The sequence below is a fragment of the Onychostoma macrolepis genome, chromosome 03, assembly GCF_012432095.1.
Source record: "Onychostoma macrolepis isolate SWU-2019 chromosome 03, ASM1243209v1, whole genome shotgun sequence".
NCBI lineage: Eukaryota > Metazoa > Chordata > Actinopteri > Cypriniformes > Cyprinidae > Onychostoma > Onychostoma macrolepis.
In genome coordinates, this window is record NC_081157.1 from 16,637,701 (window position 1) to 16,751,321 (window position 113,621).

The 113,621-nt window shown below is 36.6% G+C and overlaps 4 protein-coding genes and 1 pseudogene across 4 annotated transcripts; 2 read left to right on the forward strand and 3 right to left on the reverse strand.

Annotated features, from left to right (window-relative positions):
• Positions 1-4,225: 4,225 nt before the first annotated feature.
• Positions 4,226-60,754, reverse strand: LOC131536880 (NACHT, LRR and PYD domains-containing protein 3-like; annotated as a pseudogene).
• A 2,020-nt stretch (positions 60,755-62,774) lies between these two features.
• LOC131537414 (gastrula zinc finger protein XlCGF49.1-like) lies at positions 62,775-64,882 on the forward strand. Its single transcript, XM_058770792.1, has 2 exons — positions 62,775-63,087; positions 64,241-64,882. Exons 1-2 carry the CDS (start codon positions 63,006-63,008, stop codon positions 64,612-64,614), a joined length of 456 nt encoding a protein of 151 aa, XP_058626775.1. The 5' UTR covers positions 62,775-63,005; the 3' UTR covers positions 64,615-64,882.
• A 1,732-nt stretch (positions 64,883-66,614) lies between these two features.
• LOC131534729 (gastrula zinc finger protein XlCGF9.1-like) lies at positions 66,615-68,803 on the forward strand. The gene is made up of 2 exons (XM_058767781.1): positions 66,615-66,698; positions 68,462-68,803. Exons 1-2 carry the CDS (start codon positions 66,615-66,617, stop codon positions 68,801-68,803), a joined length of 426 nt encoding a protein of 141 aa, XP_058623764.1.
• Positions 68,804-71,657: 2,854 nt separating this feature from the next.
• usp36 (ubiquitin specific peptidase 36) lies at positions 71,658-95,619 on the reverse strand. The gene is given in 22 exon segments (XM_058770304.1): positions 71,658-72,238; positions 73,915-74,049; positions 74,329-74,444; positions 74,858-75,043; positions 76,268-76,473; positions 76,679-77,297; positions 77,300-77,310; positions 79,122-79,237; positions 79,725-79,931; positions 81,708-82,061; positions 83,059-83,194; positions 83,284-83,384; positions 84,478-84,618; positions 84,699-84,810; positions 84,986-85,068; positions 85,156-85,226; positions 85,943-86,010; positions 86,093-86,195; positions 86,473-86,583; positions 87,685-87,906; positions 89,666-89,927; positions 95,461-95,619. Coding segments are annotated over 20 exon segments (3,348 nt in total). The 5' UTR covers positions 89,919-89,927; positions 95,461-95,619; the 3' UTR covers positions 71,658-72,238; positions 73,915-73,917.
• A 704-nt stretch (positions 95,620-96,323) lies between these two features.
• timp2b (TIMP metallopeptidase inhibitor 2b) lies at positions 96,324-104,172 on the reverse strand. The gene is made up of 5 exons (XM_058766237.1): positions 103,842-104,172; positions 99,672-99,772; positions 98,445-98,553; positions 98,208-98,332; positions 96,324-98,109 (listed from the first exon to the last, which is right to left on the reverse strand). Exons 1-5 carry the CDS (start codon positions 103,960-103,962, stop codon positions 97,912-97,914), a joined length of 654 nt encoding a protein of 217 aa, XP_058622220.1. The 5' UTR covers positions 103,963-104,172; the 3' UTR covers positions 96,324-97,911.
• Between the last annotated feature and the right edge of the window lie 9,449 nt (positions 104,173-113,621).

Genomic DNA, 113,621 nt, shown 5'->3' on the forward strand with positions numbered 1-113,621 from the left:
ATATACCATCTGACCCATTTAAAATCATTTAGCAATTTTCAGTCTGGGTATCACACTAATGTGTTGTTAAAGTGTGTTAAATCGTGAATGCTGTGCTAGATACACACCAACAGCCTGATCTTGTTGATCCTCTGGATATTATACATCGCCTAAGCAATACGCAACGCATACGCACACATTAGCATAACAGCTGGCCTCCATCACATCTGCATCTCCGTCAGGAGTGAAGCTGCAGTCCAGTAGAGGCGTTAATAACAGCTGGCCTCCATCACATCTGCATCTCCGTCAGGAGTGAAGCTGCAGTCCAGTAGAGGCGTTAATAACAGCTGGCCTCCATCACATCTGCATCTCCGTCAGGAGTGAAGCTGCAGTCCAGTAGAGGCGTTAATAACAGCTGGCCTCCATCACATCTGCATCTCCGTCAGGAGTGAAGCTGCAGTCCAGTAGAGGCGTTAATAACAGCTGGCCTCCATCACATCTGCATCTCCGTCAGGAGTGAAGCTGCAGTCCAGTAGAGGCGTTAATAACAGCTGGCCTCCATCACATCTGCATCTCCGTCAGGAGTGAAGCTGCAGTCCAGTAGAGGCGTTAATAACAGCTGGCCTCCATCACATCTGCATCTCCGTCAGGAGTGAAGCTGCAGTCCAGTAGAGGCGTTAATAACAGCTGGCCTCCATCACATCTGCATCTCCGTCAGGAGTGAAGCTGCAGTCCAGTAGAGGCGTTAATAACAGCTGGCCTCCATCACATCTGCATCTCCGTCAGGAGTGAAGCTGCAGTCCAGTAGAGGCGTTAATAACAGCTGGCCTCCATCACATCTGCATCTCCGTCAGGAGTGAAGCTGCAGTCCAGTAGAGGCGTTAATAACAGCTGGCCTCCATCACATCTGCATCTCCGTCAGGAGTGAAGCTGCAGTCCAGTAGAGGCGTTAATAACAGCTGGCCTCCATCACATCTGCATCTCCGTCAGGAGTGAAGCTGCAGTCCAGTAGAGGCGTTAATAACAGCTGGCCTCCATCACATCTGCATCTCCGTCAGGAGTGAAGCTGCAGTCCAGTAGAGGCGTTAATAACAGCTGGCCTCCATCACATCTGCATCTCCGTCAGGAGTGAAGCTGCAGTCCAGTAGAGGCGTTAATAACAGCTGGCCTCCATCACATCTGCATCTCCGTCAGGAGTGAAGCTGCAGTCCAGTAGAGGCGTTAATAACAGCTGGCCTCCATCACATCTGCATCTCCGTCAGGAGTGAAGCTGCAGTCCAGTAGAGGCGTTAATAACAGCTGGCCTCCATCACATCTGCATCTCCGTCAGGAGTGAAGCTGCAGTCCAGTAGAGGCGTTAATAACAGCTGGCCTCCATCACATCTGCATCTCCGTCAGGAGTGAAGCTGCAGTCCAGTAGAGGCGTTAATAACAGCTGGCCTCCATCACATCTGCATCTCCGTCAGGAGTGAAGCTGCAGTCCAGTAGAGGCGTTAATAACAGCTGGCCTCCATCACATCTGCATCTCCGTCAGGAGTGAAGCTGCAGTCCAGTAGAGGCGTTAATAACAGCTGGCCTCCATCACATCTGCATCTCCGTCAGGAGTGAAGCTGCAGTCCAGTAGAGGCGTTAATAACAGCTGGCCTCCATCACATCTGCATCTCCGTCAGGAGTGAAGCTGCAGTCCAGTAGAGGCGTTAATAACAGCTGGCCTCCATCACATCTGCATCTCCGTCAGGAGTGAAGCTGCAGTCCAGTAGAGGCGTTAATAACAGCTGGCCTCCATCACATCTGCATCTCCGTCAGGAGTGAAGCTGCAGTCCAGTAGAGGCGTTAATAACAGCTGGCCTCCATCACATCTGCATCTCCGTCAGGAGTGAAGCTGCAGTCCAGTAGAGGTGTTAATAACAGCTGGCCTCCGCTGCTTCAGATCTTCACACTCTCATCATCCAAAGCCTTATAAACACACCACATGACAAAAAATGACCAATGTAGTGCAAAAATGACCGGCTAGTGCAAACAATGTTATTAAGCTGTCACTAGACTTGATAGTTATAATATTAGCAAACCGAGGTTAACTTACCAGCTATGCCTTCTCATATGGTAACGTTTTTACACGGTTTTTAAAAATATAAAGATATTGCTAATGCTACAAGCTAGCTGTGGTGCTTTGCAACAACTTATATACATCTCGTTATGTCTCATTATTTAAATAAATATGTTCACTGATATGGTAGTTAGCAAATGTTAAAAATCAAGTCTTATGGTGCACAGTTGACAAGTTCGTGTAGCAGCATCTCTGACGGATCCGAGAGCATCATGTCTCCCGCCGGCGGCCGAACACAGGCGGACCGGGACCCGGTGAAGCTGCTGTGTGCACCGAGTCTCACTAGGCTCTTGCTTCGGCATCCCATGTTGAACTGCATCATATCGCCGGGATGATAATCCTCCGGTTACGGTATAAAGTGATCGCTGCAGCTCGTTGTTTGAAGCAGATGCATCAGTGAAGTCCGTCTCTTCAGCGGCACAAACGCACCGAGGCCCGGAAGACACCGTTCTTGTGAGGAAACCTGTGGACCTGATGTCCTGACAAGCTGGAGTTTGTGCAACCTTCACAAACACAATAATTTACCATGACGATGATAAACTGAAATGAAAATAACTACCGAAAACACACTGACTCGCGCGCGCTTCACTGAACACCAGCAGCGCGCGGCACACGACTCCCTCTCGTGACGTAATGTGACGCGATGAAAAAAAAGCCGTTTTTGAGAGTTGTCAAGGAAACCGTCACTTTTTCTTCTAAATTTCTGCCCTCACGCCTTGTAAAACATTTTCAAACCCTGCAATAACGGTTCATATGATATTTTCATACAAGGTTATATGTTGCGCAGGCAAACAATCGAACGCAGAACTTAATAAATAACTACATTCAAACATGAATAAACGTTTGAAAGGGAAAAAAAATCAACTTTCAGTTTAGCATTTACTTCAGCATTTTTTTTTAATTTCCCCAACATTCGTTTAATTTATTTAATTATTTATCTCCTCGATAGCCACATTTATTTATATATTCATTTATGCAGGAATATGTTGATTAATTAATTAATGTATTTATTTGCACATTTATTTATGTATAATTTTGTGAATTTATGTATTTATTTGCGTATTTATTTATTTATTTATTGTTTCTGCAGGTTTGGTCCTCCATACTCATGTCCCTGAGGCACTTCGATAAATTTGTGCTTAGAAAATTGTTATAATGTTAAATATAACATAATAATGTTATTATTATGTTAAAAATATTATCCAAAAAAAAAAAAGATAAAAAATAAAAAAACATCATTCAGGTCTCTTTAAAAACGTCATGATAATTTACTCACCCCCACGTCATCCAGTTTTTACACTTTATAAAATTATACCACAAATGGACATCTCCTTTAATAGTGATGCAGAAAGGTGGTTAAAAAAACAAAAAAAAAATCCTTTCAGGACTTCAGTGACCTTTGAGCGCAAAGATACCAAGTGTGACGCAAAAATCAAGAGGCTCAGAGTTTAATACATTTTAATGGGAAAATAAGAGGCTGAAAGGGTTAATAATGTTTGTGCTTCAGGAGTCAAAACAAATTAAAATACAGTCTAAAGTTCAAATACATGAACATTTCTCCAGCAGTGCTTCTGAATGATGGTTTCAAACATGTAACAAGAAGAAGAAGAAGAAGAGGGAGAAGGAGGAGAAGAAGAGGAAGAGGGAGAAGGAGGAGAAGAAGAGGAAGAGGAGAAGAAGAAGGAGAAGGAGAAGAAGAAGAGGGAGAAGGAGAAGAAGAAGAGGGAGAAGGAGAAGAAGGAGAAGGAGGAGAAGGAGGAGAAGAAGGAGAAGGAGAAGAAGGAGAAGAAGGAGAAGGAGGAGAAGGAGGAGAAGAAGGAGAAGGAGGAGGAGGAGGAGAAGAAGGAGAAGAAGGAGAAGGAGGAGGAGGAGGAGGAGGAAGAAGAAGGAGGAGGAGGAGAAGAAGAAGGAGAAGGAGAAGGAGAAGAAGAAGAGGAGAAGGAGAAGAAGAAGAGGAGAAGGAGAAGAAGGAGAAGAAGGAGAAGGAGGAGGAGGAGAAGAAGAAGGAGGAGGAGAAGAAGAAGAAGGAGAAGGAGAAGGAGAAGAAGGAGAAGGAGGAGGAGGAGGAGAAGAAGAAGGAGGAGGAGGAGAAGAAGGAGAAGAAGGAGAAGGAGAAGAAGAAGGAGGAGAAGAAGGAGAAGGAGAAGAAGAAGGAGGAGAAGGAGGAGAAGATGATGATGATGATGTAATTTTAGTCTGATTTCTATTAAACTAAAATCACATGAAAATACAGAAATATGACACAACAGTGTAATTATTACACATTATTTTACACTAACAACAGTATTTGTGTCTCTGTGTGTGTGTGTGTGTGTGTGTGTGTGTGTGTGTGAGTTTAATGTTTAATGTGACACAGAGACACTGAAGAGTCTGAATAAAGTCTAAACCCAGCGTGTAGAGGTTGAGTGAATGTGTGTGTGAATGTGTGTAAGTGTGTGAGTGTGTGTGTGTCAGAGACGCTGTAGAAGGACAGAGAGCCGCTCGACTCGTCCAGAAACACTGCTGCTCTCTTACAGGAGTCTGCAGCAGCTGATATATCAGTGGACTTATTATTGTGACGAGCAGTGAATCTGTGATCAGAGCAGATCAGACTCCAGGAGTGATCATTATATCCAAACTCACAGTCAACACTCCATCCTTTCCTCTTGATTTCTTTATAAGACACTGATATTTCAACACCTCCGCTCCACTCAGTCTCCCAGAAACAGCGTCCAGTCAGACTCTCTGAACACAGAACCTGATACTCATGATCAAATCTGTCTGGATGATCAGGATACGACTGTCGCTCAGACACACGCGTCACCTTCCTGTTCTCCTCCGACAGAACGAGTTCAGTGTTTGCTGTGTTTGGATCCAGTGTGAGATCACAGGCGTCTGAACACAACACACACATTACAACACACACATTACAACTAAACTACAAACAACTAAACTCTGTGTGTGACTTACATCTTCGAGGTCCTGCTGTGATCCTGAACTCTCCTCCATGATCCACACTAGAAAACAGAAGAGAAGATGAAATCAGTGTTATTTGTACAGCGAGGTGTTTGAGAAAATGTTTGTAAACAGTTATTATTTTTGCACATTTGTTCAGTGACACTAGAGATGCAGAAACAACACATCGTAGCTTTACAGGGTTTTATTATTATTATTTTAAAGATGCTAGGACCTGTTTCTCATGTTTTTCAGATCTCTTCACACACTTCTTCTTTCCCTCTTTCATCTCGACACAGCCGTCAATTTCAGATTCAAAACGCACTAAAAACTCTTCAAACACCAGCAAAGCTACTCAAACAAACACAAACACACTTCGTCTCTCGTGAATTAAAAAAAGTGTGCACTGCCTTAAGATTTGGTTTAAGTGCACACAACTGAAACAAACACACACACACACACACACACACACAGTGTGAAGTGGCTATAGATAAATAAATAAATAAAAGGTCTGCTTTTATTTGTGTACACTCACAATGAAAAAAAGAAAACAAAACAAATAAAATGTCGCTTTCTGCCAGTTTTTTTCCCCCTTGTTTATCTGTAAACTAAATCAAATATATTTCAATAATGTATTCCTTGTATATGTATGTATGTATGTACTACAGATTTTATATATATATAACAATGTAATAATATTTTGTATTTTCACATCTAGGTGAAAAAAAAAAAAAATAGTAATTTGTACTACTGTCTGTTCAAAATAAATGAAAATAAACTGAGCATAGTAGATTTAAATTTTTTTCCTGTTGTACCGAGGTATGAGCTTGAAATGAGCTTGAATTACTCATTTTTGATCGTACAGATAAGAGCAATACATCAATCGAATCTGTAAGGGGTCTACTTTTATTTGTATACACTCATAATAACAACTAAACTTTGTGTCTTTTAAGAATAAAGAAAACAAACAGGGTGCGCTCTCTGTCTTCTCCGTCTCCGCGGACTGCTTTTAGAAACGCGTCACTAGAATGAACTGCAGGAATGACACACAACCAGTCCACACTTTCTCTTCTGCTCACCAAGCCTGCATTTATTCGATCCAAAATACATAAAGTTGTATTTGCTGAAGCAGTAATATTGTGAAATATTTTTACTATTTAAAATAACTGCTTTCTATTTGAATATATTTTAAAATGTAATTTATTCCTCTGATCAAAGCTACATTTTCAGTATCATTAAGTGTAACAATATACACTATACCATTCAAAAGCTTGGAGTCAGTATATATAGAAATTAAAACTTTTATTTAGCACACAAGTGCTGATAAAGACATTTATCATGTTACAAACGATGCTGTTCTTCTGAACTTTCTATTCATCAAAAAAACCTGCAAAACCTCAGCTCTTTTCAAAATAATAATAATTATAACTGTTTTTTGAGCAGCAAATCAGAATATTAGAATGATTTCTGAAGGATCATGTGACTGGAGTAAAAAGTCAGCTTTGATTGTTCCTAATAAACTGTTTAACTGCACTCGCAAGTGAATCTCAAGTTATTTTATGCGATAGCTAAATATATTCTTAATAAACTACAGACAAAAAAAAAAAATATATAAATTTATTATGTCCTCGTATTCTTTCTTGTAACTCTTTCCTCTCAGTCACATACCTGCCTGAATGGCTCATTATGAAGCTCATTATGCAGCTCATTATGCGGGCCTTTGTCTTCTCAGGTGTGAATGTGAAGGTTGACGCCCTCTCACATAGACCCTTTTTACTCAAAAATTGTCTTAGAAATTTTAAATCAATATATTGTTTTCTGTGAGCAAGTAAACAAGATGATTTTCATATCATTTTGAAGCAAAAACACTTGGGTACAAGATCCAGTTAAGTCTTGTGAACAAATGTTCTGAATGTGTTTTATGGCCTTATTTCAGTGACTTCAAAACTGTAGTTTTTCACTAACCACGCATAAACGTTTCTTTCTCAAAAACACAATCATGTACATAAATGCTGCTAACATATTACTGTAGCCCAGTTTGTGTTGATTACAGTGTTGTAAGACTTTAGCTATTTATATATATATATATATATCTCTAAACAGCTGAAATCTGACGGATCATTCAGTTTCTTTTTTCTTTCCTCTCCCAAGAATGAGATGAGAAAGACCCTCATTATAGCTTTACTAACATCTGGAGTATCCTTGATGTATTAAAAAACATCAATTTTATTCTTAATGGACTCAACAAAAGGACAAATTATAAAGAATGGTATTATTAAAGCGCCATGAAGGCAGCTCTTCTACAGCTCGGTTCAGCGCTCATGTCTGGAATAATATGAACTCGCTCGCCACATATGTTCACTTGCTACATTTCCTGGAGGTTTGGAAAAACTTGGCCTTGTCAGAGAAATAATGCAGATAATCATCACTCTGGGCCTGATGCTGGTGCAGGGTTTCAGAAAACCTGCATTGTGCACAATACAATACCACTGACTGAAGATCCCACAAATCCTCGCCAAGAACCTCAGTAAAGAACACTGGACATGACGTCAGCAGGTGGACCGTTACCCTTATGCCTTTTACAGACTGTGATTTCAGCAAACTTATAAGATCATATAAATCACCCCGTGTGACGTGGATCTAATAAACTTGTATGTAGACTGTACGATGATGACACCCACTAAACCGTAGGCTACAATGCAAGTTAGCATAGAAGAATAAAATGTCATCAGCATGTGCTAGTGGTAAACAGAGCAAGATGAATACTGAAAAAAAATAAGAGAAGGCCACGGAGGAGGATAATAAATTACTGATCAGAATCCCACATACCAGTGTATCTTTTAGGTCTTTCACAGCATGGCATTTACGGTTTAGCTCCATGTCGCGTTGATCAATACATCATTTCATGTTGAATTTGTTTTGTTTAGTCAGTAGATGGTCGTAGCAAACACAATGTGAGATGGATATCCTAGCTTGTCATTGTAGGATGTATGATTTTGTCAACAGATACAGAGCTTGTTAGAAATAAAATGGTCCCTTTTTAAAGTTAATTTAAGCATGTCTTAGCATAAATTAAATGAAATTGTGTAAAAGCACAATCCACATATGCGGCTACCTCATCATCTTGTCCCAGAAAATCCTTCTCATTTATATTATTTGTTTGTTTTTTAAACCACATTTTAAATTGCACTTTTAACCAAGAAAATCGCAATTAGATCCCTCAAATCATTATTAGTTAATGTCATGCTGTATTTGTTTGTATTTATTTTTCTGTGCGGCCTGAGAGTAATTTTACTCAGTTTTTGTAGGACACAGTATTTTTTACTCTGTCACTTACTGTAATTCAAATTCCATCTGAGACAAAAATACAGTAATTTAAATCAGTGGTTCTCAACTGCAGCGAAGAGTATAGAAGACTGTCAGTATAAGTTCTTTGAATGCAGTCCTGTGGCACACTGCTCTGGAATTTTGTCTCTTCCTCATTTAATGCACGTGATTCAAATAATCAGCTCGTTAGGAGAGAGATCCATGAACTGAACTGAGTGTGTCAGATAAGAGAGACATACAAAATGTGCAGAGCGGTGGGTCCTCAGCACTGGGGTCAGTTCTTCGTACATCGCTAACTCAGTTAGCTGGATTGGTTGGTTCTTTGAAGCTCATCCTGGAGTTGCTGTCATAGCAACAGGTCCGTAAGCTTAAACCTATTTACAGGCTTATTTCATGTAAACAGGATTAGATTGCATCTTTTTAAGCAGAATTAATACTTAAAATCTGTCCCAGCCACTGCTACTTTATTAGAAGAATACCCTACTGATCCAGGGACAGTAATTTAAAATAATAATCATTTAAAAATTAATTGAAAGGTAATGTAATAATGTTGTGTGGTCTATAATACTATAGATACAGCCAGTTTTACTCATTGAAAGATTTATTCGTGATAAAATAATTACTTTACAATTGTATTGGAGTCTTACACACATGCAGCTATACAGTTAATCTGAGCCGTGCATTAATTTGAGTGATGACATATTAATGAGAATGGCTTGATGGAGCGCAGGAGAAGCATATTAACTTGATCTCGACCCTTAAGAAACTTTAATTAATGCTGTCATGTAATGAATTTGTTTCAAAGATAAAATTAAATGAATTTCCAATTACAACATTGAAATAAAATATAAAGCCTGTACAAATACTAGAAATCATGAATATAAATATAAATGGCGAATCGTAATTTTAAAAAAAAGTCAGAAGATAGAACAATGTCAAATTTACCGTCTCTCCTACAGCTGTTGTATTAGTAGCACCCTCACAGCAGTGTTAACTTTTTTTTCACCTAATTTGACGGAAAGTTAATATAATACAAAGTACAATGTTACAAATGTATACATATATAAAACTTACTTGAGTTTGTCCAGATGTTTGAGTGTATCAGAGAGTATCTTCACTCCTGAATCTCCTGGGTGGTTGCAGCTCAGATCCAGCTCTCTCAGGTGTGAGGGGTTTGAACTCAGAGCTGATGCCAGAGCAGCACAACCTTCTTCTGTCACCAAACACTGAGATAATCTACAACAACAGTAAGTTCATGTTAGCATGCTCCATTTTTAGAGATATACAATTTAATAAACAACAAAGCTCTTCTACTGGTGGCCTTTGATTTGAAAGAAATCACTATGCTGCATGACACATAAGAGTACACAGTACACATAAGAGGACATTCATAGTAGAGTTGTGACGGTGAGGAAATTTTCCCACCAGTTAATCAACGTGTGACAACACCGGTAATACCGGTATCACTGTGAGGTGGGGGGGGGATGTGTAGTTTTCCCTATTTTCCTCCCGTTTTAAATAGCTTGTAAAAGCGCCGTGCACTTTTATTTTAACTTTCAAATTAGCGGCAATTCGGTGTCAACCAGTTGTTTGTTTTTAGTTTGTTTGAGTTTTCCCTCTTTTCCTGGCTTTTCTTCACTTTCCTTCGCTTTTAAATAGCTTAAAAGCGCTGTGTGCATTTTACTTTCACTTTTAAATTAGCGGCAATTCGGTGTCAACCAGTTGTTTGTTTTAGTTTGTTTGAGTTTTCCCTCTTTTCCTGGCTTTTCTTCACTTTCCTTCGCTTTTAAATAGCTTAAAAGCGCTGTGTGCATTTTACTTTCACTTTTAAATTAGCGGCAATTCGGTGTCAACCAGTTGTTTGTTTTAGTTTGTTTGAGTTTTCCCTCTTTTCCTGGCTTTTCTTCACTTTCCTTCGCTTTTAAATAGCTTGTAAAAGCGCCGTGCACTTTATTTTAACTTTCAAATTAGCGGCAATTCGGTGTCAACCAGTTGTTTGTTTTAGTTTGTTTGAGTTTTCCCTCTTTTCCTGGCTTTTCTTCACTTTCCTTCGCTTTTAAATAGCTTAAAAGCGCTGTGTGCATTTTACTTTCACTTTTAAATTAGCGGCAATTCGGTGTCAACCAGTTGTTTGTTTTAGTTTGTTTGAGTTTTCCCTCTTTTCCTGGCTTTTCTTCACTTTCCTTCGCTTTTAAATAGCTTAAAAGCGCTGTGTGCATTTTACTTTCACTTTTAAATTAGCGGCAATTCGGTGTCAACCAGTTGTTTGTTTTAGTTTGTTTGAGTTTTCCCTCTTTTCCTGGCTTTTCTTCACTTTCCTTCGCTTTTAAATAGCTTAAAAGCGCTGTGTGCATTTTACTTTCACTTTTAAATTAGCGGCAATTGAATTCAAGCAACAAGTACACTGACATTTGTATACTTACTACATAATGTATACTTAAAAATATACTTGAACTTTACTTAAGTATACTTCATATAATAAACTTGAAGTATACTACTTTTTGGTAAGGGTGCAGCAAAGAGTATAGAAAACCGTCAGTATAAGTTCTTTGAATGCAGTCCTGTGGCACACTGCTCTGCAAATTTTGTCTCTTCCTTGTTTATTAATGCACCTGATTCAGATAATCAGCTCGTTAGGAGAGAGATCCATGAATTGAACTGAGCGTGTCAGATAAGAGAGACATACAAAATGTGCAGAACAGTGGGTCCTCAGCAGTGGGGTCCGTTCTTCGTACATCGCTAACTCGGTTAGCTGGATTGTTTGGTTCTTTGAAGTTGCTGTCATAGCAACAGGTCCGTAAGCTTAAGGGTGAATCCCATTTCTCTGTCTTACCCCTTCCCCTACGTCTTACCCCTAGCCCTTGTCCCTCGAAACCGAGTGGTAAGCGCTAGGTGTGAAAACATACCACTATGAAATGAGACACCACTTGGTTACGGTTACGTCATCATACACCGTCGCTAGCTGGCTGCTACGTCACCAGAGCCGACAAGTGTCGATCACAAACTTTGGATCGTTTTACAAACTTGTTAAAACTGTAGACATGCATGGAGTCCATTCAAGGCTAGTCTGCGGGACTGTTGTGCAAATCAGCAATGTAACGTTAGCGTCGCAAACTAGCGATTTTTTAAAAACGTTTCAATTAAGAACATGGTTGCAAATATATATATGTACAGGACTGTCTAGAGCACAAAACAAGACTGTCGTAATTTTTAAATAAATAAAAATAAAAAATAATCATCTGCGCCGCTAAGCGGTTTTCTATTATCTATCATATAACTGTGCGGGGAATTGGCAAATTGGCGCCCTGCTTGTTGAGATGGTGCCGTGCACAGAAGCTGTGTGAGAAGTGGAAAGGGAGGGGGCGTGGCCGTGGGGGACAGTTCACCTCTTTTTTTTTTTTTTTTTTTTTTTTTTTTTTTTTTTTTTTTTTTTTTTTTTTTTTTTTTTTTTTTTTTTTTTTTTTTTTTTTTTTTTTTTTTTTTTTTTTTTTTTTTTTTTTTTTTTTTTTTTTTTTTTTTTTTTTTTTTTTTTTTTTTTTTTTTTTTTTTTTTTTTTTTTTTTTTTTTTTTTTTTTTTTTTTTTTTTTTTTTTTTTTTTTTTTTTTTTTTTTTTTTTTTTTTTTTTTTTTTTTTTTTTTTTTTTTTTTTTTTTTTTTTTTTTTTTTTTTTTTTTTTTTTTTTTTTTTTTTTTTTTTTTTTTTTTTTTTTTTTTTTTTTTTTTTTTTTTTTTTTTTTTTTTTTTTTTTTTTTTTTTTTTTTTTTTTTTTTTTTTTTTTTTTTTTTTTTTTTTTTTTTTTTTTTTTTTTTTTTTTTTTTTTTTTTTTTTTTTTTTTTTTTTTTTTTTTTTTTTTTTTTTTTTTTTTTTTTTTTTTTTTTTTTTTTTTTTTTTTTTTTTTTTTTTTTTTTTTTTTTTTTTTTTTTTTTTTTTTTTTTTTTTTTTTTTTTTTTTTTTTTTTTTTTTTTTTTTTTTTTTTTTTTTTTTTTTTTTTTTTTTTTTTTTTTTTTTTTTTTTTTTTTTTTTTTTTTTTTTTTTTTTTTTTTTTTTTTTTTTTTTTTTTTTTTTTTTTTTTTTTTTTTTTTTTTTTTTTTTTTTTTTTTTTTTTTTTTTTTTTTTTTTTTTTTTTTTTTTTTTTTTTTTTTTTTTTTTTTTTTTTTTTTTTTTTTTTTTTTTTTTTTTTTTTTTTTTTTTTTTTTTTTTTTTTTTTTTTTTTTTTTTTTTTTTTTTTTTTTTTTTTTTTTTTTTTTTTTTTTTTTTTTTTTTTTTTTTTTTTTTTTTTTTTTTTTTTTTTTTTTTTTTTTTTTTTTTTTTTTTTTTTTTTTTTTTTTTTTTTTTTTTTTTTTTTTTTTTTTTTTTTTTTTTTTTTTTTTTTTTTTTTTTTTTTTTTTTTTTTTTTTTTTTTTTTTTTTTTTTTTTTTTTTTTTTTTTTTTTTTTTTTTTTTTTTTTTTTTTTTTTTTTTTTTTTTTTTTTTTTTTTTTTTTTTTTTTTTTTTTTTTTTTTTTTTTTTTTTTTTTTTTTTTTTTTTTTTTTTTTTTTTTTTTTTTTTTTTTTTTTTTTTTTTTTTTTTTTTTTTTTTTTTTTTTTTTTTTTTTTTTTTTTTTTTTTTTTTTTTTTTTTTTTTTTTTTTTTTTTTTTTTTTTTTTTTTTTTTTTTTTTTTTTTTTTTTTTTTTTTTTTTTTTTTTTTTTTTTTTTTTTTTTTTTTTTTTTTTTTTTTTTTTTTTTTTTTTTTTTTTTTTTTTTTTTTTTTTTTTTTTTTTTTTTTTTTTTTTTTTTTTTTTTTTTTTTTTTTTTTTTTTTTTTTTTTTTTTTTTTTTTTTTTTTTTTTTTTTTTTTTTTTTTTTTTTTTTTTTTTTTTTTTTTTTTTTTTTTTTTTTTTTTTTTTTTTTTTTTTTTTTTTTTTTTTTTTTTTTTTTTTTTTTTTTTTTTTTTTTTTTTTTTTTTTTTTTTTTTTTTTTTTTTTTTTTTTTTTTTTTTTTTTTTTTTTTTTTTTTTTTTTTTTTTTTTTTTTTTTTTTTTTTTTTTTTTTTTTTTTTTTTTTTTTTTTTTTTTTTTTTTTTTTTTTTTTTTTTTTTTTTTTTTTTTTTTTTTTTTTTTTTTTTTTTTTTTTTTTTTTTTTTTTTTTTTTTTTTTTTTTTTTTTTTTTTTTTTTTTTTTTTTTTTTTTTTTTTTTTTTTTTTTTTTTTTTTTTTTTTTTTTTTTTTTTTTTTTTTTTTTTTTTTTTTTTTTTTTTTTTTTTTTTTTTTTTTTTTTTTTTTTTTTTTTTTTTTTTTTTTTTTTTTTTTTTTTTTTTTTTTTTTTTTTTTTTTTTTTTTTCTCGGAAGGGGGTGGAGGCGCTCAGAGGGCTTGTCCGCTCCATTAGTGGGACAAGTGGGCTAAAGTCAGTCACACCCAGGGGCGCGGAAATAAAATTAAAAAATTACACTCAATAAGTTATTGCATACTATTTTATAATGTATTACAATGCAGAAGTGCAGATAATTACCACTATTTTTGCAATAAGTAATGTTTTTCGCCATGTTTTTATTTTATTTTAACACAGAATAAATAGAATCTAAAGCTATTTGCACTGTGTAAATAACATATCACTAAAGAATACTGCTATTTTCACTTTGTGGTTTAAGTCTTGACTTCTGGTCGTGAGTGACAGTGTTGGGGGATGGGAAATCTGTTGATTGTCGAGTGCCAAATAAACAGTGTTTATTATGTATATAGAGTATATTTATTTAAGTTCTGATAACTTATACTGTTTCACGAGTTCACACTTACATATAATAAACTGGGTAAAGGTTTATGCGTATTTGGCGTGCTGTCCAGGGAGAGGGCTCCGAGCTCGGTACTTACCCCCGAGCCCAGGGTACTCCCCCTGTACGGAGAGAGGGGTCCGAGCTCTGCCTTTAGCCCGGACCCAGAGCGTTCCCCCCATGCTGGGGTAGGAACAGGCTGAAGGTGAGGAGTCGGGGTGGTGGAGGGATGCTGAAAGACTAGAACTGATGGAGGTAAGACTGCTTTGATTATTTATAGGGGTTCTCTCTTGAGCTGATTGGATAGATGGTGTGATTGCTGATGATGAAGTGGCTGCGTTAATTATCTGCGCGTGCTCCTCCCGAAACTTGTTAATAAAACATCACTTTGTGCAGAATTATGTTTTTCATGTTGAAGGATTTGCGCAATTGAGAAATATAAGCTTGTCCTAAACTTATATTGTTACAGTAAAACATGGCTGTTTGTGCAAATTTTTTAGCAAAAAAAACCTACAATTTTTTTTTTCTCGGAAGGGGGGGGGGGTGGAGGCGCTCAGAGGGGGTCTCGCTCGGAGAGTAATTCAATGTAGAACCGCCACTGCTCCTCATGTGACAAATTAAATCTGTTCTGCGATGCTGCTGTCGTTCGGCACGCTGCATTGAGCAGCCGTGTTCAGTTTTTGATTGCAGTGTCTGTTCTCTAACCGAACTCAAGTATTTTTATTACTATAAAAAAAAATCAAAACGACGGTGCCGCGGTTGGCAAGTGACATAACCGGTGTTGTGGCTTCACACCGGTAAAACCGTCAACACCGTCTATCGCAGCAACCCTAATTCAGAGAGTTCCTAAGCCATTCTTGCATTGTCTCAGCTGTGTGCTTAGGATCATTGCGTCTCATTCACTAACAATGCATAGGTACAAATTTGTGCTTGAAACCTTGGTACGAACATTTTCACGAACAAATCATGATTCACTAAAACTTTCGTACTAAAATTTATTAAACATTTAAGAAAAATATATAGAGAAATATATATACAGTATATAGGCTAATGTAAGTTTTATTATAGGATAACAGTTATATATTATAAATAATTATTTCTAATTATGATAAAATGTATATTTCGTCTTCAAATTATTTAATCATATACAGTGAAAAGCTGCGTTAGACTGTAGCTTGAGCTGTGATGTTTCTCTGAATAACAGTGCATGTACAGCCAGCTAATCAAAGCTCTATAAACTGGGACTCTATAAAAGGTGTTTTGTATGAACTGATTTTCAGGAATGTGCACATGGCATTGCATGGGGGCAGTTGTGGCCTAATGGATAGAGAGTCGAATTTGTAACCCAAAGGTCACGGGTTCGAGTCTCAGACACTGCACATCAAGTGTGGGGTCACATTCTCCACTAAGACCCGGTGTGTAACGCATCTAACTCCCTGCAGCACTGACTTTACTCAGCTGTGACCATGGCCTTGCATTTACCACAAGCTACACCTAACGTTAGTGTCGGATATTAACGAGTGTGACGCCTGATCAACGCTTATTAGTTTCTGTTACTAGTAAGTATAAATACTCATAGATGACCAATACTAGCTTTGCTATTGCCTGATTAATACATATCGTTAGTTAAGGTGTGTGTATATCTGTAAGCTGACTGGTCTCTCACCAAGACACCTGTCCTGTCCTGTTCTCCTCACACATCAACTCAATCTGTCTCCTCTGACCGTTGTTCTGTCTAATCCTGACCTGTCCCTGCTCTCTTGGTTGCATAGCAGGCTCATAATTTTATCTGTGGTCCGTCATACGAGTGTAAATAAACATTTAAAATTTCCTCAGCGTCCGAACTGTCATTGCGATCCATTGCTTTCCTATGGTTAACATGCACCGCTCTCCCTTTTGATGCGTCACTTCCGGTTTTGGCGGTTTTCAGATGCGGAAGTAAAATTCTCTCACAAAAACGACTCCAGAAGCCTTAATAGCGTATTTTAAAGAAAATCTAGTTCCTACATTATTTTTCTATACATCGACTCACTGGAGTCTCTAACCTGGAATATGCCCTTTAAAAAAAAAAAAACACAGTGCACATTTCATTATGTAGTTTTGTTCGCTTGACTGTTTCTTTATAAAAGTCCAGAAATTTGTCAAGTTTTTCGTCAGGTGTCTTTATTAATTATATGGTGTCATTACGTTGCTGTCTTGCCGCCAGCCAATCGCTGCATTGCTGATCGTGGTTTCGAGTATCGATACATCTTTTCGGGGAACACGAGAACACGCTGTAATCTAGACAACTTAATCCAGGTATTTTAATAAAATCCGCAAATTCGTTCGAAGAACCAAATTAGCCAGAGATCAGTTATCAGGATTAGAAGATCTGGAATCTTTCAAATCATCTCAGATCTATTGCAGGGTACGAAAAACGGGCCCCTGGAGTTGAGAACCACTGATATAAAAGTACAAATAATACGGCAAAGAATATTCATAATGCTTTCACAGACCCCAGTGAAGCACGTTTCACATTTCTGGGTTTCTCAGAAGTCATTATAGTTGGGTAAAATTCTATAGTGGTGAATATATTTTTGCATTCCCATTTGCACAAATAGCAAAAAACAAAAAAGCAGGATTGACGACATTGTTCTATCTTCTAATGGTAGTCAGAAGATAGAACAATGTCAAATTTACCGTCTCTCCCACAGCTGTTGTATTAGTAGAACCCTCACAGCAGTGTTAACTTGTTTTTCTAATTTGATAGAAAGTTAATATAATACAAAGTACAATGTTACAAATGTATATATATATATATATATATGTTTTAATGCTGATGACTGTTGAAATGTGTCATCACAGTCTGTGAAAATGGACCATGTTAAAGGAATCTGTCCTAGAATCTCACCTCAGTGAAACATGGCTTCAGTGGGTTACTTCTCAACTTACTTGAGTTTGTCCAGATGTTTGAGTGTATCAGATAGTATCTTCACTCCTGATTCTCCTGGGTGATTGTAGCTCAGATCCAGCTCTCTCAGGTGTGAGGGGTTTGAACTTAGAGCTGATGCCAGAGCAGCACAACCTTCTTCTGTCACCATACAGCCAGATAATCTACAACAACAGTAGGTTCATGTTAATATACTCCATTTTTAGAGATATACAATTTAATAACCAACAGAGCTCTTCTACTGGTGGCCTTTAATTGATTTTAATAAAGCCACTGTGCTGCATGACACATAAGAGTTCACACAAGTCATGGGGGTAGTCGTGGCCTAATGGATAGAGAGTCGAATTTGTAACCCAAAGGTCACGGGTTCGAGTCTCAGGTCTGGCAGGGATTGTAGGTGGGGGAGTGAAGAAGCAGCACTCTCTTCCACCTTCAATACCACGATTGAGGTGAGACCCTTGAGCAAGGGACCGAACCCCCAACTGCTCCCAGGCGCCGCAGCAAAATGGCTGCCCACTGCTGTGTGTGTGCGCTTGGATGGGTTAAATGCAGAGCACAAATTCCAAGTAGGGGTCACCATACTTGGCCACACGTCACGTCACTTCACTTCACTTCACTTCACTTCACTTCACTTCACTTCACTTCACTTCACTTCACTTCACTTCACTTCACTTCACTTCACTTCACTTCACTTCACTTCACTTCACTTCACTTCACTTCACTTCACTTCACTTCACTTCACTTCACTTCACTTCACTTCACTTCACTTCACTTCACTTCACTTCACTTCACTTCACTTCACTTCACTTCACTTCACTTCACTTCACTTCACTTCACTTCACTTCACTTCACTTCACTTCACTTCACTTCACTTCACTTCACTTCACTTCACTTCACTTCACTTCACTTCACTTCACTTCACTTCACTTCACTTCACTTCACTTCACTTCACTTCACTTCACTTCACTTCACTTCACTTCACTTCACTTCACTTCACTTCACTTCACTTCACTTCACTTCACTTCACTTCACTTCACTTCACTTCACTTCACTTCACTTCACTTCACTTCACTTCACTTCACTTCACTTCACTTCACTTCACTTCACTTCACTTCACTTCACTTCACTTCACTTCACTTCACTTCACTTCACTTCACTTCACTTCACTTCACTTCACTTCACTTCACTTCACTTCACATTAGATCTGGCGAAACACGTCTGTAGTGTTCGAATTGTGTCAAAGCTCTTGGGGGTCCCCTAACCAGAACCAAACACAGAAGCTGCATCTGAAGTGGCATTCAGATGTATTTACACATTATTTAATGCAAAACATGAATGCATTTAACCTGCAGTTACAAATGCATAAATGTTTTGATATTTTAATCCTAAAACACTGAATACTGATATTTGACATTTTGAAAATATATACTTTAAATGTGAAATTAAAACCACCAGTAGGTGGCAGTAAGTCACTGTTATTAAGTGATTCATTGCGATTGAACCGAATCATTTAACCGGTTGATTCATTCAGGAACGAAACACGGTCATGTTGCTCAGAGACGCAAAACACTGCTGTGGCTGTGTTTGTAACCATTTTTGGCGAAATACAGCAAAAATAGGCAATATGGTGTCTAAAACATAAGTCTATTAATAACTTGTTTATTGAACTGTTGTATAAACTCAATATCACATTTGTGACTTTTGCGTGAAAAAAATAAATAAAACTATAGTAAAACTATTTGAAACTATTAAAAATCGTGTCTTCAAGGCTCGAAATTGCACCATTTTGGTTGCATATGCTCCCATAATTTAATCTGTGCGACCTCAAAATACTGTATATTTGGGCGCATTTGTGCGAAAGTGCATATAATTGTTGTAGTGCGAACTGTTTTCATTTCTCGAAAAATGTTCACAGTTATGTGCCTTCTGTGTGCTGATACGGTGACCGGTCTGCCATTCTATCAAACGTAACATAACTTAATCTTTACGTTCTTGAATTTAATGCTGATTTTAGACCGGTTAATATTAGCTGTCAATCACTCAGTCTCTGCTTTCCGCTGTCAGGTGACACGGAGCTATAACTACCGCGGAAATGCAAAAGGCTGAAGAAGAGAGAAATGAAAGGAAACACTGACAGATTTATTTTGTAAACCACCTAAAGTTACAAATAATGGTGCTGATGATAGCGATCATGTGGTGAATGTTGACCCACCAGCCGAAAAGACGCCGTACAGTTTTCGGAGAGAATGGTTGAAAGACTTTGAGTGTTTCCGCTATGAAAATGCACTGTGCTCTATGCACTGCATTCACTTTAAAGCCTGTGGGATGGAGTTTGCAGGTAACACTAACAGCATTCGCCACCGAATTTACTCTCCCACAGCTGTTGTATTAGTAGAACCCTCACAGCAGTGTTAACTTGTTTTTCTAATTTGATAGAAAGTTAATATAATACAAAGTACAATGTTACAAATGTATATATATATATATATATGTTTTAATGCTGATGACTGTTGAAATGTGTCATCACAGTCTGTGAAAATGGACCATGTTAAAGGAATCTGTCCTAGAATCTCACCTCAGTGAAACATGGCTTCAGTGGGTTACTTCTCAACTTACTTGAGTTTGTCCAGATGTTTGAGTGTATCAGAGAGTATCTTCACTCCTGATTCTCCTGGGTGATTGTAGCTCAGATCCAGCTCTCTCAGGTGTGAGGGGTTTGAACTTAGAGCTGATGCCAGAGCAGCACAACCTTCTTCTGTCACCATACAGCCAGATAATCTACAACAACAGTAGGTTCATGTTAATATACTCCATTTTTAGAGATATACAATTTAATAACCAACAGAGCTCTTCTACTGGTGGCCTTTAATTGATTTTAATAAAGCCACTGTGCTGCATGACACATAAGAGTTCACACAAGTCATGGGGGTAGTCGTGGCCTAATGGATAGAGGATAGAGAGTCGGACTTGTAACCCGCAGGTCGCGGGTTCGAGTCTCAGGTCTGGCAGGGATTGTAGGTGGGGGGAGTGAAGAAGCAGCACTCTCTTCCACCTTCAATACCACGATTGAGGTGAGACCCTTGAGCAAGGCACCAAACCCACAACTGCTCCCTGGGTGCCGCAGCATTGGCTGCCCACTTCTCCGGGTGTGTGTTCACTACAGTGTGTGTTCACTGCTGTGTGTGTGCACTTGGATAGGTGAAATGCAGAGCACAAATTCCGAGTATGTGTCATCATACTTGGCCACATGTCACATCACTTCATATCATATCATATCAGATCTGGCGAGAGCATGTCTGTAGACAGCGTAATAATGTGTTGCGTGGAGCATCTTTGATGAGAGTGATGAAAAGCTGTAAGGAAAGCACTTATATGGAGATGGTCTGGGTGTTTTTTATGGAAGTGTCTAACCTCGAGCATGAGGCAGCTCATTTAAAATACTCCAAACTCACTAACATTAGGACAAGGTTAATTATGACTGTAAAATTAAAACGAATAAAAAATATCTAGTAAAACTATTTGAAACTATTAAAAATTGTGTCTTGTTTCACCATCTAGATATTACAGCCCATATATATATATATGTTTTAATGCTGATGACTGTTGAAATGTGTCATCACAGTCTGTGAAAATGGACCATGTTAAAGGAATCTGTCCTAGAATCTCACCTCAGTGAAACATGGCTTCAGTGGGTTACTTCTCAACTTACTTGAGTTTGTCCAGATGTTTGAGTGTATCAGAGAGTATCTTCACTCCTGATTCTCCTGGGTGATTGTAGCTCAGATCCAGCTCTCTCAGGTGTGAGGGGTTTGAACTTAGAGCTGATGCCAGAGCAGCACAACCTTCTTCTGTCACCATACAGCCAGATAATCTACAACAACAGTAGGTTCATGTTAATATACTCCATTTTTAGAGATATACAATTTAATAACCAACAGAGCTCTTCTACTGGTGGCCTTTAATTGATTTTAATAAAGCCACTGTGCTGCATGACACATAAGAGTTCACACAAGTCATGGGGGTAGTCGTGGCCTAATGGATAGAGGATAGAGAGTCGGACTTGTAACCCGCAGGTCGCGGGTTCGAGTCTCAGGTCTGGCAGGGATTGTAGGTGGGGGGAGTGAAGAAGCAGCACTCTCTTCCACCTTCAATACCACGATTGAGGTGAGACCCTTGAGCAAGGCACCAAACCCACAACTGCTCCCTGGGTGCCGCAGCATTGGCTGCCCACTTCTCCGGGTGTGTGTTCACTACAGTGTGTGTTCACTGCAGTGTGTGTTCACTACAGTGTGTGTTCACTACAGTGTGTGTTCACTACAGTGTGTGTTCACTACAGTGTGTGTTCACTACAGTGTGTGTTCACTACAGTGTGTGTTCACTACAGTGTGTGTTCACTACAGTGTGTGTTCACTACAGTGTGTGTTCACTACAGTGTGTGTTCACTACAGTGTGTGTTCACTACAGTGTGTGTTCACTACAGTGTGTGTTCACTGCTGTGTGTGTGCACTTGGATAGGTGAAATGCAGAGCACAAATTCCGAGTATGTGTCATCATACTTGGCCACACGTCACGTCACTTCACTTCACTTCACTTCACTTCACTTCACTTCACTTCACTTCACTTCACTTCACTTCACTTCACTTCACTTCACTTCACTTCACTTCACTTCACTTCACTTCACTTCACTTCACTTCACTTCACTTCACTTCACTTCACTTCACTTCACTTCACTTCACTTCACTTCACTTCACTTCACTTCACTTCACTTCACTTCACTTCACTTCACTTCACTTCACTTCACTTCACTTCACTTCACTTCACTTCACTTCACTTCACTTCACTTCACTTCACTTCACTTCACTTCACTTCACTTCACTTCACTTCACTTCACTTCACTTCACTTCACTTCACTTCACTTCACTTCACTTCACTTCACTTCACTTCACTTCACTTCACTTCACTTCACTTCACTTCACTTCACTTCACTTCACTTCACTTCACTTCACTTCACTTCACTTCACTTCACTTCACTTCACTTCACTTCACTTCACTTCACTTCACTTCACTTCACTTCACTTCACTTCACTTCACTTCACTTCACTTCACTTCACTTCACTTCACTTCACTTCACTTCACTTCACTTCACTTCACTTCACTTCACTTCACTTCACTTCACTTCACTTCACTTCACTTCACTTCACTTCACTTCACTTCACTTCACTTCACTTCACTTCACTTCACTTCACTTCACTTCACTTCACTTCACTTCACTTCACTTCACTTCACTTCACTTCACTTCACTTCACTTCACTTCACATTAGATCTGGCGAAACACGTCTGTAGTGTTCGAATTGTGTCAAAGCTCTTGGGGGTCCCCTAACCAGAACCAAACACAGAAGCTGCATCTGAAGTGGCATTCAGATGTATTTACACATTATTTAATGCAAAACATGAATGCATTTAACCTGCAGTTACAAATGCATAAATGTTTTGATATTTTAATCCTAAAACACTGAATACTGATATTTGACATTTTGAAAATATATACTTTAAATGTGAAATTAAAACCACCAGTAGGTGGCAGTAAGTCACTGTTATTAAGTGATTCATTGCGATTGAACCGAATCATTTAACCGGTTGATTCATTCAGGAACGAAACACGGTCATGTTGCTCAGAGACGCAAAACACTGCTGTGGCTGTGTTTGTAACCATTTTTGGCGAAATACAGCAAAAATAGGCAATATGGTGTCTAAAACATAAGTCTATTAATAACTTGTTTATTGAACTGTTGTATAAACTCAATATCACATTTGTGACTTTTGCGTGAAAAAAATAAATAAAATAAATTGCACTCTTCGTGTGATATTGATTAACTATATGAAATTATATAAATATACATTTTCTGCCGCATCTTGAATTTTGGGAGCATGCAGTGAAAGAATGCACTCAGTCAGTCTAGCTAGTGTTTAAGTGCTCATAGCTCCTCTTATAATCTGTATGATAAATGAATATTTATTGCTTATGCGCAAGTTTCAGTCTGAACAAAATTCAGCGATGACTAATCTGACCGCCTCTGATTGGCCATTGCATTCCTAAGCTCAACAGAATCGTGTGTGATTGGTTATGATGAGTAACGCTGTACAAACGCTTAAAAATAAAATACGATGTAACATGAGCAGGTCTAAATGTAATACAGCCATCAAATCTTTTCATTTAATTTTCATTTTCACTAGTTCAATGTTTCAAGTATTATAGTTTTATTGAAAACCAGGGATCCCCAGTTATATATTTTGGGTGTTATTCAAAGATGAATTTTGTTGATACTGATTTCATTTGCTTGATAACAGCCCAAATGTCTTATTATTCTAATTGACTGATTAAATGTAAGAATTTGACTCAAATGATGATGCACACTTTTCGAAAAAATGGCTTAACTGTGAAAATGGACCATGTTAAAGGAATCTGTCCTAGAATCTCACCTCAGTGAAACATGGCTTCAGTGGGTTACTTCTCAACTTACTTGAGTTTGTCCAGATGTTTGAGTGTATCAGAGTATCTTCACTCCTGATTCTCCTGGGTGATTGTAGCTCAGATCCAGCTCTCTCAGGTGTGAGGGGTTTGAACTTAGAGCTGATGCCAGAGCAGCACAACCTTCTTCTGTCACCATACAGCCAGATAATCTACAACAACAGTAGGTTCATGTTAATATACTCCATTTTTAGAGATATACAATTTAATAACCAACAGAGCTCTTCTACTGGTGGCCTTTAATTGATTTTAATAAAGCCACTGTGCTGCATGACACATAAGAGTTCACACAAGTCATGGGGGTAGTCGTGGCCTAATGGATAGAGGATAGAGAGTCGGACTTGTAACCCGCGGGTCGCGGGTTCGAGTCTCAGGTCTGGCAGGGATTGTAGGTGGGGGAGTGAAGAAGCAGCACTCTCTTCCACCTTCAATACCACGATTGAGGTGAGACCCTTGTATTCGAATTGTGTCAAAGCTCTTGGGGGTCCCCTAACCAGAACCAAACACAGAAGCTGCATCTGAAGTGGCATTCAGATGTATTTACACATTATTTAATGCAAAACATGAATGCATTTAACCTGCAGTTACAAATGCATAAATGTTTTGATATTTTAATCCTAAAACACTGAATACTGATATTTGACATTTTGAAAATATATACTTTAAATGTGAAATTAAAACCACCAGTAGGTGGCAGTAAGTCACTGTTATTAAGTGATTCATTGCGATTGAACCGAATCATTTAACCGGTTGATTCATTCAGGAACGAAACACGGTCATGTTGCTCAGAGACGCAAAACACTGCTGTGGCTGTGTTTGTAACCATTTTTGGCGAAATACAGCAAAAATAGGCAATATGGTGTCTAAAACATAAGTCTATTAATAACTTGTTTATTGAACTGTTGTATAAACTCAATATCACATTTGTGACTTTTGCGTGAAAAAAAATAAATAAAATAAATTGCACTCTTCGTGTGATATTGATTAACTATATGAAATTATATAAATATACATTTTCTGCCGCATCTTGAATTTTGAGAGCATGCAGTGAAAGAATGCACTCAGTCAGTCTAGCTAGTGTTTAAGTGCTCATAGCTCCTCTTATAATCTGTATGATAAATGAATATTTATTGCTTATGCGCAAGTTTCAGTCTGAACAAAATTCAGCGATGACTAATCTGACCGCCTCTGATTGGCCATTGCATTCCTAAGCTCAACAGAATCGTGTGTGTGATTGGTTATGATGAGTAACGCTGTACAAACGCTTAAAAATAAAATACGATGTAACATGAGCAGGTCTAAATGTAATACAGCCATCAAATCTTTTCATTTAATTTTCATTTTCACTAGTTCAATGTTTCAAGTATTATAGTTTTATTGAAAACCAGGGATCCCCAGTTATATATTTTGGGTGTTATTCAAAGATGAATTTTGTTGATACTGATTTCATTTGCTTGATAACAGCCCAAATGTCTTATTATTCTAATTGACTGATTAAATGTAAGAATTTGACTCAAATGATGATGCACACTTTTCGAAAAAATGGCTTAACTGTGAAAATGCTACAGTAAAAACCTCTTGAATGGTTAACGGTAAGTTCCCCTAATATATACGGTGAAAAACTGTAATAGACATTTCAGACAATTTTACTGTGAAATACCGTTTTGAAAGTGAAAAGAATGTAAAATTTACAAGAACACCATCCCTACTGTGAAGCATGGGGGTGGTAGCATCATGCTTTGAGGGTGTTTTTCTGCACATGGGACAGGGTGACTGCACTGTATTAAGGAGAGGATGACCGGGGCCATGTATTGCGAGATTTTGGGAAACAACCTCCTTCCCTCAGTTAGAGCATTGAAGATGGGTCGAGGCTGGGTCTTCCAACATGACAATGTCCCGAAGCACACAGCCAGGATAACCAAGGAGTGGCTCTGTAAGAAGCATATCAAGGTTCTGGCGTGGTCTAGCCAGTCTCCAGACCTAAACCCAATAGAGAATCTTTGGAGGGAGCTCAAACTCCGTGTTTCTCAGCGACAGGCCAGAAACCTGACTGATCTAGAGAAGATCTGTGTGGAGGAGTGGGCCAAAATCCCTCCTGCAGTGTGTGCAAACCTGGTGAAAAACTACAGGAAACGTTTGACCTCTGTAATTGCAAACAAAGGCTACTGTACCAAATATTAACATTGATTTTCTCAGGTGTTCAAATACTTATTTGCAGCTGTATCATACAAATAAATAGTTAAAAAATCATACATTGTGATTTCTGGATTTTTTTTTTTGATTAGGTCTCTCACAGTGGACATGCACCTACGATGACAATTTCAGACCCCTCCATGATTTCTAAGTGGGAGAACTTGCAAAATAGCAGGGTGTTCAAATACTTATTTGCAGCTGTATCATACAAATAAATAGTTAAAAATCATACATTGTGATTTCTGGATTTTTTTTTTTGATTAGGTCTCTCACAGTGGACATGCACCTACGATGACAATTTCAGACCCCTCCATGATTTCTAAGTGGGAGAACTTGCAAAATAGCAGGGTGTTCAAATACTTATTTGCAGCTGTATCATACAAATAAATAGTTAAAAATCATACATTGTGATTTCTGGATTTTTTTTTGATTAGGTCTCTCACAGTGGACATGCACCTACGATGACAATTTCAGACCCCTCCATGATTTCTAAGTGGGAGAACTTGCAAAATAGCAGGGTGTTCAAATACTTATTTGCAGCTGTATCATACAAATAAATAGTTAAAAATCATACATTGTGATTTCTGGATTTTTTTTTGATTAGGTCTCTCACAGTGGACATGCACCTACGATGACAATTTCAGACCCCTCCATGATTTCTAAGTGGGAGAACTTGCAAAATAGCAGGGTGTTCAAATACTTATTTTCCTCACTGTGTATGTATATGTATATATATATATATATATATATATATAAGGCTATGCAGACATCTAGTGGCTAGTTTAGCAGTTTTATTATTATTACCATTATTTATTTATTTAACGTGCAAGGAAAAATTAAATATAGTTTATACATAACATTAAAATATTACACCACACTGTAAAAAATGACCATGATTTTAAAAAACTGTGAAAATGCTACAGTAAAAACCTCTTGAATGGTTAACGGTAAGTTCCCCTAATATATACGGTGAAAAACTGTAATAGACATTTCAGACAATTTTACTGTGAAATACCGTTTTTGAAAGTGAAAAAGAATGTAAAATTTACAGGGAAAACCCGGAATTCCCTGCGTTGCATTTTGCATGTTTCGTCTTAGTTTTTTTCCTATCAGTTATGTTTATTAGGGTTGAATGCTACATCTAGTGTTGTTAAATTAATGCTTATTGCATATTTCAGTTTAATGAGTCTCACCATGATGGTGTTTAGTGTTTGTGTGAATGACACTATGCACCTTCTATGTATGTTATTAATTAAAAGCTGCTTGTGATGGGCTTTGGTTCATCATGTGACTTTCTCATCACCACCTGCATTTGGTGGTTATCAGTGTATTACAAAAGGTACAAAAAAGATTTCAGTACTTCAATAGGTTGGTAGGCTATATTAACATTGTATCAGTTAATGCAATTACGGTATTTAACTGTAAATTTAAGTTAAAACTGTAAAACCAAAACGTTGCTACCATATTATTTACGGGAGAATTCCAGAAACCACAGCTGCCGGTTTTTTACCGTAAATTTGACGGAATTTCTTTTACAGTGCATACACATATCAGTCTATTTTAAAATAAGCCTACATGTTGAAATGTATGTGAAATTCTGTGATCTTTCTTTATTTCATTGACTGATTCGGGGTGTGGGGACTCTTGTATTAATTTGTACATTTTCCATCTTATTTTCCGCTAGAAAACTTGCACACAACATTCTAGCGATTATCGCCGATTTGATTGCACAGATACTATTTAAACTAAACTGAGCTAGACAATGACATCTCTGAATTCAATAATGAAATGCCTTTAACTGAAAATTTTGTGTCTAATCTTATCATTATACGTTACTGACACTCTATCCTCCAATTTGATACTGTTAAGTGCTTTGACACAATCTGTTAAAAGCACTATATAAATAAAGGTGACTTGACTTGACACAACTGCAAATGTTCAAGTTGGTTGAGTAGCCTACTTTGTTAAAGCAAAGTCTTCATGCATAGCTTACACTGTACAACTATGTTATTTCCTTTATCCTCTTTGTAAACAAAATAACTCTGAAATTTCCAGACATTAAAATGTTTTTCTCAGCAGGAATCAACGTAATTAATTTACTTTAGCAGCATCTCATTCCTCATTTGGGACAATAATTGGAGACTGGTGTTATTTGAGCACGCACCAGCAGGTGGCTCACATGAGTCAACATGAGTGTCAACAGAACCAGGAACTATGATGAAGTAGCGATAAATATAGCATTGTTATGTCAAAATACTCATTTATTTCATTTTAAATGAAACAAGTGTAATCCTGATAGTATTCCCACTTTTTACAAAATGTAACTGTAATCTGAAAACTTTATTTTTGATGTAACTGTAATGAGTTACAGTTCCTAGATTTTTGTATCCTGATTAAGTAACAATGTTACATGTATTCTGTTACTCCCCAACCCTCCCCCTTAAATACCTCAGTATGTTGAGTTGACAGTTTGGACTCTTCAGTCCAGGACAGAGCTGCTTCACTCCTGAATCCTGCAGGTCATTGTTACTCAGGTCCAGCTCTCTCAGGGGAGAGTTTGATGATTGTAAAGCTGAAGCCATGATTTCACAGTGTTGATCAGTGAGATTACAGCTGACCAATCTAAACAGGATCATGAGAATCAATCCATTACATACACACTGTATACATACAAAATTAAACTGCATACACTGTCTCATGTTTTTGAGAAGAAAGTGTCTGCATCCCATTATGTTCACAGTTATCTTGTATAAAGTTAATGACAACAACATCATATATGGATTAAAGAGGTGGTTGATTGTGATTTCACTTTTTTAACTTTAGTTAGTGTGTAATGTTGCTGTTTGAGCATAAACAATATCTCCAAAGTTATCTGCCGCTGAGGTGAGGGGCGTGACGTTTAGATGCACACTGGCGGTTTAGCGAATCACAACACACTGAGCCAGCTGATCAATTTGAACCCAATGCGTATTTCTGAGGGAGGGGCTTCATAAAACCAGGAAATCATCAGCACGCTTATATGAGAAGGGACAGAGCGGTGTAGAATAAAGGTAAATTATGTGAAAAATAATGCATTTTTTTAAAAATGAAGCATTAACATGTTAGACTGCACCCCATAAACACAATCGAGCATAGAAAAAAAACAGTCAACCACCCCTTTAACTGATGACGGATCATTGATAATGGCCACAATATCATTCTGTTTTCATTGAATAGCTGTATAGATAATAAAGCATTCAAGAATCAGAGTAAATAATTACAGGTGCAGGAACACTTATAAAGTGTAGGAAGAAAAAAAAAATCATGAAATCTAAAAGTATAATATATATTGTATTTACTTCACACATTATTATTAACATATTAATGAATCAATGTGAAGGTCAAACCTCAGTGTTTTGAGTTGACAGTTTGGACTCTTCAGTCCAGCACAGAGCAGCCTCACTCCTGAATCTTGCAGGTCATTGTTACTCAGGTCCAGCTCTCTCAGGGGAGAGTTTGATGATTGTAAAGCTGAAGACACGATTTCACAGTGTTGATCAGTGAGATTACAGCGTGGGAATCTGAAAAAAGAGAGGGCCTGGATATAAGGTGTGCTGGTGTACCCACCAGATTGCAAGACTTCAATATGACGTTCATTGAGCTTCAACTTAAGATAATGATAGATGATTTTTCACAGTCTTTACAGGAAAATTCAGTAATTAAAATAAATGTGCGTCTTAAAAGTAATATTTTATTAACATTATGGGCATGATATTTCAACACTCATTTCTTTTTATTTATACAAAACTTAATTGTGGAAAAAGCCTTAATAGTTGATTATTGTCATTTCACTTTTATCAATGTGTTTTCTTCATAGTCTAGTATAATTATATTCAACTTATAATATTATTATATTTTCACACTCACACAGCTTTTCTGCAGTTCCTCACAGCAGGTAACAGTCTCAATCGACCCTCTTTTGATGACTTGATTTTGTAGTTTTTTAGGTCCAACTCATCCAGCACCTCCTCTGACATCAGGATCATGTTTGCCAAAGTTGAGCATTGTGCAAGAGTAAGATTTTTTTTTTTTTTCCAGATGTTAAAAATACCTGCATTTCCTCAACAACAGAATTATTCTTCATCTCAATCAAGCAGTGTGACAGATTCATCCATCTTTCAGGACTGACATTGTTTTTTTGTCCTCGTTTGAGGTTGTGGATTATTTTCTTGATGCTCTCTGGGTTGTTCTCAGTGTGTATCAGCACATCCTGTAAGAGTCTCTGATTGGACTCAGTGAGATGCCATGAAGAAATCGAAGGAAAAGATCCAGGTGTCCATTTTTACTCTTCAAGGCTTTATTCATTGCTCCCTTCAGAAACACATCCAGAGTAATAGTTCTGGACTTTCCTGTCAGGAACATTTTCAGAACCTCACTGTTCTTGTGTAAATAGCAGAAAAACACATACAGTGCTGCAAAAAACTCCTGAAAGCTCAGATGTACAAAGCTGTAAACCTTCCTGTGATAAATCACAGATTCCTCCCTAAAGATCTCAGTGCAAATCCCAGAATACACTGAGGCGTCAGTGACGTCTATGCCGCTCTCTCTCAGGTCCTCCTCATAAAACATCACATTGCCCTTCATCAGCTGATTGAAAGCCAGTTCAGCAAGTTTCACAATCACTTCTCTGTTGGACTGCAGGAGTTTCTCTGGATGTTTCTCTTCATACTTCTGGTTCCTCATATTTGTTTGAATGAGCAGGAAGTAGATGTACATTTCAGTCAGAGTTTGAGGGATTTCTGCACTGAGATCTTGTTTCAGGATGTTTTGAAGCACAGTGGCTGAGATCCAGCAGAAGACGGGTATGTGGCACATGATGTGGAGGCTTCTTGCTCTTCTGATGTGTGAGATGATTCTGCTGGCTTGATGCTCATCACTGATTCTCTTCCTGAAATATTCCTCCTTCTGAGGGTCATTGAATCCCTGAATTTCTGTCACACGGTTGATGTAGTTAGAGGGAATCTGATTGGCTGCTGCTGGTCTGGTGGTGATCCAGATGAGCGCAGAAGGAAGCAGCTCTCCTTTCATGAGGTTTGACATCAACAGACCCACTGATGAAATCTCAGTCACATCAGAAACTTTCTGACTGTCTGAAAACATCAGTGAAATTCTGCTTTCATCCAGACCATCAAAGATGAACACAACTTTACATTCATCATAAATTTTTGAATCTAGATCTTGAAGGTCAGGATGAAAGTCAAGCAGAAGTTTGTGAAGACTGTAATGATGATCTTTAATCAAGTTCAGCTCTCGAAATGTAAGCACAAACATGAAATCTACATCCTGATTGGCTTTTCCCTCGGCCCAGTCCAGAATGAACTTCTGCACAGAGACTGTTTTTCCAATTCCAGCGATGCCTTTAGTAAGAACCGTCTTTATTTTGTCTTTCTTCTCTCTTCTCATCTCCTCATATCCTGGTTCAGATAAAGGATTAAAGATGTCATTGCAGTTGATTGGAGTGTCTTGGAGTGTCTTGTAATTTTTCTCCATCTGTAGCACCTCATGTTCTTCATTCACTCCTTCACTCTCTCCCTCTATGATGTACAGCTGTGTGTAAATCCTGTTCAGGAGGGTTTGATTCTCTTGTAGTTTGATTCCCTCAAATAAACTCTCATACTTGTTCTTCATGCTGGTTTTGTGCTGGTCTTTGACTCTCTGCAGATCTTTAAGTAGTGGTTGGTGAGAATGGAACTGTAGGTCTGTTTCTGTATCAAGATGACTGAAGTGGTTCTGATAGTAAGAGGATGTGCAGGTCTGTGAGGACACATATCTGATCTGGTCAGCTCTCCCACCACTGAAAACACAAAATTTAAAAATTTTAGTTATTTGAAAGTTTAGTTGAAACATCTTTATGAAAGTAAGGTGAACTTACTTATAAAAAATTTGTTGAAATGAACATGAGCTTTGGTATTATGTAAAACGTAGTTCAAAGAAATGAATAATTATTGTATTTCAATTTTAATCAATATTTTTTTTATTTCAAATGTTTCAGTCAAGTTTCGGTTGACAACATTTTCATTCCCATTTAAATTAAATTCTAATGCAAATAATAATTGATCTGATGTCAGCCATTGCAAATCAAATAAATTCAATTTCTAAAGATCAAAGCAGAAGATGATTAAAAACTCCAAAAACAGCATTAAGTCAGTGGGAAAAGATAACTCAAAGAGTTAAGTTGAGTGAACAAAAACACTTTTTACAGTGAACTTTGGTACTGAAAACTTAAAAAGTAAGTGCGCATTACTTTTATAAAGTTATTCCATCTAAGCTTTATAAAGTTCAAATAACTTTAAATTTGTCAAGCTGAAAATACTCAATATTCTGATGAGAACACCACTTAATGCTCGTAACGTAAATGTGTTAATATTCTATGTGAACATAGACACTTGCACTGTGGTTCTGATAAGTTCCAATCAGCTCTGAATATTTAGATGTGTGTTTTTTGTTGTTGTTGTTGTTTTTTTATTATTGTTGTTTTTTTTTTTTGGATATTCAGATGTGTTTTTTATATATATTTTTTATTTTTTTTTGCTAGCCCGACATCCCGGGACTATGGTGTCTTCCATCAGACTACCAGAATCTATCACTGCCCATCTTAAAAACAGGGTTCTTGCGGGTACAAAAAAAGTCTTAAAGTCCCCCTGTAGTCAAATATTTTATCCCTTAAAACTCATCTTTGATCATCAAAACTACATATTTAAATGTTTTTTCTTGTGAAAATAATTTCTCATGCCTTAAAATAGCTTGAATGTAACTCTACACCCTTGCCTCATTTACTATATGTGGATCTATGAATATGCAAATTAGCCCCACCTCTACTCAGTCACACCAGCCAGCGCCTCCTGATCCACTGAACTGTAGTAAACGCAAAACAATGGCATACACGGATAATGACTGATAAAACTATGTTTTTACTAGCGGAAAACTAAAGTGAATACTGTAACATTCGTTAAAGTTACTTGATGATGTTGTATCCTAAAATTGTTTAAGTCTGAATGCAGCCATTTGTGATTCCAATTCGCGCCCGCGAGCATACGCGTATGAAGTGCAGATGCCGATACAAGAGGTGGGTCTGACTCCGGGCTAGGTTATAATGCATGTTAGCGGTTCAAAATTCTGGGTCAGCCTTTGGGAAACTACAGTTTTAAGGAGAAAATACTCCGCAATGGTGTTGATTAATGGATTGGCACATGGTTTGTCTAAAAGCATATTAAAAACACCACATAGACAAATAAACAACATAAACTTGATTTTCACTACAGGGGGACTTTAAATTTAGTTGCATCATATAAGTACATAAAAAGTCTCAAATACCTTATATGATATAAGAAAACTCTTAAAGGGCTCATGACATAAGAAATCAAATTTGCCTTGATCTTTTGGCATATAAGTGGTCTTTGTACCATCAAAACAATTATCATAGCTTAAAGCATTTGCATTTTCGCGAATGCACACTGACTGCCAAATTTCAAATGGAAAAGCAAAGTCCATTTGCCACATGTGCTGTCAAACTGATGAAGATGTTTTCTTAATTTGCTGGTGCTTTTTCTATTGGCATGTGTTTTCTGAAGTTGCAGCGTGTTGAGCTCTCTTGGCCACCGTACCCATATCTTGAATTTTGTGATCATTTTAAATGCATTTTAAGAGACTGAATCATGTGCACTACTCTAACCTACTAGACTTTATCACATAATGTATGCGTACACTCTGCACTCTGTAGGTGTGTTTTGTTTGGTTTTTGCGATATATTTGATAATGTCAAATTGCACATCATTAAAACAACAATCACGATATTATCAACTACGTTATATGTATCGCACACCCCTATATGCAAACTTAGAACTCTATGCAAACCTGCAATAATACAGTAATAAAACAATATTACTCACACATCATCATATGGAGTAATCTCACAGGTGTAAAGAGGCCATGCAGTTTTCTGAGTGATGAAGGTCTTTCTCTAGCCAGTGCTCCACTAGGAACTTTCATGAGTGTGTGTGTGTGTGAACATGGACACTTGCACTGTGGTTCTGATCAGTTGTCTTTTTATTAATAAAAATCAGATTAAATGCATTAAAACTTTTATTTTTTTTTTTAAATGTACAATACATTTTAATCAAAAGTAAGTTAATAAACTCTATAAAATACATATGCTAAACTATCTAAGAATAACTACCCCATCATCTTTCAGTACTTATTATCAAATGACTGGAGCACATAGGTTTTAATCTCAACAGATTTTCTCTCTGGACAGTGACTGGATGAATTTTCTTCAGGCCTCAATACATCGTAACAGGAGATTTTGTCACCCCTTTGGTAGTTGCATGGTGTAAATGCCTCATTTCTAGGGGTGGGATGGTTTAACTTACTCAAGGTTTGGTGTGTATCACAGTTTTAGAGTCACGGTTTTGGTACAGTTCGATATGTGCTATGTTTCGGCAAAAACTATACTGTCAAATAAAAATAAAGAAAATAAGAATGATCTATCTAACTAGCAACAGCACAAATAAATACAATAGACTAAAGATACAAATGAAATAGTGATTTTCAGTTGTTTTTTTTTTAGGTAGGGCTAACATTAGTTTTTTTAGGTACAGAAATTGAATAAAGTAATCAAATGTAAAATAGTATTGCATATTTTACTGTATAAATTAAAGATTAATCTTTATTAAAGTTACAAAAGCTATTCAAATCAAGAGCAGTGAGTGATTTCCTTGTTGCTGTATGATTATCATTAAAGGTGTGGTTGATTGCGATTTCACTTTTTTAAGGTTAGTTAGTGTGTAATGTTGCTGTTTGAGCATAAACAATATCTGCAAAGCTGCATCGCTGAAAGTTCAATGCAAATGGAGATATCGTCTTTTAAAATTCTGGCAGTTTAATGCCTACAAAAACTACAACGAGTTACTTCCCGGGTTTGTAACGTCACAAACCCAGATAAACCCCGCCCCCGGGAACATGCAACAAAGGGGGCAAGGCCATGCTGCGCTACTTCAGGGTAGAGGAAGAAAACTAGGGATGCATGTAAAAATCTATTCAAATATGAATCACGATTCTGTCTTCTAACAATTCTAATGGATTCACAAGTTTCAAAATCAATGTTCTAAAGCAGCAGTTCTTATACTGTTGCTCGCGTCTCCTGCCCTGCACACGCTCAGCATCTCTCCCTCTCATTCAGATCAGCTCCAACAAACTCTTCCAATTATACACTTACACTGAACAAAATTATAAATGCAACACTTTTGTTTTTGCCCCCATTTTTCATGAGCTGAACTCAAAGATCTAAGACTTTTTCTATGTACACAAAAGGCCTATTTCTCTCAAATATTGTTCACAAATCTGTCTAAATCTGTGTTAGTGAGCACTTCTCCTTTGCCGAGATACTCCATCTACCTCACAGGTGTGGCATATCAAGATGCTGATTAGACAGCATGATTATTGCACAGGTGTGCCTTAGGCTGGCCACAATAAAAGGCCACTCTAAAATGTGCAGTTTTACTGTATTGGGCAATACAGTTTTATATTTTTATTATTTATAATATTTTACTGTATTTTCACATAGCAATGAGAAGCGTTATACATGGATGAGCATGCGGTTGCTGTGTTGTATTAAAGCTTTAATCAGGATAAAACCTTATATAAAAAGCTAACAGAAGCAGTAGCACTTACAAATAACAGCGTATTAAAGTATGAGGTGCCACTGAGGTGAGGGGCGAGACGTACTAGAGGCAGTTTAGCTGGGCCAGCTAACCAATCTGAGCCCATTGCCTGTTTCTGAGGGAGGGGCTTATTAAAACCAGGAAACAATCGGTGTGTTTATCAGAGAAGGGACAGAGCAGTGTAAAATAAAGGTAAATTATGTGAAAAATGATGTGTTTTTAAAAAAAATGAAGCATGAACATGTTTGACTGCACCCCATAAACACAAATCAAGCCTAGAAAAAAAAAAAAAAACAGTCAACCACCCCTTTAAGAAAGTGCTGTCACTTTAAGAGAATGCACTGATCCAGTACGTTCAGCCAGCTATGTCTGCTATAGGATACTTACCAAGACGGGCATTTTGACAATGTTTGTGTGAATTTGTCCATTCAAACAAATCGTGGGAAGTCGTGGCCTAATGGTTAGAGAGTTGGACTCGCAATCCAAAGGTTGCGAGTTTGAGTCTCGGGCCGGCAGGGATTGTAGGTGGGGGGAGTGAATGTCCAGCGCTCTCTCCACCTCAATACCACAACTGAGGTGCCCTTGAGCAAGGCACCGAACCCCCAACTGCTCCCCGGGCGCCGCAGCATAAATGGCTGCCCACTGCTCCGGGTGTGTGTTCACGGTGTGTGTGAGTTCACTGCTGTGTGTGTGCACGTTGGATGGGTTAAATGCAGAGCACAAATTCCGAGTATGGGTCACCATACTTGGCCGTATGTCACTTCACTTTCACTTTCACTTTCACTTTCAAACACAATACTTCAGAGAGAGCTTATTTGCACACGTTCTGAGGCGCGGGTTTGTGCACTTTCAGATGAACGCACGTGCAAATCTTCTCACTGCGTGCGCAAGCTCTTTATTGTTTAAAGTGGCAAAAGCTTAAATGAGTTTAGTTTAAACACAGATATCAATGTGTGCTGTTCAGGTCTCACCTGTGCACGCGCGCTATCAGCTCGATGACGGAATAAATGACTGCTCATATTTCAGTATACGGCATTCGCATTGAACAAGAGTGAATGGTTTGTCCATATTTTTTTTTCCGTCGCTGTTGTTGTAATGTACTCGGAAGCCAGCGGATCCATCAACAGAAACATACATTAGCCGAACCCTGTTTGTTTTACGTGCCGTTATTTATAACAAACCATATTACAGATGCGTTGTCAGATTGAAGTTGAACCCCGGTCCTAGTGCGTACCAAACCGTGTGTGGAGAACCGTACGGTTTGATTTTTTACCGAGACCGTTCCACCCTACTCACTTCCTGGGCTCCTAAACTCTTAAATAAATTTCTTCAAAATGTTTGGGGGTCAAACACACCCTCATGGTTTAGATTCTTATGATTTATTGTTTCTAGCTTGGGATGCCCATATTTTAGTGTAATTATTATTATCACAAGATGTAATCATTGCCTAACATGTTCATTATTATATCTACTTAACTGAATACATGACATTAAGTAGCTATATAACCTATTTTATCTTATAGCTGTACACTACTGACACATGGATATTACTCTGACTAATAACAGATTACTTCCTGATTGCACAACTGAAACATACTTTTTGTGAAGCTGCTTTAAAACAAAATGTATTGTAAAAGCACTATACAATTAAACTCAAATTAAATTTCTAACTAGTATTAAATTTTTGGTGATCCGATCACAAGTGGTCAGCGCTAAAAACTGGTGGAAATGCAATTTAAAACATTTTGCTATCAAATCACTGAAACCACAAGGTGGTCAAAACACCTGTGACCACATCACATTTGAACTGTAAACAATATCCATCCTGAATGCGTCCCTGACAGCAGTAAAGCACCATATACTTGTCACCAATTCATTTAACATCCTGAATTATGATCAAAATCATAGATGCCTTTATTATCCTTTTCATTTGCCTCATTTTCTGTTCACCCATAATACGATATTATATATTATTATATGATCATACTCACACAGGGTGACAGGACACTGCACTATTACTGAACATGTGTGGGTTGTTCTTCATGGACACACGGCTGGATACTGGAGACGCTTCTCTCTTTCTCTTCCTGCTGATGAGACGGAGAAAAAGAAAAAAATATTTTAGACTGTTTCTCTGAAGATTATCTATCTGCTCCAGTAAATAAACATTGATCAACACTGCTTTTAGAACAGTATTTTAATTATATATAGTTATAGAGAGAAAGCAGATGTTTTATTAATTGATTGCTTTAATAGGATACAATATTTAATCAATTACAAATTAACTTTAAGAAAACTAACCTGAGCCAATATGTATGTTGAATACTAAATGAGACAAACAGAGGCAGAAAATGAAAGACACACCAAATAAAGAGCAAATAAATAAACTAGTATTAAACAATGGTTTACTATAGGTTTGTTTCATTAATGTCATCAAATCTGTATGCCTAGAATGGCTAAATATGTTGTTTGGTAGTAAAGTTGTAGCAAAGAAGGGAATCATAGTGGGGAAGAAAAACAGAAAGGCATTTTGAACAAACAAGAAATTAGATTACATTGACTTGAATCTAAATATTCTATTATGTGCATCTTGTCCTTAAGCTTTATTGTTATATGAATATATAAAAACTAAACCTTTTTTTATCTGTTTGTTTCTTTAGCCTTATTATGGTCCCATTTATTGTTGAATGGTATATCAGCCTGTAGCAGGCACCCAAGACGGCAGTGCCAGTTTTTACCAAATGATAGTATAATCCACAGAAGTAAATATTCTTACTTGTGTTGTGATACAAGAGCTGAAGTCAGTCGCAGAAGCGCAGCAGATAAAAAACATTAGTGGTATTGCGATTAAGCTGTATTGAGATACCTCAGCTGGTAACAGTACCTTACAAAATGAAGCTATCATGACCACAAGAGTCCCTTTAACCTGTTCTTATACCTTAAAATCTCTCTGACTGAGCATCTATCAGGACTCCTGATAGATAAACTCCATATTTCTATCTCAGTGTAGCAAGCTTGTGAGATGTCCTTTTCTATTAGGTCCTACAGCCTCTGGTTCAGAATCATTCTGACCCCTCAATCAAAATAATGTAAGTGGGGAAACAGTTTATTTTGATAGTCCACTAGACATTTTATTTTACAAATTAACTTTACAACTACAAGTCAACATTTTCTACTTACCCTAACCCATGTTTGTGGGGCTTTTCAAACAGCAACATTTTGATACAACTTCTACAGTGACTAAAGTCACCAGTCACCTTGCACTGACCTTTAAATCACATCACTGGGAGACAGTTAAGATACCTTTGTGCGTGGATTAAACGTTTTTACATACCTTAATATTTCTTCTTTTTTTCTTCACAAAGTGATTCACTAATGTCTGGATTTCGGAGAAATTAATGATTCATCATGTTATAATTTCACATGTACAGCAGATAGTGAATAATACTCACACAGGGTCAGAGGTCACAGCAGCTCCATCACTGAGTTCAGGAGGAATAATCATGGAGTTGTTACTCTTCATAGACACACAGCTGAATCCTGGAGATGCTGTTCTCTGAGCGTAAACATCACTGAGTTCAGGAGGAATAATCATGGAGTTGTTGCTCTTCATAGACACACAGCTGAATCCTGGAGATGCTGCTCTCTGGCGTAAACATCACTGAGTTCAGGAGGAATAATCATGGAGTTGTTGCTCTTCATAGACACACAGCTGAATCCTGGAGATGCTGCTCTCTGAGCGTAAACATCACTGAGTTCAGGAGGAATAATCATGGAGTTGTTGCTCTTCATAGACACACAGCTGAATCCTGGAGATGCTGCTCTCTGAGCATGAAGATCACTGAGATCAGGAGGAATAATCATGGAGTTGTTACTCTTCATAGACACACAGCTGAATCCTGGAGATGCTGCTCTCTGAGCGTGAACATCACTGAGATCAGGAGGAATAATCATGGAGTTGTTACTCTTCATAGACACACAGCTGAATCCTGGAGATGCTGTTCTCTGAGCGTAAACATCACTGAGTTCAGGAGGAATAATCATGGAGTTGTTACTCTTCATAGACACGCAGCTGAATCCTGGAGACGCTGCTCTCTGAGCGTGAACAGGAGCCTCCTGCTCTCTCTCCTCACACACACTCATTTCACAGGCAGAGTTCATCTTCTCTTCCTCATTGATGTGAAACTTGATTTCAGGTCTGTATGTGGAAACAGAGAACACATACAACATTTAATATACAGCAGACTGTCTGTATGTGCAATTTCAAAAGTTAAAGGTTAAATATAATACTACATGCACTTTTACAAGTTGCTTGAACTGAAATGTGTGTTGGCAGTGTGTGTACACAACCACCCTATAATGATAAAAATCCACCCAGTGTTTTTTTTTTGTTTTTTTTTATCTACTAAAATCTTTACCCCTTTCTCAAATCGAGCCAATCTCTGTGTTATGTCACATGGACAAAGGCCACTCCCACGATAGTTTGATTGACAGCAGTGTTTTAGCACAGACTGCACTGGTGTTTTACCTCAGACCCGCCCTGAGTGAGCGGTCATCAGTTGTTTCACCGCCTGAGCAGATGTAGACAAGAATGACTCCCAAGCGATTGAGGTGTTTTGTTGTTGGATGTAATAATGAACATAGCAGTAGTGTCATTCTTGAGACATGGGACAAAACATGTCCAGCAATTGTAACTGCTATCAGGTTTAAAAAATAAAAATATTTTCAATTGTAAATGTTATGGGGATTAATAATAGAATGTATTTAACACAATTATCCCCTTCAATTTAATTTTATCATTATTATGTGAAATCTATGACACTTATTGTCTTCTCACTACATCTAAAAGAGTGTGTCCACAGAGAAGGGTTCAATCATTCATATGCTATAACATGGCCTTGTTTTAAAGTATCACTTAATAATCTCTCATATCAAAGCAAGATTGTTTTTGTGTGACACATGCATGTTTCATAAGGTTTCAAAGTTGTGTCCCCACTTTTTGTCAACACCATCAGACCAGTATTGCCAAGTCTGCGGTTTTCCCACAGAATTGGGCTACTTTAACGCTCATTCCGTGGGATGTTTTTCACGTCCGGGGGTTGAAGCAACCCCAGTAATGTGATATTTAGCCCCTGGAATGCGAGACTGGGCGGGTTTTGCTGAGAAAACCTGGCAACCCTGTGTCAGACATTCATTAAAATGTAATAAAATCAGGGAATATCAGGGGCAGCTGTTACTCTAGGACCCCTCGCCACATTCACCTCTGCAGAGAACATCAGTGTCAGACAGACTCTGGTCAGTTTTATAGTTTTAGAATATTTTAAATCCTAATGTTAATATTATCTAGTCACAACCATATGTCAACACCATCTTCCAATATCTGAGGAAATTATTTGAAATATTTATATCATTTTATTCTCCTGAAGCAGGTTCCATTAGCATCAACAGAAAAAACTAAATGACTACATGAACTCCATTTGTTTTGTGAAAGAAATGCCAAATTTGTCAACACCGTCAGAGGTCACCACCATCAGATTTTGTGTTCCAATAATACAGGTGCATCTCAATAAATTAGAATGTCGTGGAAAAGTTAATTTATTTCAGTAATTCAACTCAAATTGTGAAACTCGTGTATTAAATAAATTCAATGCACACAGACTGAAGTAGTTTAAGTCTTTGGTTCTTTTAATTGTGATGATTTTGGTTCACATTTAACAAAAACCCACCAATTAACTATCTCAACAAATTAGAATATGGTGACATGCCGATCAGCTAATCAACTCAAAACACCTGCAAAGGTTTCCTGAGCCTTGAAAATGGTCTCTCAGTTTGGTTCACTAGGCTACACAATCATGGGGAAGACTGCTGATCTGACAGTTGTCCAGAAGACAATCATTGACACCCTTCACAAGGAGGGTAAGCCACAAACATTCATACATTCGATGCCACAGCCATATCACCCTGCAGCCCAAGACCGGTTGCCCATGGAAGCTAAGCAGGGCTGAGCCTGGTCAGTACCTGGATGGGAGACCTCCTGGGAAAACTAGGTTGCTGTTGGAAGAGGTGTTAGTGAGGCCAGCAGGGGGTGCTCACCCTGCAGTCTGTGTGGGTCCTAATGCCCCAGTATAGTGACGGGGACACTATACTGTAAAAAAAGCACCGTCTTTCGGATGAGACGTTAAACCGAGGTCCTGACTCTCTGTGGTCATTAAAAATCCCATGACACTCATCGTAAAGAGTAGGGGTGTAACCCTGGTGTCCTGGCCAAATTCCTCCACTGGCCCTTGTCTATCATGGCTTCCCAATAATCCCCATCCACTTGATTGGCTCTATGACACTCTCTCCTCTCCACCTGTAGCTGGTGTGTGGTGAGCGCACTGGCGCCGTTGTCCTGTGGCTGCCGTCGCATCATCCAAGTGGATGCTGCACACTGGTGGTGGTTGAGGAGAGACCCCCCACATGATTGTAAAGCGCTTTGGGTGTATTGCAATACACATTAAAGCGCTATATAAATGCCTCATTCATTCATTCATTCATTCATTGCCAAAGAAGCTGGCTGTTCACAGAGTGCTGTATCCAAGCATGTTAACAGAAAGTTGAGTGGAAAGAAAAAGTGTGGAAGAAAAAGATGCACAACCAACTGAGAGAACCGCAGCCTTATGAGGATTGTCAAGCAAAATCGATTCAGGAATTTGGGTGAACTTCACAAGGAATGGACTGACGCCTGTTTCACACATACTCCGTTTGCGGTTGTGCACTTGTGTCTTGTGGAGGTAGAAAAACTAAGTTTTTTAAGACCCGTGGGACTGTTGGTAATAAAGATTTAAATGTAAAAGGCACGAGAGCCGACTGTTTCTGTCAGTGGTAAGTTTTAATTTAAAATATTTGTGAAAAGTAGGCTATATGCTGTGTTTAAATGTGTTTCCACTTGCTTGAGCAACTTAATTAAAAACGTATTCAATGCATTTGGCTTCTACATTTGTATATTGAGTTTAAACGTGAATATGTCTATTAAAGATTGTGTAACTGTACTGTGATAAAAGAGGATCACAATGCTGATAAAACACTTTCAGTATTAGGCTAACAACCTTTGGATTTGAAATCAAAATTAGCGATTTTGCTTTAAGACCCGGACTGTTTGAAATAAGATTTAAATGTAAAAGGCACGAGAGCCGACTGTTTCTGTCAGTGGTAAGTTTTAATTTAAAATATTTGTGATAGCCTAACACAACTTAGGCTATATGCTGTGTTTAAATGCGTTTCCACTTGCTTGTGCAACTTAATATACAAATCTATACCCAAATGCATTTAATAGCTACGTTTATATTAATTGAGTTTAAATGTGAAATATGTCTATGAAAGATTGTGTAACTGCACTGTGATAAAAGATGATCACTACAATGCTGAAAAAACACTAAGTATATATGCTAAAAACATAATAATGGATAAATGTTGTGTCTGTGGGAAACAGCCGTGGATCAGGAGCGGACTGCAAACACGTCCTGTGTGAAAGCACAATGAAACGGAGCATGTGTGAAACAGGTGTGAGGCTGGGGTCAAGGCATCAAGAGCCACCACACACAGACGTGTCAAGGAATTTGGCTACAGTTGTCGTATTCCTCTTGTTAAGCTACTCCTGAACCACAGACAACGTCAGAGGCGTCTTACCTGGGCTAAGGAGAAGAAGAACTGGACTGTTGCCCAGTGGTCCAAAGTCCTCTTTTCAGTTGAGAGCTAGTTTTGTATTTCATTTGGAAACCAAGGTCCTAGAGTCTGGAGGAAGGGTGGAGAAGCTCATAGCCCAAGTTGCTTGAAGTCCAGTGTTAAGTTTCTACAGTCTGTGATGATTTGGGGTGCAATGTCATCTGCTGGTGTTGGTCCATTGTGTTTTTTGAAAACCAAAGTCACTGCACCCGTTTACCAAGAAATTTTGGAGCACTTCATGCTTCCTTCTGCTGACCAGCATTTTAAAGATGTTTATTTCATTTTCCAGCAGGATTTGGCACCTGCCCACACTGCCAAAAGCACCAAAAGTTGGTTAAATGACCATGGTGTTGGTGTGCTTGACTGACCAGCAAACTCACCAGACCTGATCCCCATAGAGAATCTATGGGGTATGGTCAAGAGGAAAATGAGAAACAAGAGACCAAAAAATGCAGATGAGCTGAAGGCCACTGTCAAAGAAACCTTTGTGGCAGTGCCACAAACTGATCACCTCCATGCCACGCCGAATTGAGGCAGTGATTAAAGCAAAAGGAGGCTCTACCAAATATTGAGTACATACACAGTAAATGAACATACTTTCCAGAAGGCCAACAGTTCACTAAAAATGTTATTTTTATTGGTCTTATGAAGTATTCTAATTTGTTGAGATAGTGAATTGGTGGGTTTTTGTTAAATGTGACCCAAAATCATCACAATTAAAAGAACCAAAGACTTAAACTACTTCAGTCCGTGTGCATTGAATTTATTTAATACACGAGTTTCACAATTGGAGTTGAATTACTGAAATAAATGAACTTTTCCACGACATTCAAATTTATTGAGATGCACCTGTATATCAAAACACTTAAATGTGACTCTTGAATAAAAGCTTTATAAACAATATCATACTCACTGTTTGTTGTGTTTGTTTTAATACAGTAATTGATTGATTCAATGTATTTGATAGTTAAAATGACTACAAATTCAGGTTTTCGTCACCACCGTCAGATGTGTCACCTCCATCAGAGGAATATTTTGATAATATTTCATTATGATATTTTACATTTGTTGAGGAATTGTTTGTCACATGTGAAAGTGTAATCTGTTGATAACATGAGAATGTGTTTTGAAATGTTAAGAACATCTTGAATGCTGTTAAAGATAAAGTTGAAATTATATTACACAGTCCAAGGTAAAAAGCACATTTTGTTAAAAAAAAGAGAAAAGTTAGGAGGTTGTATCAAAGCATAGCTCAGTACATATAAGATTCATAAATGTAGTTTCATTTGTCTAAGCAAAAGGGTTTATTTTTTTCAATTTTGCACCTTGTTTTGTCCCATTTCTCAAAGAATGACCGAGTAGTCATTGGCTCCCGTCATCGGAGCGGCTGAAGAGGATTAGGTTTTGTTCTGAAGGGAATGCACCCTCCATCTACCTAAATGCATCCATGTTCGTGCGAATCATTCGTGATCCAGCTTCACCTCCAGAAGAAGTGAGTACAAGGTTTTTTTAAATGAATCTTTGCCAATCACCTTTCCTAATAATGTGCTAATTAGCAAGTTTCATGATGAATGCGGCTAAAGTAAACAGTCCCTCAGAGAGCGGCTGGGAAGAGAGGGGCGGGGTCAGCAGAGCTCATTAACATTTAAAGGAGAATGACACAATACTGCTTGCTCTGAAAAGGGCTGTTTCTGACAGGGTAGAAAAGGTGTTTTTTTACACTACCAATGAGAAATTTTAACCAAACTATGTTACAGACTTTCCATTAAGACTCTAAAGAATAATATCAACTTATGGAAAATGGGCATTATATGACCCCTTTAAAAAAAATGAATGTGAAAAAACTGAACACACTGATGTTAGTAATGCGACAATCAGTCAAAACTCACAGACTTCGAGTTTTGCATGACAAACATATTTATTCTGTGTCTCTTTTTGCAAAACATTTAGTTGCAGCTGAACACCATGACCAAAAATCAGCAGGCTACATAAAAATTGGACTCGATTAAGAGCCGTTTGTGTGCAAAATAGAGCTGCATGATTCTGGATAAATTGAGATCCTTTTTTAATGGAGGTTATGATTATCTCACAACTCTGAAGAAAAAACATTAGACAACTAAACAAAACATGTAAATTATGAATGAATGATTCAATGACTCACTCAAGATTTACTTGTTTCATTACTGGATGAATCAGCGTTTTTGAATGAATCTTTTGAATGAATGATTCAAAGACAATGACATTTTTAACAGCCCCTTTTCGCCACCTACTGGTAAAAACATAATTGTTCATTTTTAAGTGTCAAATTACTTTCAAAAGGTGATTTACTCCATTTTTATCGCTACTGTACACATCCTTGTTTATCCATACTATAAATTTATCCCCGTACGACTGTGATTATTTTAATGTTCAACTGTGTTCTTTTAATGTTCAACTGTTTCATACATGTACATGACAGCTGCTCTCTTTGGGTCAGCAGCAGCATGAACACAGATTTGAATGTTGAAATCACACTGGTGTGATCCTACATGGCAAGCCGTTTTAACATTTAATCTATAAACCGTATAGTATCTTATTTTCATGCTACTACAACTTATTTTTTTTAGGTACTAGTATCTCTTCCATTAAGTACTAGTACTTATTCTTTAGGCAGTGTAGTGTCTTTTGTAAAGTTACTAGTATACTTATTCATAGATATTAGTTCTTATTTATTAGATACTAGTAAGGGTGTGCGATATATATCGTCTGTGATAATATCGTAATTGTTGTTTTAACGATGTGCAATTTGACATTACCGAGTATTTTGCAAAAACCAAACAGAACACCTACAGAGTGCAAGCTTGCATTACGTGATGAAGTCTGGACTAGAGCGCGTGCGCATTTAGAGTGTGTTCTTTCACTGCATGATTCAGTCTAACAAAATGCATTAAGAATGATCACAAAATTCAAGATATGGGGGCAGAAAATGCATATATATATATATATATATATCTCTCATTTCATGTTTTTTCTTCAAAAATAAGCATGATTACAAATGTGATATTGATTTTATACAACAGTTCAATAAACAATAAGTTAATATTAAGAGAATTATGTTTTAGACACCATACTGCGTGTTTTTGCTCCATTTCGCTAAAAAAATAAAAAATTCCAGACAGCTACAGCACTGTTTTGCGTCTCTGAGCAACATGACGATGTTGTTTCATTCCTGAATGAATCAACCGTTTAAATGATTCGGTTCAATCGCAATGACTCACTTGTTAACAGTGACTTGCTGCCACCTGCTGGCGGTTTTAATTTCACATTCAAAGTATCTTTTCATTTTAAAATAATTTCAAATATCAGTATTCAATGTTTTATGTTTAAAATATCAAAACATTATGCATTTGTAACTGCAGGTTAAAGCACTCCATGTCCCTCTGAGCTGCATTAAACGGTGTGTAAATACATCTAAATGCCACTTCAGATGCAACTTCTGCAGAGATTAATTTTGTTGATACTGGTTTCATTTGTTTGGTAACAGCCTAAATGTCTTATTATTCTAATTGACTGATTAAATGTAACAATTTGATTCAAAAGATGCACACTTTTAGAAAAAAAAAAAAGGCTTTATTAAAGGTAAAATTGCCCATAAAAGGTAAAAATGAATTTAAACTTATATGAAAAGATTAATTTCTATCACTGATGTGAACTGACCACACAGAATATGAAGAATATCAAAAACTGCATTTTTTTTTCTCCACGGTAGAAAGATATCAGCACAATAACACACTCGGCAAAATATTGTCTAATTATCGTTACCGAAAAAAATCCCCAAAAATATCGAGATATCATTTTTTTTCAATATCGCACACCCCTATATACTAGTATTATTATTCCAATAGTGACTATTTAATTATACTTTACTTAAGAAAATTCAGAACTAGTAATTTTTAAATAACTATAATTCATTATTTTATTTTATTTTTTCCGCTAGTACTTTTTAAATTTGCATTTATGCTCAGTATGCTAATAGTTTGTTGAATGTTAATGAACCAAGAGAATAAGAGAAAGAAAGGAAACTGAAATAAGGAGACAGAAAGAAGATTATGATAAGGGAGGAGAAACCCACATACAAAAGAAACAACTGTTTGGAAATACAGAAAATGAATTTTTGTCAGTAATGTCAACACTGTAATTTTGTAAAAACGGTAGCCTAATGTGTTTGTTGGTCATTGTGCGAGTGGCCTCTGGTGGCAGGATGCAGATAAGACTATTTTATTATTTATTATTTTCCTCTTTGTGCCATTATATTCCATTGTCTGGCAGTTTGCATGATGTTATTGTCCATTCATTAGAATTGTTGTCCCAGTGATTCATCACAGTCAGCAGGCGAATGTGCTGTATTAGAGACACTGCTCCTAAATAAACTGTCCCTTGAAAAGTAGCCCCTTCCACACAGTAATACCAGTAAATTACCGTAAAATTATTGGAACAACTTTACTGGTAAATACAAAATTGTGCTGACAGGCAACAACATTCCGTCTTTTTACTGGTAAAATGCCATTCACAATCAATTTTAAAATACACTAAATTCTGAGACATCATTAACCAGAAATGACCTCTTTGTAAACATGGAGTGGTAAATGCAGGCAGTTTTTTTGTTAATGTTTTCATTTTTGTCAAACGTTTACATTCATGCAGCTGCTTTTGGCCCAGAGACATCATATTAGCCAACTTCAAAGCAAACTACTAAATATCAACCTAATTCCATAGCGCATAAGACTCGCCTGACTAGAACAATGTTTTACATTTCCGGTCTCTGGTGTTTCTAGTCAAATTAACAGTTTCAGAGTAGATTAGGGCTTGAATTTCGGCGCGGGATTGCGTATAATTTCCGCAAGTTTAACTTTTATAATGCAAGAAATTCCTGCACAAATGTATTTGCTTCATCTCGGATCAAATTAAGAAATACATCCACAGAAGCGAAAAAAGAAATCACCGGTTCAAACAGTCTGTCCTTATTTTAGAATTTAATTCCACAAACAGCGCTGCAGCGGTCTTCTCTGGTGTGTTCACACCAGACACGAAGCGAATATGTGCATTGCGTCACTCGCTCTAGATTACTAGCGGGATGTTTTTCATGTGACTAGCGCAAATAAAAACATAGCACGATCAGCCATGCTGGACATAACTACAATCGCTGTTTTGTACCTGTTGTGAAAGTCCCAAATATGATGGAAAGCCAAACACTGACGTGTCTGGGTTCACAGCAACATCTGAGGAGGATGAGTAATGTTAGGATCCTGCATTAATGTGTTACATTTTACTACTGTATATACACTGATATAATTATTATTATTTTTTATTATTAATGCATCTCTGTAGCCATAATAAAATAAAACTACAACTGATTTTGATCGTTTTCTATGCTATCATAACAGGCTACAATAATGCTCTCTTCCATTTTCTGATTCAACCGGACGTGTCAATAAGCTCTTCTGATTTAATACAACAGTTCAATAAACAAGAAGTTAATATTAAGTGACTTACATTGTCTGACTATAACACTGTTGCCTGATTTTGCTCCATTTCGTCAACGAAAATAGTTTGAATCAAAGTCACAGCTGAGCTGCTGCGCATCACAGTGGTGTCTCGTTTATGAATGAACCTGCGTTTTTAAACGAATCTAGTGAGTCAATGATTCAATTACCCAATCATAAAGACAGTCACTTGCTTTATTCCTGAATGAACCAGCTGTTCAAACGAATCAATTTAATGAATGATTCCGTGATCAAATCAGTGACTTGTCACCACCTGCTGGCAGTTTTAGTTTCATTTTTAAAATATCTTTCAGTTATTTAAATCATTTAATATTTCTATAACCTATTCAAATTTTACTTTTTGATTGGTATCTTCTTATTCTTATTCTATTGTTTTAATTAGAAATTTTAAAAAGCTTATAAATATGTATTTTTAAATTTGACAAAAGATGACTTTAACAAAGTTAGAAAAATGCCATTACAAAAGGTAAAAATAAATTTCCCCTTTCACTTTAAGGAGTCAAATATCACCTTGTAATGGGAAGGCTAATTTTTGATCAGACTTTTTGATTAAACATTAAAAAAATAATAATTAGGCTACATCTTAGAAAGCTAAGACATTCCTTCTTCATTCAGAAGGCACAAAACTGAAAGCAACTCAAAATAATGAAACATTAAGTGACATATATTAGTTTAAACAGAGTTCTTAATGCCAGTTTGAATCAATCATGTGTACTCACTCAGTAATGCACACAACATCCTATTTTGGATAAAAACAGGAAAGATTTTCTCTAAAGAAAGAGGATTTCCTGAACTATCTTCATTGATATCGCTATTGCAATAAATACCAGAAATTATTGTGATATATTTTCAAGCCCGTATCGCCCATCCCTCTTGAACAAATACTAGCAGCTAATCAATAAGTGCTAGGATGTAACAAATAAGTACTAGTATCTAATAAATAAAATCTAGTATCTAATGAATAAATACTAGTATGTAATAAATAAGAACTAGTATGTAATTAAATAGGTAAGATCTAATAAAAATAAAAAAAACTAATGTCAAATGATTAAGTACTAGTACCCAGGTCACAACTGGCATACATACTAGTCAAAACTGAATAGTTCATATCTCAATGACAGATCCCCATTGAAGTCAATGGCAAAAGAATAGTTACTAGTCACTATTGAAATAAGTACTAGTATCTAATATTAAGTAGCAGAATCTAATGAATAAGTTTTAGTATCTAATGAAGAAGTACTAGTGTCTGTTCAATAGTCTAATGAATGAGTATCAAAGATTTAATAGCAGATTTGTGATCATTTAGCAATACGATCACGTTGTTTGAATCATGAATGTGATCTTTAAGATTCTGTTAAATTAAAGTGCTTTGTCATGTTGGTAGAGACACCTGCCTTGCAACATAAAATACCCATCAGGACCTTTTAGGATTGGTTGCCAATTGAATTACATCCAGCAGAAATTCTATACATTATTATTCCGTTCCTTTAGTTTTATTTATTTATTGTTTGTTTGTGTGTATTGAAAAAATGGTTAGGCTTTACCAGTTTGTGGGGTTATGTTTACCACAGATTTTTGCTCTGTCTGAAAATAAGGAGGTTTGATGCAGAATTTCACTTTAAATTCAGCATGAAATGAAAATTCACTCTTTATTTCAGAAATGCATGTTATAGAATTCATCTATGCATATTTACATTTAGTCATTTAGCAGACGCTTTTATCCAAAGGACAATGGAAGCGATCAAAATCAACAAAAGAGCAATGATATGCAAGTGCTATAACAAGTCTCAGTTAGCTTAACGCAGTACACGTAGCAAGGTTTTTTTAAATTATATAATAAAAAGAAAGCAGATAGAATAGAAAAAGAATATAGCAAGCTAGTGTTAGAGGCCTTTTTTGCTTTTGTTAATTGTATAATAAATAAAAAGAAAACAAATAGATAAAACAAAAAAATTAGAGAAGCTAGTGATAGTTCGTTTTTTTTGGGTTTTTTTTAGGAAAACAAGCAGTTAGTAAATGAATAGAGTGCAAGTCTAAAAGGGGCATATGATTCTTTCTTTCTTTCTTTTGGCCTCATAATGTTAATCAAAATAACATAACTGAGCCTTCCAGTGAAATGACTGTAATTCTCTCTGGTGAAGTATGCAGGACTTCTCCAATCATTTATTCGGCTTAAATTCCACCCCTCCAAACTCACATTCATCTGAACACAACCACCGCTCAGAAACAAGTCCCTGTCCTGCATTTATTTTGTGATAATCCACTTCACTCAGATGTATGTCACAATACAGAACAAAAGATATGTTGCTACTTCTGTTTCATATTGAATTTCATTTATACTGCTTACCAAGGGCTGGTCCCAATACTCACACCTGCAGATTTGGCCAATAGAGGACGTGTGCACATAATAGGACGTAGCTGTGCAAGTAAATACCAGCTTCAGTGTTTGTTCAGGGCACTGATTCAATCAAAAGTGCAGAAATCAGTATAGATTTTACTAAAATGTTTGCAACTGCTTTTTATAACTTAATTAGAAGTACCTTAATTAATAAATTGTCTTGTTACACGGGAACTTCTGAATAGGCATTTATAGGATTTTTTAAATGTATTTTTATAATTATAATTTAAATTACCAAAAACAAAATGTGTAAATAAAGCTGTGTAAAAATGTTACTTTCTTTACAACACAATGTAGTGTGTGTCCCATCAAGTAATCAAAGTTTTACACACACCTGCTGTCTATCTGAACACTTTGTCCAGACACAGGAAATGTAGGCCTAAGCAAATGCGTCACGTTACAAAACTGTGGTTATTGGGACAGACCAGGGGCCTGTACCATGAAGCCGGTTTAGCTGGCTAGCCAGGTAAGTTACAGTTTAGTTTGCGCCAACTCTGGGTTTTAGGTACCATGAAAGTGGCTTGGCTTTTAGCAGTGTTCATCACCATAGTAACTTACGCTCCACAGCTAACCTGCTCCGGGGGCAGGTTATGTTCTGGTTTAGAGAGCTTAAACCGATATTTGACCAATCAGCATCAAGCAAAGTGACACATCTCTGATGCAATAAAGCCACTCCTCCAGTTTCTCTTACTCCAAATTAAAGGATGCTACATGGTAGAACATTTTTAAAGATAAAATCATCTGATTTTTAGAGATTATTATTTTTTATAATTATTTTATATTATTTATATAATTATTATACCCTTAATCCATTACACAAGCCAGCTTAGTTTAATAGTAATTATTAAGCTTTTATTTAAAATCAATGTAAACATATAGATAATATGCAATATTAATAACTTTTAGAATCAATAGCTTTAAACATGACTACATATGAGCTTAGTTTAAGTGTTTTTATACCTATAAATATTATCAACTCTATAAACTAACTTTACAACTTTTACTTGCACTTATATGGTAAGATAAGTTTTCCTCTTTCATGGATAGATCGTTTCATGATCGTGCTGTGTAAATGTTTAAATTCTTCAAATTGTCCAATCTTTAAATCTTCGCACTGACTCTCTCACAAGAAGTCAATCACAGTTTTAAGGCATGTGATTGGATGCTCATTACTGATGTCACTCATTCATGTGCACGCGCTCCATTAACTCAGGATCAAGCCTGAGTTGACAGAGAAAGCTGATGATCAGCTTCATGGAACCAACAAAGCCGGATTGGACTGGTTTGGTTTTGTCAACTCAAAACTAATCCTGTAACCCTGAGTTTGTTCAGCCACCATTATGGTACAGGCCCCCGGCCTCGTACTTTCTTATATATATATATACAGTGTTGGGCAAGCTACTTGGAAAATGTAGTGAGCTAAGCTAACAGTTACTCTTCTTTAAATGAAGCTTAACTACACTAAAGCTACAGCCCTGGGGAATGTAGCAAGCTAAGCTACTGAAACATGGCAAAAGTAGTTTACTACATCCAAGCTATTTAAAAAAAAATTTTTTTAAATCTATTGAACCAACATAATACCAAGTCTATGCTCTCTCAGTGATCAATGAAACGGTCAGTTAAGCAGATAGACAGGCATGTTCAGTTTAACTGTTTATTCAACAGCTGTTCCAAACCAATCTGGCAACATAATCATTATCGAATACAGGGCCGGATTGACCTCAAATTGTGACATAGGCAAAATAAATTTTTGCTGTCGGCTGGAAACCACCTGGTAGTTGGTATTGTGGCTTTATTGTATAAAGATACATTTATATAAATGGTAACACTTCACAATAAGATTCAGTAGTTAACATTAGTTAACTAGCCTTAACATGAACTAAGAATGAACAATACTTCTGCAGCATTTATCTTAGTGTTAATTTCAACATTTACTAACGCATTATTAAAATACAAAGTTGTTTGTTAACATTTGTTAATGCACTGTGAACTAACATGAACTACCAATGAACTAACTATTAACAAAAATTAATAAATACTGTAACAAATGTATTTTAATGAAATCGCATTGTATAGTGTTACCATATAGATGTTTAGGCCTACAGATAGGCTCTGTTTATTTGCATCGTTGCATGTGTCATTAGATATTAATATAAACATTTCACCAAAATCAAGTTCAAATACGAAGCTTTTGACCAGCGAATGTTTTTTTGTTTTTTTTCTGACTTGTGTCCCGTTTTCCCCAGTTTTCTGTCATTATGTGGGCGTTCAGTTTTTTCTGTTATTTGGCCAAAGTATCATATTATGAAAGATTCAGCGCTTCGCACGAGCTATTTGGCTGTGACTCGACAACAAATGCTAGAGAAACTCTTCTCCGCTCCTCAAAAACAAAAAACAAAAGGTTCAAGCCTTCATAACTAGTGTTTTTTGAGTAAAGAAACAGCTGTACTTATTCAATCAACAATTCTTTATTTACCTTCAGACAACAAACAAGCTGAGATGCTCTAAACTGCGCGCCTCACTTCATTGACGAGAGAGGCGGGACGAGGAATAATGAGGTTTGACTGACAGCTTGAGGAGCCAATGGCGTTACGAGCTTTAGTGTCTGTGGCGTCACTTACTGATCCAGGATCAGTGATCCGTAGCTGTTATATTTCTGATTTGAGCTCGAGTTTCAGAATGCTTTCTTTGGAAAATATAACGTTAGCTTTTGTTGACGCTACCGCGCTACTTGATCAGAAAAAGAGCTTAGCTACCGAAAAGCTATTTGATTCAGAAAGCAGTGACGCTACCGCCACGCTACTGAGAAATGTAGTTAAACTAGTAGCGACACTACTGCCCATCACTGTATTATTAAATAGAATACCTATTTTCGTCATTACTTTAGTTGTACATTCGCATTAATGTACAACTAAATGTTTAGGCCTAGTTTACTATTTATTTTACGGATTAAGATTCACATTAACATTAATATTCACATATCCACACACTGTATCCAACAATAACATAATAAACTATGCTTAAAAAACAAACAAACAAAACATTGGTTCAAGCGTCGTATGAAGCGTTAGTTTCCGTGAAGTAGCACGTAAATAACGATCAAAAGTGTTTGAGTTCGTCTGAGGTCTGTTCAGACGGAGAGGCTCCGTATACGCCTTTATCACAGTCCGCGTGTCGTCACATCCGGCTCCGATTAGTAGCGTAAAGGAATTTCCGCCTGCTTTATTGTCAATGGACAGACGCCAGTTTTGTGAAGAAAATTAAACTTAGTTTAGTTGAACATTTGCGCAATTAACGTCAATGTTAAAACTGCGTGTTATATCGATTCCATACCATGTATCATGTCATCCTTCATTTTAATGTGTAACATGAGCCTATCTGAGGGACGCGACTGTCAGATTAATGAAGAGCACGCAGCTCAAGTTACTGCCAGAGGAATACAAGGCCTGATTTAATTTAATTTTTAATATTTTTGGTTATTTTTTTATTATATTTATTGTGATTAACCTCCAGTTCTTGTTCACAGTATAATGATATTCAATCGTTGCACGCAATCACGGATAATAACTCTATTAGGATGATCAAACTTATTTGAGCTGATTTGGGCTGGAAATATTTCTTTATTTGAACTTAAATTTGATGCGATTAAAGAGGATTGCATCGAAGTCAGCCCGTGAAAAAATGTCATAATATTTTAAGCTTTGGCTAATTCTAAGGCTTATTAATGTGATATGTTGTTTGTATAGTTTTCTCGCTGGTGTGTGTTGAAATAAGGTGATCAGACTGTGAAGAATTGCCTGTACACATATTAGCCCCTTTCGCACCGCTTTAGTTCCAGAACTAAAAGTACAGTACTAAAGTACTGGGACGATTTTGCGCGAACTATTTTCCAGTACCATTTAAAGGGTTGCATTCGCACCAAGCGGCAACCTCCCGCTCTCTCTCTTGAAACCAACACGGAAGTGACTAAAACTGCAATTCATCGACTGGCCGCTGGAGGCTGGCTCCAAAAGGGAGTCAATCCCATAGACTCCCCATGTTAAAATGGCCAACTTTACAGCAGAAAAAAAACATGTTTATAGCCTGGTACTAGGGATGGGCGATATCTTATCGTTTGCGATATACCGTTGAAAATTCTCCTCACGATAAAAATGTGTCTCCTCGCGATAATAACGATAAGTCTAGTTGATGACGTAGTTTTGCGCGCCACCGATTCACTGTTCACGAGCGGAGTGAAAACCAGCATGGCGGAAGGCGGACGTGAGGCTGAGGAGGAGCTTGTTGTTAAGCGAGGAGCTACCTCCACAATTTGGAACTGGTTTGGTTATAGAAAATCAGATGCGGAGTAGAGGCTGACATTTTTTCGGGAATCCCGCGGGATGGGAAACAAAATCCCTACGAATCACGTGATTGGGACGGTACAGGAAAAAATGTCATCGGGAGTGGGCGGGACCGGGAATAGTAATGATAACCAACTTTGTACACAAATATACCTTTTATATAAATAAACTATAAACTGTATATTCTAATTCTGAACTAGTTGCCCTGTCTCGCTCTCCTCCTGTTTACTTTGGTGTGGCTGGTTAAGTGAATGACGCAGTCCGTGACGGACAGATCGTTAACGGCTGGTCTGTGTGGTAATACACACTATCATTCATCGACCTCAAATATGGCTTTTCATCTGAAAGATGTATGTAGTAGCAGCTTTACATGGCCGCTCAATATGATGTTAATATAGAGAAATGTGCGCTACTGAAGTGTTTGTGTGGAGAGTGGAAGCTGAATAGCGCGCTCGCTGCAGGACAGGCGCTGGTGCGCTCACTCGCTCTTAAAATATCCGCAATTGTTGGTCATACAGATAAAAGTAGCCTAATACATCTTTCGAATCTGTAAAGACTCTACGTTTATTTGTGTACACTCAGAATAACAACGAAACGTTGCGCTTTAAAGCAAACAGGGTGCGCTTTAGGTCTCTGAGCGAGAAACTTCCGTCTTTGAAAAATATATCTATCGAGTGAAATGTCTACTTTCAAATGAAAAAACAAAATTCAAATAGAAAACGTGTGTGTTAGCATGGATGATTTACATAAAATTTAATGTGTGCAACGTAACCTACACTTTCCATAAACTGGCTTTCAGTTCAATATAACAACAAAAAACTACATTTTGGGTTTTTATTCAACTAAGGTGGGCACGCTGTGATCTGTACTATATTTTTACTGTAACTGACAGATTTCGACCAAAAATAAATTAATAAAAAAAAATTTAAAAAACGGGAGTGGGAGGGAATGGGAGTAATTCTTCCGGGAGTGGAACGGGACCGGATTTTCCCCCAGTTAGTGTGTGTGTGTGTATATATATATATAATCGTCATTGGTATCGTTATCGCAATAAATACCTGAAATTATCGTGATAAATTTTTTAGGCCATATCGCCCATCCCTACCTGGTACAAAAAATTATTTTGGTCTATATAGCTAATTTTGCCCTTCGTGACAACTGTGAGGGGGGTGAATTTTTTTATAACTCATCCGTTTAAATTATATTAAGCCTTAAAGTTCTGCATAATTAAGGGCGTGGCCACTTGAGTGACAGGTGGACTGCCGCTCTGCTCCAGAGTGTGAAACTCGCTAGAGTGTGAAACTTTTGTATTTGTACAGAAAAAAATTATTATAGGTAGGACACTGGGAATCTGGCAATTAGATGTTTTAATGAAAATGATCTCAAACTTGATTTTTACGGCTATATTGATATTGTACTCTGCTTTTGCACTGTCTGCAAAATGGTAACTGATGTTATACTGTGTTCTGCCTTGGTTTCTCCGGGGCTTTTCTCCATGATACAACATGTTAAAGGGGTCATATAATGCCATTTTGTACAAGCTAATATGATTCTTTAGGGTCTAAATTGAAAGTTTGTAATATACTTTAATTAAAAATTCTCATTAGTATTGTAAGAAAACACTCATTTTACCTGCTCAAAACAGCTCTGTTTTCAGCACACCGTTTTAGTGCGTGTGTTTTAAATGCTAATGAGCTTTGCTCGCCCGCCCTCTGTTCTGTGGGGCGTTTTGACACAACACACGTGGAGTGTTGCCTTGACAACAGTTGAGGGTATATTTTGAAGAATGGCAGCGGAGTCTCTGAGGATACTGTGCAACCGTAACGCTTTTGTTCATTATAAACGTGGGATTATTCATTATATTGAGAACGTCAGAATAGAAAACATGCATGTACCCTGAATGTAAACATTAGCCACATACATCGTGAAGCGTGCTAGCGATTTGCAAAGATTAATATAAAGATTAATATAAAGGTTAATTAAACGTTACACTCACTTCTTCTGGAGGTTCAGCAGGAACACGAATAGTTGGTACCGATTCTTTTTTCAGGAGCAGCTTCTTAGCAAAACCAGCTTTATACTGACCTTCATTTATAAAGCAGTCTGGTGAAAAATGATTCGCGCAAACATGAAAACATTGACGTTGCTCGTGGGGAATATTCCCTTCAAAAGCGAAACTCAGCCACTGTGTCTTCAGCGGTTCGGACTTAGGAACATCAAAATGACTGCTGTGTTCATTATTGCACCCGAGAACTGAACACCACAATCGCTTAGACGCCATTCTGCTCATAGACAGCTCCAGCGTATATCAACAATGACGCGGACTATGATTGACAGCTCGCTCACGAGCAAGGGCGGGTCTGTGTTGAAACACTGCTGTCAATCAACCATCGTGGGAGGGGCGTCCGACCGTGTGGCGCCACACGGTCGAACGGCTTGATTTGAGACAGGGTAAAACAAATAAGGAGATTAAAAGAAAAACACTGGATGGATTTTTATCATTTTATGATGGTTGTGCACTGCTAACACACATTTCAGTACAATCAACTTGTAAAAGTGCATGTACCATTATATGACCCCTTTAAACACATGTCCCAAAATGATCAATAACTCATTTTCGACCAAAAACGAAGTTATGGTGTTCTGTCTTTGCACGGCAGCACTGCTGTCACTATAGAGGCGTGGTTTCAGCTCAGCTTCACCCACGTCCGCCTTTTGCCCATTTTCGATTATCCGGGAGTGACGCCGGTGGCGCTTCCAAGATGGCGGCGGTCGGCTCCGCCCACTTTAGGCTTCAAAAACGCTTTACAGAAACCTACGGGTGACGTCACGGACACTACGTCCATTTTTTTTTACAGTCTATAGCTGTGTCTGAAACCGCTCCCTATCCACTATGCCTATGCACTATATCGGGTGTCAGCCATTTTGTAGTGCTGTCCGAATTCTGAGTGAACGACTTCATTCCCTACATTCGTTCACTACTTTTTACCCACAATGCATTCTGATTTCGAGTGTACAACCGATGTACACTCGCTGAAGCACTATTTCCCACAATCCAATGCGGAGAACCGACGAGCTGTTAGAGAGTGCAGGAGCGAGCGAGTTTGAATGAGAGATGCCGTTTAATTTACAAAAATGATGAATTTGGTGGATTTTTAAAAATGTTCGTTGGTAGTGTATTCATTCTGATGTCAAATTAACGGTCGCCTGAGGGCGCTCTACGGCCATCTCATTTGAGTGCAAAAACGCTGCTCGGGAGAGTTTCAAGATACTACAAACAATAAATACATACAATTATTAATGTGAGTTTATTTTTGTTGACAATATTTTAATAGTATTTAATGATTATGACCATATTACAGAACAAATGAATAATATACCATCAATGAAACCACAAAGCTGATTACAATAGTCAATTTAAGTGTTATTGCTATTAATATTATTTTCTAAAATGAGGTACATGAAATATAAAAGTACATCGAAGATGTTTTTGCAACAGCCAAGTCTCACGCGCGGTGTACACGTCACCGTCCGAATCCGTTCACTTCATTTCGTTCACTCCTTTCTAATATAGTGCACTCAACTGCCACACACTATATAGGGATTAGTGAATGAGTGAACGAGTGAGCGATTTCGGACACAGCTTATGATTCGCACCGACAGTGGGTACTAAGAAGTGACGTAAGCCGGTCGACAGCGACGTCATTTGTGCGCGGCGTTCAACAACGAAAACAAAGAACAACAACGTTAACAACAGGAGGATGGAGGACGCTGTGATCGGAGCTGTGTTTTTGTTGTGTCTTGCGGGGTTCACAATAATGGACATGGAATGTCGACGTAACTTATACGTCAAGCGATTGAAAGATTGGAAAGGAGTTAAAAATGTTCAAAAGTGCCTGCACTTCTGCATCCGTCCATCTATCGCTGTTCTCCATTCTTGCGAAATATAAGTTGATGCGATGTTTACACAGTATGTGTTTACACGGTGTTTTAAATCATGGCGGGTGAGGGCGTTTCCGTACGCGTTTAGCCAATCAGCCTACACTTACGTCACGATAGTTCCTATGGAACTGTTTTAGACCCTACTCTGAAGTAGGAGCTAAATAGTTCCTCCAAACGGAGTTCCGGGAACTAAAACAGTTCCTAGTTCCCGCGGTGCAAACATGCCAAAAAGTGGGTAGTTCCACAATTAGTTCGGGTACTATGAAAAGGTTCCTGCGGTGCGAAAGGGCCTATAGTATGGCCCGCGTGCTCCTGTTTCAGTCATGAAATACGCATCTGGATATCATGACAACATATTCCTTCGTTTCATAATATTCAGTTAATTGTTGTAAACTAAGACTGGTGTCTTTAGAAAGACGTATATGTGCTGAATTCTACATAAATAATCCACAACAAAGCCGTGCTATGGGCACAGCCACTGATAGAGCCTGCAGCGGAAGTTCTTTTACGCTACTATTTGAATCTTCCGCTTTTCGAACACGGAAGTGTGATTAAGGCCTGTTGATATCACAGTTTTGAAACGTTTTAACAAACTTACCGTAACCTGCGAACACATTATTGATCTCAAATCTTCTAAAATCGCGACCTGCTGCTTTCGGTTTCACGTAAGAGACTTCTTCTTCTTCTTCTTCTTCTTGTTTTACGGCGGATCGCAGACTAACAAGTGCATTGCCGCCACCTATCTCTGAAATGGACCATTGACACTCTACCTACAATCTCATAATTAACCTCCCAACCCATCTTCAAACACCTTTATCATCTTATTAACGAAAGTTGAAAGTCTTTCTAGATTCATCTATCCATGTTTTTCTTTAGCAGTGTCTGCTAAGAAGATAAAGGCAATAAATAAGTTAAATTTTGATTTCATATAGAAAATGAAAAGTCATTATATACGTAAAAGTGATGTGATTAAAGACTATGAAGAGGGTGGTCTTAAAACAATTTACTTTGATATTATGAATAGGGTCATCAAACTTAAGTGGTTACAGTCTTTCATAAATAATGAATCTTCATTTTGGTTTCAGATTCCTGCAGCTATATTCAATAAATGTGGTGGTATTAGTTTTTTGTTACTATGCAACTTTGAATTGTCTAAACTCCCCATAAAATGTTCTGCTTTCCATCAACAAGTACTATTATACTGGAAACTGATTTTTAAACATAATTTTAGCCCACATAACATGTCTATCTAGAATAACAGGTGTATTTTGGTGAATAGAAAATCTCTGTTTATTGATGATTTGTGGAAGAAAGGCATATGGTCACTAACACATGTTATGGACAACTTAGGGAATATATTAAGTTATGATGATATTTGTGGTAAATACAATTTAAGTAGCTCTCCTAAAATGTACGATAAAATTATTAAGAGTATACCATTTGCAGATGATTAATTTAGTAAAAGAACAAGTAAAATATTCAACAATAATTCCCAAAATGCCTGATTTTATGATAGAAAATGTTAACTTTTCGGATAAAAAATGTTCTAACAGATTTGTGAGGAATTGTCTATTACAACATTGTTTTCCAGGACCAGTAAAAAGATCTTATATATTTGGTCATTTTGATAAGAAAAAAAAAGTGTCTGAAATTAGAACAAATTTTCTTACATTCCCCATCAACCCTAAATGTAAAGAGGTGCACTTATTTATGAATCACATTTATTCTGCAAAATAATTTTTAAGAGTAAGATTTAATGTTGGGGATTCTAACATATGCCAATTATGTAATTTGGAGATAGAAACAGTTGAACACTTATTTTTTTCAGTGTAATTTGGTACAAACATTCTGGAATGATGCATTCTGTTGGATTCACCAAGGATTACCGGTAAGACTGATCCTCTCATGGGAAATTGTTAAGTTTGGCTTGTTATTTAAGGATAAAAAGATATCCTATGTATTAAATAATTAGTTGCTTTTGCAAAAATTTTATATTCATAAGTGTACATTTTTCAAAACTCTCTCACGTTTAGTGGTGTTTAAAGAGGAATTTGTAACATATTTGGAGACGTTGATGAAAAGAGGGATGAAAAGTCCCAAAGCAAGATTTGTATATCTTATTAGAGGAATTTGGTTTCATAATGTGAAAACCTCCTACCCCCCTACTTCTTTCTTTTTCTTTCTTCCCCAATGTTGTTGTTGTTGTTTTTTTATTTTTATTTATTGTATGTTAAATTTATTGTGTTGTATAATGTAGAGTGTGAATGAAAATTGAGTGTAATCTCAGTCTTTATTTGTAAATCTCCCAGTTATGAATGCCTTTCTGTGTTATTGTTCAAAGCATTGAATAAAAAAAAATAAAAAAAACACCTTTATCTTTCCCTTTCTCTTCTCTCTCCTCCACCCCCCAGAGTCTTCATAGAGTTTCATTCGGCGCCGTCCACCCTCATGCATCTGTGTAAATGTGTATATATTCTCCATACCATGGCCCCATATATTACCTTGCATCATATACCTCTGTTTCGTATGATCCTTCCTTTTGTCTTCTTTCTAATAAGCTAAGATCAACTTTTGGTTGGGGCATAACCCACATTGGCACTGGAGATAAAGGAATTATTGGAGCATATCCTACCTCTTCCAGTCTCATATCTCTTACTAATTTCCCCACTTTCCATCCAAAACTATTACATTCTCTCTTCTCATGTTCCCAACTAGGTCTCAACACTTTTTTTGTAGGGTGATTTTCATTCTGACCACTTAAGTTTGCCCAGTAGGATACTATTAACTGTTGTCTTCTTATCTGTAATGGCATTTTTCCCATCTCTACTTGAAGAGCTGTAACTGGAGATGTTAGACATGCCCCGCAACATATTCTTAGGGCTTGGGACTAAATCCTATCTAATTTAATTAATCCGTAAACTAAACAACCATAATCCATTATAGATCTTATTATGGATATACAGTGTATATATATAGTTTATATATACCACTCGATATAAAATGAAGGAAAAGGTTACTGTAAATAAACATGTAAATGAATACATCAGTTTTTAACTGGCAGATAAACTGATGTATGCTATTGCTAAAAATGTGGGACACATGGGCTCTGATGTGCACATTTATATTATGTTAACATTGTTTGGTTTGTTACTATTACCATAGAAATGTTCAACAAATCAACATATTTGACAGATTTCTGAAGAATCATATGACACTAAAGACTGGTGTAATGATGCTCAAAAAATCAGTCTGTATCACAGGAATAAAGTACATTTACTTTTTATTTTATTTTATTTTAGTCCTCTTATTTTTCAACAATCTTTGCGATGCACACTTCAACCAGTAGGCGGCGAAAATGTACCATATGTTGGTTTTTCAACAGTCATTAAAATACCACAAGAAGAAGAAAAAGAAGAAATCTCTCCTGACATCCGACATACATATCTATATTAATGCCATATCAGAAACTGGAATTGAGCCAGTTACCTAACGTTACCTGCTGTAAATGACACACTTGTAGTGCTTACTGTATTAGTCTGTGACCGGACATTCACCCCGATAAATCATGTGACAGAGATGCCAAACAGAGGCACTCCAGGTGAAAACGGCTGAAATCTCTATGATAAAATATTTGAAAAAAGATGTATATTAAAGAGGAGACTGAAGACACGAGTTGTCCAGATCAAAGTACAACGAAAAATGAAGATGCTGATGAACAAAGAGGTTTGTGTTCATTTTTTGATTCATCATGTTTGGCTGCTGGCAGCAATATTAATATTAACTCTAAATCTGTCAAAAATGATCTGGCCATATAATTTTTAGGCTTTGTCATCTGACACTACAGGAGTTACTCACTTGAGTTGTATTTGATAATGTTAACTCAACTGACTGTTTTAACTATTAGTTGTGTATTTAAAAAAATAAAAATAAAATATAGTATATCCCTGCTGAAAAAAAACAATAGAACTCTGCCCAAAACACAATAGAAAATGTAATGGATTTAATGGATATAATGGGAATTGTATTGGTTTTAATGGAAACTATAATGGTGTCTACTGGTATGTGATGGATTCTATTGGTGGGATGTTAAATCCTATTCAAAATGCCCAAAACACACTACAAAAAGGACATTTGTAATGGTTTTACTGGAAAAAGCTGATGGTTTATAATGGTATTTTAATGGAAACCATTGGAATTTCTGTAATGGTTTCTATTGGGCTTCTATTATTTTTTTTTAGCAGGGTGTTTACAGTGGTTATCAGTGCATTTAACCCGATATTGCACTGATAATAGAGATTGTTTGCCATCTGTTATGTGATTATCCCCAGTTTCACAGACCAGGTTTAAGCCTAGTCCCAGACTAAAATGTAAATCTGAGCTGTTTCAACTGAAAGAAACTTGCACCGACTGATCTTAAAATATATCAGTGCCTTTATTTTGTCTTTAGTTTTTTTTTCTAAGGTACGTTTATAAAAATTACTTAAATGTCCTAATCCTGGTTTAGGCTAAACCCAGTCTGTGAAACCAGGCCTACATGTTTAATACTATGAGCATTGTTCATGTTCATAGCATTATTATTATATTACTATTATTATACCTGTACAAACAGTGAGGGTTAGTATTAAGGGTGAACCTTTACGCTGACATTTTACCTACAATATCACACATTTTTAGATTAAATAAGGAAATTACTGATTTAAAATGCATCTAATTGCTCAAATTAGAAAACCTTAGGCCTGAACTAAATTTGTTGGGAATCATAAGAGCAAGACAGCTTCACCACATGAAAGATCAGGTAGCATTTGTTTTATTTCCTTTCATTTCATATTCATCTTTCTTTAAAAATAATATTAACAGTTTGATATTTTAATTTTAGTCCTGATAGAAGTGAAAGAAGGACGTGAAGAACTGAATGAAGTAGAGGAGAAACACCAGCATCAGACGCCTCATTGTTTCATAACTGCAGAAAGATCTTTCAGTGACTCTCAGACTAAAAAGAAGTCACGCAAAAGGAAAACCTTCACCTGCCCTCGATGCGTGAAGACTTTCACACGTAAAGGAAACCTGCTGATTCACATCAGAATTCACGCCGGAGAGAGTCCTTTCTCATGTTTCCAGTGTGGGAAGGGTTTCACGCAGAAAGGAAGTCTTAAGAGACACCTGAGAATCCACAGCGGAGAGAAACCCTTCACCTGCCTTCAGTGTGGGAAGAGTTTCACAGAGACGGGAAGCTTGAAGAGACACACATGAGTTCACTCGGGAGAGAAGCCCTTCACGTGCTGTGAGTGTAGCAGGAGTTTCACACAAGCAGTCGGTCTGAAAGCCCATCTGTGTCCTTGCTCTGGAGTCAGATCATTTAACTGTGATCAGTGTGGAACAAACTTCACCTCAGCATCGGTGCTAAAAACACACCTGAGGATCCATGTGAAGAAGAGCAGCAGAGAAGCGCTGCTGTGAGATCTCACGTGTGCTTCGAGTGTGGGAGAGCCTTTTCTAAAACCTACGACCTGGAGCGACACCAACGGATCCACACCGGAGAAAAACCCTACCAGTGCTTACGCTGTGGAAAGAGTTTCAATCAGTCAGGATCTCTGAACGCACACGAGAGAGTTCACACTGGAGAGAAACCCTTCCGCTGCCTTTCCTGTGGGAGGAGCTTCAACCAGCCAGGATCTCGAAAGACTCATCAGAGAAAGCACTGCCCAGAGATATTTATTCAGATTATTTCTGACGTTATGTAATTTCAGCATGAACAGATCAGTTACTGTGACTGCCAGCTGAATCGGAAATATGTGTTTTTTCCCACATACCTGGAGAAAATGACTGTCTTCAGACCTGTTGTTTTCAGGGTCATGTGATAACTGTCCTGTTCGATATCTTTGAGTTTACAAGGAGGAATTGTCAGAAAATAATTAACCTGTAAGTGTAAAATTAACATTTCTGCATTTTGAGTGAAATGAAGGCTTGTATTTGAGAAATTTATTGCTTAAAAAAATTTCATCGCCACCCCACGATATTGACTTGAAAATAACATGACAAAAATAATGTACACTATTCAAATGGACCATTATAATCAGCAACAGTTGTGTAAAGCATGTGTTTATATGACTCTCTGTGAATTCCAGGGGGTTGAATATGAGTGTTTATGTTTTATATAAATATAATTTTACATATAAACATGTATTATATACATATTGTATAGAATAAGACAGTGTGACTGACCACATGAGAAGCACTGAGAAGGTTCAACAGGATGCATTCATCTTCAGGTAGTTATTTGCAATCTAAATTCATGGGTTTAATCACAGAGAAGCTGTACAGATTTCCTTTCACAGGCTGTTTGTCTGGTTTACAACACATTACCTGCAGTGATGAATCAGCTGCCATTCTATGTAACGGGACACTAGGAACTAGAAATATTGTACTTGGACTAAGTTTTTAACAGCTTTAAAACAGTGTATTATTGTGGCAGTGTGAAGTGCCACAACTTCTCTAGATGCTAATCTTTTATGGCTGTGAGCAAGAAGGCGATCTTCTTAAATTGTGTTAGTTCATCTGTTTAAAGGGGATGTATGGAGAACTAAAAACCTTTTCTTCCACAGAAATCACAGAGCGGCTACTCTCTATGAGGAGGCGTAGATTAAGGATAACCATTCAAAAATACAGTACAAATACTTGTGATAAGGTATTGTAGTGTACAGTGTTCTGATCGTATGAGAAATTACCAGAAATAAATGGAGGAAAACCTTGTCCTGAATGTTTTAATGAGCAGAGAACAAGTCAGCTGTAGCAAGTTATTACTAGTCATTTATCGTATATGAATCCTGGCGTTTATCATAATATGTCAGTTCTTAAGATTGTGTCAGTTGTGGTTCGTGACTGTATTCTGATACAGTAGTTACTGTACATGTCCTGACTCCTGAGAGCATCTGGGTGACAGCATACAGTGTTAATAAACAGTAGCTGGCGGTGTGTGTTTATGAAGCTTCATCTGCCAGTAAATCAAAGACGAAGAAGATCAGAAGAACATCCAGAAGAAGTATCCAACATTCAAATGAAGATCCGCATCACAACAAACTATAAAGATTCACTTCCAAAAAATGCTGGGAATATTTTCATCATTGTAACATGACAAAGTTCCTCTTCCAAACGAGCATGAATAAGTGCATGTGAAACGACTGAAATCTGTTTAAGATACAGTTGTGGAGATTTAATTTTTATTAAATTTCATTAAAGAGGAGAGTGAAGCTATGGGTTATGGTTATGAAGAAGCATGCAGCAGCATGAGTTGTTCAGATGAATGCACAACGAAAGCTCAAGATACCGAGGAACAGGTTGGTGTTATTGACTGCTGAGAAAAAAATATATTAAGGTCACAAAACTTCATGCGCCTCACAGTTCATTTGGTGGCTGAAGTTATAAAATCACAGAAGGAGTAAAATAATAACCATAGAACTAAAACCTGAAAAAATAACATCATAACCTTGAATTGCTATTGGCATTTATTGTTATTATTATTCATAAGAAAAACAATTCTGTTTTGAAGGCTACTTTTTCACATTTCTTATTTGAAGTTGATGCATTTCTTAAATATCTTCGGTTGATTGAAAACAAGAACAGATTCTTGAAATATTATGATAATTTGTTTTTTTGGTAATAACACCACTGATGCATTAGGTTTTCTGTGTTTACCCTTTTATATTTATTTGTATTTTATTATTTATTTATTTTTATTTAATTTTGTTTGTGAAAAGTTGATGCAGATTTGAATGTAATTTTATTCCTGTAGAAGTTCTATATCTTCTGTCTTTTCTGTGTTTATTGTTTGATGCATAATAATAATTTAAAAAAACAAAAAACAGCATTAAGCTGAGCAGTATTGGGGAGTAACTATGTAACGGTGTCACGTAATTTAACTACAAAATAATCCGTTACAGTTAATGAGAAAAATGTTATTAAATTACAGTTACTTATAAAAATGTTAATGATTAAAGAAGGGGGTTACATCTGAATATTACTTGTACATTTACTATTTCTTGATATGGTTTTAAAAACCAGTCATATGTAGCTCAGGTATATTTGTAGCAATAGCTAACAATACATTGTATGGGTCAAAATTATCGATTTTTCTTTTATGCCAAAAATCATTAGGATATTAAGTAAATATCATGTTCCATGAAGATATTTTGTAAATTTCCTACTGTAATCAAATCAAAACCTAATTTTTGATTAGTAATATGCATTGGGAAGAACTTCATTTTTTTTAAAAATTTTTGCAGCCTCAGATTCCAGATTTTCAAATAGTTGTATCTCGGCCAAATATTCCTCTCATTTCATTTCAAACATTCATTGTCATGTCCTAAAAAAACAAACATCAATGGAAAGCTTATTTATCCAGCTTTCAGATGATGTGTAAATCTCAATAAAAAAAAAATAAAAAATGAATGGTTTTGTGTCACAAATCTGTATTTAACTTCAGAATGATCTCAAAGTAAAAAGAGGTGCTAAAGTCTGATTTTGCAGTGACTGTGTTTTAAAATGAAATGGTTGTAATTTTAATTCAAGCGATGAAGGATATTGAACGTCTGACAGTAATCAGTGTTGAGTTCTGCTGTAAGGTTAACTCTGCCTGCTTTACATGTTTCAAAATGATTAACAGTTGAAAACATTCATTAGAAATTTGGAAAAGTAATCAAGTGTAGTCAGTTACATTAATAAAGTAATTGAAATAGTTACACTATTATTACATTTTAAAAGAGTAACTTGTAATCTGTAACCTATTACATTTACAGTCTAACCTTTCCAACATTGAACCTAAGACACCAAATATTAATAATACAAACATATTCAGCCCGTGTAGTTTTCACTGTAAAAGAGAGAAAGTTTCCTTTTGTTTCACATTGTCCCTCTTGATATGAAATGATCTTAATTCTGTTCACTTCAGACCTGAAAGTGGTGAAAGTGTAGAGCTGAATGAAGTGGAGGAGAAACATCAGTATCAGACGCCTCATCTTCTCATAATTGAGAAATCTTCTAGTGACTTCCAGACCTCAAATGATTCCTCACAAAACAGAGCTCAAGCCATAAAATCTTTCAGCTGTCCGCAGGCAGGACAGACTTTCACTCTCAATGGAAGCCTTTTGTGTCACATGAGAAACCCTACGAAGAAAAACCCTTTCACTTTCTGAGTCACTTGAGAATTCACGATGAAGAGCGACCGTTTGCTTGTCCTCAGTGCGGCAAGAGCTTCAGACGCAAAGGAAACCTTCTGGGTCACATGAGAACTCACAAGAGAGAGAGTCCTTACTCGTGTCCTCAGTGTGGGAAGAGTTTCAGACAGGAAGGAAACCTGAAGAGACACCCGAGAATCCACAGCAGAGAGAAACCCTTCACCTGCCTGAGCGTGAACAGGAGGATTCACTCCGGAGAGGAGCTGTGAGAAGAGCTTCACCAGCCCTCTCACTCTGACCAAACCTTGTTCATCTGTCATCAATGTGGGAGAAACTTTGCTTCCGCGTCGGTCCTAAAAAGACACATGAATGTTTCACACCAGCACCAAACAAATAATACAGGTGTGAGATCTCACATGTGCTTTGAGTGTTGGAAAGGCTCTTTTAACACCAGTGACTTGGCTCGCCATCTAACAATCCACAGCGGAGAAACACCTTACGAGTGCTTACAGTGGGGAAAGAGTTTCAATCGGCAAGAGACTTTGAAAGTGCATGAGAGACTGCATACTGGAGAGAAACCGTATCTGTGCGCTTCATGTGGGAAGAGTTTCACTCATTCAAGTGGCCTAAAGACTCACAGGAAAAAACACTGTTCGGAGGTGTCGCAGTGAGCAAAATGCATGTAATTAGCGATGTACATGGTATGTCATTGGCATTAAAAATCAGAACATTTCTTCCAAAAGAGCAGTTGCATCTAAATGGGTCATTTGTTGAATTTAATTACCTGTAGTGATTAACAGCTGTCAGTTTATGAAAGAGGAAGTATGAAGTTGCGAAAATGTAAGCACAGATGACTAGACAGGTCATGCAAAAGTAATGGAAATCCATTCATCAAAATGAGAGGGAAACATGGGTTTACAATAGTGACAAGTCCAAAACAATTAAATACATCTTGAGAAGTTCATGCTGTGGTTTCTGTTAATCATAATTGATTTATTTTGCATATTGAATCTGGTCATTGTAGAGTCAACAGAAACAAAGTAGAGTTCATAGTACCACAGTAAATTCATTGTAGAAACATTAACTACTACACCATTGTGAAAGCAAGAAAATATATTGGCGCAAAAACTGCTTCATGAATTGAGTAAAGATATAGAGGGAATTTCTGCAGTTGATTTTGTCATTAGCTCAAAGAATATGACAATTACATTTCAGAACAAAAAAAAAAAACTACTATTAAAAATGTGTACAAAAACAACATCGTTAGCAGAAAGTGTTTTTTTTTTTTTTTAAGACTAGACAAGACCAGCTCATTCAAGTCCAAGCCGAATAAAAAAATTAAAAAACTCCTGAAAATATGATCTTGGATGACAAAAATGTTATTTTAGGCTGGTCCAGCTCAGCAGTCAAACTGAAGTGAAATCAAGCGTATAGCGTTAGTTCTGGCAGGTCACGTGAGTCATCAGCTGATCACATCTACCTATAGGAATACGACATCTATCACTGCATCCCTGCATAAGCGCTATTCAGTATTATTCAGCAGCTTTTGCTTGCTCAGGAGCAATTAACCTCCTCCATCCCCAACTCCTCCTTTCGCCACAGTCAGGACTTGGCTTCTGATATATTCCTGTTGAATCAGATTCCCTAATCTTGAGTTGTGTTACACTAAATGCAATTAAGTACATTAATGATCTGCTTGGTTCCGTTCTGTTAACCCTTGGGGGGGGGGGGGTTAGAACAGAACCATATACCGCCAATCCAAACTGTAAGTGTAAGCTAAGTGTCTATCATTGGACGATAGTGTTTTACGATAGAAATGTTAAACGATCTTCAGCAATCTAATGACATACTATTTGACTTTTTGTCATTTGAAACTTTTAAGCCTCTTGCTATATTTTTCTAAAACAATACAATGCTTTTATGTTAGAAACCGATCCAAAATCTGATTTTCTGCTGTTGGGTTGAAATTATAGGGGAAAAAGAAAACCTGAAAACAAGCTTTTCACAAAAATCACAACTTTATTGCACCAGTATACCTATATTTATGTATTTGCAATACTGAATGACTTCTCGTTTTCAGAAAAGGCATTAGGTACAGAACCATCAATTCAAATATGACAAAGACACTCGTGTGTTCTTCAGCTTTCAGTCTCTGAAAATAACCAATTCTCAAGTGAATTTCTAAGAGAATACAGACACATCCTACAGAACGCATAGTGTCTGGGTCCTGAACAAGACTTCAGAGCAGCCTTCCAAACACACATCTACTGGTTAATAAAATTTCCCATTTACATTTCCACAAACCTTAAATACATTAGGCTTCCATTTAGCAATGTGCATTTTAACATGTTTTAATAAGTATAATTTGCAATATGTTCTATTCATTTTTAAAAATTAAACCAAGGCAACTTTTCTAAAACCCAACGATTCATGAAAGGATGGTCTTTAACGACAAGAATGACTGGAGGGGGGCACAGAGTGCGAGCACAAGGTAGACTGTACAATGTCCTAAATAGGAAAGCTTCAACATTGGTTTACTCCTATGACGGCTCTTGAGTGGATAAGCATGTACATCATTTTGACCCGATGTATAATAGCACTGCTAACGGACAGGGTGTTTACAGCTCACACAGATGACGTTTGGACCAGCTTTCGTGGAGTTTTTCCCTGGGCTGACCCCTTCGCAGGGCATCCGTGGGATTGCTGTAGTTGCATAGAGAGTAGGTAAGAGCTACAGGATGAGACACGCTAAATCAAAGACAAGGGGATACTCCAATTATTAAATAATTCAGCCCTCCTGGCAAAAACACAGTGGTTTGTGTTAAGGTCCATGTTTTTTGTTTTTGTTTTAGCTCACATGGATGAAATGTATTGCATTGTTGTATGCAGCCCTGTGCATAAAAGACCACGTCGTCTGACTGGAAATGGTGGCGTTTGGGGAAATCCGAGGAGAAATCTTATAGAAACTGCGGAAATGGTCTCATTTCCTAAAATATAACAAAATCAAACACTGCAAAGGTGAGTCGGAGGAGAAGGATGGGCTAGTATTCAAACAGGCAAGACACGAAAGTATACAATCACAAGCAATAAATGTATTGCAATGTAAGACAGCAGGGCTGTGTGTCTGTGGCAACACTACTTCCTCCAACAGATGATCCATTCAGGCAAATAACTGCCTAATAACATCTGGCCCAAAAATGAAAAAAGCAAAATAATTTAGCGAACAAAAGTTCCATGAAGGGAACAATGATATCTGTTGAGTCATTGGAGGGAGGGGCGACATTTTCCCGTTTTTAGAAAGTGAGGATTTTCTTCTCAATAAAAGACCCCAGATCAGGTAGTTTTTGTCACAGCCTGAATGCTCGCCGTGTTGTGTAGACTTGCCTAAATAATTCAGCCCTGGTAAACATTTGTTCTTATTACAATAAGAATAATTCAGATCATTAAAGGTCAACAGGGTGCAAACTCTAGGTTTGTCTCATTTCCTATGATCCTAAGATCATAATGGCACCGTTAGTGGTGTATGTTTTGGATTTCAGATGGTGACTAAAGCCTCAGGAGATGACTTCAGCCTCATCGCTTGATTTCACAGTACTGCTGCGCTCTTGTGTTCTTCAAAAGAAACTCGGACAGATCCGACTGCTGCTGATCCAATAAGGCAACTGGTCTGGTCGGGGCACATGACTGGGATCCACATTTCAAAACTGCAGAAAAACAGTGGAACAGCTGGTTATTAACATTATCTAAGTTTTATTAAAATAATTGTTTTACTTAAGAAAAAAAGAATTAAATGTAAAACTTAAAATGTTACAAATTCTTCAATGTTAGTGTTAATTTCGTTAACGAAAAAACTATGACAAAAAATGTTCGTTGACGAGCTTTTTTCCCATGACTAAGAGGAGACGATAATAAGGTCAATAAATGACAACTATGACTATATCAATATGCAATTTCGTTGATGAAATAAGATGAGACTAAAATGTATTCGAAAAAATGTAAACTTTACCAAAAACCTAGTTTTAATTTTCATCAAAAAAAAGGAGACAAAATGTTAAAAATCGCAGACCGTTCTACGCGCCTCTACTACGCGAGCTTTCATGAGTGCGGTTGCCAGATATCAAGAGTATAAATCCCCAAATCAGAGCTTTGCTGTTACACACAAGGATACATTTTCTGCCCGGTATTTTGCTTATTTTAAGCAATCTGGCAACCATGCGCACGCACTCGCTCCTTATTGCTGATGATCTAAAAACGGCGACAAACAAGCTGGAGTTTAGCGATCTAAATGAAAGTGTTCTGTCATGAGATCTCGACTGTATTGTTTGTGTTTGCTGAATAAATGAACTTACTCAACAGTTGTTGTTATAATAGAGAAATAGGCTATTGCAATTTGGAATTACTAGGAATTTCAGCATTATAATATTTTTCATTTGTTTTAGCCGTTTTCATAATGTAGACAGTGTGCATAAGTCTTTGGAATTAAATTTATATAATAAAAAGCCTATAAAAAAAATAAAAATAAAATAATCAGTCCACTAGATAAGGTAAAATAAACCATGTACGAGTCCACATTCTATCGATTTGTGCTTACTGGTGAAAGTGCAATACCTGAAATGCAAAAGTAAATTTCTCAAATGACAACAATCATTACCATTATAATTTTGAGCAAAAATAATTTTTATCAGTTTAACCATTATACAGAACGAAGGAAATTTGACTAAGATTTCATTGACTTAAACTTGACTAAACAAAAAACAGGACAAGCTTGTCTAAATATGATAACTAAAATGTACTTGAGTAAGACTAAGACTAAATTAAAAATGGCTGCCAAAATTAATACTGCTGTACTTTAAATTAATAATCTTATTGCTAAAATGTTATTAAAATGTTATTTTCATTGACTAAAACTAGACTAAAATGTTGAGACTTTTAGGCCTGGTTAGACCGTGCTGAGACTAAGCCAGGATTAGGCCATAGCTCAATTAGGACATAAGTCATTTTTATGAACGTACTTAGAAAAAAACATTGCTGGTGTGCATCTTGAGACAAAACAAAGGCACTTATAGGTTTTAAGATCAGTCAGTGCAAGTTTCTTTCAGTTGAAACAGCTCAGACTTACATTTTAGTCTAGGACTAGGCTTAAACCTGGTCTGTGAAACCAGTGGTTAGTCGACTAAAACTAAATGGGATAAGGTTGACTAAATACAATAAAAACTAACAAGGACATTTTAATACAGGACTAAGACTAAAATGGAAAAAAGCTGACAAAATTAACATTAATGTATAATAGAAAGAATGTATAATTTTTTAGTACTTTTGTAGCTGGCATAGGAAAAGTATTCATTGGTAGAAATGGGTACAAAAAAAAAAAAAAGTGTACCTTTCAATGGCGAAACCCCAGACTGCTCCGTCTGCCTGCCGGTGTGACTGACCACATGTTACGATGCTCTTGGATCTTCTGGAAGACATTTCCATTCCTCCTCTTCTCCTTTTTGTATTTTTTCATTTTCTTTACCTATTCAAGAGGAAAGAAATTAAATGAATTAATATATAGCCCTAACACTAAAATACACTACATATATTTGTTTTTAAAAGTCAAGAAACAGCTTAACACAGTTGATATTGCTTTATTAGTAAATACAGCATATAGTGTGCTGTGCACATGCTGCAAAAATAGCACAAGTAGTAAACTATTCCGACTGACTAGTAGAGACTAAAATGCAACCATAGTCACTACAAGTCAACATGAATTACCGAAAGTAAGCAATGCTCAAAAATAAGCTATAGTCCTCACCTTTCCACTGTCAAACTCCCTGTCCCACTCGTCAATGACAGTCTCGTTTATGGCATAGCGTGCATCCTCTGCAGCATCTCTGCTAATGGCCGACGGATCTCCTTCCCAACTGAGGACTGTTGAACGAAATTATTCAAGACGCTGTCAATATTTCAGGTCATGGTAAGAATTCAAGTATAGGTGTGGTTGAGAGCTTTAGAAAGTCATATGGTTAATCTTTAATTCACTTTTCCTGTGCTTCGAATAAGTGTAAAGAGGAAGTAAATGTAAAAATTAAAATATGTAAGAATTCAACTACCAATTGTTTTCTGTTTTCCCATCATTCATTTTTCCCCAGTATAGTTCTGAACACAAAAACAGGCCATTTAAAACGTATCACAAACAGAAACAGAAATTGTCCATTTTCACTTGAAATGCCTAACGACAAAGTTTAAGAGTTACTTGTAACTGAATTTGAACTTCTCCAATTCTCAGGGAAACGGAGAGGTTTTGTGCACAAGGTTCGGTTGACTTGTGACTGAAAACTCACCCTCAATTCCGTAAGCTTTATCTGAGGAGTTCTTGAGGAGCTCCTCGACTACATCACAGCTTTTCTTGCCATCCCAGCCCACAGGAGCAGAGCATGGGCCTTTTCTCGACGTGCCCTCTGCTTCTTGATGGTTCTGGTCACGCTTGTAGCCGTCCTGAACCTGGCTGTCCCAAACGATCACGGCAGCTGGAACAGAAAACAGCAGAAGTTTAACTCTGAAATATGATGTCCGATTTTTGTACACACTGTTCTGCTGCATAGTTTATTTGAAGTCCAGCCACAGTTCAGCCTAATTTAAATCAATAGATATGGATTATGCCCTTTAAAGGGATAGTTCACCCAAAACTGAAAATTTGATGTTTATCTGCTTGCCCCCAGGGCAGCCAAGATGTACGTGACTTTGTTTCTTCATTAGAACACAAACAAAGATTTTTAACTCAAACCATTGCAGTCTGTCAGTCATATAATGGCAGTCAATGGGACCCATGGCTTTGAGAGACAAAAAAAAAACCATACACAGACAAAACCAAATTAAACCCTGCGGCTCGTGACGATACATTGAGGTCTAAAGACACGAAACGATCAGTCTGTGCAAGAAACTGAACAGTATTTATATTGTTTTTTACCTCTGATCTGCTGCACGGTCCAACTGTCCTGAGCGCGTTCACAACATCCGGCGCGTGATCGCAGACAAATCTCTCAAATGGACCACTGACACTATCTACAATCTCAATTAGGAGTGTCAATGGTCCATTCGAGAGATTTGTCTGCGATCCGCCATAAAGCAAGAAAATGTGTCACGCGCTGTATGTTGTGAACGCGCTCAGAACAGTTGGACCGTGCGGCGGATCAGAGGTAAAAAAAAAAAACTTTATAAATATTGTTCAGTTTCTTGCACAGACTGATCGTTTCTTGTCTTTAGACCTCAATGTATCGTCACGAGCCGCAGGGTTTAATTTGGATTTGTCTGTGTATGTTTTTTTTGACTCTCAAAGCCGTGGGTCCCATTGACTGCCATTATATGACTGACAGACTGGGATACAGCAGCAACGGTTTGAGTTAAAAATCTTTGTTTGTGTTCTACTGAAGAAACAAAGTCACCTACATCTTGGATATCCCTTTAAGCAGAGCAGCAAATGCACCTCCCCAATGTTCTTTAAAATACTAAACCAGTGGTCTCAAACTCAAACTCCTGGAGGGCCACGGCTCAAATCACACCTGCTTGGAAGTTTTTAATAATCCTGAAGAGCTTGATTAGCTGGATCAGGTGTGTTTGATTAGGGTTGGAGCAAAACTGTGCAGAGCTGTGGCCCTCCAGGAATTGAGGTTGAGACCAACGTACTAAAAGAAAAAAAACAACATCTATGAAGTCTACAACGTAATATATAATAACACCTGTGCTGGGATTACCAGATTTCTGCTTGCCCGTATTGCCCATCTGACTAGGAGTCTCGACTCCATTGGTCTCTTGAAGCTCCACATGACATTTTTCTTTATCCCTCGGTCTCTCCTCCTCTTCTCTGAAATCTTTTTGTTTTCTCTTTTTCTTTTTCTTCTTGGCCTCTCCTTGGTATTCTGTGTTTGCGTTTTCACCACTAACCTCTATTACAACAGCACTGAAAGACAAGAATAAAACAGTTTAAGTGAAGTTGTGCAGTAACATTACGCATTTAAAGATATGTTGCAACCAATGTAATTTTTTTTAAAAAACTGGTGTTGACTTCACGCATCAAAACTGAAGTATACTTTGGGCTCCAAGTACACATCCCTTATGTATATGTAAAAAATGCAGTATATTAAAGATTTCAGTAACCAACTTACCACTTTGAAGCCGCGTCTCCATTGCTGATCTCTTTAAGCTGCTCTTTGAGTTTGTGCTTCTTTTTCTTCTTCAGGACGGGGTCTGTCTCTGGCCGGTCAGTCGGAGACACTGACTGAGGTTTGGTCTCACGGTTCTCTGCCGCTTTAGATGTTTCAAACTCCTTTTCTTTGGCTTCTGAGACGATGCTCCAAGTTTCTCCAAGACACCAGTCCTCATCCTGATGGGGCTCAAGATGGGACTGTACATACTCCCTCTGTCCCTCAAGACCATTTGCCTCTTGTTCCCTTTTCCTCTTTTTCTTTTTCTTTTTCCTGTTTTCAGTACTTGGCTTTGGTTCTTCTGGGGCTGATTCTTTAGGGGCTTCCTGCTCTACTTCTGAATGTCGTCGTTTTAGTTTCTTTTTCTTCTTTTTTAGAGTGGGGCTGGCGAGTACCTGGGGTAATCCTGTAGTTGAGGCTGACAGGGTCTGGCTGTGAATTGGTCTGGGTGCACTGGGCTTAACACCATTGGTCTGTGGAGAGAGAGCATGAGCGGGCGGCTCCAGAGTGGAGGAGGGCCATTTAAGGGGACTTGATTCTTTAGGATGGTAAGTTGAAGGTGGAGATTGCAGGTTGAGCAATGAGTTGAAAATCTGCGGAAAAGACAGAAAGATTTGAATTATTAGGAGTAGAGATGTACTTTGATACCAAGTTGATAGGTAAATAAGAACAGATATAACAATACATCAGTCCCGGTACTACTATGATTACTATGAAACGTATAAATTTTATAAGAATTAAAAAGCAGCACTGTATTGATATTCCACAAATACTTTTTTAGGGGTTTATCAAGGTATTAAAGAGATGGTTCACTCAAAATACCTGAACATTTTAATAATCATTAACTAATGTCTTTCTAAACCTGTATGATTTTCCTTCTTGAGAAGGAAATGAAAGACACCGCAATTTTACTCTTAAAATCGCTTAAATATCAGGTTGTATAAATCAAAGCAATGGCTATTAAGTGCAGCGTTAAAGAGTGTCACTGTTAATTAACAAATCATATAGATTTGAAATAACACGAGGGTGAGCAAATAATGACAATTTTCATTTTTGTGTGAACTATTCCTTTCAAATATTTAACTTCGATCAAACATTGCACACAGACGCCGAACAAACATCGTTTTATAGATAATTTCAGTTATTTTTGGTCACACTTTTCGGTCTAATTCTCAATATTAACACCAACTTTTCTCACTAACTATTAACTACAACTATTCCACTATTAACAAAACTCCTAATTTGCTGCTTATGAATAGTTAGTAAAGTAGTTAAGTTTAGGTACGGGGGAGAGTAAGGGGTTCTAAAATATGGTCATGCAGAATAAAGAATAAATGCTTTGAAAGTACTAATAAACAGTCAGTATACTAGTAATATCCATTCTAAGAAGCAATAATGAGAATTGTACCCTAAACTAAAGTGTTACCATTATTATTTGTTTTTTTCAATTTTTTGACAAATTTATCAAAATGTCATAATACTTTGATAATGTGTTACATTCTGATATACATCACAATATGGTAGAAAAGATATGTCGCTACTTCTATTTCATTAGGGCTTTAATGCAAGTTAGAGGGAGTTTTTCAGACTTTCATCTTTAAGTCAGCATGAAATGGAAATTGTGACCTACTTTTCTTCTCCAAGTGTGATGTATAGCTGAGTGAAATGACAATTTTAATTTCTGGGTGATCTATCCCTTTAATCTTTTTGATCCTAACTGAAATGGAGATTCCTGATATAAAGCATTCAGAAGACTCATTTCATGACTACTTTCAACATGCAATACAGCAATGACTCTAATGAACAAATATACAATCACACACACACACACACACACACACAAAACTATTATCATCCATGCTTTTCAGTTCTGGATTCCCTATATTTATAATAAGCATTTCTTTTACAACATCCCACAATGATTTCTGGGATTTTCTTGTCAGTGTACGATACAATCATTGCTGCCTTAGAATTTGGCAAAATATTTTAAGAGCTGCCCACCTTCTGCAACAGTATTTGCTGCATTAAAACAGAACCTCAGCTCACTAGGTTTTTCTATCAGGGAAACGTGGGATGTGCACAGTCGAAAGCAAGCAAGATGTGTGCTGAGTGTCATGACAACAGCAAAGCAGCTCTGCTACAGCACACCGAACCAAAGCCTAAACTTAAATTTACCATTAATAACAAAGTTTTGTTTGTGTACAACTTAATAGACTATACTCCTATTCCTACAGCCTTCAGTCACATCAAATCAAATATAAATATCAAATATGTCCCACTGGAATTGATTGGATTGTGAAAAGCACATCTATTTTGACAAACGATTGAAGGCTTGGTGATTTCACCCGAAAAGGAAAGTTAAAATCCAACCAAATCTGCTCTCACTTTCAGAGCGAGGGAGTACCTGTGCTGCGGGTGGGTTGAGGCCCGGCTGAGAAGGTGTGTGGGGTCACTGGACAGATGATGAGATGAAGGGGGCGGAGCCTCAGTGCTGCTGCTCAGGCTCTGCCGGGGACTGGCCTGCAGTTATTGACATAAATAAAAACTTTGTGGTCTAAAAAAAATATAAAATAAAAAATAAAAAAAACATAGCCATGAAACGTGACAATGACAAAGGGACCCATATGGGGAAGAAATCATCAAGACCAAACAAAAAGAAAGAAAGTAGGAAGGGGGAAGGAAAAAAAGAAAGTGTAGCAGAGAAGAATTAGAAGTTGTTAGAAATAAAAAAATAAAAAACTAAAATAAATTTTTAAAAAGGACAGCAGTGCAGACTGCAAACCGACAAAACAGATATGAGCTGAAAGAAGTAAACGCATTATTATTATTATTGTATTATTATTGGCCAGTGTGAGCAACATGTCAAGGCTCCAGATTTTAAGGAAAGACTTTTTCAACACCCGTACATCGACGAGGAATGAAGTGGACAAACATGGGAAGGAAAACACACAAATAGTCTTAAGCCACCAGCAAATGAAACAAGGGTGGATGGAGCTGGTAGACTGACCTTCTTGGCGGACAGGGCGAGTCGTTTGGCGGGCGGCGGGGACATGGTGCTGACGGGTTCTGATGAGACATTGGTGAGGGCCTGGGGTTTGAGTTTCACCACCTTCTGCTCCTCTGAGTTCACACGCTCTGTGCTCTTAGCTGGAGATGCTGGACTGTTCACACGAGATACATGGCCAACCGGCGCGCTCCTCGTGCCAATAGACTCCTGAGAGGAAAAACAGAAGACGTTTGAGATGAACATCAAACTAGGGCTGGACGATTTGGCCAAAAAAAAAAAAGGTAAATTCCTTCCCCATTTACCATTAATGGGGAAGGAAATGCTTTCCACACGTTTGTTAGGCCTTAAGAATGAATATAAACATAACTTGTTTGTTCACGATTAAACTCCACAGTAGTTATCTTTTAATTTAGGGGCCCATGAAATTCATTTTATTCCTCCTAGATTCTGTGTTTTATGATCAAAAGTGTCCAATTAAACAAATAATACTTTAACAATTTAATAATTTATAAATCAAAATGAACAACAAAGCATTCCATTTTAAATTTTAATTTATGGGCAATAAATAAGACACTACACAACTGAATTAACAGAACTAAAACATGGACGAAAAATGTTCTTTGGTTATATGATATTCCTTAATGCTATTATTATTACTTGGAGAAGTATATCGTAGCATAGCAAAGTAATGTAGTTATGTCATAATTTCTTCAAGTTAAACCAAACTTATTGTGGTGGTTTGTATTGTGTATTTGGTGGTTGTAGTGTGTATTTGATGATAGTCTCCTCAAACAAAAGGTTAAAAAGCTTGTGAAGTGACTCTCGGAGCAGCTCTGGAGATGAATATCATGTCTTCATATATTGAGACGTTCACAGATGCTGAAAATACAGTGAGCGTCACGTGTTTGAGTTTGTGTAGCAGATGAAACAGCAACGCTTATTCACAAAGACACGCAGAACATGCAGACTTATTAGCGACATGCACTGACTGGCTGTTGTTGGTTTCGTTACTACACACATATGGAAACACAAGTGATGCTTGCGCTGTTTTCAGACTCAGCCGCCTCAATATGAGTACATGAACAATCTCTAGAACTCAAAACACTAAATGAGCATTTTACCGTTTCTTTCGAGAAAATCTATCATCATATCATATACAAACAGAAACCTAAAGGTCTTCAAAGCAACCCTTCAAAATAAAAGTTCAGTTTAACTTGATGAAACCATGACAGAAGTATTACTTAATGTGATGATAGTACTACTACTAATAATAAAATTATTATTAAAACATTATTTTTAAAGGAATATGTACCAGAAAAACAACTGACCAGAATTCATTTAACAGAAAAATGTATATTCACAAGACAGTATTTCTGAAAAAAGGAAATAACTAAAGTAATAAATTACTTTTTTATTAAAATAAATTAATTAGAGTTGCTTGTGATTATTAATATTTAATGAAACCATTCAAATGGAAGCCAGAAAATTAATGGAAAACAGAATTTGGTCAATTTGGAATTTGAGAAAATAAAACATTTCATAGGGCCTTAAAATGGAATTAAAAAAAAAAAAAAAAACTACTTAAGTTGGTGTTTAATATTGTAAATTTTCATTTAAATTGAATAGACATGCTTTTGATGAATAACATTTAATTTAGCAATTAAAACAGAGTCTAGAAAAATTAAAACAGGACGGAAAAAAAAAAAACGGAATCCTGAAAAATTTAAATGGAAAAACACGGAAGTTGGTATTATTGGTCCCTAACTTACAACCCATTTTACTTTCATAATGTGAATATTCAATGAATACTTAGTGTTAACTAAAAGGGAAACATCTTCAGACTTGAATTTGGTATTCAGAGATAAACAGTTTCTATTTAAACAAGTATACCATGTCACCATTAACCAAAACTCTTGTATGACTGTCACTTTTCTTGACAAAATCCACCACTTAAATAGTACATATATGTCTACAGAGACTTACTTTAGACTCAGAGGAGGTGTCTGCTGAGGAGCTGTCAGACAGGGATTTGAGTGAGGTAGATGATGGCAGGCCACGGCCCTCGCTGTTGCTCCTCTTGTCGGTGTCGGGTTTGGAGAGGCCGTTGGATGGAGCAGGAGTGCTGCTGCGGGACTGAGGCTGAGGTATGGGCTTCTTCACTTTCTTAAAGGGCTCCTCAATCAGTGTGGGTCCACTGGGTGGCTTGGGCGGGGCATGGGAGTTCCCCGTACCATTAGACATCTTCGGCGATTGGACCCCTGAACAGTTCCTGGCTACTGGAATACCAAGACCCCCATCCACAGACTGGATTTTTCTCAGCTGAGCGGGATCAAGCTTCTAAAGAAGGAAAAATAAGAGGTTTTGAAAAAATGTGATGTTAGGCAGGGGTAGCCTCTTGTGACTGACTTTCTAGAATACAAGTCTGAAATGTGCTGTGACTTCTAAGTGGCTCTGCATCGCATGAGAGAGATACATGAGCCTATAAATTCGGATTGAGCCATATGTTTGCATCGTTTTGGGAGCTGCTCACCTAATTTTTCCACAATTTAAATGCTTTTCCATGAGTTAGTCCACATAGAATATCTTATTTCTCTTCCCAAATCCTCACTCACATCTCACCCTCAGACTTTGCAGGGGATTTGTTTATTTAAATGTTTATTTACCACCTTTCTATCACTCTTAATCCCTATAAAGTAGAAACTACTGCAAATCAAACAATGTTGTGTGTCAAATTAACAGAAATAATGTTTTTCAAATATCGTTCATAGTTCAGTTGTTCACAAATTAGAAAATACTGGTCTGTGTACAACTTTTTTTTTTTTGATTATCTCTTTTTTTGTTTTTTTTTTAATCCTCACATTCAACTGTCTGTAGTTTTCCAGATGCAAGTAATTCAGTTACGCTTTAAATTTGTTTTGCTTTGTGCTTATAATTAATTTTGTTTATAATGAATGCAACTATAATTTACTTTATATTTTGTATTCTTGATCTTGTTAAATTTGAAAGATTTTTTGTGAAGTGAAGGAAAGTAAAATGCATGTTTATAAGGTTTGTAAACCTTTGTAAAACCTTAAATTTGATTTACTTGATCCATTTCACATTATTTCTAAAATGCGACTTACATGTGTTTTATTTATATTCATAAATAATTTATAAAAATAAAATAAAAATATAATTTGTAATAGTTTTGATTCAGTGTGACTGATATTCAGGTGCAAATTTTTTTCATCCTTCAATCTATATCTGTCTTATTCTATTCAGTAAAAAAGGCAGCAATTCCTTTGTTTTATTCATATCAGATCATATCATATCAGATCGTGTCAGACGTCCCTACCTTCGTAACCTGTGGTGAAGACAAAGGTCCATTGAGTGTGCTCTTCTTCAGCTGATCCGGTGTCATATTAGTTCTCCCAGAGTGCACTATATTCTGCTTTGTATTTGAAGCATCTGTATTTTTCTTTTCAGGGATCCTGCCACAGAAAAGATGTGATTGTAAAAATGAGGCATCTCCACTGGCTACTGCAATATGAAGAGTAGATGAAAGCGTATTGAATATTACCTCAGGTAAAAGAGGACATAGGCCTGCTGATTAAGGACAACCTTAATATTACTGGAATGCACCATCGAGTCATTCATCTGGTACCACTGTCCATTACTGGCCTATGAAAGACATTCGCATCAGAATATTAGCCATAGAAATTAAGCATGAAAAAGACAACATCAAGTAACAACTTTTTTCCTACAATGCTACAATGAATGCAAGCTCATTGGGTCTCTTACTGGTTCCTTGATGGGTTTTTTTTTGCATTAACTGGAGACTTCTGAGATTACAGCCATCTATAAAAGGTTTTTATGCCCACCATATTAAAAAACCAACATAATCTACAACAAAGTTAAGGGTTTTGAGTCACATTATCCACATTGAGCTTTTCTAATTTCCGTTGGTGTGGAAAGAAAGACTTTGAATGTATTGGTGGTAAGTTGCCACAGACAATGGTGAAATGTACAATTATCATACGAAAGACTTGAGAGCTCAATGCTGTGACTGGCCAATCAGAATCAAGTATTCCAGAGAGTAGTAACCAATAAGAGAATGCAGCATTACTCGCCTTTTTTGCAGCCTTGATTCAAGGATTTTAAGTATTCAAGTATTTTAGGTAGATGGTTTTCACCAGAAATTTCTGCTGTTTTTTTTTTTTTAAAATGCGAACTGGTGGCTTCAACAAATGCATATAACATCAATCAACAACCTCTGAGCTCACTGAAGGTCTGTCTGTCTGCATTCGTATGCATATGAATGGAAGTCAATGGAACAAAACGTGCAGTGTGACCTCCCCTTTAGGCTATGTTCACACTGCAAGCCTTAGTAGAGCTCAATTTCAATTTTTGCTTAAATCCAATTGTTTTTTTGTATAGTTGTTCACGTTGTTTTAAATGTGGCTAATATCAGATTTACAGTGTGAACAGATCATGGTTCTGAATTGATGTTTCCACAACAAAAGCCACCCAATTGCTTCTCAAAACTAGTCCAAAACTAGCCCAATCATGTTCACGGGGGTAAATATCGTGTTAGTGGAGCAAAAAAAACAAACAAACAAAAAAAAACCAACACTTATTTGGGCCACATTTGCCTGCAGCGTGAATCTCATCTTACAATATCTCCTGCTAAACACTCTTTTACTTGGGAATATACTACAGAAAATAAAATGATCTAAAATGAATAAATAAATGGGTTTTATTTAAAAGCGCTCACCTTGACATAGCAGTAGTAGTGTCCAGCATGGCAGCTGTACCCCGAGTGCACAAGGACAGCATAGAGGCCATACATCACTGGATCGCCCGTGCTCTGGGACATGAACGGGCGAATGTTCAGGAACTCTGGGTAGCCGACGTCCTGACAGAAAACCATCAGTCAGCAGGTTGATCACAGAATAAAGGCCCATATGTGTGTCACTGGCATGTATAGGATGATACCTTGGTAATTTTTCCTCCACTGAAGTTGGCGAATCGTTTAAGTGACAGCGTCAGCACATTTGATGTTCTGTGAACCGTGAACCTCTTAGACGCTGGAACCTTCTTTTTACATCTAAAGCAAGAAAAGATTATGATGAACAGCTGTGGCTCTTGAGATGCTAACACGGTCTGAGTGCTTCTGGGTGGTTGCTTACTGGATCAAGAACTCGAGTGGCCTGCATAAATGTGTTTTGATGGTATTGAATAAACTTCTAAGAAAGAGCCATGATTATGGTTGTACAACTCACTTGGCACACATGTAGGCATTCTCGCCACTCAAAACATCAGCCTTGACAAACAGTTCCAGAGCACGGACGATGTTGACCGCTTGCTGAAAAGGAAAGGGGAGATTTCAGTCTGGAACAAAACACATTCATCATCCTGACGTGACTGAACCACGGGGCTTTCAGAATCTCACCCGAATCTCCAGAGCGATGTCCAGGTATGGGTCATACGTATCCGACACGCTTTTACAAATAGAGCACTTCACTGCAAAAACAAAGAAAACAACAAAGATACATATTCGTGCATCGTATGCTACCGTTCAAAAGTCTGGGTCAGCAAGATTTGTTTTTGTAAAACTGCATTCTTTTATTCTGCAAGAATGTGTTAAATTTATCAAGAACTGACAGTAAAGACATTTATAATGTCATAAAAATAAACACTCTTCTTTTGAACTTTCTGTAGTTTCATGGTTTCCGCAAAATATGAAGCAGCAACTGTTTTCAACATTGATAATAATCAGAACTGTTTCTTGAGCAGCTCATGTCACACTAAAAACTGGAGTAATGTTGCTGAAAATTCAGTTTTCCATCACAGTGATAAAACATTTACATTTTAAAATATATTCAAATAGAACAGGCATTTTAAATTGCAATAACATTTCACAATATTACTGTATTTTTGATCAAATAAAAGCAAGCCTTGGGAGGCTCTTCTATTCACTTTTGAATGGCAGTGCATCTATTACTGTATTTTTCTATGATTTATCTATACATATAAAGCTGGGTAATATAGCTAATATCACTCCATCATAACCTCAGGCAAAAGTAACAATATAACAATTGTAAAAACACACATTATGATCACACTGTTTAATACTTAATTTTCTATAGACAGCAAAATAAATCACACTTATTAGGTAACACACTTGGATCTCAATGCATCATGTTTACCTTAGAAATTGACGTGATGTCTGTGCTTACCTCTAGACCTCAAATAACCCCCAAAAATCTGGTGGACCAGGGTGGTGGCCTGTGTTTGTCTGTCCAGTCTGTGAACAGAAGGGCTCATTATTCCTCTGATCCAATAAAACAAACTTTTGACTTTTGACTTAATTACGGTAGTAATCTTACTTGGGATATCCGTTCAAACAAGCTTTCTGCATGGCGTCAATGGTGTAACGCAGAAACTCATGGGCATCCTCTTGACTCCCAAACCGAAAATGGCGAGCAATTTCTGAAGGATTTGAAAACATGTCAGGTTATGTCAGAGGACAACTAAGGAAAGGGATAGAGAAAAGGAAAAGCGATGTAATAATGAACAGAAACGACACTCCCGAGAGTATCGGGAACACAATCTCATGACTCAACACTTAATCACAGGCTACCACAGAGTAGTCATCAGCAGCACTTCCTGTAACCGGTGCGTCATCTCTTTTAGCTTCTAAAGCCATTTGGAAGTGCCACATTTTTGCTTGAACTAACTTGGTTCAGTTTTTAGAGGAAGCTCTTACTTTTCAGATCTCGGATGAACGATACAGGTTTGATGGCATTGCCTGTGTTGGCAAAGGCTTGGATGATATGGTTCTGCATTACACAAATCATGCAGAATCCCGATTGGTGACCTGAAGGAGACAAAAGGGAGATATTCATTCATATTGAATTCCAGACATGAAATGGCACAAGCCAGGTACTTCTACAAAAGTCAGCATTTTTTAAATCATATATACACTCTAAACCAGTGGTGAGACACTAGGGTTTCTTAGAAAACTTCAAAGAAGAATGGCTTCAGATGACACAAAATAAGCTTTAAAAAGCCAAAATAGCTCAAAATCATGACGTGTGACAATTTAATTAGCTGTTCTTTCAATAGCGGTCATTTTTTATTTAAGACCCAGGCCTTCCCACAAGTCTTTGGAAACCAGGTTATTGCAGCCATGGAAATGTCATAGAAATTTCTAGAACAAATGTAAATGTTCTAGAAATTTCTAATTTAATTGAGCAGGAATTGCTATTTGTGAAGAAAAAGTCACCGAAATACATTCAGTTCTTAAAACACTTGGATTCATTGGTGTCAGCCGCATACCGGATGCGCCATTTTCATTCAAATCAAAGCGTAAACAAACGTAGAATACGTATCCTTGTGGCACGGCTGACCCAGAACAGCGTATGCTGTTTGCGTCCAGCAGATATTCTCCAAAGTGGCGCTACGCTGAACCAGAGACGACGAATTGTTGAATAAAATCGTTGTTTTGTTTGCTTTGCGCAGAAAAAGTGTCCTCGTCACTTCATTAAATTCAGATTGAACCATGATGGCAGATGGAGTATTCTGACGATGTTTTTCTGGGGCTTGACAGTGTTATTTACTATGCAGTCAATGGGACAGTCACAAACCTCACGCTTTTCATCCAAAATATCTTAAATTGTGTTCCGAAGACGAACAAAGCTTTTATGGGTTTGGAACGACATGGGGGTAAGTGATTAATGACAGAATTTTCATTTTGGGGTGGAGTATCCCTTTAAGAGTAGCTTGTTAAGCAATTTAGTTTAATTTACTTAATTGTCAGCATATGCTCAGCCTTCTACCTGAATAACACCACATGCAGTTTAATGGCACAGACATTTCAAGGCAAGTACGGCCTCGTTGAGCACTGTTTTATCACGTTAAGCACGTGCAACACTGTTCAAGCATTCACATTGTAATATTCACTGAAGCTCTTGCTCACAGGATCGGCTGTGCTCCTTTGAGAGCAGGTAGTTGGCCAGCGGCGGGGTGTAGGTGAGACACTGCACAGTGGAGTTGAGGAAGCAAGTGTTGCCCAGGTTGTGGAGGCCGGCTCCAACCCGATACACCCGTTCCCACTTCATGGACAGCTTGTTCCCCGGGAAGAGCATCTTCTGCGGAGCAGGGATCCCATCGCTCTGCCCAACACTCAAGCTCTCCGAGACTGTTGGAAAAAACAAGACCAGTTTATTAAGAGAGAATTGTCCAAAATCTACTTTATAAATCATTTAAAGATTTAATAGTAAAGTACATGGGATTCATTGGGGATCATGGATCATAATTAAATTGTGGACAACTAGTGCAGTCAAAATTAGCGTGCTAACACAGGTGATTAATGTTTCCAGTTTAATAGAGTTAAAAATATTTAACACGGGGCAGAGTTAGTTTTGGCCACCCCACTCACAACTGCTGCTTCGGTCTCTTTTTTTCTTTATAAGAATTGCGTTTATTTAGACGCAGAATATCTTTACGACCACATCAAACAGGAGACTTTTCAGACGCGCACTCCACCTCTCCTCAGTGGCAGGTGCTATTCAAACGAGCGCGGAAACGGTACTGGTGATGAGGAGATTCAGTAGAACATCAGTGAACTGCACTCAGATGAGATTTTGTCAGGCCACATCAGTAAAAACCAATCTTCCTGTCCTGTCAGCTGTTATACTGCGCTCGTAGCTTGTGTTCTTCGATTGCATTCACACTGTGGCGCATGCTATAGCGTGTATCATTTCATATTAAAGTGCAAATGAAACTAAGAGCATGCATGTTAGATCCGGGTCACGTTAAGCAGCAGCAGCTCTTCAAGTAATAGCAGCCAAATAACCCAGCTGCTGTGATGTCTGTTAACCAAAGACCAAAAAAAAAAAGCGCACAAAAAAAAGGAAAGGAAATGAATTACTTTTGTAGCTTTAAGTATTCATCTATATTTAATTTAGTGTTGATAACTTTTATCAATTTCTGTATATTTCCTACTTGCTAAAGGGCACAGGTAAGTACAACATTTATTATAATGGGTTTATGTAAAGTTTTAAGTTCACTTAAATTAGAAATTAAATGTTAACACTGATAGCTCTCAATTATTCTGCAATGTTGAATGGCTAGTCAATGGTTAAATATTAGGAAAACAAATGCCATTAAACAAATATTAAAAATATACTGTCTTTATGTTGTTGCTACATTAATTTGATTGCAATATAAAAGTATATTTAAAAACTTTAAATGTCAGGTGGGATTAATCGCGATTAATTTCAGGAAAAATGTGCAATTGTTTTATTTTTATTAATCTATTGCAGCACTAGTGGTAACATTTACCATTGTTCAGCAAATTTTTACAGACGACATCCAGTCATTTCAATTGGAATCAATTTGATTGGGAATTTCACACAACCAAAGGAAATTTCACCAAATTACAATTACAACTGATTTCAGTCACGAAAAAAATATTAAATATTACTACTGTTTTATACAGTGGCCGAGAGAGCTCAACGCGCTGCAACTACAGAAAACACATGCAAATAAAAAAAAACACCTGCAAATTAAGAAAACATCAACATCAGTTTGACAGCAGGTGCTGCAAATACTCAAAACACAACCAAATAAAGATTTTTATTTGCAGTGCGTTTCTTTTTTTAAACACCATGCCAACTTTTTTGGCAATTTTGAAAGAAACAAAACATATTTAAGACTAATCCTAAAACTAAATATGAATTAACTTGATTAAAGACATTTTCAAGGGTTTTAAAAGAATACAACTTTTTCCAAAGGAGCAGAAATACTAGAATCTAATAACATTTTTAGCTTGAATCTAATGAATGCTAAAACCTCTCTGTTAATTTAAAGATGTTTATGAAAATACAAATCCTTATTAACAATTAGAAACTAAAATGAAAAACATCCCTGAAAAATGTCTGTGTTGGTGATCTTACTTTGTCTCTTAATCTGAGCAGGTTCAGTCGGTCTCTGCGCAGCAGCTCCGTCGTTCTTGGGATTCAGGATAACATATTTTGTCTTGAGAGTCTCCAGCTGGTAGCTGAAGCCTTTGCTGGCAGGTTCAAACTCGATTTTCTGCAGAAGCACTTTCTTGGCAGATGACGCCAGCAACTTGTTCAGGTCACCCTCGTCGCTGGAGTCCTTGCGGCCCGGCTTCAGGGCCTCTTTGAGCTTGTCCACTATCGGCATTATGTGTCACTGAATAAAAACAGATTAAAGAACAAAAATTAGAGAAACTGCTCTCAGAAATTCAGATTTTCAAACACGTACTTGATTAGCAAGAGGTTTTAGTATCACTTTTCAGTTCTTCAAAACAAACAAAGTTAATCCGGAACGACAAATCTGACGAATTCAACCCACTCACTCATGTTAAACGCCAATATCATGAAACTCATCCGGCAAACTGCGCAAGACACAATTGAAAAACAGGAGCCTGTACATCCGCTCAAACTAATCAAGACACCAGGAATAACAGAAAGTGTCAGTCAGCCACAAACCACAGAGCTTTCGCATGCCTTGATATATAATAACAACTTGCACAAAGCCACATGAAATGTAACATCCAAGCACTGCGTCTGAACTGAATCGTGGAAGTTGTGTTGTTACATAACAGCTACAGGGCTGCTACTAGGGAAAAGTGTACACCTATCAAGTACGGCTGTGACTGCTTTTGAGGATAAACAGAATTTGATATAAACAGGCCACCCAAATAGTTTCGAATGTTACTTAATACCACAGCAATAAATGCAATATAGCAGTTTAAATCAAATACAACTACATATGCACCGCATTTTTTAAATAGTTTTGGGAACTAAAACTATATCCAGGTTCAAGTAATTCTAGAAATCACTACATGTGAACTAAACTATGAAAGAGAGTCAATCACCTCATTATCGTTTAAAAGCAGATAAATGACATATATACTCTTAAACTGTCACTTCACATCAGATTTACTGCAGGGCAGATGGCTCATTACAGCTGCACTTGAGCTGAATACGGCTGCTGGTGACAAAGAGACCGTCTACAAGATCATTCCCAGTTTATGAGATGCTTATGAGACACAGGTTTGGAACGAGATGGGGGTAAGTGATTAATGACAAAATGTTCATTTTGGGGTGGAGTAACCCTTTAACTTCATGTTACTTAGTTCACTCGAAAATGAACATTTGCATACAATTCACTCAACCTCGGGCCATGCAAGATGAGTTTTCGGTTTTCTTCATTAGAGCAGATTTAGAGATTTTTTTCCCAATGCAGTGAATGGGTGCCGTCAAAATGAGAGTCTAAACAGCTGATAAAACATCACAATAATCTAAAAGTAATCCACACAAATCCAGTCCATCAATTAACACAGACTTGGACATTGTACGGCCCCCGGGCCACATCCGGCCCTCTGGCTATCCTTGACCGACCCACATGAGGTAATTCATGAATCGTGAATTAAAAGTCAATCGCAAATAGGTGTATTTACGCAACACAACCACACTGCTTTTATTTTATTTACATCCTGATAATGGAACAACTTAAAATCAGTTCGAAACTGATTTTATTTCTGTAAACTCATAAAAACAACAAAGCGTTGCTTTTGTAAAATAATGAAAGCAGGATGCGCTTTCTGCCATCTCCGAAGCTGGAGCGCGTGAGAAAAGAGTACCGAAACTCAGCGTACGGCTGCCTCACAGACATGTGAAATAGGCTATATCTATAGAAAGTTTAAAATGTCTACTTTTAAACGAACCAATTAAAAAACAAATATTTCCTGATTATTGTAATCTGTATGAAGGTTGCATTCCTCCCCCAAGGCACGTCCAGTACTCTGATGAGAGAGAATTAATAAATAATTAAAATATCTCCTTTTTTCCAACACATTCATAATCATTAGGTGACTTTTGCCTGTGCTTGGTGGCAAACTTTATACGTGTGCTTGAGCGCGGAATTGAAGCTCATTGGATTGTTAGCTTTAATATAAACATGTGATTAGTTAATAATGACTTAAATGAACGACAAGTTAAGTTGTTGGGGGCAGCCCTATTAAATACCAGCCAGACGTCTCTGTTAAAGTTTTTAATGCATTTCAGCTACGCCTTTCCATTGTCGGATAAATTCAGCTTTCAGAACTGTCACGTCCGTAACACAGAGATGTCCGTCCGTATATTGATTTTTCCTCTGAAACGCAAAAACGAATTTACTTAAATAAAAAATAAATTGCCTATGTAGGCTATATTTCATGTTGTGAATAGCCAACCCTTTCCATTCGGCAGATATTGTTGCTTCTGGGCTGTGCTTTGTAAATCACAGAAAGTCTACAAATAGGCTGTCTCCCAAAAACTAGGGTCTTTTTTTGTCACGTCCATAACGCACGTGTAGCCTATCCCATTTCCTCATTGTTTATAGACTGATACTTTACTGATGTCTGGACTCTATTTTCAGCGGTGTAGAGAAATGTAAAGAGATGGTCCAATATAGCTATTGGTAATGAATAGCCTACATCTATGAGAATGTGTGTTTCAGGTTTTGACTGCGAATGTCATGTCCATAATCTTTGAAATACTTGATTATTTTGTTCAAAATTGTGATGGTAGCTTTTGAAACACTGCAAAAAAAAAAAAAGAAAAGAAAAAGAAATGCACATTTTCAAAACCGTTTATGTGAATGTTCATTAGCTACTGGTAATTGTGTGCTCCACATTTTCATTGTATGATTGTAATGTTCCATTTATAGAGAGATATAAAATATATTGGGCAGAGCTTAGTTAAGTGTATTGGTCCTGCCCTCTGCAACCGCCCAAATTTCTCATGTGGCCCCTTGGGAAAATGAATTGCCCACCCCCGAATTAACGTCTTGTGAAGTGAAAAGCTTTGTTTTTGCAATAAACAAATCCATCAAGGTGCTTAATCTGTGCATATTTCTCTCCTGATTCAGGCAAGAAGAATTTTTCATTGAAGAAAGCAATATTATGGATAGACGACAAATTTTAGCAAAAATTTGAAAGTTAAAATGCATTAATGATAGACTAGTTTCTTACAAACCCTTATCTTTTTCACGTCACAAGATGTTAACTGATGGAACGGAGCCGTGTGGGTTATTATAGGCTAATGTTTTTATCAGCTGTTTTTGGACTCTCGTTCTGACGGCACCCATTCACTGCAGAGGATCCGTCGGTGAGCAAGGGATGTAATGCTACATTTCTCCACATTTCTCATCTACATCTTGGATGGTCTGTGGGTGAGTAAACTTTCATTGTAGGGTGAACTATTTCTTTAACTTACATCAAATAATGGGACCTTATTGTAAATCAATTTTACACAAAATTACACAAAGATATTAAAAGAGAACTGACTGAAAGCTCCTAGCCTCAAAATATAAATCATAACCAGGTTCTTTAAAAATAATCACAACGCATCTCGTTTAGGTGGCTGTAATTTGCCATGCAGACAGAGTCTCAATAATAGATCTTCGGGGGAAAAAAAATATACAAGATGCACACTTTGGTGCATTCAGGACCAAGGGAACAGCAAGTCTGAGTTGGGTCCTGCATGGGCTTACTCATCAGATCTAATGCTGACGTACAGAGCTGAGGAGCAGCAAGCAGGCTGCACATGCATCTGAGCCACAAGGGCAGACTAACCTTCATGTGCGCTTGCGATTAATAGTGACACAGTCGTGCACGAGCTGCGGTCAGCCAAAAGCAGTGATGTAACAACCTGCGCCTGTGTGCAGCGCGTGTGCATTAAGACATTCATTCTCACGGGCATCTCTTCACTCTGCTGCCAATATATTCAACAGCAGATTAATTATACAAGAGCATGAACACAGATTCTATTAATATTATCCCCATTTATTCAATTGTGCTCAAGGAAACTATAGAGAAACGATGAATTTAAGGTTTCAATGCTGGAATGATTGATAATTTACAAGAGTATAATAAAAAACACAACAACAACAACATGACTCTATAAAGAACACTAACATACAAATGAACAATTAATGAGTATATGTCAAGAACATCAAGAGAATGTGGAGAATCAATGCAATTAATATTTAACAATGTAGCTTGTAAATCATTCGGGATTTAAACACACAAACACAAAATACACTCAATACCAGGAGTGTATCTATAGCTTTTCCTCAATATGCTACTCTTCAAAAAGTGCTCACATATTTTAATACTATTATAAATATATGGAAAATAATTAAATATCCTTCCCTGCAGTAAAGAAGCTGTATGCACACTTCAATTGCTGACAAATGATATTAAACATCTGAAAGTTTTTTTTTTTTTCCCTAAAATGGGTTGTCACAAACACAATCAATTATCATTTACACCCATGGATCTACAATGGAGTTTATTTAAAATGTATTAATTTATATAGCTCAAACTAGCTATATAAAAAAAAAGGGTTTTACAGGAAACAGTAACTACAAAACTGGCTCAGTAAAACGACAAAAGACCTGCCTTTAAAACACAAGAACGCACTAAAACAATAGCATAAAACAGCACTTTTAAGCCATTAATTAAGACAACATGAAAAAAAAGGTAATTCTTATGGTGTTGTACCAACTTGTATTATAAAACTCAACCTAATAACATTACATTATTGGCATGCTGAGAGATTTATTCCAAAAAATTTTAATTATCCATACATTAGTAGTACAGTATTTCTCTGAGGTAATGTCTAAAGTGTATTTCCGGCTGAAAACACGTGTCCAGTGAGGACTCATGTCCTGTGCCATATAACCAGTACATACTAACCACTATTACTGTTTAGTTATCGGGTCTCCAGCTTCTAGTTTATTAAAATGTGCTTACTGTTTCTCTGCGTGTTGTGTTCAGCTTATATCTTGTCTAATCGTGTTTCAGAAACGTCCACCGCGGGATGGCCATTACAAGCACGTGCAGCACGCGCCAAATGAAAGCGCCTCAAAGTGCTCTAGGAAGGGCAGCGAGATTTTGAGACACGGCCTGAAAATGTATCGCCTACCATTACGCCGCAAAACAGCCACACGTTTATAAAACGCGAAGTTTAATTATAAAAGCAAATAACATTACAAAAAAAAAAAAAAAAAACCTACTTCACCCTTTGTGTAAAGACAGCTCGCGGTGGATGCCATCAACAAATCACAACTGACACTTAATATATAGTATTTGCTGTAGCTTTGCAATGCATTTATTAGAGATTGTTACGATGCAGCTGTTAGGAATTCAGTGCATTCAGAAACATGTGATGATCAAGGACATCATGATGACAGCTTATGAATACCCCTAACGGTATTTTGGGTTGAACCTACAAGCTTTCGGTTAACAGCTCGGATTATTTACCACAAGACTGTACATTTACTGTCAATAGAGACGGTGTTTTGCGCTGTAACGCGACGCAGTCGCTAACGTTAGTTAGATCCCACATGAGCTGCTAGTCACACTAGGTACAAGCTAACAAGCTACTTTAGCATCCGCTTTAGCGTAAACACTGCTGTTTTCATCGACAGCGTTCACCGTTTCTGCACATTTGAGCATTTAACGTAAAAGCTAGCGACACTGATCGTGGTCGGCTGGATGTTTAAGGCAGATACAAGAGGGTTGACTTCTTGAGCTGAGCCTCACAAAGCGAACGTGGCGTTCATATACTGCTGCAATGTGCTGCTAACCCTCAAACAGCCGTTTTCTGAAGAAACAACACACATCCGCCCGCCACTCGCCTCCAAACGCGTGCGAATAATATCATATACGTACCCATCCGTGAATGACCGCGAATCGTTGGATCTGTTCTGGTGTTAAGACTATATTCCGCTACGAAGCCTTCATTTTGTTACGATCTCTGCCCCATGCTGCATTATAAAAGGGCGTGTACACGCGTGATTGACAGGACGGAGCGGCCAATCAGCTTTGAGCACGGCTCTGACGACACACTTCATTCATAGCTCCAGTGTCCAATCAGAGGAGGCAAGTCTAACTTTTAACATGGACCCTGTCGATTCACGCGTTGTTTACTCGCGGAGTATGCGGACTGAAGGCTGCTTTATGTGCTGGCTGAGATGTATAAACTGGGGCCCGTGGACACCGAGGGCTCGGTCGCTAGAGGGCGCTGGAAAGGAGAAGATTGACAAGGTTATGATGAAAAACGCAATGCAACTTTGAATTAAAAATATATTTATATAGCTACACGCAATAATAGTTTATAGAAAAACTGTAAAATGTACAGTCTTAAGTTAATTATGCTCTTGTACAATTACAATATATAAACAAATCATTTCGCAAACGTCTTTATGTAATGATTTTCCTTACACTGTATTTTTATGCATATTTTTAAGAGGGTCATTCATAAGGGGGTCATCATATGAGAGGGTCTTTGTAATAATAAATAAATAAATAAATAAATAGGAATGAATGAATTAGGTTATAGACCATAACCCCCCACCCCCCATGACCCTACAGACACTGTAGTACAGTGTACAATCACTATTAATTATGAATAGCTAGCATATACGTTATAATATGGGGGAAATAAAAATAGATACATAAAAATAAGGCACATGTAAATGAATAGAGCTGCATATATTACTGAACAGACACTGAAAATGAATAATTGTTCAATGGACATTTCTACTCCTTTATTCATGAGTAGCTACTATAACAGTTATAACAATGAGTATCAATTAACTTTAAAAGGCATGCAAAGGCTAGCTCTCAACAAGTCTTCCCAATGGTTCCAGCACTGGAAATCTCACACTACTTCAAAAAAGTTGTCGAAGGATGCAGGGAAAAAGAACACAAATGTACAAAAAGTATTATGGGCAAAAAAACAAAACAATTTCTACACCTTACTAGACATAACTCTCAATAAATGCAGTTTTCTGTGAAGAATGCAGAGTCTAGAGCATTCACTAATTTAACCACTTCAACTTAAACCAAATAAAAAAATGCATATATTTTCTGGACACATTCAAAGCAGATAATTTTGATATAAATTAGAAAATCCTGTATATATTACAAAATACATACATCATTGCCAGATCTATGTATGTTGATACATGCACAGTACAATACAGAATTTACATCTTACTTATGATTTACATTCCTTACACACCCATGAATTCAATTCACTTTTTGATGTACACTATCAAGCAAAGGTCTGGACACACCTACTGATTCTGACTATTAGGCCTATATATATATATATATATATATATATATATATATATATATATAGTATTACTATTTTCTCCATTTTAAAATAATAGTTAAGTCAAAACTATGAAATAACACAAAAGAAAGTATGGGGATTATGTAGTAACAAAATGTTCTATTTGTGTGTGTGTGTGTTAAAAAGTAATTTAATTTAAACAGAGAAACACAAATGTAGTCAAGTGTGTCCAAAGGTTTGACTGGTAGTGTATCTCAAATTATAAAAGAGCATTGTTTTCTTTATGATGACAATTTCAACAGAATTTTGTCATAAACTGCAAAGTCTGCAAAGCCTTCTAATCATCTGTCCCATAAATCCTTCATGGCACATTACTTCAGTCTTTCTGCTTTGCATTGTAAGAATAATAATGACAACATAAAAGATCAAGAAATCTTTTCCCAAGCTGTGTTTGAGGAAGTGAAAAACAATGTTGTAACCAATTTCCTCTTTATTGGAGAGCAAAAATATAACAAAAACACTTCTCAAAGTGCTTGAGAGAACTTTTATGCCTGTCATAAAAAAAAATACACTAGAGGTAAGATTCACTTGATATATTAACATGCAACCAAATGTATGCATCCTGTCATGCTACAGAATTACTTCATCATAATTCACCCTAAAATCAAAAGAAAAATTATATTTCCAGCATAATAGTTTGTTTGTAATTCTCTATGATCTAAATACTGTAATACAATATTGAGAATATATATTCGTAACACTATAATAAAAAAATCTGGAGGACAGGCATTTTTATATTCTTTCAAACTTTATTTTCTTTATGCAAAATATTCATTATTTCTTTTAATTCATTCATTCATTCATTCATACAAAAATATTACCATCTATATTATCTTTTTCTTTTGAATTTGGGGTGATCCAAACATGTTCTTGACAGGTTTCATCAGCTTTAGAATGCATTTGCAGAATTAAGGTGTGAGTTTAAGGTAAGGTAAACTGTGTTGTGGGGGATTTTCTGAATGAGTGATCAAGCTGAGTTCTTATGGGTCCTCGATGTCCATGAACTCTTTTTTAGGAGGGGCAGATCCACGGTACCAGGCACAGCTGTTGTCGCTCCTCTTAATGCAGGTGTAGTGCTGAGCCTGGGTCCCCTGAACTGTTCCCTCCAGCACCCAGTCAGTCCAAAGACACTCTGTGGGGTCATTAATGGAACAGGGAATCATGGAACACTGGACGACCTGCACAAAGACAAGAGGAGAAGAGCTGTGAGAACGTGAAGATAGAAGACAGACAGATAGATAGATAGATAGATAGATAGATAGATAGATAGAAATACCTTGCAATCACAGCCCATCTGGTAGCGCTGACCCAAGCTCTTCTTCTGTGTCATACTCAGAGACTCCCAAGATTCAATGTAGTCGCAAAGATTTATACGCAATGTGCCATTTGAGTCCATATTACCTGAGCAAATTAATGAAATGCTGTTAGTATAAAGGTACCACTTTTTACAGTTTACAGAAGCAAATGCTGTGTCTTGAACACTATTTTTCACAACATAGTAATTCACTCTTACCACTAATCAGGTATTCCTTCTTGCCATTGCTCTCAAAATTGACCCCGCACAAAGCTGAGGAGGGGCCTGTGAAGATGGTATCAATCTCACCATCAGGGCCCTTAAACATCTAAAACAAAGAAGATGGCATGGAGAAGTCAAAAGACAGACTCTTGGCTTTTTCTTTTGGTTTATCGTTGTAAACATGATGCATTCATGTGTCGGGATTACTGTCATTGAAATATGATGATTTGTAAAAACAATTAAAGTCTTTGTGGTGCTAATAGTTAAAAAATTAGATTTGGTATGCCTTCTTTGTTTATCAATATTTTGCAAGTGATATAATGAGGTGAATTTATAAAATAAAGATAGGGCATATGAATAATTTATATAGCTATTAAGTGTTTTGAAGTCATTAGCAACAAAGTCGATCGTAAATTATTTTAGGATGCTTATTACACATTTCATGACACTTTCAAAGTGAAATGTCTAGTAAGTAGTGCTAAAAGCATATTTAGTTTTATCCAAAACAGATGAACTTGGATGAATCTGGCAATGTTTCATTACAATGGTTGTTGTATGTGTCACGGTATTGGAAATGAAATGTCTGGTGAGTGGTGCTAAAAGGTTAATCGCGTATGTATATAGCTTACTACCTAAACTAAACCCTACACTAAACCTAACTGATAGTGTTAACAAAAGCAAACACATTTGCTGAAGCAACCATTCTATTTTAGCTTGCTTCTAGAAGTCTTTGAGGTATTTTATTGTAACTCAGTTCCATTCCTAAGTGCTTTTGTAAGTGCAATGCTGTACCAGGTGAGCTTTCAAGCAAGTTTACTATGCCAGAAAAGCCACACATGAGGAGATGGTGATGCAAATATAAAAATGTGTTAGTTTACAAATTTTGTTTTTAGGTCCTAACATAGTATTGTGCAAGGAACTGTGCAAAAAATAAGTCTTTATTAATCAATAATTTGTTTTGGAAACAAATAAAAGTTGTTGAAGTTGTTGTCTAGAGTTCATTTGAAACTGCATTAGGTACGTTTTTGGAGTTTTGGAGAAATGTTTTTCTAATGAGGCTATGTTGCAACTTGGTGCATCGCAGTAACAGTATACATGTCATAATTAAGGTAATTCTGACACAATGCCAACATAGCATTATATTTTGTGTATAGCTTCATGAAAATAAAATCAGTGTAGGATTGAAAGTGGTGGATAACAACAAAACAAATATACTCCACTAACCTTTATCTGTTTGACGTCATATCGGATCATTCTGATTGGATAGCCATAGACATCATTGCCGGTGACCACCTCCTTTCGTCCGACTACTTTGGCTCTGATGACTGGAATAACAAGGAGAGAAAAACCCATTAAAATATAAACCATTTAACTTGAAATGTTTCTTGAACATTTTACCCAGCTGTAGGCCTAAATGGGTGTTATCCTTCAATTACAGAGCAAGATGACTTGATCTAGCTGCTGTTATTCTACTCTACACTACAGGTGCTGAGTGTTGTGTGGATAGAGACACATGAGTATTTGATTAGTGGAGGGCAGTGCGAGGAATGTGCTCCCAGCCTGATATTCAGGAAGCCAGTCAGCAGTCTGACTCTAGCAGGCAGTTTGCCCCCCGCTCGCCCTGCCGCTTTAATCTCCACCCTCACACTGCCTGTTCCCCATAGAGCTGCTGACATACAAATACCAAATGCTCAGTCCAAATTCATCTCTCCATTAATAAGCAAACTCAGGATCACATGCTTTGAACAAAACAGACATTGAAAGACTAGACTTTTCCATGAGCGCTGCTTACTCTGCATTGCTAAGGTGGTTGCTAGAGCATTGCTGGGTGGTTCCCATGGTGTTCTGTGCAGCACTAAGGTATTGCTATAGTCGTTAGCATGCTGCTATGCAGTTGCTCGGATGTTCTGAGGGGGTTCTATAACATTGCTATGTGGTTGCTATAGTGTTAGGGTAACGCATTACAAGTAACTTGAGTTATGTAATCAGATTACTTTTTTTTTAAAGTAACTAGTAAACACGTTATTTTTAAATTTGCAACAAAATATCTGAGTTACTTTTTCAAATAAATAGCATAAGTTACTTTGTTTTCTATGACCTCTCTTGTTTCCATGTTGAGAGAAATCTGGAGTAAGTGTGCGCTGTGTAAACATGATGGTTATTGCAGTTCTAGACTAAATGTAACACCATAAAAAGTAATGCAATTAGTTACTTTTTTAAGGGAGTAATGCAATATTGTAATGCATTACTTTTAAAAGTAACTTTCCCCAAAGTTTGGGTCAGTTAAATTTTAATAAATGAATACTTTTATTCATCTAGATCCATTAAATTGATTTTAAAAAATGACAGTAATGGCATTTATAATTGTTACAAAACATTTCTATTTCAAACTAATTCCGTTCTTTTGAACTTGCTATTAATCAAAGAATTCTGGAAAACATGGTGACACTTTAGAATAGGGGACACACATTTACTAATAACTAAAACTATTAATTATTAAAGAGTTTCCCTGATCAAACTCCTAAATTGCTGCTTAATAATAGTTAGTAAGATGGTAGTTAACTTTAGGTATGGGGTAGAATTAATGGATCTATTCATTCATATGTGCTTTATAAGTACTAGCAAACAAACAATATGCTAGTAATATGCATGCTAATAAGCAACAAGTTAAGAGTGAGAATTGGCCTTTAAAATGAAGTGTTACCAAAACAATTATCACGGGCTACCACAAAAATATGAAGCAGCGCAACTGTTTTCAAGATTGATAATAATAAGAAATGTTTCTTGAGCAGCAAATCAGCATATCAGAATAGCTTCCCAAGGATCATGTGACACTGAAGACTAAAGAGTAATGATGCTGAAAATTCATCATATTGGGATAAGTTACATTTTCAAATATATTCAAATAGAAAACCGCTTTTTTCAATTGTAATACACCAATATTTCTGTTTTTACAGTATTTTTGATCAAATAAATGCAGACTTGGTAATCATGAGAGAATACTTTCAAAAATGTTACGACCGCAAAATTTTAAATGCTAGTGTATAGGACTTAGAAAGATATAATATCCCTATAAACACTTCCCCATTATATATTGGAGTTTTCAGAGAGCCCATACATTCCGTCCGCATATTTAGGCCCAAACACAGAGCGTCTTTTCTATTGGCCACACACTCAGAATGCCAAATACACCCACAGGATCCCAGTCTCAAGTGAGGCATGCCTCTCTCATCAGTAACTACACACACATACAGGGTTTATGCTGGTTTAATCACAGCCTCCCTTTTCCACACATTCATTCCACACCGAGGCGGAAGATACACACACAGTGTGGGTGCTGTTTTCAGCTCCAGGTATGTGAGGGGAAACGAGAGCCCTCAGCATTATTCATTTACGGGCTCTGAAGGTCACGTGGGATACCGTACACATGTTAAGGGGTCAACTCTAAACATCTATTGCAGGAAAAGTTAAAAAGGCACATTTAACAACTCAACTTTTTTCTGAGAGTCATTGTATGTGGTGTCATTATATGTTCAGCTGAGCTGAACTTGTGGATGAACTTTACAACATTGACACTGTTATTGAAACTAAATTGAATCCACATTGAACTAAATGAAGCTGAATAATGACACTATTGTATAAATAAATATGACTTGACTACACTCTAAAAGATGAAGGTGCTTCACGATGCCATAGATAGAAGAACCTTTTTTTGTCTAAATGGTTCCATAAAGAACCTTTGTGGCGAAAGAAGGTTCTTCAGATTATAAAAAGGTAAGAAAGAGACTGAATGGTTCTTCTATGGCATCGCTGTGAGGAACCTTTTAAGCACCTTTGTTTTTAAGAGTGTAGGTTGAATTTAAAAACCATCAGGCCAAGGTCATGTGGGAGTTTCAAACAGCCAGCATCATGGTGCTGCATTCATGAATGAGATTGCCAATTCCTGTGGTGGGCACCAGATGTTGTTTTCAGCAAATCACTAAACGCATAGGTGGGTGTGCGGTTTTGGGGTACACCATGACCGTGACTGACTCCAGTAACCCAAGTCTCACCATCGCAAGTCATGTAATGATGTCTAACTAACGTCAAAAGAAAGCCACAATATGTTGCTAGCATGTGGCAATACTTTCTCAATTTTTGAAGCTGTAATCAGTCTGTTGAAAGAGGTCTTAATCAGAGGGCCACTACAAACAATGGAAAATGCATAGGTCATGTAATGGCAGGGTACTGAAGGGACACTGAAGGTCAGAGCATCACAGCTAGATCAGAGGCAGGTTACACACAGTGACGCAATTAAGCTAAAATTAGGCCTAAGATTCTCTCCCATCACTTCAACATTATTATATGTCCAAGTATGAAAAGCCTACATATTTGCACAGCTATCAGTGGACAGTACTGCTTTATGTCATTTACATCATTTTAGAGTGATGAATATAAAGGGAATAACGCAAATATAAAGAGCAAGATGTGTGTGTTAAGACTTAGCAGAACTTGTTATTAAGGGTTGTCTGTCAGACATAGTGTGAAGGCTAGTTTTTGTGGTTATTTATTATTGCCAAATAATGTCACACCTTGATGTACTGTTACATCGAATTGAACAGGTGTGTTAAATAATTTTATAATGACTTATGGACGTGACTCATCAAATCAGAGTTGAACGTCAGAACCGCCTTTTTTTTTTTAAAATAATGTTAGTTCATTGTATTGTTTTGAGTCTTTTGTTTTTAACAACTCACTTATTATATAATGTAAGACTCATCAGTTATTCGTTATGAATAGTCTTATCCTTTAGTTTTTGCCCATGAAGCTCTAAAAAGTGAGAAAATAATCAAATGACATATAAAGGCTACCTTTCATTTCTTAATTAACTGGATTATCTACATCAACACAAGAAGAAAAAAAAGGAACTAGCTACATTGTGATTTTATACCAATAATAAACAACATGTACTTACTATAGGGTTAGTTGTTAGTAATTATGGATAACTTACTGTTACATGTAACGAGTCACAAGGACTGTTGCAGTGATAAATGAAAGGAAATCAAGAAAAATCAAAGCTAAAATGCTACTGTTTTCAAGATGGAAAACATGCTGTGCTCTTTTGAGAGCCCTGTTATAGGCTATTAATACCAGCATAGCACATAAACATTTTTTTATATATATATTCTGACCCCTAAAATCTACATCTGTGCTATAAATTGCTGGTTTCCTTTGGCATTTGAAATGAAATACTATTGAATGCAGTCCAAATGAAACTCACTTAAAAGTTTACCATATTTTTAGAATAAAAGAAGCCTAACATAGCTAGACACGCTGAAATACGCACACGGCACTGTATTGATACACTATAGACACGGTTATGGATATTAAATAGTTAAAAGCCTGGAATCTTACCGACATCCGCATTGCAATACGCCTGCTGAGGATGTTCAGGAGAGCAGCTGCAGGCTTCGGCAAACTCTGCGGCTCCGCAGAGCACTAACAGCAGCAGAGGAACACAGCGCGAGAGGCTCATCTTCAGCGGAGCGAGGAACGCGGACAGAAACAGACGAGGACTGGTTTTCCCGAATCAAGTTGCTTCCAAAGACCAGCTGCCTTTGAAACGCGGACTTCACAAAAGGGTGAGACGAAAAGCTGACACGAGAGAAAGTGCTAAACCTGATGAGAAGGCTCTAGTGTCAGGACAGTATGCGCTCAGTCTGAACGGCCCTGCTTTTTATTCGCATCTGAGCTCCGCCCATTTGTAGTCTGCATATGACTTTTTGCCCCGACTTTGTCATCACTCCCTCATTGTTTATGGCGTTTATTGATATTTTGTCATTGTTTTTACGTTGGTAGAGAAAAATATGAGTAATATTGTGAATTAATGACAGTATTGCAGAAAGAGAATTGGGTAATGCTGAGCCTCTGACGTCTGGTGGCCCTTGACCTTACTATGACCACTGACTTCCCTGTATTAAACCAGTTACTAATGTCTAGTGTAATTACTGATCACGTTCTAAAATAATAATAATAATAATAATAATAAGAGTTGGTCACACTTTATATTAGGTGGCCTTAACTACTATGTACTTGCATCAAAAATCAAGTACAATGTACTTATTGTGTTCATATTGAATTGCAAACACTTTTGCTGCTATTGAGGAGGGATACGGGTATGGTTAGGGACAGGTTTGGTGATATGGGTAGGTTTAAGGGTGGGTTAAGGTGTAAGGGATTGGTCAACAGTGTAATTATAAATTTAATTAAAGAAATTAGTTACAGATGTAATTACATAGGTATTTAAAAAAAATATTAGTACAATGTAAAAACATGTATGTACGCAATAAGTGCAATGTATCAAATGATTAATTTCAATGTAAGTACATAGTAGTTAAGGCCATCTAATATAAAGTGGGACCAAGTTTTCTTTTCATGCTTGTTCATGTCTGAACAATTACAGACAAATCTGGAAAAATATCACACGTGTTTGTGCTTTGTAATACTGTTAGCATGATGTTAGCTCTAATCTTCTGGATGATACAAGTTTGTTAAGTGGAGTAAATTGAGCCAGTGCCTTGCCCCTTCTTATGATTATAAAGTATTATTTTACTGTAATCCTACATTATATTTCATGCATTTTAGACCAAACATTTTTGATTTTGTTCTGTAAACAGGCCTTTTTATGAAATTGTATTTCCCTGTAACATTTGTAAGTGGGATGTTGAGTATTAGCTCAGTTCAATTGCAGTCTTTATATGTGACCCTGGACAACAAAACCAGTCTTAAGTGTCAATTTTTTTAAAATTGAGATTTATACATCATCTGAAAGCTGAATAAATAAGCTTTGTATTGATGCATGGTTTGGTAGGATCGGACAATATTTGGCTGAGATATAACTATTTGAAAATCTGGAATCTGAGGGTGCAAAAAAATCTAAATATTGAGAAAATCGCCTTTAAAGTTGTCCAAATTAAGTTCTTAGCAATGTACATTACTAATCAAAAATTAAGTTTTGATATATTTACGGTAAGAAATTTACAAAATATCTTCATGGAACATGATCTTTACTTAATATCCTAATGATTTTTGGCTATTGCTACAAATATACCCCAGCAACTTAAGACTGGTTTTGTGGTCCAGGGTCACATATATCATTTTAAAATGTATAAATTTAAAAATGCCTTCAAAGTTGTAAACCGTATCTTTAAATAAATCTTTTAAGAAGTCACCCCTACATCCATTATATTATCCAAGTTGAGCAAAGAGACCACTTTTTTTTGTAAACCCACTTTTTGAAGTGCACTCTCAGAAATAAAGGTACAAAAGCTGTCACTGGGGCGGTACCTTTTCAAAAGGTTTGTACCTATTAGGTTCAAATATGTACACTTTAAGTACTAATATGTACCTTTAAGGTACCAAAATGGACCCTTTAGGTACAAACCTTTTGAAAAGGTACAGCCCCAGTGACAGCTTTTGTACCTTTATTTCTGAGAGTGTGCTCATTTTAAAGTTTAAAGTGTGTGTGTACCAGTTTTTCTATTCAGATGGGGACTTAAACCTGAATACACACAGACTCGTGGGGACTCGTGTCACGGTGAGGACTTAAATTGAGGTCCCTGCGGGTAAACAAGCTAATAAATCACACAGAATGAAGTTTTTTTGAAAATCTAAATATGCAGAAAGTTTCCTGTAAGGGGTAGGTTTAGGTGTAGGGTTGGTGTAGGGCAATAGAATATACGGTCTGTACAGTAGAAAAACCATTACGCCTATGGAGAGTCCCCACAAGGATAGCAAACCAGACATAAACACACACAAACACGCACACACACATATGTGAGAGCATTGTATGTATATACACTGTATGTATATATATATACACATACACACACACACACACACAAACACACACACACTCGCAACGCTCTCATGCAACAACTTAATAAACACAAATTGCCTATACAGTTGAATAAGACATTTAAATGTAACTTGTTGCTAGTCTATAAATATACGCGTTTTCTTTTGTGTGTTTGTGTGTGTTTATTTATTTATTTATCGTTCATACATTTTATGCTTTATTCACAAAGCTTGATTCATCTTCTTCCCGTTGTTTGACACACGCGCGTGCATGATTGACGTTGGCGCGTGAGGTCACACAAGTTCATCAGATCTTGGCGCAAAAGAGAATTTCGGGTTTTGTGTCCATCCATCAGAATTTCCCAGACTTCGCGTATTAGGGTAAACCTATGTTGCAGTTGCTAGCTGTCGCATCGTTATATTATGACATGTCTTTGACTTGGTATATTATGACGTGAGTAGAAATGCTCGTGCGTTTTTTGTCGCGTCTTAATGATTTTTTGTTCTGTTGCTTTTTTATTTATGATTAATTTAATATCTCTAAGATGTGATTTGGTGCCCTTTAAATTAGCTGAACGATATTTCCCATGTCTCTGTGTTTGAAATGTTAAGTTTGAATTCTTAGGGAATAAAAATATCCTTCAATGTGTAAGGATAATGTGTAGGCTATCAGTTTAATTTAATTCAACGAGAGAAATAATGCACTCATTTGGACATGGAACAACAGAATAGCCTAATGTCTGCTAGGACTGCATTGTTATTTCATTGTTAGTTCTATATGTAAAGAGAAATAAGGATCTTAGAACAGCTGAATGATAATGAAGGAAGTCCATCTTGCACGATTCTCTGTTGAAATCACAAGCAGATTCAGGGAAACACTTCTGCATCCTCTGGTCACTCAGTCCTCCACCCACACCTTCCTTTCTCGCTTTCTCTCCTGATGACTTTCTTCAATGATGCGTGCCTTAGAAATCAACACTGATACAGGGTAAATATGGTGCTTTCAGACATATTGTGAAATCAGACAACACTGCATGCTTTTCCATTAAAGCTATGTCTGGCTCTACCTTCATTTAGAGAGGGAGACCAGTGTTGCCAACTAATTTTCAGAGAAAGTTGCTAAAGGAAGGTAAATTTGTTGCTAAATGATGTTGTGATGTCATTGCGCGATGACATCATTGCGTAATCACGGCGTAAAATTGTCACATCATCAAATCTCAGCAAAAATATATATTTTATATATGTTAATTTCAATTGTAAAATATTATGCATAATATAATATTAAAATATAAATAACTATTTTAAATACATTGAATTATTGAACACTTACACATTTTTGAATGATTACAATTTAAGTTTTTTTTAATCGCTAGTAAACTAGTAATACTTCACATTCTCAACAATTATGCAGTGTATTAGTAGTTAGTTAGTATACACTCCAAGAAAAGTTTGTAAAAATAGGGCACAATCTACTATATTAATATGAAATAATTTTGTCTATTGGTTTTTTACCTGCATTTTAAATTACGCATTGTGTTTTCGGGTTACAATGGATAATGGATAACGTCCTGGAAAATTACTAGTATCTTTTCCATTTTTCTTACAGCGTACTAACTGATCAACAATCGCAAGTACAAGCTAACATAGCGTATCATAAATGAACAGTTATTATTATTATTATTATTATTAAATTTAACAATTGCAAATAGTAGCTAACTTAATTCACGTGATGTGTGTACTGCTAGGCATCTTTGGTTTTCTTCTTTTTGTGTAATTTGGATGGAAAATGTGTGTCTTTTTATTGTCTGAGTCACTTATCAAAAGTTGCTAAAAGTTGCCAAATAAAATGTAAAAAAATTGCTAAATTTGTTGCTAGGTGCTTTTGGAAGAAAAAGTTGCTAGGGTAGTCTGAAAAGTTGCTAAATTTAGCAACAAAATTGCTAAGTTGGCAACACTGAGGGAGACCCTCTTAGTCCTAATATGAGCTCTAGGGCCAGTTGTTGCAAAAGTTGGAATAAACGGTAATTTTCAAAGTGTAATTCTGTGTCAATTTCATTTAAATCTAATTAAAACAAAATGCGAGTGAAACAATCCCTTGCCTCATAATGTGTTATTGTGGTTCACCCTTCATTTATTAGTTTGAGAAGTCATTGTGACATTGTTTTAAACTCTTTCATGACTTGTACATCATAACAATTGTTTGTAAAGGGTTCCAGGGAACAGAATTTTAGTTTTTATGATCTGGTGGCTGCTCATTTACACTGTAGTGCAACAAAATGGTCATTGCTCATTGTCTAAGTGGATATTTTGGCTGGATTACCAGATTTACACCCATACGCTTTATGTAAATTACATTTTTACATTTTCTGTATATAAAGAAATCGCAAAATTTGCATGTGTACTGCAGCTTAATGCTTTTTTGCATTGAGGCTTGCCTTAAAGTGGATTTGGCTGTACACATGCATTTGTTGCTGCCGTAAATCAATTTGCCCTTTTCGTGGAATTTTTAGTTCGCATTTATAATTCATATTCATCTGAAATGTTATAAGGAAGAATGTGCTTAAAGAGCATAAAAAAATTATGTCAAAAAGAATAGGTCCTGCCTGTTGTTGACTAACACTAACGGTGACATTCACGATATACTGAATCACGAGTTAAGGTCCTTGCGCACTGAGTCCCAATTTTTTTCCGTTTTTTCATATTCGTCATCCTTTCCTTTGCTTGCTACGGATGCGAAAATGCAGAAAATCGAACCTGATCCGAATTTTTTATGACAGACGAAAGTTTCGGAGGCAGTGTGTAAACGTGAATGACACAACGTGAGGTCGTATTTATTTTTTAACGTGCGAATATTTTGGATGAAAATGACCTTTAGGGAGCTAGAGAAGCGATTGAGAAGCACCCTCATATACTTACAGTTTTAAGTGAAATTCTACTTTCATATTATAGCTAATTTAGCTTTTGGTTATGATAAAAACCATAAAATTGAAAGTTTAAACCAAATCAATAATATAATTACATTTATTTATTTATTTATTTTTTTACTTTAACAAGTGTTTTTTTAAATTTCTTAGTTTTTTTGTTCAGTGTATCATTCATGTGTGTAGCATAAACGTGGGATGAGTTACTCCAAGTTAATATATGGTTAGGAGTTTATTCAGATGCTCAATTCTAAGCATGAGTAATAGTGATAATGATAGTGCACTTGGTTTTATAAAATACCTCGAAAAATAATCTCCACATGTCATGTTGGAACAAACACCACAAACCTACGTAAACCACTGTATGAGGCCAATACAGACTTCTGAAGACACCCATACACAAAGGTTTAGGGTTAAATGCCTATAGACTGTGGAGTGTGGGGGCGTCAAGCATAATAGGTTCAAGCTGACCACTTATCCTTCCACTGAAGCTGCCCACATCTGGTTTGCTTCCCACATAGACTACAAAAGACCTTACTGGTGACATCAAGTCAGAACTGAAGTCATCCTGGCTGCTGTGTAGATACAATGTGAGGTATGTATGGCAGGGAGAGTATCCCATATGAGTCACAGGAAAGGGAATCAGTGAAAGGGCTGCACAGCCATTAGGAGAATACTGAGTAATGTTTATAGCATGAGCAGGTTTACTATATGTGTCATGAGCAACAAGCCTTACATCACTGTTCACCACAGTCCCTCTGCTCTCTGTGATCTCCAGAAGTTTCCACTATTTCTTAATCCTTTCTGTCTTAAATATGTGAAGTAGACTTTATTTTGTACAATTTATTTCTTATTTTATTTTCAAATCATATACTTTGGGGTCCTACTCCAGATAAGCAACCTTGTGAATGGGGACTGTTTTGACAACGGAGTATGCAAAAACATTTTTTTTTTCGTTTTGTTTTTTTTACACATTTGCGTGTTTGCAGTTGTCTGATGTCAGTTAATTGTCACATGATAGGTAAACGTAAAATGTTTAATCTTTTTAGTAAGTGTTTTGTTTGGTTTGTCTTTACTTTTAAATATTTATAGCCACAGCCATATCACCCTGCAGCCCAAGACTGGTCGCCCACTGAAACTAAACAGGGTTGAGCCTGGTCTGTACCTGGATGGGAGACCTCCTGGGAAAACTAGGTTGCTGCTGGAAGAGGTGTTAGTGAGGCCAGCAGGGGGTGCTCACCCTGTGGTCTGTGTGGGTCCTAATGCCCCAGCATAGTGACAGGGACACTATACTGTCAAAAAGCACCGTCTTTTGGATGAGACGTTAAACCGAGGTACTGACTCTCTGTGGTCATTAAAAAAAATACCATGGCACTTCTTGTAAAGAGTAGGGGTGTAACCCCGGTGTCCTGGCCAAATTCTCTCTACTGGCCTTTGTCAATCATGACCTCCTAATAATCCCATCCACTTGATTGGCTCTATCTCTCTCACCTGTAGCTGGTGTGTGGTGAGCGCACTGGCGCCGTTGTACGGTGGCTGCCGTCGCATCATCCAAGTGGATGCTGCGCACTGGTGGTGGTTGAGAAGAGACCCCCCCCAACATGATTATAAAGCGCTTTGGGTGTACAGCAATACACAATAAAGCACTATATAAATGCATCATTCATTCGTTTATTTTAATTTGACATTTTTACGGCATTCAAATCAGTCGTATCACTTCAGAAGTGGACTAATCCACTGGAGTTGCTTAGATTACTTTTATGCAACCTTTATGTCCTTTTTGGAGCCAGATATGAGAGTAAGTAAATGATGGGAGAATTAAAATCTTTGATTAAACTTCTCCTTTAATCTAGACAAAGGATGAATATTTTTTATTAATTAATTAATTAATTTATTATTTATTTATTTATTTCAAAGTTTCGACTTTAATTCAAAAATGTGGGAAATGGTATTAATGAGTAGGTATTTCTTTTGACTGGTGATATAAATAAATACCGAAAAAATGATACGTTGGAATAAAAACTGTACAGCTCACAGTCTGACAGATAACATATCTCAATGGATAAACAGTGAAAAAATAAAATAAACAGTGACTGCTATTGAAGAATCACCTTGTATGGTAGATTTCATTCTTACTTTCTTAAGACCCCTGAGAAAAGTGTGGGCTTGAAAGAAACGAGGGTGTGGAGCTGGACATGGCAATTAAAAACATGAGGGGAAATGACACACTCGAGATGAAATGAGCAGAAATCCATGCCTCAATTCCTCATAGCACGCCACAGCCTGACGAGAAAAACAGAGATGTCTACATCTGAGGACAGAGTTACGCCCCTTGCCAAAACAGCTCATCTGTCTGAGATGCAGAGATGTTTTTCTTTTTCTTTTTCTTTCTTTTTTTTCTCTTCTTTTCTTCCTTTCAAGGTCCTCACCTGACTGCAGGGCTCTGGGATTCCAGGATCTAATGTATTTCAGGAAGTATGGGTCATATTGTTCCACTACTGGAATTTTTTAAATACAGAGATTTTAAAATAAATTAAGAACACAAAACATACTGAACATTTTATAAAGCAGAGTACTGGGGTAAGATGGCCCTCTAATTCTAAGTCTTTTCTAAAAATGTTTTGTTTGCTGTTTAAAATATGTATGGAACATATAGAAAACATATGAAACTGGACATTAAAGTTATGTAACTATAAATTCAAGATGAGCCCTCTATAAGATAATTTTTATTATTATTATTATTTAGTTTTTTTGCATCAGATGGCAGGTACTTAATGTTATGTGAGTATATAAAATGTACATAAAATATAAATATGTATTATTAACTGACTAGCTCTGATCAAATAAACAAGAAATTTTCTCACAAAATGGCTACTGGGTAACTACTTAAACTATTGGTTGAAACTATCTCCACCATAACTTTAATTTTCTACTGTATAAGATGTAAAAAATTTGTATATCACAAATTATATATTTTTTTAAACATTATGCAAAACTATGATGCAACAACATTAGAGAAAAACTGAAGCTTTATGTAAGAGCCCTGAAAAGAGAAGTGATACTAATTCATGTTAGGTGTGTTAGTTGTTCGTGACGCTATTATAGTGAACTTTTGAACCAAATGTAGGAAATACCAATACTATTACACAATTTTTAAGAAGAAATCTTCTGGACCACCTTACAATTTTTACAATGATGTGGAAAGGCTAACATGGACAATATTGTTAGATTTAAATTTTACATTTTAAAATTTTGATTTCTTTATTTTTTTTACAGTATCCAATTCAGTATTCAATCCTTCTAAGTATCATAAAGCACTGAGGTGCCTCAGGGTTCACTTATTGGCCCACTCCTCTTCTAATCATTCATAGCTTTTCCTACCACTGCTGCATCAATCGCACGTCCTGATTTTGCTGAGTTCGACGTGTTCCTGGGTCAACATATTTTGTTGACCCTGGAACAACATTTTAATCCAAAAATTTAGACTTGACCATATCTCTACACTTAAACCTAACCTTACCCGTGAGTAATACCTAAAATCAGATTTAATGATAGATGAATGATACTGATGTAAAAGCACCAAACACTGATTGTAAGCCTAAACTTCACAAAAACTATAAACTGTTTCTTCAAATCTGATTGGCTAATCACAATGTTGTTCCAGGGTCAACAAAGATGTTGACCTAGGAACATGTCGAACTCAGCAAAATCAGGTTGTGCGCATCAATTACTTGCAGCTCTATACCTGTCGTTCCAACCTAACAACACCAGAGCCTGTCAGTGAATCTGGATTTGTCTGTGGATTAAAGAGCAGCACCTCAAACTAAATCAATGATTAGAGAAAGACTATTTTTTTGCCCTAGATATATTTATAAAATAAAACAATAAAAGTACATAAAAGATTTTTTAAAATAGCAAATATTAATGATGAATGTATGGTAAAACATGTCCAAGTATTAATCTTTTAATTAATTAAAAAAATAAAAATAAATCCCTGTGTATACACTGTAAAAAGTGCTAAGTTGACTTAACTTAAAAAAAATTGAGGAAACCCGTTGCCTTAACATTTTTAAGTAAATGCTAATTTAAAAAAAAAAAAAATAAGTGAAATGAATTGTCAAGTTCACTTAACTTTTTCTTTTAATTATTATTTACTTAATTTTAAGGCAACAGGTTTCTTCGATTTTTTTAAGTGAAGTCAACTTATCACTTTTTACAGTGTAGTGATCTTAAAATGTAGCTGTCAACAGGTTATTATAAATGAAGAACAAAGTGCTATTTTATCCAGACACCGATAGTGCTCACCAAGGAAAGAACAGAATTGTGCAACTGTGATGTGAGTATTGTTTTTTCATGTCACTGATATGAGGCATGTCATAGTATTTCAAGGGCCTGGCAAGACACAGCACAAGTTCTA

What these genes read in the sequence shown, in the direction of transcription:
- LOC131537414 (XM_058770792.1), top strand. Translation starts at nt 63,006, where the DNA reads ATGTATATTAAAGAGGAGACTGAAGACACGAGTTGTCCAGATCAAAGT. An exon ending in AGATGCTGATGAACAAAGAG is followed by an intron (nt 63,088 to 64,240) that starts GTTTGTGTTCAT and finishes TTTTAATTTTAG; the next exon opens with TCCTGATAGAAGTGAAAGAA.
- LOC131534729 (XM_058767781.1), top strand. Translation starts at nt 66,615, where the DNA reads ATGGGTTATGGTTATGAAGAAGCATGCAGCAGCATGAGTTGTTCAGAT. An exon ending in CTCAAGATACCGAGGAACAG is followed by an intron (nt 66,699 to 68,461) that starts GTTGGTGTTATT and finishes AAAATCTTTCAG; the next exon opens with CTGTCCGCAGGCAGGACAGA.
- timp2b (XM_058766237.1), bottom strand. Translation starts at nt 103,962, where the DNA reads ATGAGCCTCTCGCGCTGTGTTCCTCTGCTGCTGTTAGTGCTCTGCGGA. An exon ending in GTATTGCAATGCGGATGTCG is followed by an intron (nt 99,773 to 103,841) that starts GTAAGATTCCAG and finishes TTGTTATTCCAG; the next exon opens with TCATCAGAGCCAAAGTAGTC. An exon ending in AGATGGGCTGTGATTGCAAG is followed by an intron (nt 98,110 to 98,207) that starts GTATTTCTATCT and finishes GTCTTTGTGCAG; the next exon opens with GTCGTCCAGTGTTCCATGAT.